Genomic DNA, 144179 nt, shown 5'->3' on the forward strand with positions numbered 1-144179 from the left:
CCAAGACTCGGATCACTCAGTGGCAGCGTACGCGTCCATGGCGAGTTTCCAATCCTTCGTCACGACCTCTCCTTCGGGCATCCGAGTCGCCGATGAGTCCCTTCGTGGTCGCCAATTTGTGGTATTGGGTTTCGTCAGGTCTACATACTCTGCAAAAAACTCTTGAACACCATAGAATAGAAGTTGGCACGGAAACAGGAAATGCAAAAGACAAGTTTATTAGGACCCCATAGGGTGGTGGTACATTCCTACAGCACCCTTCGGTAATGCAAGAAGTATCACACCGAACATCGGTGCGCGACCTCTTTTATACAAGTTTAACAGTAATAAAAAGGTAGGCGGTATACTTTTGCACAGTTTAGGTACATATAAGGGCATTTTTGGAACACAGCCAACATGTGGGAGGAGTTTAGTACCACTGGTCAGTTTTGGAGAACATTCCTAAGAGGTGACCGCATGCGTGAGCTTGACCAGTGCTAAAAATAGCCTGTTGCTGGGCAAAATAAATGGTCATTGGTACAGAGGAAGGACAAAAGGTCATGCTGACCACGAGGCCGCATGTTCATACAAAATGGAAGCCAGGAAATACAAAATGGCCCCCGCACGTTTGGTCAAGTTAACAATGAAAGTTCGTGTAGCTGAGCTAAATGCTAATTCAGTTGCTGCCAAATTACGACATTACCATCTGTTGCATGGTGTACCCCAGATTTGTGCCTGTAGAAGTCTGGGCTGTTTACCCCTGATAACCAGCAGTAAAGTGCTGATGCACCCACTTTTTGTAACATGTTTGGATTGGCATACTCCTAAATGGTATATTTAACTTGCCTTTAAATCCCTAGTCTACGGTACAGAATGTACATAGGGCCTGGAATTTAAATGCTACTAGTAGACTACAGCACTGAGTGTGCCATAGACTATAGTAGCAGTGCAAACAAGGGCCTATCATTGTTGCCTCGCTGTAGTAGTGTGAAAACTGTGATTCGATCTGTCAAAATAAACCAGTTTAACAGGTAAAAACATCCCTTTAAAATATTAATAAGTCACCCCTACGTAGGCCTTGTAGCCCAAAAGACTGGGTGCATGGTATTTAAAAGTATGATATGTATAAAATTAACGTTAATATGTCCTTAAAGTGACTAGCACTAAGAAACAATTTTCACTGTGCCAGCCCTAGCTGTCCTATGTAGAAAACAAGAGTACAGATTACATTACAAATACTTTGTCTTGGGGAATGGGGCCAGGTAGAAAATAATGAAAGAACAATTTTTAATGGTATTAAAAATTTAATTCAATGGTGAAGTCAGATTTTTCATAAATATTACGGAAACATACGTTTTACAAAGTATTCTTTTCCCTGCCTGAAATTCCTAGAGGCTAATTTGCTTTGCATCTTTAACCAGCAATTAGCCTTGAGTAAGTGTGAGATGCCTCCCAGGAGAATGGCCTGAGTTGAATGGGCTTTGACCTCAACCATATATGCAGGGTGGGGGCGGTGTGCCACCTTTTTGACACTTTAATGTTAAATCCGGCATGACAGGTGTACTGGGTTCTTATGTAACACTTGAATGGGAAGAGAACAGGATGCCAGGACTATTCTTGTGTCTCCACTATTTGGTTGCCGACGAACCCTGCTTTTTTCCTACCTCTGGTTTACATATAACCTTTGGGGGTCACTTGATAGGGGAAAGAACAGGATGTCAAGACAATTCTTGTGGATCCACTGTCTTTTTGCCGAATGAACCTGTTTATGTTCTGCCAGACATTTATCTTTGTGTTTCAGTGGCTGCGCCAAACTGGATTTTAGTATTAGGTATGGGAGGACACTAGGATTACCACAGTACAGTCCACACACACTACCCCAGCCCTTATAACACAAGTTTATTATGCCTGAAGACTTTTGCCATCTTGAAAATGGCCAAAATGGGTAAGATTGGCCTTGGGAACTTTTACCCTATTGGTTAGTGCGGCTAGTGCCAGGCCGAACAATTCCTGGTTTTGCGAAAGATCAGAAGACGCCTGGGCCTGCTGGCTATGACCTTAGAGGAACCCTGAAGGACTGGATCTACTTCCTCTTGTACCCAGGACAAAGAATGTGACTTCAAGGTTTATAAGGCTGACCTCCTTTTCATGCTACAGGGATTCAACAAGCTATGAGAGTCCTTATCCTGTAAGTACCCAACAGACCAGTGGCAACCTAAAGTGGACTGGACCTTGCTGTTGGCCTCTGGCTGAGGCCTTGTGAGTCTCTAAGTGCTTCCACTGAGCTTTAGAAATGTAGTCCTGTGGTGGATTGTGACTTAAAGGACTAAGTAAGTACGTAACCTTTGACCAGCTCGAGTCTGGTAGGTGTATCTGACCCACGCGCCATCGCGGTCAGCCTCAAAGCTGCTCCTAGGTTCCAGTCTGCTGCTGCAATCATTCATTATCATTGGTGCTTTGTCCTTTATGGAGCTATTTCTACTTAAAATGTTATTAATTCTTATCTACAGTTCCCCTAGTTGGATTTTTAATCATTTTGGCATAATTTTGTTAATAAATGTTACTGTATTTTTTAAATTCAGTTTGGAGTTTTAAGGTTTTGCATTTTGACTTTGTCAGTGTTTTAGTACTGCATAAATACTTTACACATTGTTCTAACTTAAGCCTGTCTGCTCTGTACCAGAGCGACCAGCGGGTTCAGCTAATGTTAAGTTTGCTACTTTGTGGGTTCACCCTGATATGGGTTGTGTTTATTCCTTGTGGTGGGTAGTCACCCAACCAAAATAATAATCCAATTTCTTAATAGATGACAACCTAGGTGACATCAGCATATGACATGCTGCAGAAACCAAACGATCTAATCAGGACTGCCAAGGTGGCTATGTAACCATTAAACAATGTTGGACAGAGTTCTGATTGCTGAGGGACACTATAAGGGAAGCTGAAATTCTCCAATTGAAAGGGATATAAGACAAAGTTGGATCTTTCCAATAAAAAAAGATTTAATCCAGCCCAGAACAAGGTCAGAAGCTCCATTATTCATTAACCATGTGATGAATACTGGGTGTGAGACCATGTCAAATTTTGTACATAGGTCCAGAAGCACAAAGGCGGGTGGTCCGCCCTGGTCCAAGATGATTCTAAGATGCTCAACTACAGCACGGGGCACAGTCTCAGTACTGTGGAAAGATTGGAACCCGGACTGGGTCTCATTTAAAAGCTGGTCATTTTCCAGCTATCATGTCAGCTGAAAGTTTACATAGGTCTCAATGAACATGATATGGAAAAGCAGTAGTGTAATGGGTCTCAAATTTGAAAGAATAGTCATATCCATGAAAGATTCACAAATCCGGCCTTGGCTTTGGGTGAACTATAAATCAGCACCCCTGTGATTGTGACTAACCTTAAGCAAAAACGCTAAGCATTCGATATTCAGAGTGTGAGGGAGAGGTATCAGAGTGCAAATTAGAACCCTCTTCTAAGTAATATCGACCTCCACTACATTTAATAGTGTGATCTAATAGAGACTTCCAGCAGCAGATTTCACACCTTAAAATTATCCCCAGGTGTCAGACTGGATCCAGAAAGGTTTCGAGCAGTACCCCTGGGCATCGGTAGGTGGCATTGTTCAGACCTGCGTGCCATCATTGGTGTCCGTTCTGAAAATGACGTGCCCAGTACCTATGTAGCCTCCACCTTAGCATGTCGACATCAGTTCTTTCCTTTCTGCGCCAGGTAGCACAGATACTGTCTGAACTACCCCTTAATAACTTTTTGACTGGCTTTTTGCAACTTTCTGTCTAACCTTTTTGAGATCACTCCTGGTTTTTAGGTATGCCATCTAAGAAACCAGCTGGTTTCAAACCATGTGAGGTCTGTCACAGTCATATGTCGGTGAAAGACACCCACTTGGTGTGTTTGGAGCAGGACCATGACTTCCAGGCCTGCGAGGACTGCCGCACATGCACTCCAAGGCAGTGAGGGACCCCTCCCTCAAGCTTCTTGCCACCTGACGTCGGTTGACTCTGCAACGATTGAGGTCTCAGGACCATTCATGGAACCTGTCCTGATTCTCGTAGTCATTCTCAAAATTGTCAGGTGAGTCCCATAAACAGAAGAAGCCCAAAAAATTGATGAGATCGTTGACTTCTGCCAAGACTCTGGAGTGTCAGCACTCCAGGCCCGGCGAGTCGGTGGAACCTGAACCGGGATCAACTTCCGTCATTTTCTCTGATTAAGAGCGACCTCCAGCCAGCTGAAAGAGTTTTATGAGGCCATTCACCTCATATTTGGGCGAGGCAGCCCCACTGGGTGCCTTTGGGCCCCATGGGCACAGGAGGGGCCCCTACTGAATCCACGCTGGCGGGCAGTAATGTAACAAAACATGAGGGGGCCCCCTGCAAGTTATGTGAAGGGACCCCCTCCGGACTCCTTCGGGAGCTCTCCAGCCATGGTACATTGGGGTTATCTACCCGCAGACATGATCTTTAGTGATGGTACTGGCTGGTGGTAGCCAAATGGTGAGCTTGTTCACCCCTGAACAGAGACCTCCCGGTTCCACTTCAGCGACTTGTGCGGACCACCTGGTAGGTTGCTTGGGGGTGGCAATTGGAATCCCCACTTTTTTGTCCACTCCATCCCTCCTGCTCCAGCGGTGCAACAGAGTCTGCCGCAGACGAAGGCCTGAGCTTGTTGCTGTGCCCTATTCTGGCAATAACCCTGTTCTCTATCTGTTGGGTGGCCAGTGGACTTCATCTTTATACCCTATTCCTTCTGTGCTTGGCCCCCCCTCCTGCCTGTTTGGGTCACCACTCCAAGCATCCTATCTTCATGCTCCCAACCTAGCATAGAGTGATCACTAGCCATGGGCAGACCCCACTCCACTACCAGGGTCCCACCTCCGCTCTCGACAGCAGGTCCACCGCCTATGCTCCGTGATACCCTTCAGTCTGGAGATGCTCCTTCACTCTCCACCTCCGACAAACTAGACAGGGTACTGGTGGCAATTGAGCATGCATGAGTTTCAATGGAGGCCAGATGTGGCTCTTTAACTGCAGAACTTGGCTTTCTGTGAGACAATCACCGAAAAGTCGCAGAAGGTGAGAAAGCCCTTGCTACTTTACAACCCCTTACAGTGAGTCACCGGACTGCAATCCAGGACCTACAAGACCGTGTCCATTACCTTGAGGACAGAGCATACCACCTGGAAGGGCACTCCAGAAGGAGCAGTATTTGCATTCTGGGGCTCCCTGAGAAAATTGAGGGATCGGACCTACTGACCTACCTAGAAAACTGGTTTAAGACTTTTGCACCTGCACCCAAACTCTCCCACTTATATTCACTGGAAGGTGCCCATTGATGCCAGCGCAACATTTTCCCTCAAGTTCTCCAATGCTGGTGAACGTTTTGCACTTCAGAGACCATGACACAATCCTCCTTGCAGCCAGGTGGATGAGCCACTTCACTTGAAAGACAAAATCATAATGCTATTTCTTGATTATACCCCGGCTGTCCAATGTCAGTGCTCCACTGTCTTGAAAGTTAAGAACATACTCAGCCAATTAGACGTGCAATATTCATAACTGTTCCCAGCCCGGCTAAAAATAATGTTGGATGGCACTGCCACATTTTCCACAGACCTGAAAGATGCCTGGGACTGGGCGACTCACCTTCATGGCGTGATACCGCAACCACAAAATAAACCTGTGCCGGCGAGTCCGGAGATGGGGGAAGCCTTGAACAAGGGCCACCCCCAGTCGCCATCGGCCTCCTCACCCAACCTGGAACAAATTATTACTGACCGTACACAAGCCCTCCAGGCGTTGGCTAACCTGGGTACCATGACGGCTGTCACTGATGATGAGCGAGGCCTGTATATCTTGTCTTCAGATGAAGCCACCATACAATCGGTGGACTCCCTGAGAGACTCAAAATAGCTATGACCCAACACAAAGCCCCCCCCTTTGCATTGCTGCACTGGTGATGTAACATAGTACGTATGCGGCCATGTGGCACACAATTTCCTCTGCACCATGTGCTTAATCAATCAGTGATCTTATAAAACGTAACTACTCATCCGTGAGGGTCTCAAGGCGCTGAGTGGGGGGAGGGTGTGGGTGGGTCTGCACTTCAGTTGAAGAGCCAGGTCTTGATGTTCCTTGATTGCGGCAGTGATGTCGATTGCATGAGGTGCAGAGGCAGGAAGTTCCAGGTCTTCACAGGAATGTAGGAGAAGGATCTTCCTCCAACCGTGGTCTTGCAGTTCATTGGGATGGTGGTCAGGGCCAGTTGGGTGGAGCGGAGATGTCTGGCGGGAGTGTAGAAGGAGAGGCAGTAGTTGAGGTATGCAGGTCTGGCTTTGTGGAGGGCTTTGTAGGCTTGTGCGAAGCTTGAATGTGATTATTTTGTAGACAGCCAGTGAAGGTCTCTCAGTTGGCCGGTGATGTGGTTGCAGTGTGGTTTGTTAAGGATGAGTCTGCTTAGGCATTCTGGATGGTATGCAGTTTTTAGAGGAGTTTCTAGGTGGTGCTGGTGTAGAGTTTGTTGACGTAGTTGAGTCTGCTGCTGACAAGTGCATGGGTGAACGTTTTCCTAGAGTCGGTGGGGATCCACTTGAAGATCTTATGAAGCAGGCAGAGTGTGTGGAAGCAGAAGGATAAAACAGTGTTGATTTGGTGGTTCATTGAGAGCAAGGAGTCCAAGATGATGCTGAGGTTTTCTGCGTAGTCCGTGGACGTGAGGGGATTCCGAGCGCTGAAGGCCACCAAGAGTCATCACAGGTGGAGGGGAGGAGCCTAAGATGAGCACTTCAGTATTGTCTGAGTTAAGCTTGAGGCAGCTGTCTTTCATCCAGGCAGCGACTTCCTTCAACCCATTGTGAAAGTTGCTCTTGGCAGTTGTGGGTTTGTCTGTGAAGGAGAGAATCAGCTGGGTGTCTTTAGCATAAGATATGATGTTTAGTCTGTGGTGTCTGGCGATGGCTGCAAGTGGGGCCATGTAGATGTTGTAGAGGGTGGGGCTCAGGAAGGATACCTGAGGCACTTCCCAGCTGATCTATGTGGATTCTCAGTTGAACAGCGGTAGCCTGGCTCTCTGCGTTCGGCCCGTGAGGAAGGAGAGGATCCATTCTAGGGCTTTGTCGTGGATGCTGGCGTAGTGGAGTCTTGCGCATAGGGTCTGGTGGGAGACAGTGTTGAAGGCAACTGAGAGGTCCAGGAGGATGAGGGCAGCAGTCTCGCTTTGTTCAAGAAGGGTGCGGATGTCGTCTATAGCGGCGACGAAAGCATTCTCGTGCTGTGATTACTTCTGAAGCCCTATTGGGAGAGGCCCAGAATGTTGTTCATCTCTCTGAACTTGGTGAGTTGGGCTTTGATGGCTTTCTCAATGACTTTGATTTGGAAGGGGAGAAGATGATGGGTCTGTAGTTCTTGAGGTCTGTCGGGATGGCCAAACGTTTCTTCAGCAGGGGGTTGATCTCTACGTGCTTCCAGTCTTCCAGGAAGGTTGTGGACTCGATGGAGTAGTTGATGGTGTGGCAGAGTTTGGGTGCGAAGGAGGTGCCGGCTCTGTTGAAAATGTGGTGAGGGCGGGGATCCGAGGGGGCTCCGGAGTGGATGATCTTCATGATCTTGAGGATGTCGTCAGAGGTGAGAGTAGTCCAGTTTGTGAAGGTCTAATGGGGGCTGAAGCCATTAGGTGCGGTGGTTGCGGGTGGAGTGGGTGAGTCTTGGGTTGCAAAGCTGTCATAAATCACCTTGATCGTGCAGTGGAAGAAGGTGGCAAGGTTGTCGCAGAGGTCTTGAGATGGGGTTGTCTTATGTCTCTGTGCTGGGTTTGGCGAATCCTTTGACCACAGTGAAGAGTTCTTTGCTGTTGTGTGTGTTGGCATTAATGTGTTCCTCGATTGCAGCTTTCTTTTTTGTTCTAATGTGACGGTGGTGTGTGGTGATGGTGGATTTGAAAGCCAAGTGGTCTGCCGTGATGTTGCTGCTCCTCCATCTTTTCTCGAGCTGTCTGCAGGTGCGCCTGGATTCTTGGAGGGCGGGGAGAACCAGCTGGTTTTCTTGGAGGGCTGATTGCCTGAGGGTTTCCTCAGGGGACCAGTGTGTTGGCGCAATCGGAGATCCAGCGGTGGAGGTTGTGTGCTGAGGTGTTGGTGCCATGGATGTTTGTGGTGGGGTCTTGCTGAGGGAGTGAACCTTTCTACCTTAGAACCCCTAGCACAGTTGCCCCAGATGTACAGGGATCACTGTAAGGGCATTTCACAGATGACATTACCCCTCCACGAGCCTAATGTTTTCGTGAATAGTATGGGCACTACAGCTACTCTATCCCCAAGTTAACAATGTTCCCTCAACGCATCTTCTCCTCCACATAATCCTCCTGTGGGCAGGCATACCCTGTACCGGTTACCGGGTAAGGCCCGGCGGATATGATATAGTGGCGTTTCCTCACAGAGAATCCCCCCACCTAACACCCACCATCTTTATATGTCATCATAAGCCCTTTGACAGATATACGCTTTCTTACACTAAACATTTGTAACATACACTCTTTCTAGAGGAGACGCGTGTTTCTGCTTAGGAGCTGGACTGCTTCCGCAAATGCTAGAGAGGTCACATCTGTGCTTACACTTATTCGGCATACACAGGGGCGCCCTTATATGGATCTGCCCATTTCAAGAACTGGGCTTGGCCATAGACAAATAGGGCCATTAGGTCCTCCTTAAAGGCCGTCTTGATGGCCAACCGTTACTCATAGGGAAACATATATGCTCCCAACACTGAGCAGGGACCCTTTTGGGACACACTGTCTGCAACACTTGCCTACAAAACTCACTTCCCATGGGTCTTGGGCAGTTGACTATAATTGTGCGCTAGGCCTCACTTTGGATAGATCACCCCCCGTTGCCTCGCAACCCCCCCACTGGCACAGACAGGCTCCTTACATGCCTGGACTCATCACTGGTCACTGCCGGACATCTGCCGCTCATGCCACCCTGGAACTCCACTATATTCCTTCCACTCCATACCCCATAACATCGCTTCCTCTGCTCTCCCCCCATTTTACCACTTGTTCAACACTCAGACTATCTGGGGCGAGTGGTCTCAGACCATGACACACATACAAGGTATAATTGCTGGACGCCCTCTCATCCCCCTATTCCCATTTGGCAGCTACCACAGGACTGTCTAGGAAACTCAGTCTTTCGAGCGGGGCGGAGGATGCCCAAATTCAGCACTACTTCTTTGAGAGCTGGCACACAGCCTCCACTAGGAAGTTTGATGCCTTCCAAGTAGTTACAAAAGGAGTCTGTATCCAGAAGATTGTAGGGGTCCGAACTTGGAGAAGAATATAGTACATGTTGAAAACAAACTTGCCTCCCTGAGCACAGAGTCAGACAGTAACCCAGCACTTATCCCACTGCTCCCAAAGGCTAAAACAAATTGTGCGAGCCTCCTAGAAGACCTACGGCAATAAGACTTTGCTGTTATGGGTCTCACTAAACGATGTAACTAAGTATCATTAGTTACACTAAACATCTGTTATTCAGCGTCAAGATGGCGCGGGTGAACGTGTACTTTACAAATACATGTTATGTGTTACATATAGTTGGTATGCAGCCTCTAATCAACCCCAAAAATAATAACATTTACCTTATCATATACATATATTTATTATATTATCAAAGTGAAAAATCAATAAACATATATTTAAAAATAGTATCTCTTCTCCATTATGATATAATTAGATTTACATCTTCACGTGCCTAATTTCACAAGACTCCCACTAATACAAAATATCTTCAATATAAATTAAGTATTGTTTGAATATAGACAGTTTTCAAATATGAGTGCATATTTAGTGATCAATATAATATGCATCAATCAATCAATCAATGCACTTGTAGAGCACGCTACTCACCCGTGAGGGTCTCAAAGCGCTGGGGGGGATTTAGGGGGGGGTGCTGCTACTGCTCGAAGAGCCAGGTCTTGAGTAACCTCCTGAAGGTTAGTAGGTCTTCGGTCTGCTGCAGGAGGATGGGGAGGGTGTTCCAGGATTTGGCGGCGAGGTAGGAGAAAGATCTGCCGCCGGTGGTTGCTCTTCGGATGCGGGGGACGGTTAGACAAAATTTCGAACGCCAAAAAGCTAATCAATTTCTGACCTCGAGTATTTCGGCTCAAGAAGCATTGTTGTCAACCGCACTATGTCTTAATCTGCCAACGGTTGTAGAAATAGGCCTCAAATTAAACCAGTTGAAATCAGAAATAAAAGCTAAATTTATTAAAAAAAACAGTACTAATCTTCACAAATACAAGATAGAACAATATGAGGGTGGGGATAAAATCGGGAAAATCCTGGCGTACAAAGCAGCAGAAGATAGAGCCAGTACCACAATTGCTAGCATTCGGGGTTCTGACAATTTACTACACGATCAACCTTATGACATACTAGAACAATTTGCAGAATTCTATAGGACCTTATATACTCCAGAATCCACCCCAAACGAAATAGCAATACAGAACTACTTAGATGCCGCTCATTCAGCTTTCAGCGAGGTGTGCTGCTCTGCTGTCTTCACGACGAAGGGAAAGTCCGCCCAACTTCAAACCCTGTTTGTCTGGCCGCCGCCTCCCCTCTACGAGGACTCGCTGGTGTGAGCGAGTCCTGCAATCGGCAGGACCATCCAAACGCTCCCAGCTAGAGTCCCCAGGGTAGAGGCTTGGCGCAAATACCATCTGTAAGCCGGGGGACTGCGAGGACCAGCATTCTCCACGCACCTTAGCTGGTTCCTCTTCCCCCGGCGGACACGCCCACCGCCTACCTGCTCTTAACCTTTCGCGACACCCGCTCCGCGGGTGCCGCTCATTCAGCTTTCAGCGAGGTGTGCTGCTCTGCTGTCTTCACGACGAAGGGAAAGTCCGCCCAACTTCAAACCCTGTTTGTCTGGCCGCCGCCTCCCCTCTACGAGGACTCGCTGGTGTGAGCGAGTCCTGCAATCGGCAGGACCATCCAAACGCTCCCAGCTAGAGTCCCCAGGGTAGAGGCTTGGCGTAAATACCATCTGTAAGCCGGGGGACTGCGAGGACCAGCATTTTCCACGCACCTTAGCTGGTTCCTCTTCCCCCGGCGGACACGCCCACCGCCTACAAGTATATAATTAATACCATTTTACCGCGACGCGGGACGCGCGCGGGGCGGAGCTCGGGGCGAAGACCGGGCAAAGAGCGGGCCGTTTGAGGCCGTTCGAGAACGTAAGAGACCGGTCCGGGCCCCTCCCCTAACTTTTACATTTACATTTATGCACCTCTATCACAGGAACCTACACAAGCTATTTCTTGGCATTTAACTATCCATCTAATAATATCAACTAAAGTCCTGGTACAGCCATATTAGTGAAAATGAACACGAGGGGAAGCAAACAAAAAAAACTGAAAAAGACAGGGATAGGAGAACAACTGTTGGGTCCAATGGATGACTTTATCACTAAAGCTAATACATTCATTGACCAAAGTATCAGCCTGATTGAGGGTAGAGTATTGTAGTGTATTAAAATGATGAATGGTCAGGTAGATTCTTGAAGCTCTTTATTTGAAGTAAGATGAACAGGATTATATCAGGAAAAACCCCACCAGGAACAGGATGTTCACTGCTCAGCCCTCTCTCATCAACTGTCATTCCACATTCACACCAGGCACTCTAACATTCTATTCACTCTGTCATCCAACACTCAACATTCCATACATTCATTACATACATACTGGCTGAGCAGCAAGCAAGGAGATAACATAAGGCACAACATATCCCCTTTTCTTCTACGGAAATAAACACAATAATATAATACATAGCAATACGAGAGGAAACAACAGATAGTACTAATAATACATATGTATATACAATTTAAGACCAGAATAAATTAGACTAAGCAAATATAGCTAAACACATCCCCTTCCTTTGGGAACATTAAAATTGTAAAATGCAATAGTACCAATGTATGTATAGAATAATTGTAAAGAAGGCACTGCTGAAGCTAAGTAATAGGATTACGTAGGGTAAAAACAGTAGGAAGGGCGTGCGCACACCCCACACTGAATAAGTATAGAGACCAGCTCTGAATAACCCTACGAAGAAAATAACCTCTAAACTTAAAGTATCAGCAAAATAAGAAGCATCAAACACGAAGCTAAAATTTGCAGCACTAAATTCGTAATATGTAAATAACAACAATCAATTAAATCATAAAAGCAATACAGACTAACTGCTGTATCAAGCATTGAAAGTAATACAGATTCATTCGAATTGCTGTACCAAGCATTGAAAGTAAAACCGGCTTGAAGCACTGTACAAAGCATATAACGAAACATAGGCATACCTGAATTGTTGTATGAAGTATAAACATATAACAGACTTATATGAATTAGTGTAAAAAGCATTGAAAGTAACACATATTCGAAATACTGTATGAAGCATAAAACGTAATACGGACTATTGGATTACTGAATTAGTATTGGAAGCAATACAGACTTATAAGAATAGCTGTAAAAATTCTTTGCATAAAATTTTGTAAAATAATAATGAATGCAGAACAGCAGACCTACTAGATGGTTGGAAGAATTATTTTAAACAAAGCACCAACGTAACTAGCAGTATAAATTATTTATACATAGCTTTATAAATTATTTAAACATCACTGCAACCCTATTAACAGAAAAGTAGCTTAAAAAGAATTGGTGTATGAATCATAAACATTGCAGTCTTAGTGATATAACTGTATCAGTTACTATAGTCTTACAGTGTTATGTAAATTGCTGACATATGTTGAAATACCTATAACATAACCTTTAAGTAGTAAGCAAATGAGCCCCGTGTATAAATTAGAGTTCTATGAAGCAACGACAAATAGAGTACCGATTTTTTCCAGCAGATGGTAGTAAGATGATGACTAAAGTAACTGAAAACTGCGCTGAGGCAAGGAACAGAACTTAGCTGGAAACAGAACTTAGCTGACTAGAAGGGCGCTCAAACTTCAAGACAATCTGCAGGTACTGGAGCTCGCAGCATTTCCCAAAACTCGAAAGGGTGAACATTAAATCCATGTATGCTCGCTCGCTGAGTGCGCACAGCCTTTACCACAAACTACGTGATGCGCAACAGAAAGGGAGCCTTCCGCCAAGTTAGCAAGCGTTGACAAGCGTTGCCATGGTAATAGCACTTCTCTCACTAAGTCCCAAATGTATCTGTTCTTCCTCATTTACCTCGCTCTGTCACAGCAAAGTATTAGTTGAACTGGGAAATTAAATACGGCGTCAGCGTTCGTTCTCTCCACTTGCCTCCCCCTGTGTCAGCAAAATTGTAATTGAAATGGGGTGTCAAACTTGACCTCGTGTGTGAAGACGAGTTGATATGCACAAGGAGAAAGGCGCTGTGACTTTTGAAATACCAGCGCGGGCAGAGTGTCAGAGGAATGCGCTCCGCAAGATGGATGGCGTAGCATTGTTTCCGGTTACCACGGGAACGAATATGCAGATGGCTGGGAAAGATCGTCATGACGTGACACGCACTCTTGCAAAGATTCTCAAACGTCATCATAAGCAGGATGGCTTCACCGTGGAAGGAGCTCTCCGTGTGAAAGGCAGTTGGCAGTTGGAATAACGTAAGATGCCACATTATTTGTTACTGAAATAAGTTCAGAATATCAGACTCTCACACGATAGGATTTTAAAGGAAATAACCCGTTTTCTAACAGAAACCACTCGGTTTTTTTTGTTTGTAGTAGTCTTTTAAATTTCTTGCTCTCAGACTTCCACACAACTGAATTTTAAATGAAAACCACTCGTTTTTTCCCTTCTTCTTGGTAGCAAGTAAGCGAGTGTCAGAGCAGTACTTGACATTTAATAGTCTTTTACTCGTTAGGCATTCTTCTTAACAGTACTTTTAATTTAAAGGTCAAACAATTCTCATTGGGTTTGTGACCTTGAGCTAGATCTGGCACTTGAGAGTTTAGGGCGACCGATTTCGGGGTCACTGGTGGGGTTTTGGAGTGCCAGGTAGCTTGGAGAAAATTTTAGTAATTTAAAAGTCCTTTACCTTAATTGAATTCTTCTCTTTAGGGTAGTATTGCTTGGAGGTACCTTGTAAATAGGATGTAGCACGCTGTGAGTTCTTCAATCGTCGCCAAAATGTAGTGTATTAAAATGATGAATGGTCAGGTAGATTCTTGAAGCTCTTTATTTGAAGTAAGATGAACAGGATTATATCAGGAAAAACCCCACCAGGAACAGGATGTTCACTGCTCAGCCCTCTCTCATCAACTGTCATTCCACATTCACACCAGGCACTCTAACATTCTATTCACTCTGTCATCCAACACTCAACATTCCATACATTCATTACATACATACTGGCTGAGCAGCAAGCAAGGAGATAACATAAGGCACAACAAGTATCAACTGAACTTGCGACTGCAAGGCGATCCTCATTGGGCCTACTAGCAATTGCAAGAACACCAGAAACACACTCTCCCCCAATTCAAACCATAGTGGCCAACAATAGGCTTAGCCTCCCAAATGTCGTAGACCTTTCAGCCTCAAAACTCTCTGTAACTTTCTCAGAAAGCGAGTTAGAGAAAACACCTGAAATATTCCCTGAGAATACCCCGGAAGAAGTAAGACAAGCAAGAGGGAGGAGGGAGGGAGCTGTAAAAAAAGGAAAGATACGGAAAAGGTAGATAACACTGCAAATAAGGACACGGACGATCAGACTGATTTGATTGACATTACAAATTCGGTAGGTCCATCTTACCAAATCCCTGATCCAGCCAATAACTGCGTAACGATCCACCAACCACCACAGAACATCATAGATACTATCACCCAAGAATCCCCCTCCTCTTTTATAATTGGTAAGGATAACGGAGCATCAAGGCTAATAAAGGAAATAGCTTCCCTGTTAGATTCCTACGTTCGCCCAATAGAAACAAGACTGCTTAACATCGAGTCGCAATTGACAAAACTCGCTGGCTGTTCTAATCCAAAAATCATACAGGGACTGCAAAAAGCGGGGATAAATAATTCGCTCACATTAGGCCCACAAAAGAAAGCTACAACTTTTGCCTGCTTGTCCCCTAAACAACAACTGACAGCAAAGGGTCCTATAATAGCAAAAGTTCCCACAGTACCGAAACCCTCTCCCAATGTTCTCACAATTCCCCCTCAGATTAATACGGCACCAAAAACACCGTCACCAAATACCCCATCTATAAAAACACCGGCCCCCAAATCTCCCGCTATCAAAAAAACAAATCCCCCAATAAACAAAGGAGTTATGAGAGGGACCATTGGTAGCAGGGCCCCCTTAAACCTGCCACCTGAGGCATGCCCATACGTGGTAGTGATGACAGGGGTACCTGAACTAACGGGGGAGGGGGCAGAACCAAACTGGTCATTAAAAAATAAGGTACAACATTGGTTGAACATAAATCGACCCACTCCGCCAACCTGGATAAGTAGGATAACATCAGTACGCAGGACCCCTTGGGTGGGATATAGGAAAAAAAGCATACAGGGAGATTGTATAGTGATCACCTTTGAGGACCCAAGCGTAGTAGAGCACATTTGCTCTTGGGAATACCACAATACAAGTGGTGGGATCGACACAAAAACCCTTTCCTTTTTCTACCCAAAAAGACATAATAACAACTACTCCCAAGAATTTGATAATATTTGGCGTAAAGCAGTCCCACAACCATGGGAACAAGACTTCGCTGGGTATAAAACATCTCAACGAGAGAGAGACCACGATAATTCTTGGTGGTCAGCGAATCAGAACTACCAACCCTATGAGGGTTCGTGGCAGACCGTGGGACCACAGAATAGAGGCAGAAACTGAGAACAGTGGGGTAGATCGCGTTACCAACCATACAGATCTATCTATAGAGAAACCCCACACTGGGAAAAGTGGCCGGGTATTCCCACCATGAATCGGTTCAGCAGCCTGGAAATGGTCGACTGACCACCAGCCGAACCCCCGAACTCCCCACAGGCTTCTCCTGCCCTAGCCCCAGATCCACCAAGGGGTGAGACGGCAGACCCATTAAAGAATACATTACGGATCCCCGTTATTTTCTGGAACATCGCAGGCCTTCGACCGAAAATAGAGGATGGTTCTGCTGCCCACTTTTTGGAGGAAGGTAAAATTATGTGCCTACAGGAAACATGGGCCATGACGGCCCTACATCTTGTGGGTTATAAGACATACTTTTCCCCTGCTCTACCAAGTACTGCAGGCAGACCCAGAGGGGGTCTGGTAACTTATATAGCCAACACAATAACAGACCTAAAGGTACTAAAGGTAGAATCTTTCCCAAATTTCCAACTGTTCTCACTCATGATAGGGAAAAAACATACCATTATCCTAATAAATCTGTATAATAATTTAGAGGATGACCATTTACTTAACATTCTCTCCTCAATCCATGAAAAACCTGCCCACCAGAGACAACTACATGAAAAAAGGGCAATTTTCATATATTATGGGGAGGGGATTTTAATTTACACCCCTGCCCTTTATCAGGTAATCAGATCTGTGGAATGGTGGACGAACACGAGAATCCTCTCGCACATTTCCTCCATTCACGGACGAGGCTAGCTCTGAACAACCTACTCTCAGATCTGGAATTATCAATAATAAACCCAATACAACTAACAAAGAATCTACTAGAACCAACCTACCGGGGGAGGGGGCATGAGACTACAGTTGACTATATAGTCTTGACAGAAGGCCTGAAACATCGAAGTAGGGACTTTAAAATTATGGAAAACATCCTAAGTGATCACTCTGCTCTCAGGCTGAATCTACAGCTGAACCACCCAGAATCTCACCTGACAGAAATAGCAAACACTCTCTCTCAAAATAGGCTTGAATTGGGCAAAAGAAACGGATACACCATAAAATGGGAAAAGGCGGACCCCAACAAGCTGACTAGCACACTAATAAAGATTGCTTACAACAACATAATGACATGCTTAGATCCATTATCAGATGATAATCTAATTTTGAAAAATTTTAAGCTAATACTAGATCAAATAAAAACACTGTTGACCAGAACCCCTAAACAAAACAGCTGTACTACTACGGGTTGGTTCAACCATGAATGCACTAAGGCACTAACCAACTTAAGACAGGCGCTTGGTAAAGCAAGCAGAGATCAGCTAGAGATACAACATCTCAGGCGAGAGTATAATAAGGCCAGAAAGACAAGGAAAAAGGAGCTGAAACTGACTCTATGGGATAATTTGCATAAAAGCACACTCATGAAAGACAGTCAGTCCTTTTGGCGATTAGTGAAGTCTCCCCTCCTATCGGATTCCACTCCCCAGATCGACGTTGCTATCGACGAGGTAACCTGGGTAAACCACTTTTCAAACATTTTCGAACTAACACCCTTAACAGGAGAACTCCAACACAGTGTCCCTCCGGTAGTATACCCAATAGCGATAGCTTTCGAGCTACAAGATCTCGAAATGGCACTCCAGTTGAGTAAGAGCGGCAAGGCACCTGGCCCCGACGGGGTCCCAGTAGACCTATTTAAACATCTTCCTGATCTCTGGGCCCCCATACTCACCCGAGTTTGCACCGCAGCGGCGAAAATGGGTTTGTTGGAGTCATGGTCAAGCTCCATCATGGTTCCCATCTTTAAAAAAGGGGATCGCCAAGAACCGAAATGTTATCGCCCTATTTCGCTGCTAGACTCTCTGGGCAAGGTAGTTGGCAGAGTAGTACTAGAAAAATTACAGCAATGGGCAAAAGATAAAAACATCCTTTCGGATCTACAATTCGGATTTAGGGAAGGATTCGGAACTGTGGAACAGGCCCTTAACCTAAGCATGATAGTTTCTAAATACATCCACGCAAAGCCAGGGACAATGTACATGGTATACGTGGACTTGTCCTCCGCGTTTGATTGCGTGTCTCATGCGAAGCTTTGGACCCTGCTTGGAAAAATAGGGGTGGACCTGCCCCTTCTGGATTTTCTAAGGGAGCTATATGGTGAAGCTTCTGCAAGAGTACGTTACGGAATAAAAGGAGAGCTGACTGCATCATTCAGAGTAGAGCGAGGAGTAAGACAGGGATGCGTCTTAGCCCCTTTCCTCTTCTCCCTGTATACCAACGGATTGGAGGAGACGATGTTGAGGGGGGGGCAGGACCTACCCAGAGTGAAACATCGCCTGATCCCCGCACTGCTTTACGCGGACGATGCAGTTATTCTAGCACGTACCCCTATCGAGCTCCAGAAATCTCTATCCAAGTACGCCGATTTCATGGGCGCTCTGGACCTACATATAAATGTAAAAAAAACATTTGTTATGGTAGCTGGCGGACAACGAAAACCCACAAAGTCTATTTATTTAAAAGACCAAAAAGTTGAAAGGACCTCACAGTATCCATACTTGGGCATCATGATAGATGAAAGTCTAAACTGGAAGGCTGCTATCGAAGCCAGGAGACATCAGTTCAAAAGAGCAATTGTAGCTCTGATGAATTTTTCACAAAGACTCGGAAAGCGACCACCGGTCGAATTGTTAAAGATCTATGCTGCAAAATGCCAAGCCATTGCCCTCTATGGGGCAGGGATTTGGGGACACACACCCATTGGTTCACTGCAAATAGAAGAAAATACTTTTATGAGATTCCTCTTATCTACACCAAAAGGCACTTCCATCTGTGCTTCCCATATGGAACTGGGAATCCCATATATAGAAGACCTGATAAAGATCCAGCCATTGCTACTTTGGAGACGAATCTGGTTGTCGGACAATAACCTGTTGACTAAAAACATCTTACAGGACTCCATGGCACTGGACGGCGTACATAAAATAGCATGGCTTACCTATATCAGACATTTTTTTTCCGATCTGGGCTTACAAAAGTACTATTCCACTCCAGAAAAATTAACTGAAATATCTAAGAAAGATCTGAAACTAATAGCGTTGAGCCATTTAGAGTCCCTGAGGCTGACTCTGCTATCGACCAAAAAATCTGCGATCCTTGCAAATACGATACAGCATAATCCGAAAATCCAGCTCTATTTGACATTAGAATTTACAACATATGAAAAAATGCTCCTGACAAGGTTCAGACTGAATCTTTTTCACAGACTAGTGGCTTTTCCAGAAAAGAACACTTGGGACTCAAACGTGGTCCTCTGCCCATGTGACGATAGGTCTCACCAGTCATGTATCCATACAATTTTGTTTTGCACATTTTTCCATACCCATAGAAAAATCTGGCTATTTCCTTTATTAAAGGGCTGGGGTTACAAACAATGCCGCCCAGCCATGCTAGCACTTCAGATGTTGGACTCGGAACGTACCTGCTATCATGTACTTAACTTCCTAAAGTGCATTATGAGACATAGGGACAATCTGTAAAAGATAAAAGAAAATTACATGAGATCTATTATTTTATATCTCGTTTAAGAATCATACAGGACTCCGGTCATATTATTGTTTTAAAGTATTAACTTGTTTTTCCTTTTTATACAAATGTATATTGTGATTACTTTTATGGTTTTCCATTGGCAAAAAACCGAATAAAGAAATATATATATACTTAGATGAGCTTCCTATAGTTTCACTTAGCCAATCAGAATCAGATCTTATGTCGGAAAACATCACTGGACAAGAACTACGTCAAGCTATTACCTCTCTACCCTCTGAAAAGGCTTCAGGAGAAGACACGATCCCGCTAGAGATTTATAAAATCTGTCTAGAGGAACTTGCACCTCTGTTATTACAGGTAATGCAATCAATTGGGGAAACCAGTAAGGCACCCAAATCATGGAATAGAGCCAAAATAATATTTTTTCTCAAAAAAGGCAAACCAAAACAGGAAAGAGGGTCATATAGACACATTTCTTTGATCAATACAGACGCAAAAATTTTTGCAAAAATTTTAGCTTCCAGATTAGAGCCTCTTATGCCTAAAATGGTTAACCCCCAACAACACGGGTTTGTTACTGGGCGGGATACTACCATACACGTCAACATGGCTATTACAGCATTCGATGTGGCGGAGACTGAGTCCACCCCACTTGGTATGATATTACTGGATGCTGAGAAGGCTTTTGACCGGGTGGGGTGGGACTACTTATGGCACGTTATGACCGAAATGGGGTTTAACGGATATTTTCTAAAGTGGATAAAAGCGCTATATGACAATCCCTCTGCATGCATTAGTTATGGGGGTTTGATCTCTACAGATTTTTTGATACTGCGGGGCACTCACCAAGGCTGTCCCCTATCACCGTTATTATTTGCCCTATCACTTGAACCATTTTTACATTCCCTTCAAACACAACCCAAAATTATACCGTTTAAATCTAATGAACAGGTGCTAAAAATAACAGCATATGCTGACGACATTGCTGTATATTCTTCTGACATTATACAGACTCTAGAAGGAATTAATATAGAGGCCCTCAAATTAGGCAAAGTATCCGGGTACAAATTAAATACAAATAAGACACAAATCATAGCTAATTACTCACCAACAACAGAAGTCCCTGAGATATGTAAGACCGCTACTTATTTAGGCGTTAAAATTACATCGAAAATACGAGAAATAAACAATCTCAACTACAACGATCTAATTAAATCCACTATTGTCACATTAAAAAAATGGCACAGATTACCTCTGAACTTAATTGGCAGAATCAATCTCATTAAAATGAAGATACTCCCTAAATTTTTATATTTATTTCGCTCCATCCCATTTGCTCTAAATAATTCTTTTTTCAAACAGCTTGACGGGATTTTTAGTAGTTTCATATGGGGATACAAAAAAGCCAGAAGATCGTTGAAGTTCCTCAAAAACAACACAGATAAAGGCGGTTTAAATTTTCCAGACTTAAAACTATATTTTTGGTCGTCGTTTATTAGGCGCTTTCGATCCTTACTATGCAAGGAAAACACTTTTTTTTTCATGTATTTATGTTAAAATCTGAATCTAATATGTTTTTACAGCGAGTTAACGACCCTAATTATTTTAAAAGAGTTAAATTCAAGACCGCCAAAGATATTATCAGGATATGGAATAACATCTTGGCTTATTGTAAAACGTCTTTTTACCACCCGAAATTAAAACTCTGGGACAATCCTGGCCTCCCGAGAATATTTAACGATGGAACGACCCATAGATGGTCAACCCTTGGTATTAATACTCTGGGGGACCTATACGGGGCACAAGGGTTTTTAGATTTTCATACCCTACAAATTCTCTACAATTTGACGGAAAATATGAGGTTTAAATATATACAAGTACATGATTTCCTAATTAGAAAGAAACAGTTATTTAATATCTTAGATTCTGATATTTGGAACTGTTTATACTCTACCAAAAATAAATCAGTGATAAGCGAGGCATACAAACATCTTTGTGCTGTTAAAATCGATGACTGTCTACAACTAGCTCAAAAATGGAGCAGTAATACTGGTTTAAATATAACGTCTAAGCAAATCAGATGCTCTTTAGCTAACATAAATAATGCTGTACGCTCATCTAGCTTGAGGTTACAACAGTTCCGCACAGTTTGTATGTTATATTACACACCGGAAAAGATTTCAAAGTGGTCCCCTAACAACACTCAAGGAGATCGCACTAAATGTCCCACGTGCCTTGCCTACGCAGCAGATCTAGAACATATGCTGTTTTCTTGTCCAATGTTAAAGGACTTTTGGGGGGAACTAACTAAAATCTTAAAAATCAAAAAGATATTTCTGCCCACGCTTACTTCACCAACTGTATTACTCGATTTATATCCTACTATTCTATCTCAACCCGCTCTGATAACAATCCTTATGTCCTGTGCCAAACTCACACTGGCTAGAGCCTGGATCTGTCCCAAGCCTCCTAATATCTGGGAATGGTGGTCATTAGTCAATGAAATTCGCTATATGGAATTTGGGTTAGCCAATCTTAGAGGAACTCGCTCACGAAAAAAATTTGAAAAGATATGGGGCGATTTCATCGATGGTCCCGGGTTTGCTTAAATGTTTAAAATGTTTAAATGTCTGTATCATAGATGTACCGATTCTTTTTTTTTTTCTCTCTTTTTTTTTTTAAATGTGTTCCAAATGGAAAACTGAAATCAGTTTTTGTGAAGATAGTGCTATTGATACTTTGTCTTTCATTTTATGGATTTTTGTTATGTCTCTCTCATTAGCTTGCAAATAAAAAAGATTTTAAAAAAAAAGACAGTTTTCAAATATGAGTGCATAATTAGTGATCAATATAATATGCATCAATCAATCAATCAATGCACTTGTAGAGCACGCTACTCACCCGTGAGGGTCTCAAGGCGCTGGGGGGGATTTAGGGGGAGTGCTGCTACTGCTCGAAGAGCCAGGTCTTGAGTAACCTCCTGAAGGTTAGTAGGTCTTCGGTCTGCTGCAGGAGGATGGGGAGGGTGTTCCAGGATTTGGCGACGAGGTAGGAGAAAGATCTGCCGCCGGTGGTTGCTCTTCGGATGCGGGGGGCGGTCGCCAGGGCGCAGTCAGTGGAGCATAGCTGGCAGTTTGGGGTGTGGAAGGTGAGTTGTCTGTTGCAGTATGCTGGTCCGGTGTCGTGGAGTGCCTTGTGGGCGTGGGTAAGGAGCTTGAAGGTGATCCTCTTGTTGATGGAGAGCCAGTGCAGGTCTCTTAGGTGGGGTGTGATGTGGCTGTGGCGAGGGATGTCGAGGATCAGGCGTGCCGAGGTGTTCTGTATGCATTGCAGTCGTTTCAGCCGTTTGGCAGGGGCTCCTGCGTAGAGGGCGTTCCGTAGTCCAGCCTGCTGCTGACGAGGGCCTGGGTGACAGTTTTTCTTGTGTCGGTGGGGATCCACCTGTAGATCTTTCGGAACATGCGGAGGGTGTTGAAACAGGAGGACGAGATGATGTTGACTTGCTTGGTCATGGGGAGTGTTAAGTCGAGGATGAATCCCAGGTTGCGTGCGTGGTCGGTGGGTGTCGGTGCGGTTCGCAGGGCAGGCGGCCACCAGGAGTCGTCCCAGGCTGAGGGAGTGGAGCCGAGGATGAGGACCTCTGGTTTGTTTGAGTTCAGCTTCAGACGGCTGTTCTTCATCCATTTGGCGACGGCTTTCATTCCTTCGTGGAGGTTGGTTTTGGCGGTGAGGGGGTCCTTGGTGAGGGAGTGGATCAGCTGTGTCGTCGGCGTAGGAGATGATGTTGAGGTCGTGTAGTCTGGCGATGTGGGCAAGCGGGGCCATGTAGATGTTGGACAGTGTCGGGCTGAGGAATGATCCTTGGGGTACGCCGCAGATGATCTTGGAGGCTTCGGATCAGAAGGGGGGGGGCAGACGCTCTGTGTTCTGCCGGAGAGGAAGGAGGTGGTCCAGTCCAGTGCTTTGCCTCTGATTCCTGCGTCGTGGAGGTGAGTGCGTAGGGTGCGATGGCAGACAGTGTCGAAGGTGGCCGACAGGTCCAGAAGGATGAGGGCCGTGGTCTCGCCATTGTCCAGCAGTGCTCTGATGTCATCAGTGGCGGCGATGAGGACCGTTTCGGTGCTGTAGTTGCTGCGGAATCCAGACTGGGACGGGTCCAGGGTATTGTTCTCCTCGAGGTAGCGGGTCAGCTGTTTGTTGACATTTTTTTCAATGACCTTCGCCAGGAACGGTAGCAGTTAGATGGGCTGGAAGTTCTTGAGGTCTCTCGGGTCTGCCTTGGGTTTCTTGAATAAAGCGCTGATCTCAGCGTGCTTCCAGCTCTCCGGGAAGGTCACGGTCTCGAAGGAGATGTTAATGGCCTTGCGGAGATGGGGTGCGATGGTGGCGCTGGCCTTGTTGAAGATGTGGTGGGGGCATGGGTCTGACGGGGAGCCAGAGTGGATGGTGCTCACCATTGTGATGGTGTCGTCGTCGTTGATGTTAGTCCAGGCAAGCAGGGGGTCGCTGTGGGTGGTGGCCTTTGGGTCTGAGGTGTCGTTGGGTGCCGTGGTGGTCTGGTTGTTTAAGCTGTCATGGATATCTGCAATCTTGTGGTGGAAGAAGGAGGCAAGGGAGTTGCACAGGTCTTGCGATGGTGGGATGTCATTGGTGTTGGAGCTGGGGTTGGAGAGTTCCTTCACAATGTTCAAGAGCTCTTTGCTGTTGTGTGCGTTGTTGTCTAGGCGGTCCTTAAAGGAGGTCTTTTTGGCAGATCTGATGAGGTGATGGTGATGGCGCATGGAGTTCTTGTGGGCTGTTTGGTTCTCCGGTGTCTGTTCGTGGCGCCATTTCCTCTCCAGTTTTCGGCAGTTTTGTTTGGAGGTCTAGAGGTCCGTCTGGCATTCTTGTTGGTGCGTCTGTTGGAGGGATTCTTGATCGGGACGGGGGTGTTGGTGCAGTCGTTGATCCAGCGTCTGAGGTTGTTGGTGGCGGCGTCGGGGTTCTGGTGAGGGCGGTGTTTAGCTGGTCTTCCGTATTTTTGCTCCAGCTGTGGTGGGGGATCTGTTGGGTGTGGTGGTGCGTCGTGGGTCTCTGGAATGTAAAGTGGATGCAGCGATGATCGGTCCAGTGGAGTTCGGTGGTGTACCTAAAGGAGACGTGGGAGCTTGCGGAGAAGATGGGATCAAGCGTATGGCCGGCGATGTGGGTGGGCGTTGTCATGAGCTGTCTGAGTCCGAGGTTGTCGATCAGGGTGGTGGAGTTGGTGTCGTTGTTGTTCTCGAGGTGAAAGTTCAGGTCTCCGAGGAGGATGTAGTCTGTGGAGGCGAGGATGTGTGTGATGATGAAGTCGGCAATGGGGTCGCTCCACTGTGGACGGGGTCCGGGAGGTCTGTAGATCAGAGTTACTCTGAGAGAGGAGTTGGGATCGGTGTAGATTTGAAAGTGCAGGTGTTCGGCGTTGCTGAGGGTGTCGTTGGAGTTGGTCGAGACTTTGAGGGTGGACTTGTGGATGATGGCGATCCCTCTCCTACTCCATTGGTGCGGTCTCTGCGGGTGATCTTGTAGCCGTCCGGGATGGCTATGGCGATGTCGGGTGCCCAGGAGTCGTTCATCCAGGTCTCAGTCAGGAAGGCGACGTCTCGGGAGGATGTGTCGAGCAGGTCCCAGAGTTTGACGGCGTGTTTGCGTGCAGAGCGGGTGTTCAGGATTATGCATCTGAGGTGGTTGCGACCTGTCTTGTGGGGTGGAATGGCGGGTTGGATGCTGGTGAAGCTGCAGTTCCGGCAGGTGAAGGGTCCATGGGTGCGCTTCGGGTCAGCCAGGGAGCAGGTGTGAGTTTGTCTGGCGTTGAGTGCGTGAAGGGTGCTGGCATTGTAGTGGAAACGGGCGTCGTGGCGTTCGCGGGGACCAGGGGTTCTGGTGCTGGCATGGATGGGCGCGGACGGGCGCAGACGGGCTTGGCTTAGGCACGACTTTGGCGCGCCAGCGGCGCCGCCGCGATATAAGGAGAGGTGGGAGGGAGGAGCAGCTGGGAGGCAGGAACAGGGCGGCGAATGGGTGAGCAGGGGGTGTGGCCACATGGACGCAGCGGCGGGAAGACGTGCGAGGAACGGCGGAGGGAACAGAAGGAAAAGTGGGGCACAGACTATTTCAGGAGAGAAAAACAGGAAATTAAGGCAAAAAACAAAAACAAGCAGTCAAAATAAACCAACCAGATACAAGGGAGCAAACCTAGGCCACGAACTCGCATCAGAGGCAGCAGCAGCGAGCTGAGTCACGTGCACAACAGGTGCTGCTGTTGAGGCGTGGGGAGCGTACTGCCTGGGAGTAGGGTCACGGGTCGCTCCTTTCACCGTGCAGCCGCCATAAAAATAAGGTGAGGTGGGAGTGAGGAGCAGCTGGGAGGCGGGAGCAGGGCGGCGAATGGGTGTACAGGGGGGCGGGGCCACTGGGACGCAGCGGCGGGAAAACGGGCAAGGAGAGGCAGAGGGAACAGAAGGAAAAGTGGGGCAAAGACAATTACAGGAGAGGAAAACAGGAAATTAAGGCAAAAAACAAAGACAAACAGTCAAAATAAACCAAGCAGATACAAGGGTGCAAACCTAGGCCTTGAACTCACGTCAAAGGTAGTAGCAGCTAGCTGAGTCACGGGCACAATAGGTGGTGCTGTTGCGGCGTGGGAAGCAGCCTGTCTGGGAGCAGGGTCAAGGGACGGATGGTATAAACAGTGTTCCTTCTAAATGTCCATGCTGTGTTTCAGTGGCTGCAAATTATACTTCCACCTTCTTCGTGATTTACTAACCATTCATACTAAGTCCCATGAACAATGCTGATTAAAACTTTCCGCAGTGGAGTCGATTCTTTCAAATATTCCCCAAAAAGCGCAAAAAAATGTAATCATAAGCTGTCAGTAAAAACTCACAATGTTTGTTCTCACACAGCTCACTAAAGCTTACTCTAAATTTAATTTGTTAATAACGAGGATATATTCCTAATTTTGCTACATATAACGAAAGCTTACATCATAATCCCTACATTGAAGTTGCCACATTTACAGCCTTCCTGCATTGTATGCTTCATATTTTCATATTATAGGAAAAATGTAATTCATCCCTCTATATGGGTGGGTCATCATGAAGTTTTCTTGAAGCTCCCATGGAGTTTTATGATGTAGCTTCCCATTGCCTTTTTTTCGATATACCAACCCCTGTATTATTACCCATTAAGGGCATATGTACCTTCACACGTTACTGCATACGCATTCCTAAATGGATTGCCTGTGTTAAGTGGACCTTAGCTTCCATGTGTGCCACACATGTGCTTAGTATTTAGACTCACAGGGATGTGAGACTCATTTCCTCTTCAATACAACTTGCCTTATAATAGACCTCCTTCACACTTTATTTTGAAATCCTCATGATTACTAAACGTACAACTTTCTTTGAAATAGGGACCTACTTCTACTCTTAAATGTTCATTACTCAGACATACTGGAGTATACATTTACCTCACTAACTCTTTATGAAGCAAATATAGTCCCACCTGCTTTCTTGGAGACCTAAGGGTTCTCATTCTCTTTCTATGTGAAAAATGTGACATCCACATTCATATTTGCATATCTTTATGGGGTCTTCTCACACTTCCATGGACAGGTTATTCTTTAAGGAGACTGTAATGAGAGTCCCACATTTATCTGTTCTGTGTTCTCTGGACAATCTTTTTTGTTCCTCACTTACTTTTCCATGTTCCGTTATGAATAATGACATACAGTTATGGAATCTGGTCTTGCTTTCACCCACTATTTATTTGTAAAGAGCTCAAGCCATGCTTTAGAGATCCAACATTATCTATTTGCAGATCCTGATCAATTTTCTCTTCTTTTTCACTTGCTTTCTTAGCGGTCCATTATCTACCAACCTCTCCAATTTACACAATATATTCGAGAAATCAACTGAAAGAGTGTATCACCTATCACAAGCTTCTAAATGCTCCCTTCAATGTGTTCACCTGGACCACTACTGTCAAAACAAGACTACCAGAGTAACCAGCTCCTACACTTCAATTCCTTTCATACACGTTTCACAGATTCACACAATAGGGACCTATTGAATGTTGATAACATTTCCTCCTCACTTCAACTATTCTCTTTTATTGTGGATTTATAAGTTAAAAAACTTTTGTTCGGACACTGTAGCTCAAATGATCTTCAATAAAATACTCTTTAGAATATTACCGTCTTTCACCTTTCTTTTTTATTTTTTAAAATCTATTTTTATTTATGTTACACAGTCAAACAGCTATATTGTAAGTTTCAAGTGAACATTGATAATTTCAGCTCCGGGTATACTACACATCTACGTAGGATAAACAACAGCAAATCCACATATTCATTCCATTACATTGTCAGCGATAAGTACAATAAGTGTGGTCTGTGGGCTTGATGTATCATGTAAATCCGGCCCAACAATATGTTAACTTGCGATCAGTGGTAGTCGCCATTTTTAGGGTTATCCCCACATGCTGTTAGCCAAGCATTAGTTCCAGGTCTATGTTTCAGCTTTGGGAGGCGTAAAGTAAGGAACGGGGCAAAGTATAAAGAAACCCAGGTAAACCTGAACTTAACCAATGTGGCCCGCCCCATAGCATGATAAATGCAAGTGCTGTTTACAATTCCAAATCCACTGGCATCAATTACTGTACCTCTGGTGAGAGGTGCACACCCCGCCCTGAGTCCAGTGATATGCTCCCAGCTGTGGCAAAAAATTAGTGTGTCTCTTCCAACCTCTGTTCTGTGGTGCCTGTGGGATCTGGTGAATCTGTGACTGTTTGATGATCATTCTGTAGATCATGTAGAATGGCATCCTAGTTGGCTGCTATGGGGGTTTTGCGAAGACCTACCATGTCTTCTTTGTGCATGCAACACTCTCAGCCCTGGGCCAGACCAGCAGAGAGGGCATCCAGGCTAGCACGTGTGGGGATTCAGGGGATTTCCATCTTTTAGTAATCAATCGTTTGACCATCAGCACACCCAAGTTGAAGAAGCGGGAGGTGACCTGCTGCCGCTTATGCCTGTGAAAGAGGTGTAGCATGCATATCTCCCACACAGGAAGCACAGGGCGTCCCATACAGCTGTAACAGACCGCCAGTATGCAATAAGAAGTGAACATGACCATAACATGTGTAGATGATCTGCTTCCGCTAGGCTAAATTGCAGGTAGTTAGCGTCCATGCGGTCAAAATACTTATTCATTTTAGCTGGAATGAGATATGCTCTCTGTATGATATAATATTGTATTAGGTGGAAGCGCACATTCCTGGGGACATGAATATGGCCTTTCAGTATTGTTATCTTTTCCTTATCTGTGCTGGGGTGATGTAGGTCTGTTTCCCAACGCTACCTCATGTGTGATAACCATTCTGCGGTGTGATGCCGGAGTGAGGCAGCAAACCATTTGGAAAGATGCCTACCCCGTCCCATGACATGCAAAATTATACGGTCAAATGGGTTTGATGTTCGTGCATCATGTCACCCCATTTATTACCCAGAGCTGCAAGGAGTGAATAGTGTAGTATGAATTGGCCTGGGGTAACCCATTCTCCTCGACCAGTGTATCATATGGTATGGCACAAGTCACCTAATGTACGGATCCCTGCTCGCTGCCATAGGGGTAGTTCTAGTGACCCCTTGTTCTCTGGGTGTGCCTAGTATAGGCAATGCCGGCACATATGGTATCGTCGTCCGTGTTGTGTATAAACACCTGCAGTGAGATGTGACCTTGAGCAGCAGAGGCTCTGGAGGTATCTGTTATAATGTACTTATTACCTTTTTCATGTCTCCCCTCTTTGGTTCTCTCTCTGCCTGCTCAGCCTGCTATGATGTCATGTGGAATGTTAAGGTGGCTTTGTATGTGGCAAGATCAGTTGGTGAGATGGGCTGAGCAGAGTGGACCTTGCTCCTGGTGGGGCTTTACAAGAGACTACCTGATTTACTAAGGATCTTCTTGTAACTGTATACCTGCTGACTTCTACCTGATTAAACCTATTTATACCACTTACAAGAGATGTCTACCCCATTACTTCGTTTTAACACTGGCGACGTTTGGAAAATAACCTACTTATGCTACCTTGGATGGATTTGACTTTTAAAACAGAAGTAAATCAAATAGTGTTTTTAAAGAAGCTCAGCAAGAATTGGGACTTAAAGATTTAAAGACTTAAAGTAAGTGAACATTTTCATATGGATTTCATGAAACTTGGCACCCTATTGCCCCACCAGTGACCCTGCCAACGGTCGCCCTTACTACATGGTGCCAGTTTCTATTAGTCCAGTTCTTATTGACCTGCCTACTACCTGGGAAATTGTCTCAGCTTATATCTGATTGAGCCTATTGGAATTCCAAATGAGCCCTTTTCGTTTATTGTAAAGGCTTGGCAACTGGGAACAATTTTCCCTTACTGAACTGAATTCTCCCCTCATCAACGTTTTGCTGCGCTGTTATTTCAAGTGTATAACATACAGCGCTGTGGATTATCACCTTGGATTTATTGGATTTATTCTCTTTGCACTTATTGCCTTAGGATTTTGAATTTCGAATTTACTTTTACATTTGGGAAGTTTCCTGTTTTCCCTTGGTTTCTTTCAGCGCTATTTTTCCTGTTTATTCTGCCCAAAAGCGATCTCCGTGTAACTTGTTTGTCTTCAAGTTTAAACCGTCTTACCTGCCATCCTCCGCGCTCCGGCCACTGCCTCGAGAGTTCCCTCGTTCTCTCTGTTCGGCCATCATCGACGCTGGAGTGTTGCTAGCATTCGCGACTGCGCGTCGCCCCTAGGCAGAGCTCCGTCACCGAATTCTCTGATCCCGGCTTGCATTGCGCACTGTCCAAACGCGCGTAACGTCACCGCGCATACGTGACGTGCCGCCATCTTTAATGACTTGCTGCTTAGGCTGTAGTTACCTAGCAACTAAGTAAAGGAAAATTTATGCGCTTTCACTAACGATCGACTCCTTTACCTCCCTGCCTCTTTCAGCACTACCACCTTCAATCTTCCAGCGACGTTTGACTTTATTTACCTTCGGATGTTTACTCTAGCCAACATCTTATTTACCTGAAAGCTAAATTTATTATAGGTAGCAAACCTGGTTTTACATACGCTGATCTGAAGTTACATGCACTAAAGAGGATTTCATGGTGATTCTACGCTCAACCATGAAGGGAACTCACGTATTGATGGTGCTGTTTGTGGCGCAATTATCTACTTACCTGCTGCATTTGGATTTTGGATGAATGAATATTAAATTAGACTTCCATGGATTTGGCTTCCTGTTTTGCTGACTGGACTTTCGGGTGAGGCATCGCTCACTTTAGACAACGGTGACCACGTTTTTTGTTTTAGTTTGTTTTGTTAATAATACCTTGTTTTATAATTGCATATTCACAACTTTCTATTGGGGACATGTTACTGTCATTGATATGTATATGACATTTAAGTGTGTATTGTCTGAATAATATTGTTTTTCAGAAGACGTCGCGAATCTTCCTGTATTAACAATATTCTTTACTTGAAACAGCTCCCCGGAGTTTGAGACACTTTTATCATTGCTGGTCATTTATATTTTTGTCTCTTGCTCTCTAGGGTGGTGTTGATGAGTATGAGTGTTTTTTCCTTGACTTTGTGTGGTGTGTCCCTCTTTACGGTTGTGTGTAAGTGTTTAGTGATTAGTGGTTTTCCTGGGTTTTGTCGTGGGTCTTGTTGATCCATGTTTTGTTTTCCATTAAGTGCGGTTGTTCCCTTAGTTCTGTATTCTGGAGTGTCTTGTCTGCACGTTGTGCTTGGTTTTTTCTGAATTTTTAAGTTTTGGTCAATTTCGTTCAGGATTTTTGAATTAAGAATTACCTTTAGTTTTTCGGGTGTGTGACGTGGGTTAAAGCTTGCCCACAGTTGTACGAGAGTGTCTTAGGTTTTGAGTTACCCTTGGTTTTTGATTAGCGTGTACATGCTGTGTGTGTGTTTTCTTCACACATGGGTTAAGGATTACCCTAAGTTTTTGGTTTTTCTGGTTGTGCTATTTGGCTACACAGTCTGTGTGTGACGGGTACACACTTATTACCTTCATTTTGGGATTTTGTGCAGTTAAAGGATTGTATTCCCTGTTTTGCCCCAGTTTATCCGGATTTAGTATTGTGCTGGTTTTGTTTTATCGCAGTTTTTGTGAATGGCACATTAAGTTTTGGGCATAGTTTTGGAATTATTGGTTTTTAGAATGATTTATCTTACTTTGTTTTTCGTTTGTTTTTGATCATTTTCAGGGAGAAGGAGGTATTGTATTGTGTTAATACTGTGTCTTCTTCTTTCTATTGGGAATGCGTTTTCCATCAGGGCATTTCTTTTTGTACTAATGATCACAATCCATGGGGAGAGTTAGAATTGTTGCATTAGATAATGCATTTCTCTTCTTCTCCTTTTGGTTTTTATGAGATAATTCTCTCTTCTTCCACTTGTTGCGTTTATTAATGCATTCTCTTATTCTCCCTTTCTTTAGGATGGATAGGAGATATTTTGGTTCTATGTTTTAATACATTCTCTGTTTCTTCTTCCTTTGTTTGTTCAGTTATTAAGGAGGGGGATGTGTTATAATGTACTTATTACCTTTTTCATGTCTCCCCTCTTTGGTTCTCTCTCTGCCTGCTCAGCCTGCTATGATGTCATGTGGAATGTTAAGGTGGCTTTGTATGTGGCAAGATCAGTTGGTGAGATGGGCTGAGCAGAGTGGACCTTGCTCCTGGTGGGGCTTTACAAGAGACTACCTGATTTACTAAGGATCTTCTTGTAACTGTATACCTGCTGACTTCTACCTGATTAAACCTATTTATACCACTTACAAGAGATGTCTACCCCATTACTTCGTTTTAACAGTATCCCCCCTGGAACAGGGGTGAAACAGCAAAAGTAGTGAAGAAAGTGTCCAAGGCGGTGAGTTGCAGCTGTGTCTGCCAATTGAAGGCCCGCCATACATCTGTCTACCCACTTCCGTCTTTATCTCTCCATAATCAGTTTATTCTTGTACCATTATTTCCAAGATAATAATAACGAACAGGCAACTAATAAATCGCGCTGCTCTCACTTCTCTGTTGCCTCATGTCCAGAATGTTCATCTTCTTGAATTGAAGCCATACTTGATGGGACACTGTCTGAACACCCTCAAGAGGCCTTTGATTGTTAATTAAGAATTTATTTTTCTTTACAGTTGTACGTCAGGTCATTTCACATCCCAAACTTTCCAGGATTCTTAAAATTAAAAGGAAAACTATTTAATAGTCAAAACGTTTTCTTCTTTATTGTCCAATAAAGCAAGAGTTACCCACTATACTCTCATTCAAACCCACCTAGTTGCTCTGAAATTTGGACATGAAAAATTGTTCCCTTAATTTTCGTTTTCAGTTCAAGTCCCTACAATTATGATTAGATTCTATCTTCTACAGAATAAACCAGTGCAGATCCTTTTCTGAATGGCTTGATGTTACATAATGCCCTGTTAGTGGGGCGCTTTCTTTTTCAGTTCAAATGATGTTCATTTAACCAAATATGCATCTCCCACAAGAGAACATAAAAAGATATATCACATGGTCATTTTGTCAATCCAATGTCTAGGAGCAGGTTCAACAAAATCAAATACCACGTTTCCTCCACCTTTATTCACCGACTTTATCACCACTGTTCTATCCTAATTGAGGTTCATAAGGCAAAGCCTATTGGTTTCAGACAAATTACTCTGATTTAGGGACTATTTTAAATAACGTATCCAGCCCATGTTCTCTTTTCTTTTTTCTAAAAACTGCAACTTCACTGCCTACTTCTGCGGCAGATGGGATGAAGATAAATTAAAGTGTAACACCTAAACTATTGTCAGTTAGTCTGTTAATTCTCCTATCAAAATATTTGTTTAAGTCTGGTTTTACAGAAAAAATGGTCTATGGCCCTACTCAATATCAAACCTAGTAACGTTGGATGCAGGTACAAAATGTAAACTTTTTCTAAAACCTCCAACTATGTGTAAGATTTTCAGAAGAAAGGTTGCCTACAGCTTTCATCTGTGAACCTACTGAAGCCAATACATTGAGTATTTTCCTTGTTTTTTTAATTAACCACATTTTATTTATTTTATCATAGAAATAAACAGGACCATACACAGCAATCACATCCAGGTCTTGTATATGACAATGGTTCATGTACATCTGTGATGCACTATTCAATATAACCCATAGAAGTCCCACCATTTACCCTAGATTCATTCGTGTTTACACAGGCAGCCCCTCGCCTTGTGAATAGGCTCATCCATTTTGGCACGCCAATCCATCCTCCTGAGCCAGACTGTCATAGTCATCGGAGATGCCACTGAGCCCCACAGTCTGGCAATGTCCATCTTGTGTTGAGACTGATGTCGGGGAGACGTCTCTCCCCTCACATTGAGCATGCGGCAATCCTGCACCAGGTTCAAAAGTTGCTAGGCTCCTGAGATTGATCTCTGCCTTGTATGACTCACTGAATAACTTAATCTAACCTAAGCAAATACTGTTGCTTCTTTTCCTGGAGGTTCTCCTTCTACTGGATTAACTCATATTATCAATATATCAACCAATACAATAGGAGGTGAAATTAATTTTAAACTCCTTGATTAAATAGGACTTAAATTATCACAGGAAATACTAAAAGAACGGAGATCACCTTCCACCCGATGTGTGAGGCCATGGAGCAGGGGTAACGAGGACTCCTAAACCCCTCTCACCAACCGAAGAGATAGTGACCAAATGTGTTATGAGAAAATGATTTAAAGAATTTAGAAAGGACTTTGAATGAAGACTGAGTTGAAGTGTGATTTCAAGGTGAAAAGCAGAGTTGTCTCAGAACTTGAGAAGAGGGTTCATGTAATCGAGGAAATGCTGGGTGAAAGTTTGACTGACCGCGAGCAGCTCAAGGTATGCATAATGTTGCTAGAAGCGCATAAGGGTTTCCTCTGATGCAAGTAGGAAGACCTGGAAAAAAGTTCCTGGAGGAATTGTCAGACAACTGGAGGTGTGATGAAGAGGAGCTATTTGCACCATTTCTAGGAGACACTTGAGGTTGAGTGAAATAAGCTGAGGGGCCCTAATTGCTGGAAGATTTGTCTGGAACCTGACCCAGACATGTAATAATGGGTCAATAAAGTCTGGAAGGGGGATCATTTTTTGGTGGAATGGGAGACTCGAGGACCATGGAGAGTGGCATAGGTAGGGTGGGGCGTTACGTTTGGGTGGGTTGTCCGAATTTACGCAGTAATAACGTCAGTCTCAACCCTTTTATATTGTCTTTCCTTCTAAAAACCGCAGTAACATTTATTAATACATAAAACTAGAGCATTCTCTTGGGAGTTGTAGATATATATGTTTGGCTATTTTAGGCTACTATAAAGACATTCCAACCACTTGGTAAGCATGTCGTCACCTTGATACATTTTAATCGTAAATTGTATTTATATAGCTCTTACTACCCCTGATGAGGCATTGATGTGCTTTAAATTGAGTGGCACGCAACTACGGAAACCAAGGTTAGAGGTAAATGGGGTTAGTAAAGGAGAGATGTGAGTTGGTATTGGGAGTGCTGAATGTGGGCACCTGTTAGCACAATGAGCGGGTAGATAGAAAGAAGTTTGGAAAGCATCTATGGGTGTCCATTGTGATCTGAAAAGTTTGGCATGAGTCAGAGTGGAGAAAAGAGTTATGTGGAAGTTTTTTTTTACATATCTATATTTATCTCACCAACCGAAGAGATAGTGACCAAATGTGTTATGAGAAAATGATTTAAAGAATTTAGAAAGGACTTTGAATGAAGACTGAGTTGAAGTGTGATTTCAAGGTGAAAAGCAGAGTTGTCTCAGACCTTGAGAAGAGAGTTCATGTAATCGAGGAAATGCTGGGTGAAAGTTTGACTGACCGCGAGCAGCTCAAGGTATGCACAATGTTGCTAGAAGCGCATAAGGGTTTCCTCTGATGCAAGTAGGAAAACCTGGAAAAAAGTTCCTGGAGGAATTGTCAGACAACTGGAGGTGTGATGAAGAGGAGCTATTTGCACCATTTCTAGGAGACGCTTGAGGTTGAGTGAAATAAGCTGAGGGGCCCTAATTGCTGGAAGATATGCTCTGGAACCTGACCCAGAAATGTAATAATGGGTCAATGAAGTCTGGAAGGGGGATCATTTTTTGGTGGAATGGGAGACTCGAGGACCATGGAGAGTGGCATAGGTAGGGTGGGGCGTTACGTTTGGGTGGGTTGTCCGAATTTACGTAGTAATAACGTCAGTCTCAACCCTTCTATATCGTCTTTCCTTCTAAAACCGCAGTAACATTTATTAATACATAAAACTAGAGCATTCTCTTGGGAGTTGTAGATATATATGTTTGGCTATTTGGGCTACTATAAAGACATTCCAACCACTTGGTAAGCATGTCGTCACCTTGATACATTTTAATCGTAAATTGTATTTATATAGCACTTACTACCCCTGATGAGGCATTGATGTGCTTTAAATTGAGTGTCACGCAACTACGGAAACCAGGGTTAGAGGTAAATGGGGTTAGTAAAGGAGAGATGTGAGTTGGTATTGGGAGTGCTGAATGTGGGCACCTGTTAGCACAATGAGCAGGTAGATAGAAAGAAGTTTGGAAAGCATGTATGGGTGTCCATTGTGATCTGAAAAGTTTGGCATGAGTCAGAGTGGAGAAAAGAGTTATGTGGAAGTTTTTTTTACATATCTATATTTATGTATTTATATAGACATATATATATATATATAACTTTCCACATTTGTCCAAAGACGAGGCTCACTCACATCAGATACAATAACTGTGCAATCCACCAGAGTCTGCGCATCACTTCAGTTTTCATTCTTTTGCCCAACGCGTTTCAAATACTTCAATCCTCGTTTACGGGCTGACGATAAATGAACAAAAAGGTCAATCTTAGGGACTCTCTTTAAATAACCAAAGAATTTCACTATTAAGCTCAAGTGAGCACATGATCGTTTATATTGCAGCATGGGATAAGTAGTCCATCACCAATTCATAATATATCGTCATTATTTACAGTCATTATTTTTCTCCATATCAACCCTGATAAGTTGTGAAGGTACACAGAATACCTGGTGTATTAAATCCGCAATCTGATGTCCTGCCGGGCTCCGTATTCAAAGGGCCCCAGGTCCGCCATTACAGTCCCGGCGGTGGTGCGCCTCCATGGCTGGACTGCCGTGATTATATAACTTTCCACATTTGTGCAAAGACGAGGCTCACTCACATCAGATACAATAACTGTGCAATCCACCAGAGTCTGCGCATCACTTCAGTTTTTATTCTTTTGCCCAACGCGTTTCAAATACTCCAATCCTTGTTCACGGGCTGACGATAAATGAAAAAAAAGGTCAATCTTAGGGAGTCTCTTTAAATAACCAAAGAATTTCACTATTAGGCTCAAGTGAGCACATGATCGTTTATATTGCAGCATGGGATAAGTAGTCCATCACCAATTCATAATGTATCGTCATTATTTACAGTCATTATTTTTCTCCATATCAACCCTGATAAGTTGTGAAGGTACACAGAATACCTGGTGTATTAAATCCGCAATCTGATGTCCTGCCGGGCTCCGTATTCAAAGGGCCCCAGGTCCGCCATTACAGTCCCGGCGGAGGTGCGCCTCCACGGCTGGACTGCCGTGATTATATAACTTTCCACATTTGTCCAAAGACGAGGCTCACTCACATCAGATACAATAACTGTGCAATCCACCAGAGTCTGCGCATCACTTCAGTTTTTATTCTTTTGCCCAACGCGTTTCAAATACTCCAATCCTTGTTCACGGGCTGACGATAAATGAACAAAAAGGTCAATCTTAGGGACTCTCTTTAAATAACCTAAGAATTTCACTATTAAGCTCAAGTGAGCACATGATCGTTTATATTGCAGCATGGGATAAGTAGTCCATCACCAATTCATAATGTATCGTCATTATTTACAGTCATTATTTTTCTCCATATCAACCATGATAAGTTGTGAAGGTACACAGAATACCTGGTGTATTAAATCCGCAATCTGATGTCCTGCCGGGCTCCGTATTCAAAGGGACCCAGGTCCGCCATTACAGTCCCGGCAGAGGTGCGCCTCCACGGCTGGACTGCCGTGATTATATAACTTTCCACATTTGTCCAAAGACGAGGCTCACTCACATCAGATACAATAACTGTGCAATCCACCAGAGTCTGCGCATGACTTCAGTTTTTATTCTTTTGTCCAACGCGTTTCAAATACTCCAATCCTTGTTCACGGGCTGACGATAAATGAACAAAAAGGTCAATCTTAGGGACTCGCTTTAAATAACCAAAGAATTTCACTATTAAGCTCAAGTGAGCACATGATCGTTTATATTGCAGCATGGGATAAGTAGTCCATCACCAATTCATAATGTATCGTCATTATTTACAGTCATTATTTTTCTCCATATCAACCCTGATAAGTTGTGAAGGTACACAGAATACCTGGTTTATTAAATTCGCAATCTGATGTATATCCATATATCCATTATATATAGTACATCTCTATACAAAGCATATATATAGATAGAAAGATAGATAGATAGTTTCCCAGTTTATTGATAGTTTGAAATAAAAATGGCATCATTACTACACAAGACAATCACTATTAAAAAGAAATTGTAAACAATGAGGCGAAAGTATATCAGGTTGGTGCAGACATAAAGCAAAACCAAAGGCAATTTTCAACTATCCGTCTATCATCCCCTTTGGTTTTCCCTTAGTGCAGACATAAAAACGGTAGTAAATGCTCAATTTAAACACGCATATACAGAAATGTATCTAATATTCATTAAATCAGATACCCTATAAAACTTAACCTGGCAATGTGTCTCTTTAGCTAGACTAAGGGATCGGCACAGAGGCATTATCCTCTTACTTCTGGCTTTAGCATATGGGGGACAGAAGAACAATGAATGTTTATCTGTTTCCATGACAGTTTTGCAATCGAAACACTAGCACGACCCCTGCTTTATATCCCCCAGGAGGTGGTGAAAGCTGCTACTAGAAGTGCCCCGTACCTGAACTGTAAAAACAATGTTTGTGCATGTGCCGTGCGTATACAATCTAAACACTCCTCGGCCTTACTTGTGGAGTTATGGAGTGAGAAATCTCTCGTTAATTAACCTGCCTGTGTTATTTCGATGTTTCCTGCAAGTGGCAGTTTTCCATAAACCAGTATTTTCACTATTTGTACATCTCCTGAGCAGATAGGCAGGGTTCTTTCCAGAATTGTTCAAAGCCCAGGTCGGTCCATGCCTTTTTCTAAATTGGCACAGTTCACCAGTGCTCCAAATGCATATCCAATATAGAAAACTGCTTAGTGCAGCCAACACGGCTATTTCGTGGATCGATCGATCTATCTATCTATCTATCTATCTATCTATCTATCTATCTATCTATCTATCTATCTATCTATCTATCTATCTATCTATCTATCTACACTTCCCTTCCCTTCGCACTCTGGCTTCGGTTTTCAAGTTTTTTGATATTTTATTTTCACATGTTTCAAGTACTCCTGGGATAACCAAACCAACGCGTTTCCGTCTCCACTGAGAGCTTGCTCACGGTAACGCCCCATTAAAAGTCACGTTTTAAGCTTTTTGGATGAATTACATCATTTCCTGTATCTAAATTATAGGGCATTATGGGATTTGGAGTCCAATATCGCAAAACACTAAAACTCAAAAAATAAAAGGGATTAAAATTAACAAATGAATGAAAATTTAATAATAAAACTAAAACAAACCACACCCTCAACTCTAAAAAGATTTTTAGTGTTAGTAAGTACAGATTAAATCTCTGTTAAATTTGATCCATATTCCATTTTTGTCTTCGGTACTTCGTAGTATCTAATTGTAAGATCTTCCAGTTTCTTTTTAAGATGTCCTTTATTTGTTTTGATTCTTTAGGAAAAGTCGTAATAAATCTTATGGGTTCTGATTTTGTTGTCTCCCCTTCGTTTGTCGATTTTATTTGCAACAGGTCCTTTCTATTTGCTTGGTTTGTCTTTGCCCAGCCTTTTCTGATATGTGTTTTGGATATCCTCTTTTTTCAAATCTTTTTGCTGTTAGGTACACTATGTTTTAGCCACTATGTATTTTCTGAGCAGATCGCGGGTCGCAGAAGAGGGAAGGGGAAACTACGTACAAACTTAAACAGACAAGAAGAGGAAGTAGGGGCTACCAGTGTCGAAAAAATAGGAACAATCACGCGGAGCATGTGGATGAAAGAAACCTTTTAGATAATACACGAGAACTGACAATTGTAAATCTATCTAGCCCACAAATCACGGACTCGGAAACCTCTCTATTAAAACCAGGCCTCAATTTCTGCCCAAGTAAACATATGGACATGGCACAAACCCGAACAGATCTGTATAGCTATATAAGGAAAATGAAACAAGACACATCCATGGACATCAATCTATCCTACTGGTGATAGCCAGTAGATAGTTATATTTAGGACTAAAGTTTCCATAGGAAAAGTGTTTTTTGTTTTGCCAATAACATTGGCGCTGCTTGACAAATCTTCACAAATTTTTCCCAAAACTTCCCATTTTTGGTTCAGCTTCTGTGTTGAAAGTTTCGGGGTGATTTGTCAAGCGGGAGGCAAGTAAAAGGGGGGTCCCAAAATGCGTTTTCCTAATGTTATGTCTATGGGGATTTTTCATTTTTTTAACACGACTACAGCCGAACCGCTGAACGGAATTACACCAAATTTGGCAGACAGGTAGATGTTGGTTCAAAAAGCGTGCTTTTTGTGATTTGGTGTAAATCCGTTCAGTAGTTTCAGAGCTATTTAGGTTTAAAAAATATAGATATCTGGGAGCTCAAAATCCAAATGAAATCCTGTGATATTTGATTGGCAGCCAACACTTCAACCAGGAAGTATTGGCAGCCATCTTGGGACCAATATACATGATAGCACCTTATTAAAATGCATTGTAGTGAATGACAGGCTTTGAGGGTCACAAAACGGAGAACGTATAAAGGATGATAACAGATTTTAGTTACAATATAAATCATTTGTTGATGGTACCATACTGATTTTAGGAATCATGGTGTATTCTAAGGTGATTCTATCCCGTGGAAAAGCCTTCTGCTGTGATTTCAAGAATCATGTTTTTGAGAAAACTGTTTCCTCATGATTTTCCCATAGAGGTTATGGAAGGTGCTCCAAAAGCTGAAATGAGAGCATAGTTTCTATAAATTCACACTATCTTTCTCAGCCATATGAAAATGAAGTCCGACAGTTGATTCCCCTGTGTTCTACTGCAGCCTCCCAGAGTGTTCTAAAGAACAACTAGAGCACTAACGGTGTTACTCATGACAAAAGTATGGCATACCTGAAGCCATGTAATTGAATCAAACTGGTAAAATGTAAAACATTTAATTTAGAAATGTAGAAATTATGGGGTTTCAGTTTGCCATAGAAATTATAGTTAGTGCTGTAGAAAGAAAAATTAGGACACATTTTAAGTGAGCTCTCAAATATCTTCCACTTCTATTTCATTAAAACATTCTATCATGCAGACTAAAATATGCAGACTGAAACATGCACTTTCAACACATGCAGACTGAAACATGCACTTTCAACACTAGCAGCAGACTGCCAGTTAACTCCCTAGTGAGCATCAGTTTTACTACTGTGTTCTAGTGAGCAACTAGAGTGCTAACATTCTAAATTTATGCCAGAGGTGTGGCACATATGAACGCCATTGAATCAAAGTAGAAAACTGAAAGCATTATCTACTAAGGATACTACAGTAAATGATTAAATTAGGGTGCTTAATACCAAATAAGTCTCCCAAGATAGCCAGCGGAGACAAAAGAGCACAAATATAGCACAAATATCACCCAAAATGTAGCCCAAGTGTAGCCCAATGACAGAAGTGTGCACAACACCTAAATATTTTGTTTTTTTGCAATTCTATATAGCACAGACTTGACCCAAAGGTATGAGAGCTTTTCCTGAGCATCATTTACATTACACCAGGACACATTCATTTTGGTTTTAAGCATTGGGGAGATTAAGTGATTTGCCCAGAATCACACGATGTCGAGTTGGCGCCCCAAACTCAAACCTGGTTCCTCAGTTGGAAAGTTTGCAGCTCTGACTGTAACACAGCATCGTCTCCCTTAAGTGTAACATATAATCAAGTGACCAACTGGATGATAAAAAAAATATCACAATAGTAAATTATTTAAAAGTACTTTGATGCTGTTTGAGAACTCATAAAATATGTCCTCATTTTAGTTGTTTAGAGCACTAACCATAATTTCCAGGGGAATAAGAACCTCTCATGGAGGAGGGTGCAGAGGCAACAAGTCGACCACGCTGTGCAGGCGGGTTGGACAGTGGCAGCACAACGGACCATGGAGGGCAGGGAAAAGGGGGCAGGAGCAACAAACCAACCATACAGGAGAGGCAAGAGAGACTGTGGCAGTATTAAAGACCATTCAGGGCAGACGGAAGATGCAGTGGCAGTACAACCATACATGCACACAGACCCAATTCAGGCAGGAGACTCCCAATGTTTTTAAGCCCAAAAGGCCTTTATTTGTTTTGTCTCCTACCTAAAATCTCCTCTTTTTCAGTGTAAGTCAATGAGGAAAATCAATTCCCCAGTTTATTTTTCAAAAGCTCCCTCTTACCAAGATAAAAATGTTGGCAAGTTTGGTACATTCGATCACGGAGGGCAGGAGGAATGGGGTAGGGACACGGACTAGGATAAGAGCGATCAGGAGGGAGATGGGCAGGGGCACCAAGCTGAACTTACAGGGCAGGCGTCAGGGTTACAGCAGCACAATGCATTGCACGGCAAGCAGGACAGCAGTGCAGCAAACGGACCATGTAAATCAATAGCGAGGGAATAGGACCATTCACATGTACAACAGAGAGCAGAGGGGAAAGAGGCAAGGGCAGCAAGCTGACCATAGCAGATAGACAGGAGGGACAGTTGCAGCATAACGAACTACGAAGGGCAGGAGGGAGGGGGCAGGGGAACAACAGTGGACCAAACAAGGCAGGAGGGAGGGGATAGGGGTCTGCACATGGAAAACGGGGGGCAGGAGCATAAAGGTGACCATGGAGGGCAGGTGGGATGGGCACTGGAAGCACAACACATCATTGAGGGCAACAGTGAGACTATAATGGCATACACAGACACAATGGAGGGAAGGTGGGAGTGGGTCAGGGGCAGCAAGCTGAGCACGCATGTGGATGGGGCTGTGGCAGCACAGAAGACCATGCATGGCAAGCGGAAGAGTTAGTGGCAGCTCAACAGCCATGGTGGGCAAAAAGGAGAGGGTAGGGGCATGCACAAAAGACCATGGAGGACAGAAGTTAGTGATAGGGGCTGGAGGTGTCAGGGACAGGCAGCTGGCATCGGACCATGCTATGCAGGTGGGAGGGGCAGTGGTAGATCAACAGAGCACCCAGAGTAGATAGGAGGGTGACAGGTCCATGGAATATGGTAAGCAGAAAGGAGGGAGCAGGGGCATGCACACAGATATCAGAGGGCAGGAGGAAGGAGAGCAGGGACAACAGGCTAACCACAGATGCTAAGCAGGAGAACAATGATGCTGCATTGAATTGGGGAACGGGCAGGAGGAGTGGGCAGGGACATCGAGCTAAATCGAAGGCAGTGGCTGTACATTGGACCATGCAGGGCAGGAGGGAGGGGCTGGTGCATTGCCTCAAACAACAGAGAGTAGGGAGGAGGTGGCTGGGGTGGCAAGCTAACTGTTTAGGGCAGACAGAAAGGTCAGTAGCAGAACAACGGCTACACATGGCTGTTCTGAGGGAGCAGGGTCATGGACATGGACAATGGATGGCAAGGAGCTGGGGAGCCCGGGCAGCAAGCTTGCTGGGCGCAGATCAGTGCCAGGCCAGGCCCTGCGTTCAACCCCACCCTCACTGTGCATTGGCATCTTACTTCACGTAAAAAAACTTAGGAATCCACTGGAAAAACTAAAGTTTACAGCGACGTTATAGTTCGGAAATAGAATAAAACATCCTTAGCAATTCACTGACAAAACCAAAGGTTACAGGGACATTATAGTTAGGCTCAGATGTCAAAAAACAGTGACATTCAGCAGTTCTAGTAAGCTGAACTAACTATAACTCACGCCCCCGCAATGCACTGCTTATGACCTCACATATTACATCGCTCATTTTTTGTTTGATCTGTTTATTGTCATTTTAACAGCAATACATAATAGTACAGTAATCTCCTCCAGGTGTCCTTGAAGAATGACCCGTCCTATCTCAGCTTTCGAATTAATCTTAAAACTTGTCTCTTTTAGTAGCAAATGGTTCTTGACTGCTACTTTTCTAGCAATTTGTGTGCTAGGCGCCGGGAAACCCTTTTTGGGTAGCTGCACGCGTTACAAAAGTAATGTAATAATAATAATAATAATAATTTATACAGGGCATCTTTACACAAGGTTAGCAGGAAGACACATTATATCAACTGACTTCATTCAGTGATCTTATAAATCTACATATACTTATAGAGTCCACAGTATTTTCTATACTTCCCACGATGTTTTCAGGTACCTTGACAAATTCCCACATGATATTAAAAGATCAGTGCATATACTAAATTAACAAACCAAACATCAACAGGCAAACAATAGAGCTCAAGACACCCCCTCTGACAGAAATTGTGCATACTGGCTTAAGGTTTGGGTCGTGCACTGCCTCGCCTTAAATTCTCACTTCTTGGGAATGTTTCCGTGCTCCTGGGTATCACTCCCCGCCTGGAGTGTAAACGAATTACTGGTAGGTAGCAGTGCTATGTTTCATAGGACTGTCCCCAAGGCACTGGAGTATTGCTGGAAAAATCCAGCTGTTAGTATTAAAAATAAATCTTTGCTCCAATTTTCTGTTGTAAATGTTCATTTATTTGTGTTCGGGCTTCTATTGAAACATGTGTTAACTTTACACAACGTTCATTTGTTTTATCCGACAATCTTAATTTTGACCAATGCATTTCGGCGATAAATTCCGCCTTCATCAGGGTATGGTTCTGTAAACGTTAAACAATAATACCAATCAATACATAGCTCTCTCTCACATTATCATATTGTTTAATATTCGACTTTAAGCGCTCCCACTACGTATGTCCTCTCATTACGGGCTTCCTACTTAGTCCCACTGTATACTAAAACATGTTACACCCTGTCCGTTATCAAGTTGTAAATCTGCTTTCATGTTAGGATGTTACCTCTGTGGTTGTTCCTCTTGTTCATTTAAACCAGGTTCCTGTCTCCGGAATGGCGCGTGCAATTACCCCCTAGTGTTCTGTGAATCTAAACTTCACTACGGGCCTTCCTACTGCTTTGAACTAATTTTACTCGTCTTACTGCTCATTTGGTGTCAAACATTGCATAAGTTCCCCTTGTCTCCCTCGCGCTGTAACTACCTTACGTTAATCGGCTCCCGCTTGTCTGCTTACCGTTCGTTCAGGCTCGAACGCATGTGCCGATTTCTCTCGTGTTTCTCCCTTGCTCTTCACTGCGCTGCTACTTCCTGGTTTGTACGTTACGTGCTAATGCGCGCATGCGCGTTGTTGCTCCCTGTCTACTCGCATCTATTTTTTAAAATAATGACAACGTAGGTGTAACTTTACTCAAAACCTCTCTAGTGTGCTAAACCTGGCTTCCAATGAAAGTGTGTGGAAATTTTAAATATGCCCTGGCCATCCCAGCTACCATGTAAAGCACTAATTGTTGGCCGTTTTCTTATATGAATAATCTGGTGATTCTAGTTAATGTATAATGTTACTTATCATAAATAGCACTGAAATTCAACCCTATTGTTTAGTCCATTAGGTTTTAAACTGTTCACATGAAAAATCAAATGGTTTTCTCGTTTGAGTAAGTTGCTTTTCTTCTCTTGACCTTCCTTTTTGGTGACTTCTTCCAAAACACATGCCCTTAATTGGCTGATGTGATGTTTTTGTTCCTGGAAGTGTACTGCCACTGCTGACTTCAGTGCTTTAGTGTGGATGTTGCTTTTATGTTCATTTAATCATGTCTTCAGCTTTCTCTCCGTGTGGCCCACATATACAAAGCCACAGGGGCATTTCAACAGGTAAATGATGTTTGTCGTGTTGCATGTGGCGTTGACCCTTATGTGTATCGTATGACCTTTCATAGGATGTGCAACTGTGTTGCCTCTCATAATGTTGTGGCAATTACTGCAGTTCGAGCACGGCGTGGTGCCCCGAAATCTGCTTCTTGGCATATATTTTCTGGGTATTTTTAAAAGTTCTCCTAAGTTCTTCGCTCTTGTATAAGCAAATAGAGGTTCATTTGCAAATATCCCTTTAAAGTCAGGCTCCATCTTTAGTATTTGCCAATGTCTCTTCACTATAGATTTATACCTGCAGCTCATGTTGGAGTATTTGCTAACGCATGTAATGCGTTGTTCTTTTGTGCGTGTTCTGGTGGTCAATAGTTCCCCTCTGGTTTTAGAATTGGTTCTTTGTCGTGCTTGTTGTATGATAGTTTCTGGATATCCTGTTTCTAAGAATCTTTTAGCCATTATGGTCATTTGTTCTTCTTGTTGAGATGGCTCCGAGACTACTCTTTTCACCCTGAGAAATTGGGAATAAGGTAGGTGTCTCTTCAGTGCTGGTGGGTGAAAACTTTCATATTTGAGGAGGTTGTTTCTGTCCGTAGCCTTTTGATAGAGGTTTGTGGAAATTTTCCCTCCTAAGTTTGTGATCTCTACATCCAAAAATTGTATCCGTTGATTGTTAATCTGACAAGTGAATCTTATCCTGTCATCTCTTGTGTCCAGAACTTCTATTTGATTACTTAATGTTTGTTCACTTCCTTTCCAGACCACAAATATGTCGTCAATGAATCGCACATACATGCTTGTGTGTGCTTTCCAGATGTGGTTTTCATGAATGTGTTCCTCTTCAAACTGAGTCATGTACAGATTGGCATACGCCGGTGTGGCGCAATTTCCCATTGAAGTTCCACTTCTCTGAATAAACCATTTCTCATCATAAGTAAAATAACTGTGCATCAGGGTGAACTCCATGAGTTCCATAAGAAATATTTGTAAATCTTGTGGATAGTCACTTGATAACAACGCCTTCTCTACTACCTGCAGCCCTTGCCTGTGTGGTATTGAAGTATATAGGGCTTTTACATCTATTGTGGCCATTGTAATTTGTTCGGTGCTCTCCAATGCTTGTAGTTTATTCAGGAAATCTGTAGTGTCCTTTATGTATGATTTTGTTTTCTGCACTAATGGTTGTAAGTACTTGTCCAGGAACTTCCCTATTGGTTCGTGTAGGCTCTTAACCGATGAAACTATGGGACGACATGGTGGTCTCTCGTTGTTCTTATGTACCTTAGGTACCATGTATCATGTGGGACTCGTGGGGTTGTTTTGAGTAAGATACCTTTTTGTTCTTTCGTTGATGATTCCTTTTTCATGTGCTTGATGTAGGATGGTTTGTAAAGTTTTCCTTATTTCCTCCGTTGGATTGAAATCGATTTCCATATATGTGTTTTCATCGCCCAGATGTTCCAAAACTGCTTCTTGGTAATATGTTTTGTTGAGCATCACCAGTGCTCCCCCTTTGTCCGCCTTTTGGAAGACGAAGTTCTCATTGTTTGCTATTGATTTGAGCATTCCAAATTCTTTGTTAGTCATATTAACTGACTTACTTTTCTTCCTCATGTTTAACCGGCCAATGTCTTTTTTACAGAGCTGTTCGAATAGGTCTATGGTTTTATGGCTTATTAGTGGGAGCGCTTAAAGTCGAATATTAAACAATATGATAATGTGAGAGAGAGCTATGTATTGATTGGTATTATTGTTTAACGTTTACAGAACCGTACCCTGATGAAGGCGGAATTTATCGCCGAAATGCATTGGTCAAAATGAAGATTGTCGGATAAAACAAATGAACGTTGTGTAAAGTTAACACATGTTTCAATAGAAGCCCGAACAGAAATAAATGAACATTTACAACAGAAAATTGGAGCAAAGATTTATTTTTAATACTAACAGCTGGATTTTTCCAGCAATACTCCAGTGGCTTGGGGACAGTCCTCTGAAACATAGCACTGCTACCTACCGGAAATTGTGCATAGCCACAATGTCATGTATCTAATACTCTCCAAGGAAAACAGTATCCCATGCATGTGCTGCCACTTAAATCATGATTCAGAAAAGGGGGTGGTGATGAACAGAGTGCCTGAATTAAGCAGACCACTCTTACCCAGTCCAAAGATCAGGGCTTGATCCATCACCGTTTTTTAGCTCACTGCACCATCCCAGCTCAGAACTTGGCTATATGCAAATTAGTCTGTTCCTGTCCCAGTGCATGATGGGAACAGGGCAAACCAAACTACCAAGCCAATTCTTGTACTGGGAAGGAAACAAGCTTCCGGGGACCGGTTTCTGCCATTTCAGGCGTCGTCGGCCCGGCTTGCTTGAATCCTGATGGTGCAATGAGCAAGGGACTCACATCTGAGTATACCCTTCCACGCTTATGGTGGACAAAATGATTCAGAAAAGGGGGTGGTGATGAACAGAGTGCCTGAATTAAGCAGACCACTCTTACCCAGTCCAAAGATCAGGGCTTGATCCATCACCGTTTTTTAGCTCACTGCACCATACCAGCTCAGAACTTGGCTATATGCAAATTAGTCTGTTCCTGTCCCAGTGCATGATGGGAACAGGGCAAACCAAACTACCAAGCCAATTCTTGTACTGGGAAGGAAACAAGCTTCCGGGGACCGGTTTCTGCCATTTCAGGCGTCGTCGGCCCGGCTTGCTTGAATCCTGATGGTGCAATGAGCAAGGGACTCACATCTGAGTATACCCTTCCACGCTTATGGTGGACAAAATGATTCAGAAAAGGGGGTGGTGATGAACAGAGTGCCTGAATTAAGCAGACCACTCTTACCCAGTCCAAAGATCAGGGCTTGATCCATCACCGTTTTTTAGCTCACTGCACCATCCCAGCTCAGAACTTGGCTATATGCAAATTAGTCTGTTCCTGTCCCAGTGCATGATGGGAACAGGGCAAACCAAACTACCAAGCCAATTCTTGTACTGCGAAGGAAACAAGCTTCCGGGGACCGGTTTCTGCCATTTCAGGCGTCGTCGGCCCGGCTTGCTTGAATCCTGATGGTGCAATGAGCAAGGGACTCACATCTGAGTATACCCTTCCACGCTTATGGTGGACAAAATGATTCAGAAAAGGGGGTGGTGATGAACAGAGTGCCTGAATTAAGCAGACCACTCTTACCCAGTCCAAAGATCAGGGCTTGATCCATCACCGTTTTTTAGCTCACTGCACCATCCCAGCTCAGAACTTGGCTATATGCAAATTAGTCTGTTCCTGTCCCAGTGCATGATGGGAACAGGGCAAACCAAACTACCAAGCCAATTCTTGTACTGGGAAGGAAACAAGCTTCCGGGGACTGGTTTCTGCCATTTCAGGCGTCGTCGGCCCGGCTTGCTTGAATCCTGATGGTGCAATGAGCAAGGGACTCACATCTGAGTATACCCTTCCACGCTTATGGTGGACAAAATGATTCAGAAAAGGGGGTGGTGATGAACAGAGTGCCTGAATTAAGCAGACCACTCTTACCCAGTCCAAAGATCAGGGCTTGATCCATCACCGTTTTTTAGCTCACTGCACCATACCAGCTCAGAACTTGGCTATATGCAAATTAGTCTGTTCCTGTCCCAGTGCATGATGGGAACAGGGCAAACCAAACTACCAAGCCAATTCTTGTACTGGGAAGGAAACAAGCTTCCGGGGACCGGTTTCTGCCATTTCAGGCGTCGTCGGCCCGGCTTGCTTGAATCCTGATGGTGCAATGAGCAAGGGACTCACATCTGAGTATACCCTTCCACGCTTATGGTGGACAAAATGATTCAGAAAAGGGGGTGGTGATGAACAGAGTGCCTGAATTAAGCAGACCACTCTTACCCAGTCCAAAGATCAGGGCTTGATCCATCACCGTTTTTTAGCTCACTGCACCATCCCAGCTCAGAACTTGGCTATATGCAAATTAGTCTGTTCCTGTCCCAGTGCATGATGGGAACAGGGCAAACCAAACTACCAAGCCAATTCTTGTACTGCGAAGGAAACAAGCTTCCGGGGACCGGTTTCTGCCATTTCAGGCGTCGTCGGCCCGGCTTGCTTGAATCCTGATGGTGCAATGAGCAAGGGACTCACATCTGAGTATACCCTTCCACGCTTATGGTGGACAAAATGATTCAGAAAAGGGGGTGGTGATGAACAGAGTGCCTGAATTAAGCAGACCACTCTTACCCAGTCCAAAGATCAGGGCTTGATCCATCACCGTTTTTTAGCTCACTGCACCATCCCAGCTCAGAACTTGGCTATATGCAAATTAGTCTGTTCCTGTCCCAGTGCATGATGGGAACAGGGCAAACCAAACTACCAAGCCAATTCTTGTACTGGGAAGGAAACAAGCTTCCGGGGACCGGTTTCTGCCATTTCAGGCGTCGTCGGCCCGGCTTGCTTGAATCCTGATGGTGCAATGAGCAAGGGACTCACATCTGAGTATACCCTTCCACGCTTATGGTGGACAAAATGAATCATGGCATTCCTCCCAACGCATATACAGTTAATTCCCATCCCCTAACTTAACTGATTTTGGATTCTATTTGTTGTGAGTTTTGTATTTCTGATTCAGATTGTAGATTTATTTGAAGTGTTACAAGAATTGCGTTTCAATTATCCAAGAGTGGAAACTTACGTAGCCGCAGCGTGTCCTCTCTTCTGAGGGATACGCCGTCAGCCGTCACCCAATTTAGGACAGAGCGGGACCAGACCAGTAACACCGGAGGTTCCTCGGACTTCCAATTACGTTATAAGCCTTTTAGCCACTGCAAGGCCCAAATCTAGGAATCAACTTGTAGCTCTGTGCGCTTTATCTCTAGGGAATAACCTCAGTATGCATGATTCCCAAGTATTTGGGAGTTGTCTACCTGTACACTCAGATAGGTGTAATATAACCTTTTCCAATACTGTTGAAGTATGTGGCATGTCTATAACATGTGAACAATGTCTGTGTCTAAATGGATGCAACGAGGACAATATGAGTCGTTTCGGTGAAAATATCTATTGATTTTCTCTGGGGTAAAGTACACGCAGTGCACTATGTAAAATTGTATTAAATTAAACTTAGCATTGCGTGCAACATGTGTAGGGCTTGCTAGTATCCTGCTTCATTCTGTATCTGTCCATGAGTGACCTAGATCAGATTCCCGTTTTGTGCGCAAAACGCGGTCAGATCCACCGCCGTGTGGAGACGAAGGACGTCTGCAAACCAGCGAATGAGGTGGCTACCATTTCCCATATCATGAATATATTGAAGACCTATGTTAGTTTGTAATTTGTGCGCAATATCCCCCCATTTGTTTTGTAATTAACTAATCCAAGAGGTATGTAAAAGAAAATGACCCGGAGGCATTTCAAATTCTCACACCAATCATTGAATGGTACGAGCACTCCGTTTGAGTACAGGTCTCCGAGTGTACGGATACCCGCATTGTGCCAATCCACCACGTCAACAGGGGCGGTGGATCTGAGCCCTCTGCGTGTCCCAAGCAAAGGAATTGCTGGGCATATGATTTCACATGTCTGGCGACGAACAGTGCTCTGCTGAAACACCTATAAGCCACTTGTAGCAATAGGGGGTGTAATTTACTTATCCCCTTACAGGGGTGGAAAATAGTAAGGATAGCATAGCTCATGACATGGTCAGTGACATCACTGATGACATCTCAAATTACATCTCTGATTATATCACTGATGACATCATCCACAATATCACCAACGCATCAACACAGCCATACACAAACCCATTCACAGACCCATACCAGTACTTACACACCCACTAACTGAATTATAGATCTATACACAAATCCACTCACTCACCCATATAGCCAATCACACACCCACTGACACACTGATACAGCCATTCACATATAGCAGTCAGTCATCCATAGAGCTACTCACACACCTACTCACTCACCCAGACAGTCAATCACACAGCCACTTACATATACAGTTACACACACACCCACTTACTTACTCGTACATATACTAACACTTGCTCATTCACCTATACAGTCACTGACACAAGCACACACTCACCCATACAGCCACTCTCATGTTCACTCACTCATCCATACAGTCACTCATATACCCCATCACTCACCCATACTGCCTTTCACATACCCAGTTACTCACCCATAAACCACTTACATATCCACTCACTCACTGACACAGCCATACACAGACACACACACTCACCTGTACATCCCCTCACACACAGACACTCACTAACCCATACAGCCTCTGACTCACCCACTCACTCATCCATACAGGAAGTCACACACCCCTCTCACTTGCCCACACAGCCACTCATACAGGTGCTCACACAACCAATCAATCACCCATACAGCTACTCACGTACCCACCCATACAGCCACTTAGACACCAACTGACAGACTGATACAAACATTCACAAAATCAGTATTTACCCATACATTTTATGAGACACCTAAACACTCACTTATACAGTCAGTCATGCACTTACTGAATCATCCATACTGGCACTCATACACCCACTGATTCACTAATACACCTTGGTATATATATTCAAGACTCATAATTTTAAAAACACTCGCAGTCACTGGATGATGTAATCAGTGATTTAAGTTGAGATATCATCAGTAATGTCACTGACCACGTCATGAGTGATGTAATATGTGTGGTCTTAAGCAGTGCATTGCGGGGGCATGAGTTATGGTTAGCTCAGCTAACTATAACTGTTGAATTTCACTGGTTTTGTGTGAGTGAAATCTGAGCCTAACTATAATGTCCCTGTAACCGTTGTTTTTTTTCAGTGAATTTCTAAGGTTTTTTAAATTCTGTTTCCGAACTATAACGTCCCTGAAAATATATATATATAAGCTCCCGCCGCCAAACAAATATTGCAAAGGACGCTTGGATTTGCTGGGAATGTGTCGGTAAGTGTGGGGCTGGTGGGCGTGAACCGGAGGGAGCGCGCAACTGTGCCCAGGCATGAACCGGCACTAAACTGGCTCTTGAATCCAAGCGCAGGAAACACTGCGATTTTCGGCAGGGGTACCGCGCTGCCGACTGAAGGATAAACGCGGCAGGGTAGTCTTTCCGTGTTCTGCTAAACGCACACAACAATGAGCAACTATGAGCAAGGCTAAACAGACAGCGGCCACAACTGGGGAAACAACTCCCAGGAACCGACAAGCATGGAGGGCAGGTGAAGCCAGATCCCTATTTTGTGAGACAGAGGATACAGTGGAAGTCAGAAATGGAGCAGGGCCGACAGCAACACCAGCTGACAGAAGCCTGAAACAAATGCTTTTTGCATATGAAAAACTACTGAAAAAGGTAATTAACCGATGGTGGGAAGTCACATCCCTGGACAATTATATTGAAGTATGCAGAGTCCCAAGAGGACTACGAATCCTGATAACTCCTACTTACCAGAATCCCCACCCTAAGCTCCTAGAGGATTGGTCTGGCTTAATGGCAGGAACATGCAAAAACATGCTGGGTCTTCTATCTAAGTATGCGGCCATGGAATTGGAACAAACAATTAAAGACATTGAAAAACTGAAAGAAGAACTGGATAAACATGACGCCAAAGATGAAATCAAGAAAGCACTCGAAAACATGTAAACCAGACTTGACAAACATGAAGATGAAATAAAGCAGAAGAAGAAGCGTAAGTTTTTGCGCGACAAACAGGATTATGCCAGCGGAAGAATCCTGACTTTTGGGAAGAAATACGATGGCGCAATCAAACAGTTCAAGCAGTTGAGAGCAGCCAGGCAGCATCAGGACACGGCAACATCTGTGTCTGGATCAGAGAATTACTCAGATATGGAGGATCAAACGGACCACATGGGTAGAGACACTCCCATATTCAAACCCCTGGAGGAGTATTGTTTTTTACAGACAAGTATGACTCTACGAGCGAGACCCCCAGAAGCGGTACGCGGAAGGGGAAGGGGAAGAGGCGCAAGCACAAGAGGAAAGCAACAAGGAGGGGTGGAAGAAAACACAAAAGAAACAATGTCACATGGGAGAACAACACGACAGTCTAAGCAGCGAACTTGACAGTACTGATTGAACCTATCTACCCATGAATTGACTTTGGCTGAGAGATCGGTCTGACCTTTTGCCCCATGGCCAATTTCGACTACAGCTGGACTAGAATTGATGTTTACCTTTTTGTTCGCAAATTGAAACTTATGAAAATGTTTATGTTGAAAAAGAAGCGTGCCATAGACCACAGGGCAGGAGAAGATGGTTGGAGTACACAGGCGTCCAAAATGCTCTCAATACAGGATGTGGAAAGCATGGCGTGTGCTATGGAGCAGTGTGGTGAACAAATTGAAGGGTTGAATGATTGCGAGATGCTTGAGCAAATGGGACTCACACTGGGTGGTATTGATTCCACCAATTTTAGACCTAAGTCTACCTTCAACCCCATCACACCGCATGATAACCTTGACACCTTCCATGATATTGTAGTCAGGGATCTGCTACATATCTGGGAGAATAGCAAAAACAGACACGCACACAATTTGACATTAGATCAGAGGACAGCTCTGGGTACACTTAATGCAGATCCTGGGTTTGTAATTAAACCCTCGGACAAAGGGGGCAATGTGGTCCTTTGGGACATCAACTTGTACAGGCAGGAAGCAAACAAACAATTGGCACTTTCAGGTAACTACAGGAAGTCCAATAGAGAGGAGTACATCTCCACCACCAACCTCTACTATGAGAAACTGCAGCACTGGAAGAATAAGGGTCTGCTGGTAGAAGCGGAATATAGGTTTCTACATATCAAACATCCAGTCACTCCATGCTTTTATATGTTTCCCAAAGTGCACAAGGACGATAAGAACCCCCCAGGAAGGCCTATTGTGTCTGCAAATGGCAGTTTGCTTGAAAACACCTCTATTTTTCTTGACACCTTCCTTTTTCCCTATGTTTTGAACCTTCCCTCTTACTGTAGGGATAGCACAGATGTTATAAATAAAATCGAGGGAATCAAATGGCAAGACAACTATTGGTTAGTTACCATTGATGTAGTTTCCCTCTACACATGCATCAGACACTCAGATGGGATCAATGCATGTAAACATTTTTTGAGGGATAGGTCCATCTTTCTTTACAAGCAGACAAACATGTTACTTGAAATGTTGGAATATTTTCTATCGAACAACTACTTTCTTTTTGGAGACTGGTGGTTCAAACAGGAGTTCGGGACAGCGATGGGAAGTTGCTTTGCGCCAAGTTATGCATGCATGATGATGGGATGGTGGGAGGAGCAAGTGGTTTGGACCGATGCTAATGAACACCTAACACGTCACATTGTCTTCTATACCCAATACATAGACGACATCTTTATGATCTGGGGGGATCGAAGACTGATCTAGCCAGGCTCCTCAAGTCACTAGACAACAATGATGTCTACTTAAGATTTACCAGCAAACAGGATCAGGGTATGATGGACTTTCTAGATGTATGTGTCAGGATTGAGAATGGGATAATGAATACCAGCCTGCATAGAAAACCCACCGTGGGAAATAGCGTCTTACACGCTAAGAGCCACCATCCTACTAGCCTCAAATGGAGTATTCCGTTTGGGGAGATCTTAAGAGCAAAGCGCAATTGCAATTCCCAGTCAGCCTTTGAAAAAGAACAAGACTCCATGATGAAAAGATTTAGAGCAAGGGGCTATCCGGAACAGGTACTAGTAGCTGCGAAGGAGAAAGCGGCAGCTAGAGATAGAGAAGCACTCCTGATAAAAAAAACAGTGAAGGGGCGGATAGTGGTGGCAATAGCGTCAGGAGGGTCACTACATTTAGTGTGGAGGCAGGTACCCTATGTGAAACTCTGAAACGACACTGGCACATTGTGAGAAATGACCCTGTTATAGGAAGCACTGTTAGCGCACAGCCTAAGATCACATACAGGAAAGCTCGCTCTCTTAAAGACATGCTTGTTAGAAGTTACTTGGGGGCTCCCAAAAAAACAGACCTGGATACAAAAACAAAAATGTTTTTTCAAGTGTGTTAAATGTAAGGCCTGCGGGACCAGTAAGAATGTAAAATCATATCCACTACCCACAGGAAGAGCAGAGTCCATAAGGAAATTTATGAATTGCAATACTGATTACTGTGTGTACGTGATTGTGTGCCCATGTGCTAAGTTCTATGTAGGCAGCACGATTTTTCCTATCAAGAAGCGCATCCTTGAACACATGAGGGCATTTAAGAATGTGGATATGAACTACTCAACTGCGCGACATTGGCTACGTTATCATAACAAAGATGTTAATTGTTTCTCATTTTTTGGCATTGACAGAGTTCCAGCAAGCCCCAGAGGGGGTGACAGAGTAGAACAACTAAGAATCCTGAAGTCACAGTATATCGTCCACCTAGAATTCAAGAGCCCCTTTGGTTTGAATGAAGATGAGGAGTTGCACGTCCACATCGGATGAGTACTCAATTCACATTTTCGCTCCGTCCCCGTCTTTTACCTATGACTTTTGCAGTTGTGATCACTGATTTCTCTGTATGAGCTGCAAACATAGGTGAGGGATCTCTACCCAGATGTGACAGCCACGACATTGAAAATTTCACATGTAAGCATAGTGTACATAATTACAGGATCCCCTGGGATATGGTAGCAGTCTTACTTACTTCCTAAATCCACTTGGATGAGACATCGGTGTTATAACAAGCCCGTAGCCAGCTACTAATAACTGCGGGATTCTATATCCTTAGCTCGCCTATGTTGTTTTTTGTTTTTGATTTATATTTTTCTCACACCACACAACCACCCACCACTGTTTTTATAGGGAGGCATTTTTACCTCACCATTCTTAGTTTTGTAAATATTCTGATTAGGAGTCACTCATGAGAAATCTCAACACTGCACATGTGAGGTGTTCCCATGTCACTAGGTACATAATGATTTTTGGATTAGAATGTTAACAAGGACCTCTGATGAACTCATGAAACTGCATTGACCCCATGGTCTGGTCAATTCTTAATAATATTTTTTTGAACTATTTAATCTCATCTATTACTTAGACTCATGTTGAGATGTTGTTTTGCCAAAGGCCACTCGGCCACGTTTGAAACTTTGAAACCCTGAAACTCTGCAATAGGCCACTTGGCCAGAGACTGTTTCATTTCATTTTGTTTTGTTTTGTTTCAAAAGCGTTTAATTACACTTGAAATGCTTTTCATTTATTATTTTCCTGAAAAACCAAAAATATATTTTTTAGACATATATATTTTTAAAGGCATCAATCTATGTAATTTATGCTTTTTTGAATTCTGTAATTATGCTATCTTCATGGTAATACAAGCAAAACTAACATGAATCCTGTAAACATACAAAAAGCTGGGGTAAAACGGTAGTCTTTTCTCCAGCTTCATCAATGATTTCCCAAAATGTGGTCCATTGTTTGTTTCTACTACCATGCCCGATATAATGGTGGATTTGTTTATGTGTAAAATGGCTAGTGAAGAAGACCGCGTGGTCGAAACGCGTCGCCAATAATACACACTCTGAAAACACGGACCCTGGTGTGCGAGTCTTTATTGTCCATGGTGGATGTACCGGGAGAATCTTCGAAGATATATATATATATATATATATATATGTATATATATATATCACGCTCAAAAGCTCCTCCGCATCGGGAAAAGAAAGAACAGCACTCCGGTGGCTACAGATACAGCGAGTTAATTTATTGAGCAAACAAACGTTTCGGCAGAAGCCTTCGTCAGTGTTACAACCATTACACGTAATTCTCATTTAAATAAGGTCATGTGTGCAAGCATGAACATCAACAAGGGACCAGCCCTTCCAACGCCACAATAAGCGCCATCTTGGAATAGGTTCCTAACATCGGAACTAATGCATAATAATACCATGAATTGGTAAACATACATTAAAAATGGGCAAAAGAAACAATCAAATGTAATTATGAAGATGATAAAGCCGTGGATCGGCAAAGGTCCCTAGTAAAAGGATGCACATCAAGCAACAATTAAATGTTACTATACAAAAAGCTATATACATGAGTTTGGCATATTTAATATAACGACAGTTCATTGTTGTCATAATGACATTACTCTAACCAATCGATTGATCGAAAAATAGAAAAAGATAACCATCACAACACTAAAGGCAGCCAGACGTCCGTCCGGCAGGAAACGAAAGTGGTGCTATATACAACAACCTACTCAATAAAGAATTTTTTTTCAGTTGATTCATGATAATTCATAACACAATATTAAGTGCAATTGATCCAGAAAGCCAAAATATACCAATTTGTTATAAGGACACAGAAGGTGAGGCGTGCAAAAATGCAAGACATGATCAGCAATAAATCCAGTAATTTGTATAGATGAATGCTGAGCCGACTATTGGCTCGTTAGCAGAAACATGTTGACCTTTTTCTTCTTTATTACTTTCCACTAACTTGAAGGACTTGATGGTTCAAACTAACATAACCATTTATATGTCCGCTATTTTTCACTGTTTTTAATGGAGTTCGAACTACCCTCTTATTAAAAGAGAGTTTCAGTTTGGGGAGTAGTCCACACTCCTTTTAATTCACGTTTTCACCACATCCTTTTTCGTTATCTCTTTTCTACAAGGACCCAATGAAGATAACTGGCTACCGACCTTGAGTTGGTGCTTGAGGGTTCTTTTCTTGACACTAAGTATGCTTACCTTATCTCTCTACGGGTTTCCAACCTACTTCTGGTGGTAGAAACTATACTACTACTTAACTTTTTCTTCCACTTTAGTTACGTTGTCACTCTTCTGTTGATTAAAACTTATTACCAAGGGGTATAAGAGTGGTTTGTTGACCCTTTCTCTCTTGTTGATTGCGTTATAGTAGAATGATGTCATAAGAAAAGAATACAATGCAACTATTCAAAAATGCAGAGCAGTAGGTAGACATAGACAATACCTTACTTCTAGTTTCTTACAAAATGGGCAGCAGTAATCATAGTAGGACATATAACAGAGGTTGAAAATGTTATAAGATGACATAAACATTACTCTCAGACGTTTCAGATGTAGTTATATCATTTTCCTAGATGGACTACCATGTCCTCCCCACTATTCATGCCTTTGGGGTACTTAGTGGACAGGTCAATGATATACCTTGATTCGAGGCGTCTAAGCCTTCTCAGTCTATCCCCGCCCCGTAGGTTGTATGGGACATGATCTAACCCAAAGAAGCGTAGTTTGTTCCTGTCCTTATTATGGTGTTCGGCAAAATGCTGTGCTACTGGGTAAGCGGGGTCTACTTTATCGATAGCCCTGAGATGTTCCAGCACTCTCAATTTGAGTTGGTTGATGGTACTCCCAATGTATCTAAGGCCGCATGGGCATATCAGACAATACACTGCATAAGTAGTGCTACAGGTAATAAATTTTTGTATCTTTTTAGTCCTACCTGCATCAGGGATATCCTATTGTAAAACCCTACGGCTATTGCTGCACGCCTTACATTTCCCACATGGGAAGAACCCACTCATGTTTTTTAGGGTGTTAGACTGAGTTGGTAAAGGTTCCAGATGACTGTGTACCAGCATATCGCCCAAGGACCTAGCCTTACTAAAGGTCACTAATGGGTGGTGTGGTGGTAGATCCTCTTTTAACACATCATCTGTGAGCAGAATGTGCCAGTTCTTACGCATCATTGCTCTGAGTCTCTCCGCACCCATAGAATATGGAGTAATCATCCTAAAGACATTCTTGATGTTGGTATCTATTCCACCCGGTTTCTTTTTGAGTAGATCCTTTCTCAGAATCTTTTTCACTTTCTTCAAAGTACTCGATAGAAGTGGTTCATCATAGCCTCTGAGTCTGAAGCGGGATAAGCATTCCGAGGCAGCCGCCTCGAAATCTTTATCTTGGGTACTATTCCTCTTTATTCTTAAGAGTTCCCCATAGGGGATACTCTTAATGAGTTTTGGTGGATGGGCACTCTTAGCAAAAAGAATAGATTTCCCGCTGTCTCCTTGCGGTACAGCGCGGTATGGACATGGCCATCCTTTATATACACCCGTAGGTCCAAATAGTTGGCTGCCACCCCGCTAATGGTCCCAGACAGGTGTACATTGTAGATGTTATTATTGAGGGAGTGGATATATTTCTCTGCCGTGTCCTTAGTCCACTGCCACACGATGAACAAGTCATCAATGTAGCGGTACCAATGTACCACTTTCCTGCTCTCCATACCCTCTTGGTAGCTTCTGGGCACCCGCTCCTCCCACCAGCCAACGAACAAGTTTGTATAGCTGGGAGCGAAGCAGGTGCCCATCGCTGTACCAGAGGTCTGCCTGTAGAGCCTATCCTCAAACAGAAATATGTTGTGAGTTAAGCAAAATTGCACAAATTCCATTAGCATGCTGTTATGTTGTGCAAAGCGGATTGAACGTTTGCTTAAATAGTGTTCAACGGCAGCCAGTCCATGGGCATGATCAATGATGGTATATAGGCTGGTAATATCCATCACTAAGAATAGATAGTCCGATTGCCAGTCCATATCAACCACCTTATTTAAAAAGTCTTTGGTGTCTTGAACATAAGATTCCAAATTTAAAACAAGGGGGGAGATGTAATTGTCCACAAATTTTGACATGTTCTCTGTTAACCCACCAATAGATGCCACAATTGGTCGGCCAGGAGGGGAAATATTGTTCTTATGTAATTTGGGCAAGTGGTAAAACGTTGGTGTCATCGAGTTGCTGCTGCGTAGGAAAATGTGTTCATCTTTTCCTAGCATAGAAAGGTTATACCATTTCAAAATCAAATTGTCATATTCTCTGATACTCGTTTCATACAGTTCTTTGGTGGTAATTGTATAATACTTCGTGTCAGAGAGTTGCCTCATCGCTTCTTGGTGGTAATATTCTCTTGTCATTAAAACGACATTCCCCCCCCTTGTCCGAGGGTTTTATGATAATTTTCTTGTCGTTTAATAGTTCTTGTAAGGCTTTCTTTTGAGATTGAGTGATGTTACTCATATTCATATGGGAAACCTTTCTTTGTTTTACCAGTTCCATCATCATGGCGTCTGAGAAGGCATCAATAGATCCCAAGGTGATTGGGAATGAACGTTGAGAGGGGTTTAAAATGACTGCCATCTCTTTCCTGTTCAATCCCCTGGGAAGCTGCCCTCTCTACCATGTCCATGCCCGAAATATCTGTATCCTCAGTTTCAGTTCTCAAGGCTTCCATAGCTTCAATACAGGGCATGTCTTTCCCAATCAGAGTATCAGTGGCCGTTAACCTGATCCCAGGTTTAGGTGGTCCCTTGATGTGTGGTCTTATTTTGAAATGCTTATGTAATTTTAGTTTTCTGGTAAACTTGAAAAGGTCGATTTTGGTTTGTGTGAATTCGAGGTCTGCATTAGGACAAAAGGTGAGTCCCAGGCTGAGGAGTTCATGTTGTTCTTCAGTCAGAGATTTGTTCGTGAGATTGACTACAGTTAGATTATTCTCCTTTATCTGATCTGAGTTTCTTACTTCTTCGTTTTGCGACTGGGCCGAGTTTATATATATATATATATTTATATATATATATATCAATCCAAGGCTGGCTCAAGTTAGGACCTCCAAGCGCTCTCAGGCGGTGCGTGATGAGTGCAACAGAGATTATTCTCCTTTATCTGATCTGAGTTTCTTACTTCTTCGTTTTGCGACTGGGCCGAGTTTATATATATATATATATTTATATATATATATATCAATCCAAGGCTGGCTCAAGTTAGGACCTCCAAGCGCTCTCAGGCGGTGCGTGATGAGTGCAACAGAGCCCTGCTGCCTGTTTGTGCATTCGGTTTTGCCCAGACAAGTTTCTCGCGCACTCCCAGCAATATAATAAACGACCAATTCTCTCAGTAAGTTTCTGTTATTTTATTCATAACAGCTCCATCCAGCATAACTGCTCTACGCATTTCGGTCTCGCAGAGACCTTGATCACGAGACTTCTGATAACATTACATTGTCAACAATGTATTTAAATAAACAAGTGAAGTAAAAAAAAACGGAAGTGACCTATTACATACAATGGCATCATTTCCTGACCGCTAGGCATTCTGGTATATGTATGCTACCATGGGATTTTCATTTGTCATTACATTTCTGACACTTTTATCCTGTATGTTAATATCCAGACTCAGCCTATATTACCCTCCAGTGGGTTATTTTGCTTACTTTCATTACTTTGCTTGAGAAACGCCGTAAAAAAATAAATAATAAAACAAAGCGTAGGCTTAGTAATTAGCCCCCGGGGGGGGGCAAATCCTGGGGAATTTTTTTTTACATTTATGGGGGCCCAGAAGGGGCCCCGGGAACCGCAACCCCCCGGGGCTACAAAATAAATGGTAAGGGGGCACAAAGGCCCCCCCAGCAAAATACATGGGTGGGGGGATCTCAATGGCCCCCCTAGCCCCAGGGACCGCTACCCCCGGGCTTTCTAAAAAGTGGTTGGGGGGCTTAAAGGCCCCCCAAGCCCAGGGACCACCACCACCAACGGGGCTTTGTGTATTGTGGGAGCCGTTGTGGGCCATGGGGTCCGCCACCCCCCAGGGTCAGCTCCTGCAGTGTCTCAGGGTGCCCACCCCAGGATACTGCTGTTTGCTATGAGAGGGCGGGAGTCTCGTGGCTCCCGCCCTCACATAGCAAACTTGGTTTGGATTTTGAAAGAGAGAGCAGGGAAACCTGCTCTCTATATCAAAATCCAAACCATATTGCTTTTCCACACGGGGAGCTGCATGTTAGCAGCTCTCCGTGTGGAAAAGGACGCGGGGAGCCGGCTGGGACCATTGGGGCATTGGGGCTCCATCAACGGTCCCCAATGTTCCATATAGGCCCCGGTGGATGGGGTCGCCGGGGATCATAGAAATTAGTGGTAGGTGCTATTTTTTTTTACGGTAAAATTAGGAGTCGCGCACCCAGTGCGGCCCCCTGGTGTGCACGCGTTGGATGCACGACTCCGAACATGTAGGGGGTGCGACTCCAACGCGTTGGGTGCACGACTCCAACGCGTTGGGTGCACGACTCCAACGCGTTGGGTGCGCGACTCCAAGCAAAAAAAAAGTAATCAAGCTTATGTGTTTAGATATTGGGTGGCTCTAAAAGAGCCGTTGTGTTTATTGAGATTTTGGTACCTATAAGTAAGTACCTATGCAGAGTCTAAAGTTGATGAGGAAGACTCTGTTACCCGTGGTAATTGGACCCCATCCTATAAGAGGTCGCAGTTCCCCCGCTAATCCCTGGTACAGCGACGCTCTTAGATCCATGCGGAAAGACTGCAAAAGGGCTGAGCGTGCTTGGAGGAGGGAGTACCGTTCTGAAGTTAAAGCTCTATATTTGACTAAACTTAAAGCTTACCATAAATCCATCGGTCGTGCGCGGGCCAAGTTCTACTCTGCTGAAATTCACTCCAGTGCTAATCCCACCAAATCCATTTTTAGCCTAGTGCAAGAACTTCAGAACAATAGAAGCTCTGCATCTAACGTTACCTCTGCACAACAGGCTGAGGAGCTTGCCACGTTTTTTGTGGAAAAAGTGGACAAGATTTACAGGTCATTTCCGCAACACTCTGTGGCACCTTATCTCCCTGAGAACACCGATACTGGTAAGGCTGCCCTCTCGCTCATACCTGAGATCACCCATGAGGACCTGGCCATCCTTTGTATGAAGGTCAAATCCGGCTCTCCGGCCGATCCTTTGCGACCAGTCCAATTTTTAGAGTCTTTGGAACTTTTTCAACAACCTCTTATCTCCATTCTGAATCTTTCCTTTTCCTCGGCCAGTGTCCCCTTAACTTGGAAGCAAGCTTAGGTCGCTCCCATCATTAAGAAGCCTACTCTTTTTTTTTTTTTTTTACTTTTTATTGTTGCATCAGAAGGATCATATACATAAATGAGGTCACACGGCAGAGCGTCAACATTCCACTCCCGCCGCCTATCACGCAACTTTTCTGTTATTATAAAATAGTGTACCCTCATATTGAACTTCATGACTCTTGCACCAGCAACAGCAGTAAAACATGTAAACCGAAAAACCAAAGGAACCCCCCCTAAGCAGCAGTTTACCACCTCGAGCGTTCCCTCCTCCCTCACTCCCGTCCCCCCCTTTCATCAGTTGTAGGTACATCCGGATACTCCAGAGTCGTAGGCAGAACATCTACGGTATATATACATTGTTCAGACAGTTCCATCTTATAGGGGATCTCAGCCAGGGACCCATTGACCTTAGACATTCTGGACGTAGTGACTCATTCCAGACCATGGTAGTGTCTCCATTTAGTCCATATTTTCCGGAATTTTTTGGGGCAACCTCTGGCTTTATAAGTCACTCTCTCTGCCGCCATGTACAAATCTAGCCCTTTCCTCCATTCCTCTAGGTCTGGCTTTCCGGGTGCCCCCCAGAGTCGTGCTATGTCTCTCTTCGCTACCACCAGAGCCAGCAACAAAAAGATAAGCAGAGGGCGTGTGAGATCAACTTCTGTGGTCACGCCCAGGAGCGCCAGTCTAGGGTCCCGCTGGATGTCTACCTCCAGCACCTCACCCAGTTCCATGAACACAGTTTCCCAGTATTCTTGAATGACTGCACATCCCCAAATTGTGTGAAAGAAATCGCCTGTGTGTTGGTGGCATCTAAGGCATGTTGTGTCTGCAATCCTACCGAGTTTAAAGAGCCGCACCCTGTCAAAATATACTCGGTGTAGCACCTTAAATTGTATGAGACGGAGTCTCGATTTTATCGCCACCTCACGAGGATGCATGAGCGCAAGCTCCCATTCCAGATCCTCCATGGCGCCCACGTCGGTCTCCCATTTCTCCCTCAGGGCCCGTAGGTCGCCTAGCATATTATTCGTCAGGGTCTTATACGTCAGTGATACCGCCCCTCCCTGTATCTGTTCCTGTAGCAATCTGCCCTCCAGCGGTGCATACTCCGGAATGTCAGTGAGTGTAATGTGTTGTGCCCTCCATGCATGTTGCAGTTGAACGTATTTGTAGTACTGGGTGTTGTAAAGGCCAAATTCGTCTTTGAGCGCCTGGAAAGTTTTCAAGTCCCCCCGTGCTATCACGTCTCCCACAGTGGAGATGCCGATGTCATCCCATCTGCCGAAGCCCTTCAGCTTGCTGAGCTCTCCCAGCCATTGACAGCACCAGAGTGGCGTCTGGCGGGTGGTCCTCTTGTCCCATCCCATTCGTGATGTCGCTCTACGCCATGCCGACAACGTAATTCTGGTGGCAGGGAGGAGCTGTTGACTCCCCTTCCCTCCATAGAGGAAGTGTAGGATAGTCGTGTTCGACCACTTAGACCTCTCCAGTGAATATGTAGGGTGGTCGGCTGCTGCATGCAGCCACTCATTAATGGGGGCGAGGTGGTCTGCCCAATAGTAGGCCTCCATGTTAGGAAGCGAGATCCCCCCACTATAGTGATGTCGTTGCAACGTGGCGAGGGCCACTCTTGGCTGTTTCCCCAGCCACAGGAAGGTGCGGAGATCCGCATGTATCTTGGTTAAGGTCATATTTGGTAGGGGATAGTACTCATTTTGGAGCGCATAGAGATACTTGGGCAAGAGGACCATTTTATATAGGGCGGCACGACCCAATATAGTGAGCGGGAGTTGTCTCCATCTGTCCATCTCCGCCTTTGCACCCATCATTATTCGGTGTATATTGGCAGCAAAGGAGCGATCCCTATCTAAGGTTATAAAAACCCCTAAGTATTGAAAGCCCTCCTTAGTATGTATAAGTAGCTCCGGTAGACACTCCCATCTCTCCCTACCTTGTGGATCATAAAGGACTGATTTGTGCCAATTAATTGCGTGACCTGCCCTCGCCCCGAAGTTGCTCAGCTCTTCGAACAGCGCCGGGATTGTCCTATTTGGGTCAGTCACGTATAGTAATACGTCATCCGCATACAGGGATATCTTTTCCTGTGTCGCGTCTGACCCTCCCCAAGTAAAGCCTTTAATGCCTTGATTATGTCGGATTCGTAATGCTAGAATTTCAATTGTAAGTGTAAATAGAAGGGGGGACAATGGGCATCCCTGACGGGTCCCCCTCTCAATCGGAAACTCGTGGGACAGCCGCCCATTGATCCGTACTCGAGCCCTCGGGTCTGTATATAGGAGTCGAACCCAGTGCAGGTATTTGGGTCCAAATCCGAACCGTCGGAGCGACTCCATCAGGAAAGGCCAGTGGACTGCGTCGAACGCTTTCTCCGCATCCAGCGAGAGGAACCAGTGAGGTTCACTCCTATCACGGACCTCTTGCAACCAATTATGGGTGCGGCGAGGATTAAGTTTGGTTGCCCTGTCGGGCAGAAAGCCGGATTGGTCCATATGTACCAGGTCTGTGATGACCTGCCTCAATCGTCTCGCTAGGATGGTGGCCAAAATTTTCGTTTCTATGTTCAGGAGAGAGATCGGGCGATAGGAGGAGCATTGATCCCTTGGTTTGCCCTCTTTGTATATCGGGACAATAGTGGCTAAAGCCAGGTCTGGGGGGAGGTTCCCAGCCTGGTACGAGTCCGTGAAGAGGGCCATCAAATGCCGTTGCAGCAGATCCGTTGTCCGTTTGAAAAACTCCGCCGGGAAACCGTTGGGTCCCGGGGTTTTCCCCGGTTGCAGTGCTGCCACGGCTTCCGTTATTTCATCCAGCGTCAAGTCCGCCTCAAGGTCAGCATTAGCCTCCTCGGACAAGGTAGGCATCACCATATCACAGAGGTAGCGCTGTGCGTCCTCACAGTCTCCTAAATCCCTGACCCTATAAAAGTCTTCGTAGTAGGTCGCGAAAGCCTCCGTTATGGCCACATCTGAGGATACCCGTCTGGTTCCAGGCAACTGGATTTGGTCCACCCACCGGGCCTCTCTCTCCCTCCTGCCCAACCAGGCTAAAAGTTTCCCGGATTTGTCGCCTACATCATATAGTCGGTGGAGAGTCGCCAGTGCCTGAGTGCGCGCCTTGTCCGTGGCTAGCTCCCTGTAGTGCCTTTGAGTGTCTAGTAGCTTCCTGAGGCATGTCTCACCCTTCTGTTGTAGGTATTCTGCTTCTAGATCCAGAATGTTCGCCTCCTCGTTCGCTATTGCCTCGTGGCGTTTCCGTCTGGCCTCCCTCAATCTGCTCTGAATGCGATCCCTTAACACTGGTTTCATAGCTTCCCACAGGGTCGCCCCCGATTGAACCGATCCCTCATTTTCTGCTATGTAGACCCGTATGTCCGCTCGTAGGCCCCCTAGAATTTCCGGCGTTTGAATGTCCCATGGTGCTAGTCGCCAGTGTGCCTGCCTTCCCCCTCTCTCGCGCCCTAGGTGAACAAATAGCGGTGAGTGGTCGGAAATCCCTCTTGCCTTATATTCCGCTAGATCCCCCTCCGAGATCTCCTGCCTAGATGTAAAGATATAATCTAATCTAGAGAAGACTTTGTGTGCCCCAGAGTAGAATGAATATGTTTCTTGTGTGAGGTGTAGCCATCGCCATACATCAGTGAGGCCGATAGTGGTCATTTGGCGCGCTAAGGCTGTCGTGGTTGCTATATTGTGGGTCGACCCCGATCTATCTTGGGATGGGCACATTACATCGTTAAAGTCTCCCCCCACAATTTGTGTCGTGTCAGCTGTGTCCAAGAGGATATTCAAGATCGCCTTCAGGGTGCGTGGCTGGAGCTTGGGTGGGGCATATACAGAGAGTATCGTGTATTTACGTCTCCGCCACAGCCCCTGAACCCCCGCGTATGTCCCCTGCGAGTCTAACCAGGTACGTGTAATCTTGAATGGTGCTGTTTTCTTAATGAAGACTGCGGTTCCTCTGGAGCCCATCGTGTAGCCTGCGTGTGCTAAGACCTCATAACGCCCACGTGCTATGAACGTGCAGTGGTTGCCCCTAAGGTGTGTCTCTTGGAGGAGAATTATGTCGGGCGCCAAGCGTTTTAGATACGCATTGACCAAGCTTCTTTTTATTTTGGATCCCAGGCCGTTGACGTTCCATGTTAACACGGTGACCCCCAAGCCACCCATGTGTGGATTACCTAGTGTATCTGCCATTGTATGACCCAGTGTCCACCATGTGTGGGATCCCGGTGATGGGATGGATCCAAGTGTGGGATGTCATTTCTCTGCTGTTTCTCTACTAACTCCCCCCTCCCCCCCTATACCCCCAGAACCCCAACATGTGGTAATTCCCGTGCCAAACTCCCCTCCCACCCCCCTCCCCACCTCCCTCCCCTTCCAGCTGTGTCCCAACTGGGGACCAGACTATCCATGGGAGCAGGTCAGTCGCCCTCCCACACATCCTCCCCGCACTAAACAATAACTATTTCAAGAAATTCAAGAAAAAAGAAACAGTAGGGGGTGTGCCAACTTGCTTGCTCCGTTATGCCGAGCTGCTATCATCTCCGAGCTTCGTGCACCCATCATCACGAATGTGAGTCCTGTGTGTCCATGGTCGGGCCCTGGCCCGAGGAGTCCTGTTCCAACTGTTGTATTTCTTTGACCAGCGGGTGTAGGGAGTCGCCCAAGGATTCGTCCTCCTCCCCTCCGGATGTGGGGCCCTCCGACTCCTCCACGTCATCTCCCTCAGAACGGATTCCCTTCCTCAGGCAGCTGAACCTTGAGCCCGCAGCGGAGACATTGCCTGGGGACTCAGATCTGCCTTCTCTCTTTTCCGCCATGCCTCGGGTTCTGTAGGGTGTTGCCGTTGACTTCTGTTGCGTCCTCCGTGGTCTCCGCCGCTGCGGTTTTGGCAGCTCCCATCTCGACCTTTCCCTTACCGACCTGTCCAGTGCCTCTCGGCCAGCCATTTCCCTGCTATTCAGGATGGGTCGTTCCTCGAGCCACTGCCACGCGTCGTCCGGGTGTGCGAAAAAGGTAGATGTATCCTTGTATATCACCTTGAGTTTGGCGGGGAAGAGGAGCATATATTTGATGTTTAGCGACCTCAACTTCGCCTTCACCGAGTCAAACGAGCGGCGTTGTTTTGCGACCTCCTGGCTGTAATCAGGAAAGATCATTATAATATTGTTCTCTGAGCGGATCTCTCCCAGGGCTCTGGCTTCCCGTAGGATCATGTCTCTGTCCGCAAAGTTCAGGAAGCGTGCTATAACTGGTCGTGGTCTCGCACCCTCCGGTGGCTTGGCTAGTAGCGCCCTATGGGCCCTCTCAATTATGAAGCACGGGGAGAACTGCGCAGTCGGGAAAGTAGTTTTCAGCCAGGTTAGTAGGAAGGCGGACATGTCCTTGCCCTCAATCCCTTCTCTAAATCCTACAAAACGGAGGTTGTTGCGCCTTGACCTGTTCTCCGCATCATCCACTTTCCATTGCAGTTGGCGGTGGGAAGCCTGTAGTTCCGCCATGTCTTTCTTGAGCGTAGTGATCGACTCCTCGTCTTCCTTCAGTTGTGCTTCCGTCGCCGTCACCCTGTCAGCCAGGTTTCGAAAATCCTGTCGTAGTAGGGTTACCTCAGACCCCACCTCCCCGATCTTAGTCTGCAGGGCCGAACGCGACGCCTGAATGTCTGTCCTGGACGCCTGGATGGCCTCCATGAGCATGGCCGTGTCGTTGCGTGCGCCTGGATGTATGGGCTGGTGATCCGCCATCGGCCGTGGTGCTGCGAAGTTATCCATGGGGCCCTGCCGCGTGACCTTGGGCGTCCGTTCTGTCTTCCCCATTGTCTTGCCGCCTGCAGACTCGGGAGTAGGCGCGGAGAGCCTTGCCTGTGCAGACGTATGGGGCCACTTCGGATTGTATAGATATATATATCGGCCTCTGGTGGTACAGTCTTACTGGCCTCCCCCGCGGTCGCTCAGTGGCCTCCTCCGCTTCAGCTGTTGTCCCCTCTAGATTTACCGGTCCTCCGCTGGGGGCTCCGCTCCGCCACGTAGCAGCACACACTCCGTGTGGCAGGTCTAGCAGGAGGACTTACCCCCTAAGTTCAGCCCTCGCGGGCCACAGGACACCTCACCCAGCACTGTGTCCCGGTGTCTAGCTCTCAGGGCCCTCGGACCTTCCCGCCGCCATATTGGTGGAGGCTGGTGCCGCAAGAAGGGGGTTTGTCGCAGCTCCGCAGGTGCTGTGTGGCCGGCCCCTCGCTCCACTGCCCTGCAGCCTCTATGTAGTGTCACGGCGGGGTCCGGGTGGGGCCGCCGTGTGATCTCGTCGGTGTCAGCCGTTGCAGTCTCTGCCGGCCGCCATCTTGGTAAAGGCGGCCGGCCGTTCGCGGTCACTTCAAGCCGCCGTTGTCCACCCGCCGCCCGCGTCTAATTTCACCTGGGAGCAGGGCAGGTCCAGCAACCTCCGACAGGAGTGCTTCCAGTCGTCTGATCCTCGGGAAGGGCTCTAGGGTGGCCGGAATCCTCAGCGCCTCGCGGCCTCCATCATGGCCGCCGGGTACCCGCCTCGGTCAGCTTCATGGACGGTTTCCCCGTGTAGTTAGGCGAGCGCCGGTCGAGCGGCGCTACATCCAGGTGCCACAGTGTGTAGTCGCCCTTCCGGTGCCTCGTACAGCTCATGCAGGATGGTATATGTCGGATTTTCTGGGCAGCTCGGCCGGAGCTCCGGCAGAGCACGTCTAGTCAGCCATGCTGCTGGCCACGCCCCCCCTAAGAAGCCTACTCTTGACCCTTCCAAACTAGAGAACTTCAGGCCAATTTCCTTGCTGCCATGGGTCTCTAAGCTTGCGGAGGCCCACGTAAATAACACCCTGTCACACTTTATGCACCAGAACAACATCCTGGACCCTTCACAGAATGGATTTAGGCCTGGCCACAGCACCGAATCCGCTCTTCTGGCTACAACTGAACTCCTCCGGACGATCCTCGATGCCGGTCAAAGTGCTGCGCTGATTTTGCTTGATCTCAGCGCGGCCTTTGATACGGTGTCACACGACATCTTAATAAATCGTTTGGAGAGGGCCGGTGTTACTGGACCGGCCTTGCTGTGGTTCTGCTCCTTCCTTAAGGACAGATCTTTTCGGGTCTCGGCTCCTCCGTTTCTTTCCCAAGCCCATCACATCGGCCAGGGCGTCCCGCAGGGCTCTGCGCTCAGTCCGTCTCTCTTTAACCTTTATGTTCAGCCTCTGGCTGACGTGGCAGAGGAGTGGGGCCTTAGGCTGGTATCTTACGCGGACGATACCAAGCTGGTCATCACCCTCGCTGAAGGCCCGTCTGCATCGGCCTCGAGATTTAAGGACGGTATGGACGCGGTTGCGTGCTGGATGACCGATAACTGCTTGCAGCTAAACGCCGGCAAAACGGAGGTGCTGCTGGTTGGTAGGAACACTGCCCTCTGGAATGAGCATTGGTGGCCCTCCTCACTGGGTACCATGCCAGCATCCAAATCGCTTGTGAAAAACCTGGGAGTCTGGATGGACTCCTCCTTGAGTTTTCAGACCCACACCAAAGGAGTGGCAGCAACATGTGTGGGTCTGTTGAGGAGCCTCTGTCCGATACTCAAGTTCTTCGACTCCAAAGCTCGACAGCTTATCATCCAAGCCACAATTCTGTCACGTTTAGACTATGCTAGCGTCTTACTCTTAGGCGCTAACAAGGCTGAGATAGCGCGCCTTCAGAAAGTTCAGAACTCTGCTGCAAGGACTCTGGTCGGCCTTACTCGCAGGTGCCCGACCAGGGCTATCATCAGAAAGCTTCACTGGCTCCCTATGGAATCCCGAATTAAGTTTAAAACTTTGTGTATGGCGTACACAATTTTAAAGCTTGGATGCCCAGATCTTCTACGGCCGCTTCTGATGCCTTATGTGCCCCAGCGTAACCTTTGTTCGCTGGGACAATCCCTTGTGACGGTACCTCGGACTAAACTCTGACGAAGTGGTGGCCGTTCCTTTTGGGTTCTAGGAGCCAAACTCTGGAACTCTCTTCCTGTGCACATCCGTAGTCTAGACACCTTGTACGCCTTTCGGAAGGCTGTCAAGACCTTTTTGTTTCCTCCCCTGTAATGCTCCCCCTTCAGTTCTTCTTTCATCCTTCCGTTCTAGCACCTTCTGATCACCAGCGCCGGGACGCCCCTTTGCCGGGGCAGCTGTTGCGCTTTAACAAATTAATAACATAACATAATCTCAGAGAAAAGCAGAAGCAGATTTATTGACATGTTTCCTAGCTTCCTCAATCTGTGGACAAAATTGATTGGACCAGTCCCATTTCTGCCATTGGCATATTTTAGAAAAGACAAAGGCAGTTTGGGGGAAAGTGACATCAATTCTCTAAAGGTGTCCTGTTTGACAACATTCTAGTCTGAAAAGTAGACTGCATGTTTCTGTTTTTTAAAAGCATGTTTCTTATTGGTTAAGAAAAACAGTTTGAAAGGAACATTACATAGGTTGAGGTGATATTTTGAAAAGTCAAGCACACTTGCTATTTGGATTAGCAACATTGTGTGCTGAACTTGTGACCTGTGTGCTCAGTTGAGTGTTCCATGAACTGTTACCATGGTAACAGGCAGTAAGCACATTGGGGGTAGGGTTCAAATTTATGTCAATTGGAAAGGGTTAAAATGTGTAACCAATAGAAATGTGTGTTCGCTTTTGAATTAATGTGGGAAGCAATGTGATTTGATATTTACATGAATATGTGTGCAGAATGAGAGGGAAAGTTTGCAATTTTTTTGGTTTTCCAAAGATCAGTACAGCACAGAGATTCTGTATAAGAAAATCTGGTGTGTGACTGACATACTTCTTAATCTACAAATCAATTTGGAAGGTGAGTTATTAATTTGTGAGGCGTTGTATGTGGTGTGTTTGTTTTTAATAAGATTAATGTGTTTTTCCTGGTAAAGTCCAGGGAGTAGTCTTGCTTGTCTAGAATCACATTGTGAGACTGTGTCCATTTGGGAACCATTGTGAGAAAAGCATTTGGTAACTTCATATGTTTGTTGACAGCTAACTGCTTTAAAACTTGTAATGATGTAAAGTTTTAGTAGCATTAGAAGCAAGTAATTGTTTATGTATTTGTAAAATGGGTAAGGTTTCCACAGTACAGTTGCAGTTCTAAAATATGTGGAATGTAAGCAGTCATCTCACCTGTTCCAGACTAGTAAATGTTTTTTGGTAAAGTGCAAGGGATACTGTTATATGTCTAGAATCACTCTGTGAGTCAGTGTGCGTTTGGGAAAATTGTGAGAGAAGCATTTGGGTGCTTCATGTGTTTGCAGACATATAAGTGCTTAAAAACCTTTCTTGTTGTCAAGTTTTTGTAGAATTAGAAAATAGTCATTGCTTATGTATTTGCAAAATGAGTTAGGCTTTAACACTAAAATGCAGTACTGAAATATGTGGAATGTGTGCATCACCTTCATTTTTGTAGATCAGTAAATGTGTTTTGATAAAGTCCAAGGGATAGTCTTGCTTGTCTAGAATCACACTGTGAGTATGTGTACATTTGGGAACCGTTGTGAGAGAAGCATTTTGTAACTTCACGTGTTTGTTGATATCTAACTGCTTTAAAACTTGTAATGATGTAACATTTTAGTAGCATTAGAAGCCAGTCATTCTTTATGTATTTGTAAAATGAGTAAGGCTTCCACAGTACAGTTCTAAAATATGTGGAATGTGTGCAGTCATCTCACCTGTTCCAGACTAGTAACTGTTTTTTGGTAAAGTGCAAGGGATACTGTTATTTGTCTAGAATCACACTGTGAGTCAGTGTGCATTTGGGGAAATTGTGAGAGAAGCATTTGGGTGCTTCATGTGTTTGCAGACACATAAGTGCTTAAAATTTTTGTTGTCAGCTTTTAGTAGAATGAGAAAATAGTCATTGCTCATGTATTTGCAAAATGAGTTAGGCTTTAACACTAAAATGCAGTACTGAAATTTGTGGAATGTGTGCAGTCACCTTAGTTTTTCTAGATCAGTAAATGTGTTTTGATGAAGTCCAAGGGATAGTCTTGCTTGTCTAGAATCACACTGTGAGTCTGTGTACATTTGTACTGTTGTGAGAGAAGCCTGTGGGTACTTCATGTGTTTGCAGATATATAACTGGTTAAAAACCTATCCTGTTGCCAAGTTTTGGTAGAATTTGAAAGCAGTCATTGCTTATGTATTTGCAAAATGAGTGAGGCTTCCACAGTACAGTGCAGTTCTAAAATATGTGGAATGTGTGCAGTCATCTCACCTGTTCCAGACTAGTAAATGTTTTTTGGTAAAGTGAAAGGGATACTGTTATTTGTCTAGAATCACACTGTGAGTCAGTGTGCATTTGGGAAAATTGTGAGAGAAGCATTTGGGTGCTTCATGTGTTTGCAGACACATAAGTGCTTAAGAACCTTTTTTGTTGTCAAGTTTTGGTAGAACTAGAAATTATTAATTGCTTATGTATTTGCAAAATGAGTTAGGCTTTAACACTAAAATGCAGTACTGAAATATGTGGAATGTGTGCAGTCAACTTAACTCTTGTAGACTAGTGAATAGCGTTGCTTGTCTAGAATCACACTGTGAGTGTGTGCATTTGTAAAGCATTGTGAGAGAAGTATTTGGTAACTTCATGTGTGCTTGTACTGCTGTAATCATTCAGTCATTATCCAAGTACTCATGGACCACCTTCACACTTGTGTTTCAGGCGTACATTTCCCCAGTCAGTATACATACAGTGCAGCAAACACCATGTTATTCCCTTTGTACTCCTCTACTGACCCTTTCAGCACAATGTATTAATCCATTCACCAAAGGAAGACTTAAGCAATTATAAATTCACTGAGTGTCTCTTCTTATGCTACTCTAATCATTCAGTCAGTATCCATGTACTCATGCAGTGAGTCAGGCTTTAGGACATGGACTGCTTCAAACTCCTATGCACTATGCCTGTAGTACTCTAACCAAGTACAAAATTGTGTTTCAGGTCTAGAATTTCAAAGTCAGTATCCATACACTTCAGCAAACACCCTGTCACTGCTCTTGCAATCCTATAGAGACTCTTTTAGTACCATGTATTAATCCATTCATTAAAGGAAAACTTAACCAATTATAAATTCACTCAGTGTCTCTTCTTATACTACTGTAATCATTTAATCAGTATCCATGTAATCATGCAATGAGCTAGGGCTTAGGACATGGACTGTTTTAAACTCCGATGCACTATGCATGTAATGGCCTTACCACCTTCACCCCTGTGTATCATGCCTGCAATTCCCCAGTCAGTATGTATACACTCCAGCAAACACCCTGTCACTGCTCATGCAATCCCACAGTGATACTATCAGCTACATATACTAATCCATTTACTGAAGAAAAACTCAAACAATTATAAGTTCACCCAGTGTCTCTCCTTGTAGTACTCTAATCATTCAGTCAGTATCCATTTACTCATGCAGCGAGCCAGGCCTTAGGACATGGACTGTTTTAAACTCCTATGCACTATGCATGTAGTGGTCCAACCACCTTTTCACTTGTGTTTCAGGCCTACAATTCCCCAGTCAGTATCCATACACTCCAGCAAACACCCTGTCACTGCTCTTGCAAATCCATTGTGACTCTTTCAGTATCATGTGCTAATTCATTCACTAAAGTAAAACTCAACCAATTATAAGTTCACCCAGTGTCTCTCCTTGTAGTACTCTAATCATTCAGTCAGTATCCATGTACTCATGCAGCGAGCCAGGCCTTAGGACATGGACTGTTTTAAACTCCTATGCACTATGCATATAGTGGTCTAACCACCTTTTCACTTGTGTTTCAGGCCTACAATTCCCCACTCAGTATCCATACACACCAGCAAACACCCTGCCCCTGCTCTTGCAATCCCATAGTGACCCTTTCAGCTACCTGTACTAATCCATTCACTGAAGAACAACTCAATCATATATAAGTTCACCCAGTGTATCTCCTAGTAGTACTCTAATCATTCAGTCAGTATCCATGTACTCATGCAGCCTGCCAGGCCTTTTGTGCATGGACTGTTTTAAACTCCTATGCACTATGCATGTAGTGGTCTAACCACCTTTACATTTGTGTTTTCAGCCTACAAGTCAGTATCCATACACTCCAGCAAACACCCTGTCACTGCTCTTGCAATCCCATAGTGATCCTTTCAGCAGCATGCACTAATCCATTCACTGAAGAAAAACACAACCACTTATAAATTCACCCTGTGTCTCTCCTTGTACTACTCTAATCATCAGTCAGTATCCATGCAACAAACTAGGGCTTAGGACATGGATTGTTTTAAACTCTTATGCACTATGCATATAGTGGTCTAACCACCTTTTTACCTGCGTTTCAGGCCTACAATTCCCCAGTCAGTATCCATACACTTCAGCAAACAACCTGTCACTACTGTTGTAATCCCATAGTGACTCTTTTAACACCTTGTACTAATCCGATCACTGAAGAAAAACTCAACCAATTATAACTTCTCTCAGTGTCTCTCCTTGCACTACTCCGATCATTCAGTCAGTATCCATGTACTCATGCAGTGTGCCAGGCCTTAGGACATGGGCTGTTTTAAACTCCTATGCACTATGCATATAGTGCACTAACCACCTTCACACTTGTGTTTCAGGCCTGCAATGCCCCAGTCACTATCCATACAGTCCAGCAAACACCCTGTCACTACTCTTGCAGTTATATAGTGACCCTTTCAGCTCCATGTACTAATCCATTCACTGAAGTAAAACTTAACCAATTATGAATTCACCCAGTGTCTCTCCTTATAGTACTGTAATTATTCAGTTAGTATGCATGTACTCATGCAGTGAGCCAGGCTTTAGGGCATGGACTGCTTCAAACTCCTATGCACTATGCATGTAGTGCTCTAACTAAGTACACAATTGTGTTTCAGGCCTATAATTTCCCAGTCGGTATCCATACACTGCAGCAAACACCCTGTTAATCTCCTTGCATTCCTATACAGTTATGTATACACCTTGAATTACAATTTCAATTAGTGATGAGAAAAGAAAGTGGTTAAATGATTTTAATATAGAATGTGTGTGTATAGTAATAGAAACATATAATTTATAAAGTTATTAATATACATTTATTTATGTTTATTTTTTACAGATATTGTTTATCTTCATTCAAATAAAGTTATCATGCCTGAAAATCAAGAAAGAGAAAAATAGAGCTCAAGGACAGTTACTTGAAGAAAACTCAACAACAAGTATTGGATAACCAACATCATGTGGGTACAAAGAAAACAACTTCTGGTAAGACAACTAAGGAATTTATTAAAAATCTTTCTAGGCCCAAAGAGAATGTTCAGAATGTTGAAACTACTGACAATGATTCAACCAGAAAAAATAATCAAAATAACAGGAAAGTAAAAAAAGTAAATTTGCAATCAAAAGATACAACGTACGGTAAAAGAAGACAAATCAGTATAAAGAAATACGCAATTTTTTTTTATAATAGAGTAGTACACAATTTGATCAAAGATATGAAGAAATATAGAAAAAGAGCACTATTTTATAAAAAGAAGAAGCATATTGAATCCATTGTTGAAAAGGCTTTTGAAGTAAAAAGGAAACTATTTATTTTAGTTTTAAACAGAATTCGATCACTAGATAAACCAATCCATTTAATGAAGGCCAAAAGTAGCAGGAAAAGTGTAATTAACAGAACTCATTTTTGTGATTTTTTGGGGGGGAATGGAAACACAGTTCAAGTTCAGAGCCTTTCTTTAATGAAGAGAGTTATTTTCAGACCAATGATTTGTTGCATGCAGTTGACACCAGTGGTCGAGCTTAGAGGTTAGAAATGGTTGTCCAATTGACAAAGAAAAAATGGTTCCCAGAAATGCAGAAGAAGTGATAGCTGATGAAGTTCTAGGCAGACGTCCTAAAGCCCCAGTGTACACTTGGGATTGCAGTAGTATTTGTAGTGTACGACAAGAATCTATTGATATTTTATGCAATTTCTTACGAGAAAACAGTAAAAAAAAGTGTTAAACAAAAGATTAAAATATTGCCAGGATTAGACCCTTGGAGAGTGAGAAAAATACTGGTTTGCAAGGTCGTTCTCTGGCTTGTCTTTCTAGAAAAGTATGTCAAAGTGTTTTTCACCATTTCAGGATGTTAGCAGTACATCATACTCAAATGCGGAAATTAGAAGATTGTATTATGCAAAAAGTCCAGCACTAATGTTAAATGAGTTGAACATTGCTCTTTTGCGTGGATCAGTATTAGATGTGAAGATGGTTTGTGATAAAATTGAGTTTTGTTACTTTGGTCCTGAACAAGAGAGTGCAGAAATTGATACATTAATAGAAGAAAATATTGAAGAGAATGTTGAACATAGTAGTAAAAAATATTTTGAAGGTGAAATTACAAAGTTTAAGGTGATTTTAGGTGAAAGGCCAAATTATTCTTGTATTTGTTGCCGGCGAACTCACTATAAAAATCAGACTAGGAATGTTGATCTGTATTTAAAAAGTGAAAGAGCAAATAATGATATGTGGGAGGAATTTGCAACTTATTTGTTGGTAGGGAATTGTTTTGATTTGGGTTCTGATCAGCGTATTTGTAAATATTGTTACAATAAATTAGATGAGAATAAAATGCCTGCTCTAGCTGTCCATAATAATCTAGAGTTGGTAACTATTCCTCCAAAATGTATAGATTTAAATACCTATGAGTCTATTCTCATTCAATGTGTACACCCATTTCAGGCTATTGTTCGTATGGAGCCTAAAACAGGTAAATGGCCTCCTTCAGATTTACTGAGAAGATTAAAAGGAAGAGTTGTATATTTACCTCTAGATTTAAAGAAAAATATTGAAACTATTGGTGTAGAGTGTGTAGAAAATGAACCATTAGTCATTCTAGGTAATGGTGTGCCTATTAAGAGTAAGAAAATCTGGAAGGAGTTAGTGGATGTTAGGAAAGTGCAAAAGGCGACTTTGTATTTGATAAGAAAACAATGAGCACTATAAAAATGTGTATATGGGAGAAGAAGAAATACTTTTAGCAGAAGATACTGAAACGTTAAGTGGACAAATTGAAAAAGTGGACATGTCCAGAAGTGAAGAAATCTATGAACATTACAGTGTACATCCACTTCATTCAAAAGAAGTGATGGGGAATACTATTGAGTTATTCCAAATGAAAAAAGCGAAGGGAAGTCCCATGATTGTATGGAAAGAAAGCTTAGAAGCTCGTTGTTTTCCGCAGTTGTTCCCAACAGGAAAAGGAGGACGATATAATGAACGACCTGTGCAGATTCCTGCATCTGAATATTGGACCACAAGATTGTATGCAGAAAGATCCAAGATTTCGACAATGTATCCCATATATATTTCATCTTCTGTTTGAAAGTGACTTGTCAGGACTTTCATATGCAGTCAATCACATATTGAAAACAGGAGTACATCTGCAAAATGTTTCTGCAGAGGATTTTATGGATAAAGTGCACCAGAGAGAAGACGATTTAGAATCTCAGCTGATTAAACTGATGGCATGTCAGCGTGGGACTAATGAATATTGGTACCGTCGTCATGGAGAATTTAAATGTATGCTATGGAACTTAGCAACTCCTACATGGTTCCTTACCCTAAGCTGTGCTGAGTACCCTTGGGATGATTAACTTGAATTTCTTCGAGAGGCAAATTCCCAAGATAAAAAATATTAAATACAAGACACCAGGAGAATAGTGCTCTTTGGATCCTGTTAATGTATGCAGATATTTCAATCATAGATTTGAAGCTATGATGTCTTTTATCTGCAATAATAAAATCCTCCTCTTTGAGAAGTTGTGGATTTCTTTTGGAGAAAGGAGTATCAAGCAAGAGGTGCTCCTCATATACATATGCTGATATGGATCAAGGATGCCCCTAAATTCGGAACAGATTCGGATGATACTGTTTTGTCTTTTATTGAAGAATATGCCACATGTGCTATACCCAAAAGCACAGAAGAAAACAACTTAAGACAATAAGTCTTACGATTCCCAAGCCATTGTTGTAGAAAATACTGTTGACGAAAGTACAAGTCTAAGGAAATGTTTTATTCCAAATGTCGTTTTGGTTTTCCACGTCCTGTAATAACTAAAGGAAACAGTTATATGTCTGCTATGCGACATACCATCACAAGAAAGTCTCCAAAGAATACCTACAATTTAAGAAGAAGCGAAGAGCCAAAATACATAAATGATTACAATCTGGTTATTCTGTCCATGTGGAATGCTAACATGGATATCCAGTACGTTGCGGACAATTCCATTGCTGTTGCTCGATATGTAATGTCCTACATTACAAAATCAGAAAAGACGGAATTGAAAGAAATGTGGGAAGAGATTTCTCACGAGGAGAGTCTAAGTAAGAAATTATACAGTTTAAGTTTGAAGATGTTATCCCACCGAGAAATCGGAGCATATGAATGCTCAGATCGGTTATCATCTGCAAGTCTATACTCCAAATCTAGAAGAATCATTTGGGTGAGTCTAAGTCTTGCTGCAATGCTAAATCGAGTACTTAAATCTGTACAAGAAATTGAATATTTAGCAGAAAAAGATCCAGAAAGTACAGATATTTTGAAAACGAATATGGTGGACACATATTATCCAAACAGAAGTCATCATCTTGAGAACATGTGTCTCTATGAAGTGCTGCAAAACTACACTTTTAAACGGATACTACAGAGAACATCAATGATGGAAAATATGGAGTTATTGGTTCTGAAGGATGTTTGGTGAAACAAACAAAAAGAAATTTGATTAATCACAGGAAACTGAGTTGTGACACTCATGATAAAAGGGAATTTTACTATATAGCCCTTTTGCAACTGTTCAAACCGAGGCGTTCAGAATTGGAATTACTTGGAGATTTTCAGAGCTATGAAGATTCCTTCAATGCTTGTAAAGATACCATGGAATGCACTGTTTTTCCAAATTATGTGAAAATGTTGAATGATGAAATTGATCAAGAAGCTACTATTGCAGCTGAGATTGCTAGAGACAGTTCTCAACACAGTCAAGGTTCTACTCCAGTGAGTCAAGATCCACTAGGACAACCAATTGTTGAAAATGAAGCAGCAGTCACCATGAATGAGGTGGAAACAGCAATGCATCAAGCTCAAGAAGATATAATGAACTTAGAAAACTTGGAATAACAACTAAATGTTGAACAGAAAGAAATATATCAGCAAGTGAGACAATAGATTGACCATGGATTTCTTCATGAAAAGAAAGAATGCACATGCACATCATTTCAACCTATCCGAATGTATGTGAGTGGAGAAGCTGGAACAGGAAAAAGTTTCTTAATTAAAGTAATCACCAGTTATCTACAGAAAACAACTGAGTCACATTTGTCTTGTGTTGTAACTGCTCCAACTGGGTTAGCAGCACACAACATTAAAGGAATTACATTACATCGTTTACTTATGCTACCTGTGGAACATGAAAACAAATTGGAATATCACAAGCTATCTGGAGAAGCTTGTTGTGAAGTTTCAAGAGTGCTAAAGAAAATGAAACTTCTGATTATTTATGAGGTAAGCATGGTCTCAAACTCAATGCTTGCTTTTGTGCATTTAAGAATACAGCAAATTCTTAAAACAGAGTACGACGTGTTATTTGGAGGATGGCATGTCATAGTTTTTGGAGATCTACTGCAACTTACTCCCGTAAATGGACAACCAGTATATATATATTTTTTAAACTTTATTTTTTCAGCAAGATGAACAACATAATCCCCCCCAAAATTGGCATCGGTAGAAAGAAAATACAGGTGTACACATTTCATAGCCCCAGTATAGCTCCTGCAGGTGCAGATAGAACAGTAGATACAAGAGTCAAATCCTTGGGAAGCAAAGCAATCATACAAAACTGACATTAAGGAACCTTGTGCGTAGTCATCAGGGCATTACCCCAACACCAACTCCCCCTCCCCACCACCCGCCTCCCCGTCCTTAGGTCCCGATTCCGCAGAGGAGAACAATTCAGCACTAGTTGCATCGGAATCGCTGCCAACTGACCCCACAGCGCACATCATTCTCCATGCGAGCAAGTCCTCTTGCAGCCGCTCATCCTTACGCGTATGTTGCATGTGTGTCTCCTCAGCCAATGTCCATTCCCCAACATCTCGGAGCCACAATGACATGTCTGGTGCCCTCTGTCCCATCCATGTAATAGCCACCCGTCTCCTAGCCAGCACCAAAGGACAACCAGTATTTAAAATACTTGCGCATGAAGACACTAGAAAGTCTTTGGGTAGCGTTGGAAACGTTAACATTTGGTCATATTTTGAATACAAGGAACTCATTACAAATATGCGACAGGCAAATGATGTTGATTATGGAACTATTCTTCAAGATATAAGAATTGGAGTAATGACAGAACATGGCAAAGAAGCTTTACAGAGTCGATTACTTTCCAATTTGTTTCCAAATGAAAATATAGTTCCAGAACAAATATATATGAAAATTGCAGAAAACAAATCTATCATCTGCTTAATGCCAACACTGCGTGAGTGTTCTATATTCAATGAACAACTTTTGAAGCTAGAACATGAAGAACTAATAAAAATGGAAGCCCTTGATAAAAATCCAGCATGAAGGAATCACTATTATTTTGACAGAAAAACGGAAAACAAAATTGGATTCTCTGGAAAAATCGATATCTAAAACTGCTGCTTTAGAAAATCTATATGCATGTATAAACTGTTGGGTAAGTTTAAGGCGAATTTTGGATGTAGAAAAAAGTTTAGTTAATGGAGCAATGGGTAAAGTTGTGGATTTTGTTAATTATCAGAATAAAGATGGAATTGAATTTTTAAAAATTAAATTTGATCAGATTGAAGAAGTAAAACAAATTGGTCGTTGTTCAGTTCATTTTTTGCTTAATAAAGATTTATATGTCTGTAGAAAACAGTTTCCAGTTTCTCTGGCATATGCAGTGACTATTCATAAATCTCAAGGTTTAAGTGAAGACTGTGCTTTGGTGAACATTGGAAGTACCGTGTTTAAAGAGGGTATGGCATATGTTGCTTTGTCCCGAGTCAGGACTTTATCTGGTTTGTTTTTTGTTGATTTTGATGACACAAAGGTTACTGCAGATACAAACTATGTAAATAGGTTAAGAAGAGCGTATGCCCCCAATGTAGGTCAATATCTGAATTTGAAAAGCGTGTGGTAGGTAGAAAAAGAAGGTATGAGAATATCTGAAATGAAGGTATGGAGAAGGAAAAAAAACAAGGTAATGTTGTGATTGCAAGCAAAAAGAAAAAGGATACTCTTGAAGAGATTGTTGGTTATCAGTTTGAAAATAGTTCAGGTGTCAACTGCTATGCTAATGTAGTGGTCAATGTTGTTTTTTTCTTGAAAGTTTGCAACAGCAAATTATGGAGAATCGGGAAAAAAGATTTTGTTCCTTGTTGCATTGTATTTATGAAAAATTGAGAACTGATAAAACTAAAATACAAAGCGTTCGTAATATTCATAATCTTTTGGCTGTATGTTCTGGTTCGACACAATTTACGCAGAATATCCAACAAGATGCTCAAGAATTTCTAATGTATATGCTTACCGTATTGGAAAATGAAGGAATAGAAATTGAAAATCTTTTTGGCCTTTGTTATAAATGGGAACATTATTGTGAAAATTGTATGTATACATGTAGCACTAATATAGACACTGAAAGATTTATATATTTGACATTACCAGACTGTAAATCAGTATCTTTCAATAAACTAGTTAAAGCAGTAAATCAAAACATGGAGTGTAGCCAATGCAAATCAGAAATGTTATCAACATTATTTATACAAAGATATGGACAATATATAATTTTAATGATGCATCGTTGTACAGCTGATGGAAGAAAATTGGACACTTTAATAAAACATTTTGTAGCAAGTCAACTATCAATATCAGGTAGGACTTTTGTAGCAGTAGCAATAATTTTCCATGATGGTCCTTCCACAACATCTGGACATTACACTGCCTATCTAAAATGTGATAAAGACTGGACATATTGTAATGATGCTCAGTTGGTTTTTAAATAACGTTTTCCAAGTGAATTACCAAATTCTTACCTAATATTTTTAAAGCCAAAGTTTTAGGAACATAATTCGGCCTCTGAGGAATTTATTAATATGTATTAATTCAATTACTATTGGACAATTTCAATATAAAGGATTTCAAGAATACCATTTGGCCAAGAGGAAAGGTGTATGTTAGAATTACGGACTTTTTTCTTGCACATTCTCTCAGCGTATATTTTTAAACAACAACATTTACAGTGTATATAAATTTACGTTAGAAACTTTTGTTAGGAGTAAGCATTTTATATATGTGTGATTTGCATTATATGGTATGTTATTGAGGATGTAGTCTTGTTTTATTTATTTATTTATTTTTTTGAAAAACTTTTATTGAGCAACAAAACATGTGTACAGAGATGGGCCCACAACCGCACGGGCCGGCCGCTAGGATCGGAGCATAATATGAGATAAAACAATGGTCGCCACTCCGGCGGTCAGGCACAAACTGAACACAAAATGTCGCCCACATTATGGAACAGGATAAGACAATTTTCTTGTTTTAAAGCACACCAAAACGACAAACATAAACACCAAGGCGGAGGAGTAATACACAGAGAGTTAGCCCTGGAGGGGTGGGAAACCCACTAATCAGGAACATGAAGGCACAGTCAGTAGGTCAGGTTAAGGCGGGGGGACAGCGGGGAGGTCAATCAAGCCAAAGAACAGTACGTGAAATTTCAGGAACATCGGCCTAGGGTGATAAGAGAACATCAGGGGCCTCCACCAGGGGAGGAGCACAAATGTCTCTGCGATAGGCGTTCCACTGACACCAGATCTTCGTCCATGCCCTAGGTCTGCCCCTAGCTGTGTAGACGGTTTTTTCGCGGAACATAGACCAGTCCATGTTTTCCTCCCACACAGAGACAGTGGGGGGCCTGTGGGAGCCCCAAAGTTGCGCTATGTCTCGCTTCGCGACCATATACCCCAGGGTCGCCCATCTGGTTTGGGCCACCGAACAGTCGGTAGGTTCCCACACATTCAACAAGCATCTCCGGGCCTCCGGCACCAGTGCAATTCCAGTCACATCAGCCATCACCGCAAGCACCGCAGTCCAATAGGCAGCCACCCTCGGACACTCCCAGATAATGTGAAGAAACGTAGCACTCATCCCACACCCACGCTTGCATAGGCCATCCGGGGAAAAACCCATCGCAACCAAACGAGGACCAGTAACATACACCCGGTGGAGGATCTTGAGCTGAACCAGATGGAGACGGGCAGGAATGGCAACCTCTTTCGGAGAAGATAACGCCGATTGCCAATCCTCATCATCTAATTCCAGCCCGTCGCCGACCCACGCCTCTCTAAGTCGAACGAGCAAGTCAGCGCGATTGTGAATCAGCTTCTTATAAATCAAGGAGATGGTGCTATCAGGGAGATAGCCGTCTAGGATACGATCCTCGAGGGGGGAGGACTCAGGGACGGCGACACCGGAGGCCAGAACCGAAGTGAGGGCATGACGGACCTGTAAATATCTAAAAAATTCCCTATCACTCAGGTCATACTCATTTCGAAGGGCATCGAAGGTCTTCACCGCCCCATTCGCACACACGTCACCCACTCTACAGATTCCAATCATGTCCCAACGGTCAAACCCTTTCGTAGTCCAAAGACATCCCAGACGCTCAGATGCAAAAAGCGGAGTAGCCAGCGTCACTCGGTCATCCCACCCCAAACTCACATTCGCAGCGCGCCACACACTAACAGCCATCCTAGTTGGTCCCGTAAGGCGGAGCCCAGCCGACCTAGCGTAAAGCGCTCTATTAAAGTCACCACCCGGCAGTTGGAGTTTGTCCATCGCAAAGGCCGGAACCGGACCCGGGGAGTACATCGAGTGGTTAATGGCAGACAGCGGCGTAGCCCAATAATATCTCCTGATATCAGGAAGTGCTATGCCCCCGTCATACCAAGGGATGGTGAGCTTCGCAAGTGCGATACGTGGGCGCCCGTCCCAAATCAATTGCCGTTGCAGACTCTCGACCTCACGGAAATAAGTAGCGGGGATATCATCATAGGAATTCTGGAGTGCGTAAAGGAATCGCGGTAAGGACATCATCTTGAAAAGGGCAGCCCTGCCCAGCGGCGACAAGGGTAATTTACGCCAGCGAGCCACGTCCAGCCGCAATCTGTGAAGCGGGGGAAGGAGATTACGTTCAAACCGGAGCGACGAATCCAATGTAATAAAAACCCCCAAATATTTGAAACCGGACTGAACAACCTGGATGGGAAATCTATTCGGCAATGAGGGCAAGTCACCCGAAATAACATAGACACAGGATTTAGCCCAGTTTATAGTCAAACCAGAATTCTTACCAAACGAGGCGAGAACGTCAAATAAGACATTCAAAGATTTACGCGGGGAAGTAAGATAAAGAAGGATGTCGTCCGCGTAAAGCGAAACACGGTCCTCAAAATCTGGGGACCAACGTATACCCTTGAGGGAAGGCTCCCAGCGAAGCCACGCAGCTAGCGGCTCTAATGCGAGAGCAAAAAGTAGTGGAGACAAGGGGCATCCCTGTCTGGTCCCCCTACCAAGGGGAAAGGGAGCCGACACTCGACCATTAACCACGACCTGTGCAAGGGGGTCGGTATACAGTAGTTTCACCCATCCGATGAACCCCGGGCCAAAACCAAACTTCTCAAGAGCCGCCCAAAGGTAGGGCCACTCTACCGTGTCGAAGGCCATCGAGGCGTCCAAAGAGGCCAAAATGGCCGGCTCCGTCAGAAGCCCCGCCCTCGCGATGGCTCCATGAAGGCGACGTAGATTAAGGGCTGTGTTACGGTGCGGGATAAATCTGGATTGGTCCGGATGAATCAGGTCACTAACAACCGTGAGGAGGCGAGTAGCCAAAAGTTTGGCGAGAACCTTAGGCTCGACATTTAACAGGGAGATGGGTCTATAAGACGAACAAAGATCCCGGGGCTTACCATCTTTAGGAATTACCACAATCGTAGCCAGGCGCTGGTCATAAGGGAGAACACCCCACTCCCGGGACTCTGAAAACATTGACCGCAGATAGGGCGCAATCTTATCAGGACGCAGTTTGTATAACTCGATTGGCAAACCGTTCGGGCCCAAAGCCTTGCCCGAACGGAGAGAGCGAATTGCAGTCGCGATTTCGTCCGCAGAGAACGGGGCATCCATAAAGGACCGCTCCAAATCGGAGAGGCAGGGCAAAGCAATGTCGCGCAGCAAGAGGCGAGAGTCGTCTTCATCCCTTTCCGACACTGGGGAGTAAACCGCACGGAAATACTCCGCAAAACATTCCACTATTTCAACCGGGTCAGTCACACTCACACCATTCAAAGTCTGAATCACAGGCACCACTCGATTCGCCCTCTCCTTTTTGTCCAACCAGGCAAGCAATTTCCCCGCTTTGTCTCCAACATCATACAGACGACCCTGTTGTTCTCTAAACATCATTTTGGCCGCATCTGTGACCAGAGACTTATAGGCCAATTGCTTCAGACCCAGGGCATGGAGTTTGTCACGAGTGACACTCGATTCCAGGTCAGCCTCCATCTCAAGTATTTCCCTCTCAAGCTCCACCACCTCCCGATTCCTTGCTTTTTTGGTTTCAGCAATGAGAGACAGGGCCTGCCCACGAATCACAGTCTTAAAAGCCTCCCATAGGGACACCGCAGAAGAGACAGACCCCTTGTTCTCCAGAAAGTAGTTGTCCAAGGACGCAATCAATTGACCACGGGTCTCAGGGGAGGTCAGGTACCAAGGGTTGATAGGAGCCACCCGGCCCGCCGCCTCCACCCCCACATCAAACCAGAGCCAGAGCGGAGAATGGTCCGAGATGCCCCGGGGGAGGTGCCTAATCTCGCGGACAGCCGAAGACTGTTCAGCTGGCATGAGGAAGTAATCTAGTCTAGACAAGCTCCCATGGGCCCCGGAGTGGAAAGTATATTGAAGTTGAGTGGGGTGCACAAGTCTCCAGCAGTCAACCAAACCAAAAGTATCCAAAAAGCCACCCAGCCATAATTGGGTCGAAGGAGTATCCCTAGGGGGGTAACGATCACTGAGACCAGAGAGAACAGAATTAAAGTCACCAGCCATGAAGAGAGCACCATCAGGGAGGCCCAACAGAACTCGACCCAAATCAAAGAAGGTAGAGGTCTGCAAGCCGGGGGGCACATAGACGGTAAACAGGGAAAGGGGTTTACCCTCATATCGACCCACGAGGACGGTATAGCGTCCCCGATCATCAAGGATCACATCATCTATCGCAAGGGGAAGGGAAGCCCGGACTAGGATGCCCACCCCCCTGGAGCCCGTTGTAAACCCTGAGTGCGCAACAAGACGATAGCCCCACCTATTCATCGCGCGACAAGTATTGCCCACTAGGTGCGTCTCCTGCAGAAAGACAATATCGGGAGACAAACGTCGCAGGCATCGCAACACCACCCCCGCTTTATACGATCCCCTAGACCGTTGACATTCCATGAAATAAACCTCAACCCGCTACCCCCATCCCACGAAGTAATGCAGGAACCCTCCCCCAATGAGCATGACACTGAAAATACAATCATCAAAATAGAATCGCCTTGAAAAAACAGAACACAAAATACAAACCCCCACACAACCCACCCCCCAACACCCAAGGAAACACCCCCCACCCTGCACCCCTGCAGTAGACAAAGAAGCCACCCCAACATGCAGTGTGCCTGTCGCCCAAAAAACCCCATTCTACAAAAAGACCCCGGAGGAGGAAAAGGCTCTGTCCCACCCGCCACCCCGACAGAAAGAAGGGGAGAGGAGAACACATAGCAAAAGATGCGCTCAAGTACAGAACCCAGGAAGAGATAACATAATACGGAATCAGGGGCCCAGATTTCAAGTTCAGCTCTCCACGCCACCCTCGGCACCACCCGGGTGCTCGGTGGGATCAGTCAAAGTAGGCCGGTCCGGCAGAGAGTCCAGCCAGTCATTTACCGAATCAGGTCGGTCAAAGAAAAGGGTCCGTTCATTGTACTCCACTCGTAGCCTGGTAGGAAAAAGCATGGCGTATTTCAGACCCAGGTCCCGAAGACGCTTCTTAACTCCACGGAAACCCATTCGCTGTCTCTGCACAAGCTGTGAGAAGTCCGGGTAAAAGTTCACCGTGGCATTTTCGAAGGCCACCGGGCCCTTAACTCTCGAGGCCTGCAGGATAGCGTCTCGGTCCCTATAATGAAAAAGTTTAGCGACAATGGGCCTCGGCGGGGCGCACGGCTTACCCTGGCCACCCGGAACACGATGGGCACGTTCCACCGCAAAGAATTTGCTCAATCCGGATGGAGAAAGGTGGTTTTGTATCAAGTCCTCAACCAGGAGATCAACAGAATGCGGATCAGGATTTTCCGGAACACCGATCACACGCACGTTACAACGCCGTGCCCTGTTTTCAAAATCCTCCAGGCGCTGAGTCATGAAATCGTTTACCCTTCTGAGGTTGCCGATTTCCGTCTGCATCTCCGAAACGTCGGCCGTGAGGCTAGATGACTTGAGGTCCAATGACTTCACCTTCTCATTGGTTTTTGATAAGTCGGCCCGAATAAGGTTCACATCGATAGCCACAGTATCGATTTTGTGGGCCAGAGCTTCATACTGTTGGCCAATGGTTTCTCTCATGCCAGAAATGGCGCCCATGATGTCTTGCAGGGACGGCTCCGCCGAAACCTCCAAAGGGGGCCCCACTACACTCGGGCCAGAAAAGGAGGCACTGGGGGACACCTTCGATTGCGTGTACCGGTCCATGCTGTTCGACTGGACCGGGCCTCCGCGAAGGGGCGTCTTGGTCTTTCGCCTCTCCTGGTCCCCTCTGCCCGTCATAGTGGAGACCGCGTCCCCAAGGGACCCACACGACCTGGTGAAAATGGCCGCAGGGAGACAGGGCGCCGGAGCCAAAAAAGTCAGCAGCTAGGGCAAGTCGAGATGTGAACCGTCCCAGAAGGATACGGAGCAGGCAAAAGGTGCCACTGTAGCCTCACGCCGCCGTACTCAGCACCGGCCAGCCACCTCCGCTGGAAGACGTAGTCTGAGTCAAAATCGAAACCGAAAGTTAAGAGGGGGGCCCATGGGTCGAGTCCCCCTGCCGCTGTTGTTCAACTCAGACACGGCAACAGAGCCTCACCAAGACCCAGGCGCGCCACCCAGGTGGGCCCCGAAAGTTTGAGTCGACGTAGCTGCTGTGCCCCTGGTCCAATTCGAAATCCAAAAACAATATTAGGATCAGCCCAGGTTCCTCTTCATTAACCCTTGTAAGAAATCAGGATATGTTCAGGATATCATGTCGGGAGTGGCGGGGGTCTGGAGAGCGCTGTGCTCACGCGGCCATCTCGGATGCCCGCCAAGCTCCTCTCCGTCTTGTTTTTTTTTAAACAGTCTTATTGATTGTTTTTTTTGTCCACTGTTATGTGATGAGTACGATTGAAATCACTGTTTCAAGTGAAATTCAAAGAAAATAATTTGTAAAATGTTAAAATTATGCTGTATTGTAAAAAATATAATATTATATATTATAACTGTATTTTTCTTCTGTTTCACAGATCCTAATTCTAAAATTTGCAATTTTCAGCAATTTAGATCATAAAAAACAGCTGAAAATTTTTTTTCGCGTTTTTTATTTCTATTACTGTGAAGGTAAGTTTAACTAAGTATTAAAATGCACAATGGCTTGTGTTTGCACACTGGTGAAGAAAGGGGAGATGGACGGAGTAGATATGTGTGGAAAGATGCTCTGTGGCATTTTGAGTTACAGGATAAACTTAACATAAATACTGAGTGTCACTAGGGGCCAACTAACCCACCAGATATGTGCAGAAAGTGCCAGAGAGTTGCATTGCCGAGAGGTATAAAATAGGACATGCCTTCAGAGCACCTCTCTGCAACGCAAATGTATGGTATTTAATAGAGAGACATGGTGGGCTAGTAGGACCCAAGGACTTTCAGGATTAAAAGAGACATAATTCCTTAACTTAAAACACGTCACAGAGTGTGTTTGCACATGTCACACCAGGCCCCATCCCTTCCCTTCATTAATCTATAAATGTGTCCTATCAGTTTGCCAAAATGTAAGTACTTATAAATGTATCTTGTTCTCTGTTTGCAGTACTGAAATTACTCTACTTATTACTCATATACTTAATGATTGGCCTAGCCATTAACCCTAGTACAAATTAATTTCTTTATATACTATGGATGCAGATCTGCAAGAAGCTAAAAAGTATTAACACAGTCTTGAAAACACAGAGTTTATACCTATGAAGTTTTGGAATCTCACTGTTATAGGATATCATGTGACCTAAAAAAAAAGATTTGATTGGTTCATAATATTTCCCATTGTACCTACTGAAGAACCGCAATCAGTTCAATCATTCTTCTTTGAGCATCTTTGGAGACATAAGTCTGTGCTTACCTCCTATCACTCTCATGAAAATTTTCAAACAATGAACTAGCAATATGTTCTTATTGTAACAGTCTGCCAATACCTAAGCACTTATGGGACAAATTTAGAAGCATCCTCTACCAACAATATGTCAGTTTTTGTAACATAGTTATAGCGCAAGATACTCTTTCATATTTACAAAGAGAGGAAAAGGCAGTCTGTGTACCTTTTCTTCTCCATGTAAATACGACCTCATCATACATACCACTTGGCGTTGAAAGGGCGTTCTATAGGTGTTGCTGTGCGTGTTTGTACAAACACTCATAGAACAAGACACATCTCCAGATTTATTAGAAATTATAAATCTGAACATGTGTGTGAATGCTGCAGCATCCTCCAATTGGTGTAGCAAGGCACAACAAGGAGATTTTCATTTCTCCTCATTTTTTCTCTTTGAATATATGCTATAAAATGCACAGCATACATTGAAGGAGAAAAATGCCTTCACTGATTGTTTTTGTGCAGGAAGGTGTGTCTTTTTGCATAAAAACAAACTCTGCACGACACAGATATCCTTGCACCATGGTGCAAGGGTGCTTGTGTCACCACATGGCTGCAGTTTAAGCAGCAGTCCAGAGGGAAGCATAGACTTGCAACATATTTATGGACATATGTTGCATCCCTGTGCTTCGGAAGTTCCACAGCACGCTGTAACTAAAGAGCTTACAGTGTCATGCTGCAGCACTTCCTTATAGTTCTGCACTTATACATTCACCATACTCCACAAATGCATTATTTCAGTCAATTATGCACTACACATACATTCATCTAAACTTTCATACACTAGCATGCAAATTTAGCTCTTTTTTTAACCAGAGTAGTTAGTTCTGAAAGTTTGAATTTTTTTTTTATTTTTTTGTTTTTTTCTAAAAGGAACAAAAAGTCAACTGGACGAACAAAACCATGAACTTTGGGTGAAAAAAATAAATAAATCTCTAGCATCGATGGTTATCGAGTGCCCTGCAAACTAAATGAACAGACTGCTCACCGTAGCATAGCAATCTGTTGCATTTCAAGCAGTGAATTTTTGCGATAGCCAGTTGGAGACGTATGTCCAAATTGGAGCTTGAAGTGGACCCCCCAGAAGTGCTTGGAACTTGCGGTGGTGGTGGTAGACTCTCCTACAGTCTTCTGCATTCCTCTTTGGCTAGGTTTACTGGATGCAAACATTGCAAGTGTTTCAGCATGCTTGTTGTGCCACAAGAATATTTTTTGTTGGGGTCTCCACGAGATAAAACTGCTTTGTAAATTTTGCAAGTTACTTTTGTGGCATTTACTTTTTTAAATCTCTCCGGATAGGTGAAACATTTCCAGACAATAGAGACATATTTTTGGGGACGTGGTGGTTCTAGAACAAATCCCTCTTCATTCAAGTGTTCAGATTCTGAAGATTGTTGTTGTTGTTGTGAAGCCATTTTTTTATGTTCGAGCAAAACCAGGACTGCAATCCCAAAAAAATAAGGTTCTTCTTAGCACAGGTCTTCTCCCAAGGAAGGTCTAAGAAGAGTGATTGAAATGGGTGGGGTCCTTCAATACTTAGAATAGGAAGTGCTATGAACCAATCAAATCTGTTTTTTTCTGTTCACATGGGACCCGTGTAGGGTGTGCACACGCAACACGCACCGGACGCGGCTTCGCGAAATTGTATTTAAAAGTAATATAGGTTTATTAAAAGTAAAAGTATATAATTTTTATGATCACATCAGATAATGTCTTGCCCTAATATTTATATTAAATATATATATATATATATATATGTTTTAGACATTAAAAAATGTCGCAGGAGTTGCACACCCACCGCGTCCAACACGTATATGACATCACGCGGAACCGCACGAACGTCGCGTAACGTAATACGTATACGTCGCTTATGCGCCAGAAATGGCGTACCAGTTGCATAGCGATCGCGTGGGAAAATGCGTACCCGTCGCACACCCTACGTGGATCCTACACAACTATCCTAAAATGGTGGCTAGGTTCCGCGCAGTGATCGAGAAAGGTACGCTTTGGGTGCGCGACTTCAAGAAAAAGTGAAAAAAAAAAAGAAAGAAAATAATATAAATATATTTTAAAAAATATTAAAAATAAATAAATCAATATTTTGAAATAAAAAATTATGTTCAAAATGTGTAATGTAATTTAAAAAATAAGATATCTAAAAATAAATAGATAAAAAAATGTAGTAAAACGATATGAAAAAAATAAATATAACAATTAATACATTTAAAAATTATCATTGAAAAAACCTTTGAAATTCACTGAAAAAACCATAGGTTTCAGGCCCGTTATAGTTAGGAATTAGCATTTAAAAAACCTTTGAAATTCTCCGAAATAACCATAGGTTTCTGACATGTTATAGTTAGGAATTAGCATTTAAAAAAACATAGAAATTCACTGAAAAAACCATAGGTTTTAGGGGTGTTATAGTTAGCTGGACATTTCACTCGTACAAAACCATTGAAATTCCTCCGTTATAGTGAGTTGTACTAACTATAACTCGCACGCCCGCAATCCACTGGTGATGATGTCACATATTACATCATTCATGACTTGGTCAGTGACATCACTGATGACATCACTGATGACATCTCAAATGACATCACAATGACATCACTGATGACATCATCCACATGACAATCTGTTACACCTTATCATACACTAGTATATCCTTTCATCACTCACTATAAAATATAGAGTACCATCTTTAAAAGAATGACACAACAAAACAACTTCCTAAAAACCCACTCAATGATTTGTAGATCTACACACACACACACACACACACATCTAAACACTTACCTACTTACGATAGCAACCTCCTGAGGCGGAAGCCGGGAGTATTGATAGCTCGTAATTTTTTATAAAATCGTGTAGAAATGTGTGTGTTTTAAACCTTGCGATCTCCTCCCTGGGCACTTATCATTTTCTTATTATTCACCTGGCATTCCCCGCACAGTGGATTTATCGTTGCCGCGGGCTAGACACCACGTCTTGCCGCCATTTCCTGGAACTCCCCAGGACACGCTCACTTTCGCTGGCCACGCCCCCTTAACTACGCTATTTAAACGCGCGCTGACTACAAGCGCCCGATAACGATAGCAACATCCTGAGGCGGAAGCCGGGAGTATTGATAGCTCGTAATTTTTTATAAAATCGTGTAGAAATTTGTGTGTTTTAAACCTTGCGATCTCCTCCCTGGGCACTTATCATTTTCTTATTATTCACCTGGCATTCCCCGCACAGCGGATTTATCGCTGCTGCGGGCTACAAACCACGTCTTGCCGCCATTTCCTGGAACTCCCCAGGACACGCCCACTTTGGCTGGCCACGCCCCCTTCACTACGCTATTTAAACGCGCGCTGACTACAAGCGCCGGATAACGATAGCAACCTCCTGAGGCGGAAGCCGGGAGTATTGATAGCTCGTAATTTTTTATAAAATCGTGTAGAAATTTGTCTGTTTTAAACCTTGTGAACTCCTCCCTGGGCACTTATCATTTTCTTATTATTCACCTGGCATTCCCCGCACAGCGGATTTATCGCTGCCGCGGGCTAGAAACCACGTCTTGCCGCCATTTCCTGGAACTCCCCAGGACACGCCCACTTTGCTGGCCACGCCCCCTCCCAACACCCCCACTCGTCTATAAAACATGTGCTACCACAGGACGCGCAGCGGGCGCTCCGTTTGCGCGCCGAAGGCGCACCTAAGGCAAGCCCGTCTGCGCCCGTCAGCGACCGACCGGGGCACGGGGCACATCACTCTGCCCGCATTACCCAATACTCCTCTGCTGACCTACTCGACCTGCATGCCCCCTGGCCTCTAGCCCCAACTACATGCTCGCAGCTTAACCATCTGGGCCTGGGTCATACCCGAAACATCTTTTCCTGAGGTTGACGCCTGCATAGACTCTACCCCTCCTCCACTCTTCCCCCACCCCCCTCCCCGGACCTCACCCCCCAGCCTCGACCTTAAAGTGTGCTACCTTAACACTCGCTCACTCGCAAAACACCAGACGGAAATCTTTCACCTCCTAGACACCGACAACCTCAATATACTGTTTCTAACGGAAACCTGGTTGCACGACGGATCTTCCCCCGACATTTTGGCTGCCATCCCACCTGGCTACTACCTCCTTCAAGCCAATAGGACTCCTGGCAAACCCGGAGGGGGTGTGGCAGCCATCATCAAGCTTTCTATCAGATTTTCCACCCTCACTGTACCGTGTATCCCTCAGGTCGACTGTCACTTAGATTGGAGTCACCAACATCACCCCTCATCTGTGTCTTAGTCTACCGCCCCCCTCAGTCCATGCCTGACTTTCCGTCCATGTTCGGTGATCTTTTATCTCAGATAGTCATCAACAACTCTAAAATCCTAGTCCTCGGAGACTTTAATTACTGGCCCCAGGACGAGAAGGAAAGCGCCAGTTCTGCGGCCTTCTCTGACCTGCTGTGCAGCTTGAACTGCTGTCAACATATTAACATTGCCACGCACACCAAAGGCCACACACTCGATCAGGTCTGGACCTCCAATTTAGTGATCTCGACCCCCCTCATACTGCCATGTGCATGGTCCGACCATTTCCTTATTTCCTGCTCCCTCAAAACTCCTACCTATCCCAGCAGGCCCCTCGAAACTAACTTTTCCGCCCGTAACTGGAACAAAGCTGACATCAACCAATTCATCGACCTACTTAGTACCTCCCTCCCCCTGGAATCTGACTCATTAGATACACATGCCTCAAACTTAAGCCACTGGCTGGAGTCCGCCAGTGACGCGGTCGCCTCCCTCAAACGGATTAAAATCAGACGCCCTCACGACGCTCAGAAATGGTTTTCTGAGGACCTTAAAGTCGTAAAACTTGGTCTCAGACAAGCCGAGCGCCGGAGGCGCAAAAACTACGCCCCCGAAGCTAGGGTAGAGTTTCTATCCCTACTCAAAGGGTACAAATCCTCCATTGCGCTTGCCAAAACCACTTACTTCTCGAATAAAATTGTGGAGTCAGCCAATAAAGCTAAAAGTATCTTCTCGATTGTGGAGGAGTTATCCCACCCCGACAGGGTCTCTATCAAACCCCTCCCTTCCCAGAAGCTTTGCGACTCTCTCAACCACTTCTTCGTTGAGAAGATCACAAATATCAAAAACAGTATCTCGGTACCGCCCCTATCGGACTCCTCTGTGCCCCTAGCCAACCCCCATGCTGACCCTTTTAATCCCCAGTCCCTCACTCAGATTCCCCTCATTACGGAGGCGGACTTCCCCGTCCTCCTCAGCAAAGTCACCTCAGGATCTCCCACTGACTGCTGCCCTTCCAAGATCTTATGCAAGGCCTTTACGGCCTGCCCCGCTCCTCCCTTGGCGCTACTGAACAACTCCCTTACCTCCGGCCTTGTCCCTAGTATTTTTAAGACAGCCGAGGTAGTACCCATCCTAAAAAAAATGACAGCTGATCCCACGATCATGAGCAATTTGCGCCCCATCTCCCTCCTCCCTTACCTCGGTAAGGTGCTCGAGACCCATGTTACTAACATCCTGAGCTCGTTTGTTGAGAAGTCCCATTTTCTTGACTCCCAACAGGCCGGCTTTAGACCCGCCCACTCTACAGAGATGGTCATACTCTCTGTCATGGAAGAACTACGCAGGGGAGCTGATTTCAACACCAGCCAGGTCCTGGTACTTCTGGATCTGTCGGCCGCCTTTGACACGGTCGACCACGTCATCTTGGTCGACCGTGTCAGGCAGGCTGGGAGAGGGGGTACTGCCCTCGACTGGGTTCTCTCGTTCCTCACCAGCCGTCAACAAGCGGTCCGGCTATCTCAGTTCTCCGCGGACAGGGTTGGGCTGACCTGCGGCGTGCCTCAGGGATCCTCCCTGTCCCCACTTCTCTTCAACCTATACCTCACCCCTCTGATCAGTTCTCTCCGAGACAAAAATGTCTCCGCATTTAATTACGCGGATGACATTCAGTTGGTCTTTAACATCAACTCCTCGGACCAGTCAGTCTCCAACTTGCAAGCTACCCTCTGTCATATCAGCAACTGGATGAGGGCAAACCACTTGAAACTCAACCCCGACAAGACCGAATTGGTTCTTGTCGGAGGCCTTTCCAATCCCTGGAACTCCAACTTCTGGCCCTCTAGCCTGGGCCTTCCTCCCCGCCCTTCTGATTCGGCAAAAAGTCTGGGGGTTATCATCAGTAAAGATCTTTAGATGAAACCCCAGATAAATGCCACTGTTTCTTCGTGCTTCTTCCAACTCCGCAAAATTCGGAAAATCGCGCGTTTCCTCACCACCAAAGCCCTCACCCTGGCCCTTCTGGCGTTAGTCATCTCCAGAATTGACTACGCCAACTCCTTGTACGTAGGCATCCCTGACTACCAGCTTAGACGTTTGCAGCTTGTTCAGAACCAGGCGGTTCGCCTCATCTTCCATCAACCGAGGCACCACCACACCCGCCCGTTGCTAAAATCCCTGCACTGGCTCCCTGTTTCTGAACGCTGCAAATTCAAGTTAGGCTGCCTCGTCTTTAAATCACTCGCCGGCCTAGGCCCCACGTTTATCTCCTCTCTTATCCATCCGTATGTCCCTTCCCGCAATCTGCGCTCGGCTCACTTGGCTCTTCTCAAAGTCCCCATAATCAAGCGCAAGAAATGGGGCGGTCTAAGATTCTCGTTCCTAGCTCCATCTCTCTGGAACGCCCTCCCCCTGGACATCAGATCGGCCTCACCTTACGCATACTTCAGATCCCTCCTCAAGACTCACTTATTCCGCTCGGCGTACAATTAGATCAAATTTCCTTCTTCTCCTAGTTTCCCCCTTTTCATCTTCATCCTCACGCTTGCCCCTACCCTTTTCTCTTCTCTTCTCACCCCCCAGGCAGTTGCTTTCTGTCCCCCTCTTCAGCGCCAAGAAACTGTATAGTGTACGCTGCGCTTTACAAATGCCTTTCACATCACATCACATCGCATCACACCTATAGAGTCACTCATACATGCTGAAAAACATCGATACAACACTATTAAACACACTTATACACCTATATTAACATTACACAGCAGCACACATCCAAACAGTTATGCAGCCATCCTTCTCACTTATGCAAACAATTTATCATACTTACATTTACTCACCTACACACTTATACAACACTACTTTATTTATTCATATACATAGAAAGTAATACTTAGTGTGTTATAAAATAAATATTACAAGTATACAGTTTTCCATACAGTCACGTATACAATCACTGAGTCTTATATATACTTATTTAAGAACTGTCACATACACTGACTTTTATATTTCTATTTTGTTGGACATGTATCATTGAGAAATATATTTACTCATTATCTCACCCATAAAGATATTCACTCACTCAAAAAACTATTTCCACATGCAGTCATAATCTTATATACCTACTAAATAAACTATTTACAAATCTTTGGACAATCACATACCTTCCACCCAAACACACATACATTCACTTTCCCATACAAATACTCACTTAACTAATTAAAAACTAAAACAGAGTTTCACATAGGTAGTAACCAACTTATGCAGTAGTTTACACAACAAGACACAGATTGATACACATATTCACACACTTTAATCACTATCCCATATATTTAGTGAGATACTTTAAATTAGTCATTTAGACAGTCGTTCACACTACTAGTAAATTCTTCATACAGACACTAATACTTCCACTCATTCTTCAATGCGGATTCCTATATATATAATACTTATTTAAATATCAAACCGAACCACATTTACTGGATGATGTCATCAGTGATGTCATTTGAGATGTCATCAGTGATGTCACTGACCATGTCATGAATGATGTAATATGTGACATCATCAGCAGTGGATTGCGGGCGCGCAAGGTATAGTTAGTACAACTAACTATAACGGAGGAATTTGAATGGTTTTGTACGAGTGAAATGTCCAGCTAACTAGAACACCCCTAAAACCTGTTTTTTTCAGTGAATTTCTATGTTTTTTTAAATGCCAATTCCTAACTATAACATGTCTGAAACCTATGTTTTTTTTCAGTGAAAATATATAGTTATATATATATAATGTTATATATATATATATATATATATATATATATATATATATATTTCAATTCAATCAATTCAAACTTTATTCAGGATGTTTAAAACAACCATAAAAGTATACATGAATAAAAATCTATATGTAGAGGGAGGAGCCAAGACGGCGGCCGCATAGACGCCCGGCTCCGCCGCTCGCCCTCGCCTTCCGCCCCATCCTGGCACCGATCCTGCATCCCGATTGCGGCCGAATGCGGCTGAACATCTGTGGAGTGTGGCGATATCACTCCGGCACGAAACCTATTCCTGACGGCCGAGATCCATCGCCCCAAACTTTCCGGCCCTGGCAATGACTGGGCCGGGACCTTGCGTGACGCTGCAGCCGGTGCGCGGCTGAACAACATCGGCCCCGAGAGACCATCTTCGCCCGGTGAACCGGACCGGGACTTTCGATTGGAGCGGCCTGAGACGGCTGATCGGGGATTGGCGCTGGCACCCCAGAGCAGCCCAACAACGAATTGCACCGTCGCCTGCCATTAATCGCACACTCGGCTGCACCTACCGACATACGAACCGGCTTCGCCCCACCCCATGGACTGCCGGCGACCGATGGATCTCCCTACAGTGTTGCTCTGAGTGAACACTCGGTTATGCCCGGCGAGTGATTTGCAACGCGGTGGGTGTTTTCTGTTCCCGTGTGTGCCTGTAGAGATCTGCTAGTGCGTAGTGGACGGCGATTGATTTCCTGGCTGCCGGTGGGGCTTGCTTCTTTTCCTGCTCTGGGGTCCCTTGCATGAGCGGCGCACCACTCTGACCGGTGCGGGGGCGATGGAACCCACAACGCGAGATGTCCTACTGGCCCTCGCAGATTTGCACTCCGAATTGAGGAGTCGCTTGCTGCTCGGTGATGACTTACAGATGACTTACAGATGGCGGCGATGTGTCCAATGGCGGATGGCCAAACTGCTGATCCGGAGCCCGACATCTCCTGGTTTGCTGGCACAGAGGACCCCCTGAACTGGGTGCAGTCAGATTGTGGATTTGGTGGGTCCTGCAGCCGAGATTCTGTGTTTGCGGATGTTCTCACCCTCCAATCGGCTGTTATTGCTCCTGACCGTCATTACTTCGTTTTTGCGACGGCTAGTGTGTTATGGAGTTGCACAATCACATTGACTTTTTTCCGTCTCCTTGCTGCTACAGTGGCTCCAAAAGTGACTGTGGACTCATCGCACCTGCCTCCCTACAACGTGCGGCGCCTTACTACCTCGACCCGGACCGGACAAGGCTGAACCTGGACTTTTTACACACTTACTGGATGCCGGATTGTGACATAGCTTGTGGGTGCGACTTGTAGTGACCGGGATGATTCTACATTGTTGTTTGCCCTCCATTATGGTGGGCTCTTTGTTCGTCAGGATGGGTAGGTGGGGGCGTATCTGGGGCCGGAGCTAGGGCCCTCCTCCTGTTTTCCCTTTTTCGGGTTCTTTGGGGCGACAGGCATGCCTATGGGGGGGGGGCGTGGCCTTCCGCTGCATGCAGGGTAAGGGGTGGGGGTGGGGTGTGTTTTTTTGTTTCTCTTTGTCTCTATGGCCCGCTTCTTCTTTCTTCTTTCTTTCCTTCTTCTTTCTTGATAATTCTTCCCTCTATCTCTCTTATAGTTGGAGTCGGGGGTTTAGGTTCCTCGAGTGGATTATTATTTGTGTCCTTTTCTGTTGCAAGATCCTGTTTATATTGATCGCTTAGTGGGTGGGTTACTGTGCCTCGATGGACTGCTCTCGGACTTATATCCTCTTGTTGTGTTCCCCTTGATGCGCTTAATTGAAGGCTGTTGTCCTTACATGTGAATAGCATAGTGAATGATGTCGTAATGTTGCATTAGTCTGATCCTTCAACTTTATTTGAACTGGACTCCTCCCACATCCTGTAACACTGCTGACAATTCTGATCGTCTAACCTGATTTATTGATGCCGACATCGCTGGGGTTTACAGTGTCACTATCCTGTGTTGCACGATAATTTGGCCTCTGGATGTTATTACATGGCCTTCTGACCTCTATTTGATTTGCATGCGTTTTTATCCTGATAAGCGTATTTTTCAGCTGATCCTCCAATTGTGACTTTTGGCATTGTTGATAATCTGTTGGGTTCATTGCCCCCTCTTTGCTTGCTGCGGATTGCATGGTGACTGATCCTTTTCATTTATAACCTTTAAAATTAACCTGATTTCTCCTGTGCTCGACGGTCACCTTTTCATATGTGTCATTTTGACCATTGGCTGCTTTTTCTCTAGAGACTGCTGAGCCGTTCTATTGTTACATTTGTGCTACAAATTGATTTTGAGGCCGGCCAGGAAGGTTGTAGGCCCGTGTCTGTATGCTTTTGTTATTCAATAAAGGTTTTAAAAAAAAAAAAAAAAAAAAAAAATCTATATGTATTTGTATTACACATAAATAGCAACACAGTTTATAAAAGCAAGGCAATACTCAAGATATCAGGTATCAGAGCCTTTTACATAGCACCAGTTTCGTTACACAACGACACATTCATTTTTTTTATTTTTATATTTTTTTAGGAACTGGGTGATTAAGTGATTTTCCCAGAATCACAGGATGTTGAGCGTCATTGCCGGGGCTCGAACCCCGTTCCCCAGCTTCAACGTCGACCTCTCTAGCTGTAAGGCTACATCCTCTCCCCTTACAATATACAATATAAAAGAGTTGATCATACCTAAATGTACTTAAAAATTTTTTAAAAGGGGGTGCAATCTCCATTAAAACTGGGTAGAATTACAAGGCAACAATACTTTTGCATATAGTAATTGCATTAATGATGAAAAGTGCTACATTAAGACAAACCCTGGTTTCATTTAATTCAGACAGATATTTTAAGGCAGCCATATGCGATGCGATCCATTGCCCTACTCAAGCAAAAGTGGTTTTAAATAGTAACTTCTAAATCTCGTATAAAAAGCACAGAACAACATAAAGTGCACAGTGCTTTGTCTACTCTATCCTTCACAAGGGCAAGGTGTTGAATCCAAAGGACACATTTTCATAATACGGAAAGCAACAAGGTGATGGACGATTCCCAGCCAGAATCTAACCAATACAAAACGGTGCATAAGATTGGGTATAGTGTTCAGATAATCTTGGCAGCCCTCCATTACATTAAATGTTAGGTAAAACTTAACAGTTGATTTCCTTATCTCGCAATCCATCCAGGCTGCCCTCTTCTGATCCCTAAAAGTCTCGCTAATAGACGACTTACTAAATGATTTTACTATTAGGGGGTTAGTCCAGATTGACATCTTAAATAATTTACTGTACATAAAATCAATGTAGCATAACCATGGACTCACAGATAATTTATCCAGGGTAAGGCAATGTAATATGATATACTTTGTAAAACAGGTTTCCTCTTTGGACCATATAGAGCGCCAGAGCAGTAGGGGGTGGAGTGCAACTAACTCTGTAAGGTACTGTAGCCCAACTTCTCTGTAAATGATCTCAGAAGAAGCCGAGGCGGGTACAAAAAGGAGACGCTTGAGGAAACCGTTTTCCTCCGTCTGGAGTGCTCTGCTATTATAGTAGCCCCATACAGCGGTCCCATATGTATGTATATATATATATATATATATATATATATATATATATATATATATATCCACAATGACATTGGCTCCCCTTTTTCGCGTCTTGATCATATCATGTCTAAGTTGAAATATTAAACAAGTAAATAACCAGAGATGAACACAAATGACTGTGATACTTGCAAAAGAACCAGCCACTGGCAATCATTGAAGCCGTATTCCAGTCCATCATTTTTTTGTCCATTATGCCACTCTACGGTAGCGGTGTAGCCACTACCGTGAAAAGGGGCATTGGTCCACAACTGTTGAAAGAATTATAAAATACACCAGTATTCAGGGTTCATTGGGCCTCTCAGGCCTCTCTTCCCCAGTGCCATTGCGCCTGCTGCACCTATGGATGCTACTCCCCTGCTCTATAGGGGGATTAGCCATATGTAAATCATACTTAGACTTGCTCCGATAGCACAGCCTAAACTGCCTGACCAGGGCCCATCTAGATGGAAATATAGAAACTGCAGACCAGTTTCAACCCAGTTGGCCTCATCAGTGAAGTAAAATGTGTTTCTTGTTGACCATCTAGTAATTATTTAGATAATTATTAAAAGTCAGCGGAATGTGAAATTCTGTCTTTTTATGCTTGAATGTATGTTATTCGCATACATTTTTTATATTGTTTACCTAACCCTACATGTGTGAAATGTCTACATTTGGGTAAAGACGTAGGATTAGGAAATTCGTAATGTCCCAAATGGTAATTTTGCTTCATTCAAAACTTCTGTTTGTGTGATGTGTTTCCTTCCCTTGTGCTCCCTTTGATTTTATTACAAGACACAGAGGGTCGTATTATGCAGTCTTTTCTTGATTTATTTTTACATCAGTCAAGCAAAAACTGTGTTTCCCTTCAAATGAAAGAGAAAAAAACCCACAAAATGACATTACAATGGCAACACCAATCAGACGTCGAGTAGCCCGATAATAATGTTGACTGCGAATAACAAATCTTCTATTCTTGCTGCTTGCAGTCAAGATAAGTACTTATTTGCCTTCTCTATAATATTTTATGGTTGTATTCACAATTCTTTTATTGTTTCCCTTTGAAATACATTGATTTTTTCTCACTGCTTGCCTCACGTGCGGTCTTGCACTTGCTCGCTCGTTTTTCCGCTTCTCATAACGGTCTTTCTGTGCTGTTGCAGAAGTTCAACTGTCAGTTGCTCAGTGCCCTCAGCATTTTACCTCAGCGGTTGAAATGCCCATGCGGAAAGGTATACGTGGGCAAGACTGAAAGGAAAATAAAAACACGTATAACAGAACACAAATCAAACATCCGCACACGCAACATGAAGTCTTCTGTTGCGCATCATTTCTTCGAAGAACACCACAACATCTCACAATTGAAGTTCATTGTGTTGGAAAACATTGACAAAAAAGAGGGAAGGGACAACAATAAATACTTATTACAAAGAGAGAACTTTTGGATTCATAAACTCACATCTACTAAACCGCATGGTCTTAATGACCGTATCGAACTTGCCTGTTATTTATGAGCGTGAACGACAAAGATTATAAAACGAAGGCCCGTTGTGCCTATGTTTCTTGGACAATTGAGGTGTTTCACTGTGTGTTGTTTTAGAACATATCACTGTTAATGCTTATGTTTATGCTACATTTGTTTAGCAGATTTGTCATATCACACATTTCAACTACGTATTTCAACTCTTCATGACTCTGTCCTACTCCATTGGCTTCTCTTTCGTTTGATTTTTATTTCCATCATTATTATTATTATAATTTTATTAAATTTTTTCACCCAAATCGTCATGACTTTTTCTTATTATTGCACTCACTTTGTGTGCATTTTCTTATTAGCAACAACATACACCTTGCCCTAAGCATTTGCTCGATTACGGTTACTGCAGTTTTACTCTGCAGTCTTTTGTTCGTTTCTACTAGCACATCCGCATCACGTGACACGGAAGCGATTTTCACGGAAGCTATTTTCGACGCGAACAGCCTTTGTTTTTGTACTTCACGAAGACGCTTTTGCACGTCTCGGTAATAGCTGCTAATTCTGCATACTTACATGGTGAGTCACGAATCTCGGTGACTATTCCGGTCACATTATATATTTTATGCCGCATATGACTACAACTGTTTGTTCTTCATTCTTTTTGCATCCAGAAATTCGAGGCACCATTAACTTGAATAAACCGTGAGTCTTTCCGGCATTTTGCGATTTGAAGCCTCCCCTCCTTCTCTTTTTTCGAACGGTCTTTCACTCGCCGTATTCACGGGCACTGCTCTTTCACCTATCCCCCTCCACCTTTACCTTATGACACTCATTTATCTCATCATTCGGAGCACACGTGGTTAACAGGAATTGTATTACATGACATTATTGTTTGTGTTTGTGTTGAAGTTTATAATTCGCCCTTACATGACGTTGTTTAATCGTGTGCATAATCTACATTTACAGTGATGCTCCCTGAGATAGGGCTTATGAATGCCCGAAATGCATTGGAGCCAAAGAAAAAACTTATGATATTCCGAAAGATTGACTAATGAAAAAATAATGGAATGAATTATGAATTTCATTTAAGAATTACATGAACAATTGTGAAGAATACAAATAAAATGAGAAAATATCAAAACGTAATTTAACTTGTGGAGTCCTAATGTACAAGGGACCTAAGAGTGTGTGCCCACAGGGGATGCAACTAATGCTTCATTAGGCGCATGTTTTCTGACATATAGGACGTCCGAGACGGAGGATGTCACCCTTGGAGCACCTTGAAAGCTATTAAACTCATCAAACATCTAACAACTTTACAGCACTCCAAGTAGGCTGTGCATCTGTTTCCAAAATTCGCATCTGATTCTGTTATTGCAATGCTTCTTTGAGCAGGAGTAGTGGGAGCCTCCATGTAAGAAAATAGAAATTTTCCTAGCCTTTGGTGTCTGAAAGACTAGATTTTATTAAAGACACGGAGGCAAGTATTTTCCCACCACTGTATTTTAACCCTCCCTGCTGTTATTCTTTTGCTGTGCCAGCTCCTTCCACCTGCACTTCCTTCTAATTTGGAGGGGATGGTTTCAATCATACAGGATTCAAAACATCAGCATGGATTTCTATTCCCGTGTGATTTTCATTATGAAAATTTCTTCGCTGACTTTTTTAAGGATTTTTCATCTTATTTACCTTTTATTCAGTTCTTTTGTTTACCTATTTACCTGTTTAACTTCTCGCTTCAAGAAAAGAGGACTTGTTCGCAGTCAACATTATTATCGGGCAACTCAACATCTGATTGGCGTTGCCATTGTGATGTCATTTTGTAGTTTTTTTTCTCTTTCATTTGATGGGAAACAGTTCTCTCTTGGCGCTGTTGTAAAAATAAAGCAAGAAAAGACTGCATAATACTCACCTCCATGTCTTTAATAAAATCTAGCCTTTCAGATGGGGAACATCGTTTACGACTCGGTTTTTACCCCGCAGCTATTACGACGCAAGTCGTTACTACGACTTGCGCTGGATGGCGCTGTGGGATAAGGAATCTTGCAATTTTATATTCCAACACCTTCCCTACTGTTACGGGGACTGGTGTTGGAATATAAAATTATAAGATTCCTAAATCCACGCCCTCCAACGCAAGTCGTTGTAACGACTTGCGTTGTAAGACTTGCGTGGTAAAGGCATGCGTTGTTACAACATGCGTTGTAACAACGTACATCCCTTTCAGACACCAAGGCCAGGTAAATCTCAGTTTACATGCATGTTTCTAGATAACACACATTTAGAACGTGAATCGTTTAGATGCAGCTCAAGTACTCTGAAAAAGTGCAGAAAAGGCATTTCAGATTGTCGTTAGTACCCCCATATGTGTGATTCATTGGAATTCAGACCTATTTGAATGGACCACAACCATAACACTCCTCTAGTAACAAGCACTAAAAGTGACACTTGCAGAAAATCTGCATTCTTGGTTGAACCTCTTGACTCTTAAGTGAAATTGCTACGTGCAAAAAGACACTGACACTGACCTCGTGAATCAGGATGAAGTTTTATGGCGAGGCACGGAGGCTAACATTAAGCATCACTTCCTTTGTTGTCCACTCATAACAGCATTACATTAAATGAAGAACGTAGAACACCAAGATTGCTAAAAAACGTATAAAAACTAAGACCCTGCAGCCCTTTTCCTTTATGTATTGCTACTTACAAATAGATATGCACTCTTTTATGTCCTATTTGTTTTTCTCTGGTTACATATGTTGGGTATCTGTGTGGGTGTGAGAAGTAGTGCAGATTAATGAGCCTGCGGAAGCTTTTATGAATCAGTAAATTATGAGTTTCTTTGTGGGCTTAACTTCTGCTTGTCTGATTGAGGGCTACTGTTTTACATTCTACGATAATCATGTAGTTATATTTTATAGCCTGACCCGTGTAAAAAATTGTATCTGTTTAGTTCTTGTTCTTAGGTGTTATCAAGTCAGTGTCAGCTCCTGACAACAATGTCGATTCATGATACTCAAAGAATGGCCCAGGGCCGCATGAGGCCCTCCTGACCTTTTCATGCGGCCCCATGTAAAAATAAGATAGTCTGTTCAAGATTCGTGAAGTGGATTTCATTGACTGTAGAACAATTTCACCTTAGTACATCAAATCATAGTAGTACATTCAGAAGTAATATTTAAAAGTGATGTTTTTGAAACATTAATTTAGTAACGTTCATGTTCCCCTTCCCACCCTCATATGTGTTATCATGAAGAAAAAGGTGGGAATTGAAATTAAACAATTGCCCTGGGTCACACAATTTGGTCAAGTGGAGAATCTGGGATTCATCCCATGTTGTCTGGTTTCACATTGCCAGTTAAGTTCAGCCACTAGATATACATTTTTTTTTTTAAAACAGATTTTTATTGATTTTCGCTCAAACATCTTACAACCATGTATCAGACACAAAGCTTCAGCGCCATGGTTCTTACTAGTACAACCTCTACATTAACCCACATTATCTAAACCCCTACGATCCGTCCTCCACCCCCACCCCCCCTGTCAGTGTGCCCTCTACTGTCTCTCCTACAGTGCAGCATAAACCTTCATGCAATAGCGCTCAACACCTCCCGGAGCACTCCCAGTTGCAGCTCCCAACTGGCTGCGGACCCAGAAATTGCGCAGAATATAGCATGGTGCCTTGGTTGTCTTTCGTTCCCTCTCAGCATAAGCACTCAAATCCTCGCATGCAGCAGGTTGTGCGGGCCTAGCAGGCTACACCCCGGTGAGTGCCCCCACAGTCTCCGCTCTAGTTTCCTCTGTTTGGCTCTCCGGCGCATCCATCTCGTCTCCCCCACTAGCTTCCAATGGTGATTGAAGGTCCGCCACCAGCGCACCCCACGCCCTAGCCGCATCTAGCGCTTTATCATTAGCGGTGCGTCTGGCTAGCTGTAATCTAAGAGTCCCTTCACTAGTCGCCTATTGCTGGAAACATCCCGCCATCTCAGGAAGCTGGGGCCCCCCCTGGACTTCCAGTGCAGTGTGAGCTCTCTCTTGGCCAAGATCAACCCCAGGTCAAAGAATTTACTTGTAATTTTTGTGGCTGGGGTGTGTGGGAACCAGAGTAAGAGGCAAGCCCCCATGTTCGTGTCAACTTGACGTCCTGTAACCTCATTTAAGCAAGACATCAGTCCAGTATGTACCGAGCCCTGCGCTCGTCCAATACATATGACTAAAGTCAGCACCCTCTGCATTACATCGGGGACACACCGAATGTGCTCCTCCAAAGACCTGCTGGATTTTGACCGGCGTCAAATAAGCCCTGTGCAGGGTGAAGTATTGGACTAGCTGAAACCGAACATTACGCGTGCCCTTCCAGGCCCGTCGCACGAGCTGAGGCCAGGTCGTCTCCGGTATCTGCTGGCCGAGGTCTCCCTCCCAGCGTTCCCGCAACCTATCTAGAGGCGGCGGTCCATCCAATGCCAGTCTCCTGTACAAGCAGGTGATAGCCTTGAAGGTCCAATGCAAAGGTATAAACCCAGGCCAAAAATACAAAGGACAAACACTGGCTAGTCAAAGAAACAGATTATACACAAACTATAACACAAAAGACTATACTGATATAAAAATAGTTTTTAATTATATTGATAAAAGAGATTAAACACATAAATCACGTATACATGATGATTTGATACAATAAAAAGATTTTTGATAATGATAAAAATGAAACATTTGTTCTAATAATAAAAAAACTCGAGGGACAGTATTGTCGTCCTAGGTAGTATTAGCGTGGCTGTAGTCTGTCAACGCGTTTCGACACGTCGTAGTGTCTTCCTCAGGACAATATTTTTTGCAGCCAAATTTTCTAAAATGAACAAAACATTTTTAGCTTTTCAAGACATATAGTACATTGTGTTACAGTGATTGGGTGCACTCTTTTCTTATTTAATTGAGTTTCTTTTTTTTGGGTTTTCTTTAGCCAGGTATAGAGATCAGATCAATTATTTTTCCACTGAAGATAGCCAAAAACAGGTCTTGACCAAAGTCTAAGAACACATTTCCCATAGTGAATCTTGGCATCAGTCTAAGATTTTACATCATATAGAATTTTCAAATCCATTTGATAAATACAGATGATCGCATGTTTAATTAACAAATGTTCGGTAAATGCAGATAGTCACATCTTTGGACTTTACACCATACTCAAATAGAAAAAGGAGAAAAGAAAAGGGAGGAGGGTAAAGTGGTCAAGGGTGTGAAAAGATATTTTTGTTCTTGTAGCTGGTGTATCTCATAGGGATAGTTTGAACACACTATCCCTATGAGATACACCAGCTACAAGAACAAAAATATCTTTTCACACCCTTGACCACTTTACCCTCTTCCCTTTTCTTTTCTCCTTTTTCTATTTGGATGGATTTGAAAATTCTATATGATGTAAAATCTTAGACTGATGCCAAGATTCACTATGGGAAATGTGTTCTTAGACTTTGGTCAAGACCTGTTTTTGGCTATCTTCAGTGGAAAAATAATTGATCTAATCTCTATACCTGGCTAAAGAAAACCCCAAAAAAAGAAACTCAATTAAATAAGAAAAGAGTGCACCCAATCACTGTAACACAATGTACTATATGTCTTGAAAAGCTAAAAATGTTTTGTTCTTTTTAGAAAATTTGGTTGCAAAAAATATTGTCCTGAGGAAGACACTACGACGTGTCGAAACGCGTTGACAAACTACAGCCACGCTAATACTATCTAGGACGACAATACTGACCCTCGAGTTTTTTTATTATTAGAACAAATGTTTCATTTTTATCATTATCAAAAAATCTTTTTATTGTATCAAATCATCATGTATACGTGATTTATGTGTTTAATCTCTTTTATCAATATAATTAAAAAATATTTTTATATCAGTATAGTCTTTTGTGTTATAGTTTGTATATAATCTGTTTCTTTGACTAGCCAGTGTTTGTCCTTTGTATTTTTGGCCTGGGTTTATACCTTTGCATTGAATTATTTTCCCTGACCCAGGAACTTTATCCTAACCAGGGGGTCCTTGATACACTACAAAAGATAGCCTTGAAGGTGCCAGCGGCCATCCTGACGTATTGGCAGCCCAATGACGTGGGGGGTTCCGCCAGACCCAGCTTCCAGCGTTTCTGGATTCCGGACACCAGAGCCGCATGGAGTAAGAAGTCACCCCTCAGCAGATCGAAGGTGCCTCGTAGTTCGTGAAAAGGCAGCAAAGTACCGTCTCCATACAAGTCCCCTATCATGTGGACCTCGCGGTCCTCCCAGGTGGCCAGCGCTGACCAATCCCCACCATGTGGGAGGGCAGTACACATGCCCAGAGGGATCTCCGGGGCATACGGGGTAGGAAATCCCGCCCGTTTCTGGCTGCGTAGCCAGCACTGGCGAAGGGTACTCTCCTCGAGAGTGAGCTGGTCCACCCGGAGCCCCTGCTGGAGCACTATAAAGGACAGGACATGGCGCTGAATAACTCTGCCCTGTGGGCCGTCTGGGCCCCTAAACTCCCGCGCCACCGCCTGCGTGAGCCATTGTAGCTGTGCCGCCAGATAGTACCATTCAAAATCCGGCACCGCCAGGCCTCCTTCCTCCCGCGATCTGAGCAGGGTGTTCAAAGCTACACGTCTCCTGCCGGAGCCCCAGATGAACCCTATCACCATCGACCGCAGCATCCGGAAGAAGGAAAGCGGAATCCACACCGGCAGCGTGCGAAAAAAATAAAGCAGTGGCGGGAGGACCACCATCTTCAACAGCGCTATTCGTCCGGCCACTGACAATGGAAGGGTACGCCAAAACCCCATACTGCCCCTAATGCCCCTCAGCGCTCTGCCCACATTCCCCTCATACAGGAGCGAGTGGGTGTGGTAAATATAGACCCCGAGGTACGGTAAGCACTCCGATTCCCGGCGCAGCCCCTCTAGGTCCGCGGGCTGGGCGCAGCGAGGGGTCAAGGGGAATAAACAGGTCTTGGACCAGTTAACACGCAACCCTGACAATGCGCCAAACTCCCGAAGGAGGGCCCGCGCGCCTTGCACCGAAGCTTCCATGTCGGCCAAGTATAGCAAAAGGTTGTTGGCATACAGGGAAATATAGTGCGGTTCGCCACGCAGGAGCACCCCCTCATAATATCGTCCCTGCCGGGCTCGTGCTGCCAGAGGCTCAATCGCCAAAGCAAAGAGGAGCGGGGACAAGGAGCAACCCTGTCAGGTGCCTCTTTCCACTGAGCATGCCGCAGATATTGAGCGGCCCGTGCGAACCCTGGCAGTAGCGGAGTCATACAGCAGCTGCGTCCAGCGGACGAAACCATCCCCTAACCCGAACCGACAAAGCACGCAAAACAGATACGACCACTCCACGCTATCGAATGCCTTTTCGATAGCCACCGATAACACGGCCACGCCCGAGGGACCCTCACCCTCAACTTCCATGACCCGAATCAGTCGCCGTATGCATGTCGAGGTGTTCCGCGTGGGAATGAAGCCCGACTGGTCCGGGTGCACCAGAGTACACATATGCACAGACAGCCGCGTGGCCAAGATCCTACTCAGCACCTTATAGTCCACAGTGAGCATCGAGAGCGGACGATAAGCCGTCCCTGCGGTAGGTAGTCCACCTTTCTTCAGTAACGGCACTATGAGCGCCTCCCTGGCTGAGGGGGGTAACCTGCCCAGTTCCCACGCTTCTCCATACACCCGATGTAACTGAGGTGCTAGGAGGTCAATGTATGAGGCGTAGAACTCCACCGGCAGTCCATCACCCCCTGGCGTCTTCTTTCTGGCCATGTGCTTAACCGCCGCTCTAATCTCTCCCAAGGATATAGCAGCACTCAGCGCGTTCCCCTGTTCTGAGTCTAACTGCGGTAACTGTGCCTCATCCAAGAAGGCATCCAACCCAGCCGGGAGTACCGACAACCTGCTCCGGTAGAGCTCCGAGTAGTAAGCCAGAAACTGATCGTTAATCTCTTTTTGTGAGTGAACCAAGTCCCCAGCAGGTGTAGCCAGCGACAGTATCGGTGTACCCCTAGTGTGGGGGTTGGCCAGCCATGCTAACAACATGCCTACCTGGTCCCTCTCAGCATGCGCCCGGACCATGTACTCTCTATAATCAAGGCAGCGAAGCCTCTCAACTTGAGTGGCTACCCGCTCCTGAGCCGCTAGCACTTCCTCCCTACTGCCCCCATCCACATGACTATCCTTCTCCGCCTGCCGCAGCGAGGCCTCCTCCCGCTCTATATCATCGAGCAATGTCCTACGTACCCCTGCTGAGGACGAGAGGCACACACCTCGCACCATCACTTTAAAGGCGTCCCACTCAAGCGCCCTGGTGGTCGCGGACCCCGCGTTCTCCTGAAAGTAACGCTCTATGCCCTCCCGCACCTCCGCGTTGAACACCGGGTCTTCCAGCGCCAGCGGATTCAGTCGCCACGTGGGAACCGGCTGCCGCTGTCTGGACCAAAGGACCGTGAGCAAGCAAGGGTTGTGATCCGAGATAGTCCTCGCTAGGTATTCGCTGCTGCGCGTGAGTTCCTGGGCCTCAGGTGTACAAAAAACAGTGTCAAGGCGCACGTGGAGGTCATGGGGCGCAGAGTAAAACGAATAATCCCTGTCAGCGGGGTGATGTGTCCGCCAGGCATCTAAGAGGCCCCATTTTTCTTCCCAATTCTTCCGCGCCCCGGCCACCCTGCGCACCACTGATTGCGCCAGCGGGGGATGGGAACGATCCATCCCCACGTCTACCACCGAATTAAAGTCCCCCCCCATAAACACCTTGCCCACCAGCAGAGACGCCAGCCTCCTCGACAGCGCCGAGAAGAATGCGGCCTGGTCAAAGTTTGGGACATAGACACTGCAAAGCGTAACGTCCCGGCCATCCAGACGCCCCAGCACAGCCACAAACCTCCCATCCGAGTCCACCACCGTCGTCATGGGCTGAGCCACTAGATATACATGCTTCTCTTCCACTACATCCACTTTACACTCTCCCTCCCCCACTGGCATTAGTGCGGCCCTCTGTCACACCAAAGACCAAACTTTGCGGCCCCCGGGAAAATGTTTGTGAGTACCCATGATGTAGATAGACTGTTTTTAATTCATGTTTTATCTCATTTTAATTAATGTTTTTAGTTTTCCAACCGTTTTTTTCCCCTACCGCTCTTGCAGTCATGGATGTGCGCAATGTCATGGATGAGATTGCAGTGACTCCGCAAGAAAGGCACAGAGGGCTCGCTGTGAAGTTGGAGTCACGTGCAAAGGCAGGTGTGAGGAGTCTTTGTCTTGTGGAGTACAGCACGCTGCTATTTTAGAGTAACATGCCGGTACCTAAAGTTGCAGTCACTGACCACCTGAGCCAAGTAGTGTCCTGGTCAGTGTGGTGACCATTCTGGCAGGTTGGATTCTTTCAAATGCAAAAAAATGGTATTCCCGTCAACCATATTTTGGGCAAATAGCGGATGAGAGGTGCGTTTAGGTGATTGGATTGGGTGACATCTTTGTAGTGTAAAAGGCAATTTGATGATATTTGTTTGTCAAATCATGATGAAGTAACTCTGAAATGTAATCTTGGTCATTCTAAATTTTATTTATTTAAAGTGGGCATTTGTAGTTGAAGAATGGCATATCAGTTATGATTGGAGAAGGCTGTGATGCTGGACAATTTTTAGGGTAGGGCTACTGTCATTAATGTTATATCACTGAGGTAAAAGGGATTGGGTATAACCCAAGTGACATACAAACAAAAACTGTGTAAGGAGAGTGGTATGGGTGTGGTATGTAGCTGTTGGTGCATTTTGGAGCACTAATGTAGTAAAGGACAATCATTGACATTTTCCGTTGAAATGGCCAATACATTTGCATAGACACGTAGTTTTAACTGGCAAAACCGATAATGTGTGGAAATCGGGTTTCAGGGAATATTTATCATTTGGATATCACGAAGTAAAGTATCTTGTTTTGTGCTGATCTCAATAAAACCTTTGTTTCCATCATACTTCAAGAATACAAAAAGTGCTTCATATGTGTGCTTTCATAAGGGTTGATATAGGTATAAATTTGTGTATAGTTCATTTCCCAATTTTAAATGTTGTTGTGGGATGGAAAAAAATTAGACATACTACAGCCTTTCGTTTCCTCTACCCAAGTAGGACTGTCACCTAGACCACTTTCACAAAATACTCTCTGTGTTAAAGAAACAAAAAATACACTGCCGTTTCCGAATAAGCAGCAATTCATCAGAAGACATAGGATGATATTTGACATTTGTTTTTGAAGCACAGAAATTGTGACAAGATAAACACCAAATGTAAAGCGTCTTTACTGCCCATTCACCTTCGGAATTCTGCATGGTTATTTCTAGAGGTGCTGCGGCACCTCCAGCACCCCTACTTCCAGCGTCTATGGAAGAATGGTTCCATGGTGAGTAAAATAAACTAGTCGGTGAAGAGGGAAGTTGAGAAAAGGTTAATCAGTTATAGGATGACTTTGTTAGGTTGCTTTAATTGTTACAGACCCAGTATGTGTGCTATAGTGGCAGTTATGCAAATGAAATTGTATCAAGATAGGAAATATATTGTTCTGTTGGTGAGAGTGACGGTAGCTAAGGCATCACTGGCTATGAGGAGTGTGTTAAGTCTATCCATAAACAAAATCCTGGGAATTTGGAAATTAGGTTCAAAATGAGAAGGCCAGTGTGCCAAAGCTCTTGGATTTGCATTGAGGTGGCTATTGCAATTACTAAGGTCACAACCATAGAGTTCTAATTCAAAAGAAATGATTGTCAGCTATTGAAAAAAGGCAATTCCCTTTTTCATTTAACAGATCTCAGGAAGTGGAGTTAACTTGTTAGTCAGATTTTGGCTCATCAAAATAGGAGGCACATAGGAAAGATGCTTTGGTTGGCAGTGATGTTAAAAATGCATGTAAGGACCGGTGGCTGTATCACTAAGGGAGTATATTTTTCATCCATTATTAATTCAAAATACATTGTCACATGACTGATTTTTATCACGTGCAGGAGAATGTGTCGGGATTTGTACACTGTGGTGAAAATGGGCAAAGCTATGTGACCTGTAATAAATCTAAGAGAGTTGAATGACTGGGTAGTATAACACGCATTTTGAAAAGGAGGGGATTCAACTCCTCAGAGATTTGGTGAAGCCCCATCTGACCTGAAAAGAACTTATCTGACAATTACTGTTTGCTGGAGACTACCAGAATTATTTGCCGTTTTAATTTAAGAGAATGAATTGAAGATGCATTTGTCTTCTTTTTAGTTTGTTGGTGTGGTTTAGTGTGAAGAAGTGGGGTGTATTACATTTATTTATTTGATATTTATTTATTTGTGGAATTCTAGAAAGCACAAACATGACTCATCCTAATATCAGAGCGCTGTACAGTTCCTGTAGCAGTCTGGCCATACATACATAAAAGCCAAGCTTAGGGAGCAATGCAAACACAAAAACAGATACAGAAAACTACAGCGACTTGGTTATGACCATTATCCAAAAGGAGTCCACATGTAAATGATCCAGCACGATGATTAAGTATAGATAGTGTAGGAAGGAGTCCACTCAACAAAGCTTTTTTACTTCTTTTTTTGAAGAATTTAGGAGAGGGGTTTGTCCTGGTTTCTGAAGGAAGTGCATTCCATATTCTTGGAGTTGCAAGACAGGTATAAGTTGTAAGTTGTTTTTTGTTGAACTTCTGTGGCTTCAGCAGTAGGGAGCTAGAACCTCTTCAAGAGTGACTACTACCAGATAGTTCACGTTTTTATCCATGTAGACAGGTGTGTTGTAGTAAAGGGCATTATAAGTCATGGAAGCTACCCTCAGCTGGATTCTACCTTCAAATTGGAGCCCTTTTAAATGGTTGAGGTCCTGGTAATGTGTTTGAAACTCCTGGATCTAGTGATGAGCCTAGTAGCTGAGTTCAATGTGGCACTTAGGGTGGTGCCAGCCTCACTTTGGGTAGGCCTGCCAGTGTAACGCTTCCATAATCCAAACGGGAGATGACCAGGGATTGTGCTGCTAGCTGAAAGATCAACTGGGGACATGAACAGTTTAATTGGCATCAGTAGATTTAGTTGGTAGTTGGTTCCCTTGGTGGAGGAACTGATATGCTTCTGCATATTCAGGTATTTGTCCAGCATTATACCTAGAGATCTAGTGGAATCGATTACGTGTGGAATGCAGTTGAGAGCAGTGAGTTGTTTGAGCCATTCTTCTACGGGGGCAGACTGATTTTGACGGGCGATTAGGAGGAATTTGGTTTTGAGCATGTGAAGTCTGAGGTGATTGCGGGTCAGCCATTGTGTTTTCAGTAGGGTACAGTTGAGCAGTTTGATGTGGTCGGATGAGAACATTATAAAATACAGTTGTGTATCATCAGCGTGCATATGGTAGTGAACATTGGAGAGCTTGAGAAGTTCGGTAAGCAGTTCCATGAGCAGCTTGAATAGAGTGGGAGAGAATGTGGATCCTTGAGGGACACCATTCGTGGCTGGTTTGGTGTCAAATAGGTTTTGGTTTACTTAGATTCTCTGTGATCTATTGTGAAGGAATGAGGCAAACCAATTTAATACCAGACCAGATAGCCTCATCCTCTTCTCAAGAAGGCCGATCATATTATCATGTTTTACCATAGAAAAGCAAAGGAGAGATCAAAGGAGAGATCACGTAGTATAAGCAGGCAGGGTTTGTTCTGATCTAACATTCTCAAAGCGTCATCGACAATATGTGATAAAGCTGTGTCAGTACTATGGCCGGTTCTGAATCCAGATTGATGATGATCATGGAGTTGAAATTGCTCAATGTGGTTGCAGAGTTATAGGTGTACGTACTTCTCTAATAGCTTTGTTAGTGTCAAGATGTTGGTGATTCGGTGGTAATCGGAGAGGGCAGATAGGTCCGCATTCATTTTTTTGGGAATAGGGGTGACCTGTCCTATCTTTCAGCAGTCTGGAAACAAGCCATGAGATAGAGATGCATTCACAATCTTAGTCCAAAGAGGCAGTAAGGAAGGGCTAAGCTGTTAGCTATAGGGCATAGGATCAATGAAATTGTTAGAGGGTTTTATTGTAGTTAATATTTTGAGTAAAGCTGCTTCTTCTGGGAATTTGAAGGCACTCCATGAGGCATTGTTTATTAGTAGTGTTGCCACAGGGAGGTGAACTATCCTGCTGCTGAACAGGTATGAGCCTGAGTTAGTAGAAACTGTGAATCACAGTGGAGATCAGGTTCAATTGTTCTTACCTTTTCCATGAAATAGGTGGAGAAATCCTTCCCACTTTGTAAGTGTGGGAAAGTAGCATCTGCTTTCATGGTCACCCCACCTTTTGCTGGTGTCATTATGTTTTTCTGACTAGCCTGACTGGGATCCTGCTTATCAGGACCCCAGCCTCTGTGTTTGTTCTCTAACTTGGATATGGTGAAATACTTAGGTACACCCCAGATTGGCTACTGGTGCACCCTTGTAAAGTCCCTAGTATATGGTACTAAGGTACCCCCAGGGCCTAGGTACACCAGGGGTCCAACATGGGCTGAAGCATGTATTATGCCACCCATGGGAGACCACTCAAATTGTGATGACAGGCCTACCATTGCAGCGTGTGTAAGCTGGTGCTTGGACCACTTATGACAGATATAAAGGTCCTCATAACTGAGGTCACTGCACTGAAAACCTATAAGTCACCCCCAAAAGCAGGATTTTCAATCCTGAAAGCAGGGTGCTCGGTTATAAGTGTGAGGGTCCCCCTGCATGAGCAGGACGCCCCTACAATCCACGGAGTCCATTTTCCCGGGTTGTAAGTGCATCAGCCATTACGATACATAGAGTGGCCATGCAACGTTATGCGATGGATAACTCTATAGTGGCTGTAACAAACCCTGCTGTGTTTGGTATCAAACATGTTGGAATCATATCCCAATGCCATAAACGGTGTTGGAGATATGATTCCATGCACCGTAGGACCCTTTCGGGAAGCCCTCAGTGCTCCTGGTACCAGTCTTCCACACCGGGACTATGACTACTGCCAACCAGAGAAACAATTCTGCCCTCCTACTGCTGAGCCAAGCTCAAGCAGGGGAAGTCAGGACAATAGGTTTCCTGTCACAGGGAGGTATGACTACCTCACAGACAAGACTTAGTATTTGGGGACAGCATGGGGGCACTTGCCAGCACCACTAGACTGCTTTAAAAGGCACATTTGGTGCACTCTTTGCATACACCAGTTGGAAAAAGTTCAGGGAGCAGTTGGCTCCCACTCTGGCGCGAAACTGACCAAAGGACATGGGATTATCCTTCCCACTGTCCAGTCCTTCCCGTGTGAGGGACCTCTGAATCATTCTAACCTGTTCCTTAGGGTACTTAAGGGCTTACCTGTGGGTGGTTCCTTAGATTTGTCGTCGGACAAGATTCAGATCCAAAACCACTTCATCTTCAACAGTCTGGGCACTTTGGACTTCACTGGACTTAACTTAGGGAAGCAAGACCTCAACTGAGAAGACTCCTGCTGCTCCTGGTGTAGTCGTTCTGCCAGTCTTCTGCGTCATCTGTGCCTGTGCTCCATACAGGTTCTTCTGCAGGCCTGTGGACATCCAAGACACCCAAAGGAATCTCCCTTGAAGTGAAGAAGTCACTTCCCTGCATCTGCAGGTACCACAATGAAACTGACCGGTCTGCTGTTCCTGAGCTCCTACAGACTTTGAAAGGTTTAGCAATAAAGGTGGTGGTTCTGCATATCCCTTGAGGCCTGCACTGTCTTCACAGCAAGGTTGAAGCCAGTGTCCCGTGTCGAACCACTAGAACAGTACCCTAGTGCACCACGTCAACTTGCAGTTGCAAAGCTTGTTGACTCTCTTCACCAGAGAGCTTCAGGCTCCAAGCAGCTCCAGCTGCAGGCATCTCTTGCAACTAAGATCTTCATCCGTACCGCATCCTCTGCTCTGTGGGCCTTCATCATTTGGTGAGCTGCTCGAGGTCCTCTTGCGACTCTTGTGCCTTCGGCCCGTGGGTCCTCTTGAGGGTGTTCTTTGACTCCTGTGGGCTCCCCTGCTTGCTTGGGCCTGCTGTGACTTACCTGCTCGTGGTGAGTCACTTGGACCATGCTAGTCCCGACCCTGCACCCTTTTTGCATTCTACGTTTGTTTCCATTGCCAAGGCTTGCAGACATCGACACCCTGGCACTTGACATCTGACGTGGGACAGCTTCTAAATGGCTCCTGGTCTTCCACAGCATCACCTGGTCCGCACAACTGCAGCTCAAAGGTCACCGCCAACTCTCCCGCATCCCCGACATCGGTCGGTATTCGTCTCCTGTGCCTCCTGGTCACTCCTGAGTGGCATAGACTATGTCCCCTTTGCTTGCAGGTACCTCTTATCTTGAATCCACCTTTGAGTTCCTCCAGACTCTTTCACCTTTTCCACCAGCGGCATCTTCACTGAAGTCCTCCATTGTGGTCTATGAAGTTTCCAGCGACACTTCACACCTATGCACCCGGCTTCCCTGGTGTAGGTATCCTGGTTCCCGGGGTAGCCACAGGTGAGGTGACTCTCCAACCTTCCATCTTCCACTGGGTTTCTTCAGGGTCTTCAGGGAAGGGTCCTTCTTCCTAGAAACTGCCACAGCGACCTACCCATTGACTTGTATTGAGCAGATGGTTGTGTTCCCACTCTGCACACATCCTCCATGGGGGTCCTGGGTACTTACCTTGAGTGGTTCCTTGGGTCCCCGGCTCTCTACGTCTTCTGGGTCCAGTTTCAACTTAGGTCGTGGTTCGCATTCCACTTACTTAGTATATGGTTTGGTCTCCCCCTGGAGACCCCTGTGTATTTGTGCTACTTATGTGTTCTATTCCTAAAGTATTGTGTGTATTGTGATTATATGTCTGAGTATGAGATATTGCAATGTATTAGTGAGTGTTTATAATAAATACATATTTTTATAACTACACTGCGTGGTTCTTTTTCATTTAACCTACACTATGGGATTAGTACTGGTAAAACAAGCTGCTTTACACTCATTCTGGACTAAGCCTGAAGGCTGCTTCCACAGCTACCACTTAGAGAGATTTCTAAGGTTGTCAAAGACTAATAAAATCACAATAAGGGTTGTGTGGATTAGTGAAAGGTGCTATACTTACATAAGTAAGCCACCATATACTATACTAAGCCAGCCTCCTACAGTAAGGACCCATCGTCAGCTGAATGTAGGCTAGAGATGTATATCATTTATTGTTCGATGATTTAATAGTTTTTTCTGGATCTATTTTTGGCATTATCTAGTTGTGACCTAAAATATTCTGCTTTGGAACTTGAGATTTATTTATTGAAGGAGTGTCTTGTCGACCTCAGGTGCTTAAGGCGGGTGGTGGAAGGAGAACTTCTCCATGCTCTTTCAGCAAGCTTTAATTTGCGTCTTTCCTCATTGAGGCTGTGGTTGAAGCAGTGTTTAGAATGTTGGCGCAGTATTCTTTTTAGCTGCTTAGAAGCGATCATATCAAGGGTGTCCGTTATGGATTGTATATAGTGTTATAAGATTATTAACATTCTTCATGTTTGTGAGTGGCATCAGGAAGTTGTGACAAGTAGAGGTTAGATTGAATAGATTAACATTTCTCAAGTCCCTGGAGCATTGTCGGGGTTTAAGAGGTTGGTCAACACCTTCTCCAGGATTAGGAAGGAGATTAGGTAGTGGTGTGACCAATCACAGGGGGTTCTGGATTCAAGTTGGATGGTGTTGTCCTTAGATATGATTAGATCGAGGTTTGAGCCTCTAATGTGTTTTGGGCCATTATAAAACTGAGTAAGGTTGAGGTCGGTGAGGAAGGCCTTGAAGGTGATCAGTGTGCGGTTCCAGCGTATGTTGAAATCTACAAGGAAGATATGATTGGTGTGCTTATCAGAGTTAAAGGAGATGGTTTCCATTCATTGTTCAGTGAAAAGTAGGTTATTTCTCTACTTTATATGGTGTGGTTGTGCAACCTGACCATGTAATACACTTACCAACCCCTTTAAGACCCTTAGGTTTCATGTGTCAAATGTTCAGCTCAACCCTGGGTAGCTGTGGCTCTGACCTGCACGGCTTACATAAAGAAACAAGTGTAAAGCATTTAAACAGCACCTAAACAATTGAAGAAACCGACAATCCACCAAAGAAAACCAACACCGGTTTATAAAAAGATACTGTATTGTTATGCAATTTAGACACCACAACAAAAAAGATCCACTGGGTGGTTCCAGAGATATGGAATTTACAAGGTACGGTAAATCAAAGCATTCCACTCAACCGGGAACAGGCATTGGCAAATTTGACACTTAGAAATGTGTTCACTAAAAAGCTTGGGCTTGGACCCCTTCCCGGCATGTGGAGCTGCCTAGCCCAACCTAGAGATGTGGCTACCAAAGGGACTACACATACCTGTAAAACCGGATTGTCAACTGGTTTCCCCTCTCCTTTCTCTAGTGCCAGCCTGTCTGCCTAAAAAATGGAGAAGCCCCTTTCCTAAGTGTTACCTATTTGCTCTTCGAAGGCGGTTTCTCCTTTGAAGCTTGCCTTTTGGGCCAACACCTGTGTGGCATCCTGCAGGATGGAGGTGACACCTCCTTACTGAGCAGATCCCTATTGTATCCTTTCATGAGAGTTGTCAGCACATCTGTACAGAAGGGCAGAAAGCTGTCCGGGCGAAAGGACCCCGTGTGCAACTAGTATGTGCACAGGGGACCAAAGGCAACATGGTGGCAACTTTGCTACCATTTCACACTGCAACTTGTTCCATTAATCTTGACCTGAGACTCAAGTCTGGCTTAATGTATCAAGTTGTTTGATACCTTGGATGACCTACTTTGGTTGCATCGCTCCACAGTTAGCACAGCTAAGAGGTCAGTGTGTAACTCTATATTAGCCAATTGAGTGACCAAACTTTTCCACAGTAAAAACAATATCCTGTTTTTACCATCAGAACACGTACAATTACATGTTCTCCTCGAGGGACATGTTGCACCCTGTGTAGGACTTGAGAAGCCTGTCATTGGGGTGAATTACACATATGACGGGGCAAGTCTAGCTTTGTTCTTCCATCCTGCAAGTGGGGGGTAGGGAGTCTCGTTTTACTTATTTCACACCAAGGGTGGCACACCCAGTGCCGCAATCCCTGGGGTGACCCTCTAAGTTATATGTTCTGAGTACCCTGAGTACCATTTACTAGGAAATTACAGGTAGGGTTGCTTAACCAATTGGGTAAAAGCCAATTCGACATATCAGTTTAAAGGTAAGGGCACAGGCGCTGAGGTCTGGTTAGCAGGTCTCACTGCACTCTCAGAGTCAAAAAACCAGCAGCATCAGTCCACAAACTTGTAGATGACCATACAAAAAGATATATTTCCTTGCAGTTAGTTAGCCCCTTTGTACATCATAAAGGTTTAGCATTGTCTGGTATTGTGGTAATGAGCAATGGGTTTCAGATCAATTATTTATTTAGACAACATCCTAAGACAAAGATGACAAAAGTATTTTTAGAGAGCATGGAGTTTGTGGTAAACAAGGTAAAGTCCTATATTGTTTTATCCTAGGATTTAGATGTAACTTAAATAATGTGGAAAAGTGCAGTAAATGTATTACTAATATTTATACAAGGAAAATAGGCAATGTGTTTGCAGTAAGGTACGTGCAACAAGTTGGGTGGTCTCAGGTCAAAAAAACAATCTGAGTTGGCAAAAAGGTTTTGGTATTTTTGTCTGGTGACAACATTTCCCTTTAGGCTCACAACCTTCAAAGTCTTGGCTAAAGAATGGAACATTACCATCTATAGAACCTTCACAGTTCCATCAACTGGATGACAAACAGGTATTTATTGTGCACCCTACAAGGGCTATATGGTACATTCCAAGTGGATCTTTTAGTTAACCTACTTGGCTTTCACGTCAGCTTCCACGTTTTTTCAGTTTGCATCCAGATGTCAAGGCAATGAAGGTGGGTGCTTTTGATTACAGTTGGGTGAGAATGAATCCTTATACATACCCACGTAGATGATGTGTTGTATTACCCCGGTTTATGCAGATATTACAGTAAAATGCCATGCTGGCAAGTATCTTGAAATGGTTTTAGTTCATCTTCATTTGGTGACTGGGAAGATATCAGGAGAGTTTGATCGGTGCCAGGACTTTCTTCTGATATTTTGGATCTTATCAGGGACCCTGGGCTCCTATCAGGGACTCCGAGCTCCAGGACCTACAAAGCATTTGTATTGTTTAGACAAAAGTGGGTTTGTTATAGCATTCAATGGTGTGCTGATCCTGATCTGTAGACAACAGTGCTGAATTTCTTGGTGGAGTTTTTTATAGACAGTTGTTTTTAAATATGTTGATTGATTGAAAAAGCTTTATTCAATTTTAAGTACATAAAATCATAAAAGCAGCAGATACATTTCACAGCAACATGGTTTAAAAACATTCATATGTTAACAAATAGTTAAGCTTTTCCTTTTCTTTAAAATACTCTTTAAAAAACCTAGCATGACAGCCACACAGGTTGCATCATTTAGAGATAATAAAAACAGTAGGGCTGGGTGACATTGCCTCCAAGTACCAAACTTTTTTTAAAAGTGGTTTGATCCATCTAGACCTCTCCAACATATAAAATTTACAAAAACAGATAACATGCAGAGTAGATTGGGAAGACAAATTGTCACACGGGCATTTACAGAGATTTCTACCCCAATCATTTACTTTAGGGAATGAGGTTAGACGAAAAAAGACATCGAACCTGAAACGTGTTAAAAGATACCGGTCAAAGCCCTCCAGGCACCAAGTCAGATAAGGCTGGATAGTATAGGTAGCTAGGGTGAGTTGATGCTGAATGACAAGATTTTTGTTCATTTTCACACCTAGTCTCAGGGATTCAACATGGTACCAACACAACTGTTTCAGGTCTTTTCTAGTAATGTTGAACAGTGAGTCTGGCTGGTGGTAGTACTCCGGTTTTCCTAAATCCCTTGTAAATTTCAATGTATACATCAGCCATGGAATCTTACTGGCTTTGTCCAACCCCATACAATCCGCAATAATGTCTCTATTTAACAACAGATCAGGGGTAGTCCAGATTCGATGCCAAAGCAAAAGAGGTTGCATGCTAATTAAATCGCTCACATATCTTATGCCCAACTCTGCATGACAATTAAAAACAGGAGAACCTGCCGGGATAGCCAGGATAAATCTTAAGAAAGCTTTCTCTACCTTTTGCATAGTATTACAATTGCCAATTCCCCAGATACCCGCTCCATAAATTACTGTGCTAATGCATTTGGCGTTGTAAATTTTCAACAAAATTTCTGGGGGTCTTTTTCCCATCTTTCTGGAGAATGCCATAAGTGCAGCAGTGGCTCTTTTGAAAAACATCGTCCTATTTCTGATAGCTGGCCCCCAGGACCCGGTTTCTTCAAGTACTATGCCCAGGTAAGAGAAAGATTTAGTAGAAGCGATTTTTTCCTTCCCAGCAAATAATCGGCACTCTTTATTCCTGGGTCTTCCACACGTCATTACAAAAGTTTTGGATACATTAAGTTTGAGGCCCCTGCTATCCATAAACTTCAAGTATGCATTCAGGGCCGCTTGTAAGCCAATTTGAGTCCGTGACATAATGACGGCGTCGTCTGCGTACAGGAGGGAGACAATGGGTTGGTTCTTAACTTGCGGGGAGTCACATACTTCAGCCACTAGTTCCTTTTCTAAGTCGTTGGTATACAAGTTAAAAAGAAAAGGGGTGAGTACGCACCCTTGCCTCACACCCCGCATGACATGAAAGGGCTTGCTGCATTCGCCCTTAGTGCCAAACCTCACTTTGGCCCTAGCGCTAGCATATAATTGTCTTATGAAGGATATTAGTACTTCGTCCACCTTCATGTCTCTCAGAATCTGCCACAGATGATCATGAATGACACAGTCAAACGCAGCGCTTAAATCAACAAACACTGCGTAGAGTTTGCCATCCTTTACATGTGTGTATTTTCCCAGGAGTAATGTAAAATTTAACACTTGTTCTGTTGTGCCCCGTCCCTCTCTAAACCCATATTGCACAGGGGATAGGATATTAGACTCTTCCGCCCCTTGTAATTTTCATAAAAGAGTCTAGGAGGGATATGGGACGATAACAGGAGGGATTCTCCCTGTCCCCTTTCTTAAATATGGGGATGATTATTGATTCTGCCCAAGTATCAATAAAGCCCAGTTCACAGCTAGCATCAAGTACCCGCTTAAGAAGCGGAGACCATAGATCGATCTGATGTTTAAAAAGATCTATGGGGATGCCATCAGCGCCCGGGGCCTTATTTCCCTTACTCTGGTCAATGGCGTTTTGGATTTCGGTTAGTGTCACCTCTAGGGCAATTGGCAGAAAACCAGCCTCCCCAGGTCCCTTTATCTTACTCCCGCTGTCTACCAATTTATGGACACCACCCGGGTTGTAGTCTTCGGCAAAGAAATCTATCCATGCATCTTCTGCTATTGCCACTTCCAGACTGGCCTTATCTCCCAAATAAAAAAACGGGGCCTTAACAGCTGCCCAGAAAGCAGAACCATCCCTGCTTAAGGAGGCCTCGTAGAGGTTTGCCCAGGCTTCATTCTTTATATTTCGTTTACGTAATTTTCCTGCCAGATTATAACTACGCCTGCACTGAGTTATTTCCCCCTGATTTCTAGGCTTTTTACTCAACGCCCTCTTTAATTGAGTGTGGGTTTGGGTGCATGTCGAGTCAAACCACCCGTTACTAGGCGGTTTCCGTTCTCGAGTGGGACGGAAAAGAATCATTTTAATTATCCTAGTGATCTCTCGAAAAGAGTCCTTCACCTCCAGGTTTAAGGCCTCGTCCTGTAAGCATCTATTAATAGGTAATAATGCTAGCTTTATTATATTCCCATAGGTGATCTCAGGATTAGTCTGGGACCATCTAAGAGGGTACCCATTTTGTCTGCTTAAGGTACAATTACTAGTCCAGACCAGTCTTTCAAACAAATTGCAATCCTTATATACAGGGAACTGAATACCAAAGCCAAGTGGGAGATGGTCACTAACCCCAATTACATATGTTGAGAAATCTGTTATCCAACTTGAGTGGGAGTTAGAAATGGTGATAAAGTCTATCAGTGTATTATGACCTCTCCCAACATAAGTGGGACTAAACTCTACCGTGGGCCTACACAGAATATTAACAAAACCCATATCAAGTGAGGCCATCGTTGTGATGGTCGAAATGGGGTTGATTCTCTGATTTATATGCTTCCTGGTCACCACATCCACTCTGATAGTGCTTACAAAGGTGCTGATTAAAATCACCTCCCCATATCAAAACGGAATCCCTTGTTCTCTTATCCACCATCGCACTGATTTCCCTGTTTAGGGTATTTATCATATCAGTTACCATCCCCTTTTCCACATTATTATACATGTTGATAATAATTAACTCGACCTTGGGAGTTACCTGCATTGCAATGATTTGGTAATTACTGGACGAGGCCTCTACTCTCAGAGATAATACCTCCATCAAATTTGATACGTAGACAGTCAATCCGCCTTTGGGCCTCCCATATCTGGAAGAGCTTGCTGGTACATGAAATGTTTTGAACCCATTCATATGGATTGCCTCAAGAGACCATGTATCCTGTAGGCAAAGTATGTCTATTCCCTTGATAAAATCATGCCAAATTTGATTGTTCATCTTTGAACGAAGACCTGCTATATTCCAAAAGGTTACCCTCGTCCCTTTCCCTGGGACTACCGCTATAGGATTTTCTAAATCATTAACCAATGCGCAATCAACCTCACTATCTGCCATCGTCCCATTCCCTGGAAGTACCCCTATAGGATTTTCTAAATCATTAACCAATGTGCAATCAACCTCACTATCTGCCACTATGTGTTTAGTCTCATTCGTTAAAGATATTACTGCAGGTTCTAAAAAGGGTATATCCTCAAGGGGACCACACTCACTGGGCGTCCCCGTTCCTTCCGCCAGAACTTTCATACCCAGTCTAGATATACCCCTAGCATCCTGGGTTCGTCGTCAGTCGACAACCTCAAGTCCGCTCAAAACTGAGTAGCGATTGACTCCTTGGAGACTAGGTACTTGCCCACTGGGACCTCTTGATGGCAGAATTGGGAAGAATCTTGTCGGAAATTCCCAACCCTGCCTGATGGATCTAGTTACAGTTCTATAATAACCCTGATTACTTTTTCTGCCTGAGTTAGAGCAGTTTAGCTCCCTATAAAAAATAATCAAGAGGGAGAATCTCAATGCCCTTCTTTTGGGCCCTTACATTGAACATGGACTTGCTGATAATGCGTCGTACTGGATCGGGTCTATTAAAGTTCAGAACAATACAATCCCCTCCTTTGTTCTTTGTACTTCTCCCTATCCAAGACACTCTACGAGCCAAGAAGATATCATGCCAAATACTGTTGCCCTCTGAGGTATTTTTTGTGATCCAATGGACCGCCTTATTTTTTAATTGCCCAACATTTTCCCTTGTGCCCTTATTCAGAACAGTGACATTCACAAGGACTAGTACCAGGGGAGCTGAGTCTGGTGGCAGGTTGATCACTGGCAGGAATACCTGTTCTTCCTTTCTTATTTCTGCTGTTCCCCCCCTCCCCTTGTTCCTTTCTGTTTCAGAAGGCGATGGAATGACACATGGGAGTTTACTTGCTGATGATGTTAGTGGTATTGATGTTTGGGCACAATTTTTATTACAACTGATGCGGTCCTTGTTAATGGTGCTGACTGCGGGGGCTTTAGGAGCTGGATCTGCGCTAGGCTTTTTACTCCTAGCATTAGTGGTCTTTAGTGGTTCTAAAGTTTCAGGCCTGCGTGTATTGTCATTGGCTAGTTCGCTTAGGGCATCGAGCTTCCCGTCTATAATTTTCAGCCTTTCGATCAGGGGTAGAATAAAGGAGCGCAATAAATGCGTCATGTTAGGAAGAAATATCACTAATTCCACCTCTTTTTCCGGTGTGACAGCAGGAATTTTCTTCTGAGGGGTATGGGCATTAGAAGCTATCGGGGCTTTGCTAGATTTTTTAACTCTTTTATTTTTATCACCGGTCTTCCTAGGATACATTACCCCAGACAATCCCGAAATCCTGGAGACCTTAGGTTTTCTGCCCCCATGCCCCCCGTCCCTCTCTTCCTTTTACCATTTAAATTCTGGCAGGGGGATAGTTTGTCTTGGGTAGATTGAAAATCCATTGGCTGTATGCTTTTCCTGGGTTCTATAGGATAAAAACACTCTGAGGAAGCGCTACTACAAGAGGACACATTCAAGGTTGGGGCAGCATCTTCCCCTAAAAGATAGTCATATTGTAAATCAAGTTTTTCAAGGTCAATGGGGCTACAGGTAAGTAGAGTTTTAGGCTCTAGATTAGCCGGCGAAACAGCATTTAACAGGTCCCCCAAAGAGGAGCGTTTGGCGCTCAAAAGTTCCATCGACAGACGCTTTTCAGTCAAAACAATCTCCCTGTTCACTACTTCGGCAGCTCGAGTAAAAAAGTCATCAAGGGTCCCAGTAGTTCTTCCCCCTACAGGAGCAGGAGTTAGGCAGCGTTTCCCTTCCATACTATCAATGGCTTGAGAATATAACACAAATCAACAGATCCAAGGCATATAGTTCAAACGAATACGCTTACCCAGGAAAATGGTTTTTTTTAGAGGGCTGGCCCAGCCCAGCCTCGTCCAGCCCTGGACGGCCGTAGACGGCCCGCCCTTTGCCCGGGCTTCACCCGGCGTCCCGCTCGCGTCTCGCGAGGCGGGGATGTGGCTCTGTTTTAAGCGCCTTCTGGCGCTGTGCAGTGATGCGGGCGGCTCCGCCCGCCAGGAATACTGGGACTTGGAGTCCTCTGGTCCCGCTCAGCTCTCAGCGGCCGCCGGTTGATGTACAGAATGCGGCGGCAGGGAGCAGGCACCCAGAGGAACTCCGCAGGAATAAGCAGCAGCCCTCAGAACAGGCAGACAGGGCTTCTCACCCTCCCTCCAGGACTAGGACCTGGCTCTCGCTCCAAAACGGCGTATTTAAATATGTATAAATCAGTGGCCTCAGCAGGTCTTGCGTTAGTAGAATGGGTTCCAGTTGTCCAGGTTCTGTTGGTGAAGATACTGGTTGATAGTGTGAGGTTAGCTAAGCCACTGGGTGTGAATAAATAATTCATTTTAAGATGTTAGCAAGACTCTATGGGGCATATTTACAGGACTTAACACCACCAGAATGTCACTTTTAGTGGCGTTCTGGTGGCGCTAACTCCTTCGCCTTATTTACAAGGCGTCGTTAATCCACTTAACGTGGCTTAATGCCACCTTGTAAATAATGCCCCATACTCACGTAGCACTTACCGTGACAGGTGCTTGCAATGGGTGTTGCAGTGGGCGTTCCGCTGCAACACCCATTGCTTTTTGACCCTGCCCCATATTTACAAAGTATGGGGCAGCGCAAAAAAGAATATCAAGAAATACCTGGTCTTCAACAGGCGATACGAGGAGAAATGTTTTATTTCTCTTTGTAGCTTGCTCCTTTCATTTGTGCTGCATTTTGCAGCACTCATGGATAGAGCAAATCGCCTGTGAAGATTGTTTATGCGCAGGAAGGTGCCCCTAAACGCTCCTGCAGTGCAGCCATCCTAGCAAAATGGTGCTAGGGTGCCTGCGCTGGAGCTATGCAGCTTTTTCAGTGCCAGTGGAAATGCAGGGGTGCACTGTGTTTTTGTTTTGAAACTGACGGAGCACAGTGTTACCAATTTTGGAGTCACAACATGCTCTACCAGTTAATTGTAAATATGCCCCTACATGTTTTTTGAATGATAGAATATGAGTGAATAATTTAGTTAGAGCTTTGTCTCTGAACTTGACATAGTTGCTTTGTTTGGTGTCCTGTAAGAGCACCTGATGTGAGAGTACTGACTGTGATAATTGGGGTGTCTTTAAGAGAAAGTGTATGTTGCTGTCTGTCCATTAGTATTTTGGAAAAAAGGGGCCAGCAAGGGATTTCGTTTAAAATTCACAATATCAGCACAAAAAGACTCAGATTAGATAGAGTACCTCACTACCATCGGTTAGTAACTGAATGTAATTACTCTAATACAGATCAAAAATGTTACCACACTAACATAATGATATGAAGAAATGCAAAAACCAGGTAGTAGTTTCAAAAGATTATTATTTTCTTTGGAAAGAATACATTCAGTCAATAAAAACAGGGTACAGTAAAATGCATTTGAGATATAGAAGGAGTAACGTGTGTGCTCCAAACTAAAATCACAAAACAAGTCTAAACTGCTAGTAAATGATAATACAATGATTTCAAATCAATACAAGGAAATCAATGATGACTGGTAAGTAGTGAGCAGGATTAGACTTGGTAGTCGACGTTTCGGTCTTTTTGGAAAGTTGATTCATAAGACCATCATCAGGACAAGAACTTTGTGCATTTGTAGTTGATTACCCTGAGGAGAAATGGATTAGGATAACACAACATAGACCTCCACAGATGGTCAGTGATGCTTTGTGAAGTTAATCGAGGCAGCAAAGCAGCTTTGCCAATTTACAGGTCAAAGGTTAGAAACAACTGTATTGCTTGATTTTAGATATCTGTGACACAGCAAGGTCGAAGATATATGAAGGTTTGGCTTGATTGTCAGTTGGTCAAAGTGCACAACTTTTAGATGCAGAGCGAAACAACGGAATGACGTCCTCCGCGGAAACAGCACTTCAATTCGGAAACTGTCCATTAGAACAAATACTATGTCTTCATGTATTTTTCAGATATTTTCTTCCACAGCTTTATGTGGTGAGATTTGTGAAGGCATATGAGCAGAAAAAAGGTGATTCTCAGTTGCTAATTAATTTTAAGGAACCTTATTAGCAATACTCTGATACACCGGAAAATGATGAAGAAGGTTAGTTTTGACATTTCAAAAATATTGCACTCTGCTGGGGATGCAATGGCTTCAAAAGATTTTATTTGGGAAAATAGGATACAGATGTTCTTATGGTGGTCACTTTAGGTGACCACACGTCATACAATTAACTTACCCTAAACTGATCTTTCCTGTCTGGGTGCTCATTCATCAGTCCATTTTTTGTTATGGTTATGCCTGACGGAGGCTGATTTGTATTTAACCATATACTTTGTGAAGAATGCTGCTGCCTTTAGTGGTACATAGGTGTCTTGCATTGCATAGCTACATCTGCATTTATGGAAGTATTGTCAGATGAGTGATGTTTTGTTTAATGTATTTTGAGTTGCTATACTGTGAATTTAATTGTGCGTCTTTTTCTCACACATTCCGGGAGCTTCATCTGGGTTTAACGCCCAAACTGGGCCACATTACTTGGGCTTCCCTCTGTCTAAGCTAAATTCACCAGTTGTATGGCAGAGCGTTCTAGCAGGTAGTGTGCATTCAGAAGCAAGAAAAAAACTGTCACCAAACTAATCAGAAGGACCAGGAAAAGAAACAAAATTGTAATCCAAAGGTATAGCCATGGAGGAACAAAGTATGTTTTCTTCAGCCAAAGATAGAAAGCACACAGTCTCAGCTGGAAAGGTAGAGATGGAGGTGCATACGAATCCAAAGCAAAGTCATCAAAGTCATTGAAGTAGCCAGACGCAGTCCAATCCATTTTTGGCAGCTCTGTAAGTTGTGTAGACCTCGGAGGTGATTTGATCAGTGGAACATTGAAGTAAACAGCATTTGTGTCAAGAGTCCGAATTGAAATCTGTTTTTCTGTACAGGTCGATTGTATAGTAGTTGTAGTAACAGGTAGAAGGGATACTTTATTGTTGTTTACTGTCCCCAGCCGTGGAGTGGAAGCATCATTACTGAGTGCAGCTTCCATGGGGATTTCCTGTATGGCGGTGAGAGGAGGCAGGTAACTACCCAGGACTCCACGTGGCCTCCTACGAAGAATCGGCCACATAATGCGATTTGATTAAATCAATTGAAAAGAATCTCTTGTTCTTACAACCAGTGAGGGCCTGGAGAATTACAGTTCTGGTACCTTCAACAGCCAGAACAGGTACAGGCTCTGTAGGATGGCCTGAATTCTTTCTTGTCCACAGTTTTCTCCCTGACCAGATCCTAGATTCTTGGAATCCAACCAGGAGCAGCTTATGCCGCCTTCACTTCTCCAGTGGGAGTGTGTTTTACTTGGACGTTGCTTTGCTGTGTTGGTTAGTTCCTCTAAAACAGTCAAACGTTCATTTTTCTGCCGCTACTGTGCTGGGTCTGTGGAGGTCTGGAACCCACATCTTTACCCCAAACAGTATCTCATAGGGAGTCCAACCACCCAGGGATTTTCTAGATAGATTGTTCAACACCCTCTGGACCCCTTATATGTGACAGACCCAACTGCGACCTGAGCTTAGTACTCTTGAGGTTAAAGACAGATTTAGGTACTGTTTATTCCTCTCCACTACCTAATTTGTTTTGGGAAGGTACAGTAAAGAATACCGCAGGGTCACAACCAAACAACCCATGGCATGTTTGTAAGCCCTAGAGTCACACTCCGGACCTTGGTCAGAATGTAATGCACCAACTGCGTATGTCCCAATAAAGACTTGCAGATGCTTTATAACAGTTAGGGCATCAGCCGACTGCTGTGGCCAGACCCATAGGAACCAAGAGCATGAATCCACTGCCACCAAGATGTACTTGTAAGCCCCATCTGATGTTAAGGGGCTGCAGTGATCCAAATAAACACAGGTGAGAGGCTTGTTTGAAATGAGAAGAGGTGTCTCTTGTGGGTGTACTATGGTGGAACCCTTCATCTGCTGGCAGATGTTGCATTTAATGACAAAGTCCTTGGTGTATTTGTAGAGACCTGGCCACCAATAGCGTTGCTGCAATAGAGAAATTGTAGCCGCGACCCCTGTGTGTGCAAATGCAAAACCCTCATGTGCTGCCAGGATTATACCTATCCTGCATTGAGAATTTTGTATCACTCTATCCCCATTCCAGGCATATGAGCAAACAGTATGTTTTGCATGCTTAACTTGTAGGAGTACTTGAGTGGAAAGCCTAACTGCAGGTGGGTGTCATTGCACATGGCACTGACAGTCACCATGAAGTCTCTATCTATTCTCGTACATGAACAAGTTATTGCAGCAGCAGTTTGCACTGTTGCTTTTGTGGCTTCATCAGCCATGGAATTCCCTGCAACATGTATGCCTGCATGTTGGTGATTCAATGTATGTATTACATGAATCCGTGACAAGCACTCTTTCAGCTTTGCTACTTGTTCCCAAAGCATCTCGTGCTTAATTGTGCACCCTTTGGAGTCTCTGTATCCATTCTGGCTCCAGTAGTGCAAGTATTCATTATTAGACAGAACACAATAATACGAATCACACACAGTTAGTATGGGGAATCCAGGATCCATATTCTCAAGTGCCAGAATTAAAGCTCACAGTTCAGCCAACTGCACGGTGCAGTCACCAAGTGACTGCATGTAGTTTTTTTCAGGGTGGAATTCTCTATCCTGGATACAACCTTTTACAGAAGTGCATGCTGCAGAGCATTAGTGCTCTGTCCCAACGGCAGGCTGGACAGAACCATCAGTATGGATGATATAATTATATTGAGCTAGAGGCATGACTTAATTAGGTTGAGGATATTCATGTTTGCATTACAGAAAAGCCTGTGTTTGTAATGTAGATCAAATCTGTAGTCTACATCAGTTGCGGTAAGAGAGTTGTCGCATTGTTTCCATCATGGATCTAATGCTTTTGCATACAGAGTGCTGGCCTTTGTGACAGCCTATAAGGTCAGCACAAGGGTCACGACAAATATTTGTTTCCCCTGAGCCAATGCTCACTCTATCGCAGCAGTCTGTACCGCTATGAGTATTTATTCTGTCTGAGCAAAACGCATTTCTGCATTAGTATATAAATGCAATTTGTGTTCAGTCGGTACTGTGTCATCTTCATTGAATGTAATATATATACCCTGATGCCCCATAATTATACGGATCACCAGGTTCATTGTCGTTACACATGTGTAAGTGTTTTAAAGCTTGCATGTTTGCTTGTACTGAACGTACTATTTGTGTGTGTTCGGTGGTCCAGTGTGTGCGTAAAAAGTCTAAATGAATCAGTTTGTAGAATGGTTTAACCCTTTTTCCGTAATCTGGAATGCAAGTTCTGCCAAAATTTAGGAATCCCAAGATGGATTGTAATCTCTTCAGCATAGATGGCGGTTGTAGTAGTGCACACTTCTCTAAGAAGTGCATCACCAGGCTTTTGCCTTCACTTGACAGCTTGTATCGCAAAAATAGGACATTGAGATGGGCAATCTTTGATTTTTTTAAATAAAATTTGTAGTCCATGTTAGCAAATGCCACAACTATGCGATTTACTCTTTTCAAGTCTACTGAAAGGTCATCATCCGTCAAATATATGTCACCGACTTAGGACAATGACTGGTCGTTAACATTTTGTAGAAGTTCTTTTAAATCAGGCTGGAAAGAGCCCTGGACTATTCTTATTTCCTGGGGCAATCAACAGAACTGCAGTTAAGAACACACCATTGAAAATGCAGTAAAATACCTGCTTTTAGCTGCTATACTTTGGCAGAGGAATCCATTTGAGATACCTAGAGTAGTTTTGTATTTTTTACGCACTTTGTTGTTCATTAGTGTTGCACTATGGACATTTTGTACTGCAAATGTGCGAGTAGCTGTATTTAAATATCGGTAGTCTAATACTAGATAATATGCCTCATTTTTAATGGGGTATTGTCTTTGAGGTTGTGGGGTTTACTGCAACGGTATTTCATGATAAGGGGAACCGTAATCCCACCCCACAGGATTGCGATATAACGCAGGAGCTTGTGCTAAAGTCCACTTCTTGGCATATGAATGTTTTACGTGTTCCGGAATGAGGTCGGAGAAGGCAGGATAAATTACGTTTTCTCCATTTGGGCAGTCCATGATGAATTCTAGTGGCCAATCCTTTTTGGCCAAAAGAATGGCATAGCCGAAATACAGGTTCTCCCAAAAGAGAACTTTAATGGGTGGTTGTAGGTCTCCCGCCAACTTGGAGTTGCATTTCGTATAACCGATGAGGAACACTCACCCGCGTATCCAGTGTTTCCACCAGGATATAGTCACTCAGAGCTACTGCCACCAGATAATTCATCAGGTTATGGTGAACTATCGTGACCTCCGCCACTCTGTCTAGCATTATTAGAGCCAATTCTCCATTTAGAAGTAGTGTCCTCAATATCCGTGGCATGCTTGACTTTCAGTCCCGCTATCTTCTTTAGATGATTTGGGTTTTTCTTCCTGTTTAATTATGTAGTCAGGTGCCCGTTCTGAGTCCTTCAGTTTCACAAACTCCTCTGATCTCCACTCTGACCATTCACCTCTTTCTGAACATTTTTCGGATGACTCTTGAAAGGAACGAGAGGAACTTATATCAGTATCCTGATATTTGTCAAGTGGTCTACTAATATCATGGTTACGCAGGTTACCTCAGTGGCTTCCTGTTGAGGAGATACACCCCGCTATTTAGCCTTTTCTTTATTTTTCTTATTGTCCCACTTCTTCTTTGTAGAAGATCCGGGTGCTTGCTTTGAGTTCTCTTTTTCAGAATTACTCTTTGTTTGTGGTTTACCAGGTCTGGCTCCCAAATTATCTCTACCTAGCGTTGGATAGGTTTCTTCGACTATTTTAGGCAATTCGCACTCCTGTTGTCCTGGAGCCAAGTTTATGAGTTGCTGGCACATAGCCAACGTGGTTTCCCCTTTGATGTTACTTAACATAATGCCAGACACTGTGGCAAAATTGCCCACCAGCTTCATCCCTAAAATCCAAGGGAGAAGCTGCCCCCTGTCTGGATCTGTTTAAGCAGTCAAGTGGCACAGTCTTCCACAGGGTGTGCCATCCCCACTGGTAAGCATATTGTAAGAATTCAGTTTTTTTCCCTGGGTCCCATATGGGGAAATACTGCCTCAAGCTGACTTGTATTTTGTGAAATCCAGAACAGAATTTCCTCCTGTCTGATGGGAATTTTACCCATGACTGCATTGATTGTTGTGGGCTTATGCTCAGTGTAGCCAATTGTGGTTGTGCAGCTTGAGCAGCCCTCACTGCATTTAATGTTAAGGTTTGCATAACAAACTGTATCTGCGTACCTGTTGTGCTGTAATGTTTCCTATATTAGGATCTGGTGTGTAACCGTCTAAGACTGGCCATGTCATTGCTAAGGGGACCTAGTCTAATGTCATTTATTGTCTGTGGTAGGGCTCCTTTAAACCAATATCTATGTTTTTGGTATGTTATTGGAATTTTTATTTCTTCATAGGGTGTGTAGTTATTTGGAACTTCAGCTGAAGTGTAATTGTGAAACAGCCTACTTGTGTTGCCTGCTGCTGGGAATGTTACCCATGAATAGAATACCTCTGTCCTAAATGCTTTGTGAGCCTCAACCACAAAGGTAACATCCCCACCCGTAAGTGTGAGTCCATGTTGTAGCAGCCTCTGATTAAGCACATGTCTGCAGTTCTCAACTATGTTCAGTGCTGTGTCGTCAACCATAAGAATATGTGTAATTCAGAGAGGGTTTCACAATGGGATAATACTCAGCTGAGGAGAAAATTCCCTATTGCTGGGGACGTCTCCGGTTAAGAGATAAGTAGGGGTCTTTAGGTATACAAAAGAGAACTACTCAGGCAATCCATTAAATAAGAACCCAAACTACCAATGTTAGTGGAACCATGTCATACAGATTCTACCTCTCAGTGGGAACTGGACGTTTGTTGGACAACATAAACGTTGGGATGGTGCCAGACTGATCCTAGGCACACCCTCAGGACATGTTGGCCTATAGTTCTGCTAGTTCACAGTGCAACCATAAGTACCTCTAAACCTAAGAAGGTAACAAATGGATTGTGCTGTCTCAGAACATGACAACCCTGACCTTTCAAGGAATCAAGGTAACAGATTTAGGACCCTTTCACCTAGTCGCTCGTGCATACTCAAAGATATATCCAAGAAGTACACAACTAGACGTTTCAATATTTAATGAAGCATTGAGACAGAAACACATGAGAGTTATTAGCATCATGACAACAGTGAAATAGATAAACAATTTCACTATTGTGCTAAAGCAGTGTACAGAGGCATATAATTACTGTGTCTAGTGTACTCCTACCATGCGCTCCCTAACCTAGTTACCTAGGGTGAGTAATCTTCCAAAATCCACTACTGGATGATCTGACTCCCCATTACCCGAGGGTAAGTGTCTTCAGGTTCCTGTCTTGGTCAAAAGTTGCACATCCCTCCTTGTAGAAGGAAAAAGGAACGGCTGGGCTGGAATTCTGACACGCAGTGATCTCGCAGTGACAGAAGAGTGCTCCTCTGATTTGAACACGGACGTGTTCATGTCTATTTAATAAACAGATCCATGATGCTGTGCGGAGACCTCAGCCAGGCTGTCGTTATTAATCCTCTTATGATAGCTATGTTGCCTATTGGATGATCAACAAACAACATTTGTGCCATGAACTTTATACCTTTTACTAAATGTTCAAGGCATCAAGCTAATGGGCCAATGAAGTTGAAATGGAAGCAACTATGGTTTTTAAGAACCGTATCCTGCACAGTCATGCAAGCAAATGTGTGTCAAAAGTCAACATGTAGAAAAGAAGGCAACTTAAGAAACGTGCATTTTGAAATGGAGGTGTTTCTTCCCATGGCTAAACCGGCCATGTGACAGCGAGGTCAATTTAATGAATAGACATGCCCTGCTATGATGTAGATAAGTTGCTGTTATATCATATCTAATTAGCTAGAAAGAGCACAGCTACTGAAGGCCCAGTAAAACAACACCATTAAAACGATAAAAACGCCCCTCATGCGGCTTAACGGGGTTGACACAAGTGACATTTCAAGCCGCCAACCAAATTAATTTGCTGTAGCTCCCAAAACAAAAAGGAGAGAGGTTAGGACTAATGAACAGAAGTGTTTACACATCGTTTTGCATTTGAGCGGCAGAATCAATCAATCAATCAATCAATCAATCAATACATTTGTAGAGCGCGCTACTCCCCCGTGAGGGTCTCAAGGCGCTGAAGGGAGAGGGGGGGGTGTGCCGCTATTGCTCGAATAACCAGGTCTTGAGGTGTTTCCTAAAGGTGAGATGGTCTTGGGTCAGTCGTAGGTGTGCGGGGAAGGAGTTCCACGTTTTGGCTGCCAGGTATGTTATGTTATGTTATGTTATCAAGCTTTTGTATAGCGTGCAGCTACTCGAAAGGAGTGTCCCGACGCTTTCCACCATCAACTCATAATGAAATAACACAACACAGCTAAAAACAGACATCAGAACAAAACAAAAAAAACAATAAGCAGTTAAAACAGGCTAGGAGTTGAAAAGCCAGGTCTTCAGGCCCCTCCTAAACTGGAGCAGATTGGCAGTACTCCGGAGAGAAAGTGGAAGCAGATTCCAAAGCTGGGGGGCTCTGCAACTAAAAGACCGCCCTCCCGCACGGGCCTTCCTCACCCGTGGGACCACCGCTTTAAAGAGGGCTTCCGAGCGGAGGGAGCGAGCTGGACGATAAAAAGTCAATCTCCGCTGCAGATATCCCGCTCCTGATCCATGCAGAGCTTTATGCATCAGGGTCAGGGATTTAAACTGGATCCGCTTCCTAATGGGGAGCCAGTGAAGCGTCTGGAGCAGCCCGGAAGCTCGAGCTCGTCTCCCTAGGCCAAAGATCGCCCGGGCAGCAGAGTTCTGCACCACCTGAAGGCGCTGGACCAGATAATCGGGAAGGCCTAGAAAAAGAGCATTGGCATAATCTAGCCTCGAACCGACCAGAGCCTGCACAGTAATCCTCCTGTGCTCCTCAGATAATAGAGGCAAAAATTTGCGGAGCATTTTCAATATTCCGTAGCAGGTGCCGGCCAGGCCAAGGATGTGAATTCGGAGCGACAGCTGATTGTCTAGCTTGACGCCCAAATTTTTGGCCACCACGGAGGACTGTGCAGGAGGACTCATGTCGGACGGCCACCAATGCTGCCACTCCGGATCGGCAACGCAACCAAAAAATAAAATCTCGGACTTGCCCGAGTTGGCCCTCAGACTGTTCCGCTGGAACCAGTCGAAGACCAGCGCAAGGCAGTCCCGGATTCTCTCTCCAACAAACTCTTGATCTTTCCCGCATGTGAAGAGGAGTTGCGTGTCGGCGGCATAGGAGACGATCTGGGCCCCGTACGCCTCCACCAAGGCCGCCAGAGGGGACATAAAGATGTTAAATAATGTGGGGCTCAACACAGAACCCTGTGGAACCCCAACTCCCAAAGGCGGCATCTCGGCGGAGCTCTGGGAAACCCAGACCGTCTGGCGGCGGCCTTCCAGGAAAGAAGTAAACCACCTGAGCACCGTCCCCCTAAGGCCGATGTCATAAAGCCTAGTTAAAAGCGCCTTATGGGGAACGGTGTCGAAAGCCGCCGAAAGATCTAACATGACCAGCATGGCCCTGCCGCCGGCATCCAGAGTCTCCCTGATGATCTCAGTCACCTCTATCAAAGCTGTTTCCGTACTAAAATTAGGACGGAAGCCCGATTGAGATGGATGGAGCAGATTATTAGCTTCCAAAAAACTAGACAGAACACCGTGGGCATGTTTTTCCGTTAACTTCGCTAATGCTGGTAAAAGCGAGATTGGCCTGTAGTTCGCCAAGGCTTCGGTGTCAAGGCCCGTTTTTTTTAGGAGGGGGATCACCATCGCTCTTTTCCAAGAACTGGGGACCCTTCCCTCCCTCAGGGAGGCATTGAGGATGGAGTTGACCAAAGGGTTCACCACTGCCGCCATCCCGGCCAAAAATTTGGCAGGGCAGGGGTCAAGTGGCGAGCCAGATTTAAGGTTGGCCAGCAGCGTCTGCGAGGCCTCGCTGGAAACCATAGGGAAATCGGACAGCACTGCCGCAGAAATCTGCGGCAGTCTGCAGTCCACCCTCACACCGCTGCTTCCATCCGGTTCCTCCACGAAGGTGGCCTGAATGGCCTTGATCTTATTTGTGAAGAAACCAGCGAGATCGCATGCCCAAACATCCGCCGAAGCTGGTAGGGGCGGATGGGAGCTGGGGATCGTAAACTCCTTCACAATATTAAAGATCTCCTTGCAGGAGTTCTCAGATGCCTCTATCCTCCTAGCCAGATAGTCCCTCTTAGCACCGAGAATGTCCCGATGGTAAGCCTTCAACACTGCCTTGTAGGCAAGTTTAGCCTCCCCATTGTACAAGAGGCGCCAAGCCCTCTCGGCCACCTTGCACTGACTACGAGCCACACGGAGCGCCTCCGTAAACCACGGGGCAGATTGCCGAACCACCGTGGACCGGGGGGCAACCTTGGGGGCAAGATCATCCAGCCTATCGGTGAGCCAACGCTGCAGAGTCTCCGTGTCGCTGTCCAGGTCACCCGAAAGAAGACAAGGGTGCTCCAGCAGCGCCTGCTCGAGCAAGTCGGGTGTTACTCTATGAAGCGCTCTCGAGGCCGGTCTGAGCAAGGTAGGTGCTCTGTAATCCGGACGCGCACATTCCAGCACCAAAAAACTGATCAGCCAGTGGTCGGTCCAAAGCATCTGCAGGGTTTCAACCTCCATAAGTGGGACAGATGAAAACACCTGATCCAGGGTGTGCCCCTTCTCATGTGTTGGCCCTGACACGCATGGAATGAGACCGAGCGGAGATGTAACATCCAGCAATTTGGCCGCATCAGGGTCATCCGCCACATCCAAGTGGAAATTGAAATCACCGGCCACAATGCAGTGCTGGGTGGTCAGCGCCAACTCAGAGACGACTGTCTGTAGATCCTCCAAAAAGGAACCCACCGGACCTGGTGGTCTGTAGACCAGCAACCCCTTCAGGGCCTGACCCGGGGACAATCTGATCGTAAAGGCAAGCGACTCGGCATTCCCAATAGGGTTCAAGGGAAGCACTGAGCAGGAAACGCTCTTTTTCACCACAACCGCTACTCCCCCTCCCCTGCCCTTCGCTCTGTCCTGACGGAAGATGTTATACGCCGGCGGGATGGCAGAGAAGACGTCCGGGTTGGAAGCCTCTCCCAGCCAAGTTTCCGTCAGTAGCAGGTAGGAGAATGATCTCCCTCCGGTGGTGGTTCTGCGAATCCGTGGGACGGTGGCGAGGGCGAGGCTGGTGGAGCGGAACTAGCGGGTGGGGGTGTCGAACGAGAGGCGGTTGTTGAGGTATTCGGGGCCCATGTTGTGGAGCGCTTTGTGTGCGTGGGTGAGCAGCCTGAACGTGATCCTCTTGCTGACGGGGAGCCAGTGCAGGTTTCTCAGGTGGGCGGATATGTGGCTGTGGCGGGGGATGTCGAGGATGAGTCGTGCGGAGGCGTTCTGTATGCGTTTAAGGCATTTCTGAAGTTTGGCTGTGGTTCCTACGTACAGGGTGTTCCCGTAGTCCAGTCGGCTGGTGACGAGGGCCTGGGTGACCTTCTTTCTGGTTTTGGTGGGGATCCACCGGAAGATCTTTCGGAGCATGCGCAGGGTGTTGAAACATGAGGACGAGACTGCGTTGACTTGCTTGGTCATCGTGAGGGAGGAGCCCAGGATGAATCTCAGGTTGCGTGCATGGTCCGTGGGTGTCGGTGCGGTGCCCAGTGTCGTGGGCCACCAGGATTGGTTCCAGGCGGATGTGCATTGTCTGAGGATGAAGACCTCCGTCTTGTCCGAGTTGAGCTTCAGACGGCTGTGCTTCATCCATTCTGCGACCTCTTTCATTCCGTCCTGGAAGTTGGCTTTGGCGGTGAGAGGGTCTTTCGTGAGGTAGAGTATCCGTTGGGTGTTGTCGGAGTAGGAGATGATGTTGATGTTGTGTTTGCGTGCGATGGCGGCGAGGGGGCTCATGTAGATATTGAAGAGGGTTGGCCTGAGTGAGGAGCCCTGGGGTTCGCCGCAGATGATTTTGGTGGCCTCTGAGCGGAAGGGAGGGAGGCTGACTCTCTGGGTTCTGTCAGAGAGGAACGATGTGATCCAGTCCAGGGCCTTTCCTTCGATCCCAGTGTTGTAGAGGCGGGTTATTAGGGTGCGGTGGCAGACGGTGTCAAAGGCTGCCGAGAGGGAAGGACACTGCAGGGGTCCAGCACTTACCTGAGCTGCAATATGCTATCCAGCGTATTCCTCTTGTCTACAACTCACTGTAAAATCAAACAACGTGCAAGCCAAGCGTCCCAAATAAAGGACCTTTGTAGCTGTTCTAATCACCATAGACATAGAAAAATCACTTGCTATGTAAGCAGACAATGCGGGTGCCCAGTGGCCCAAATTAGGTGCTTTTAAAAAGACTCTAGCCACCATAAACATAGAGGCAGTCCTGCCGAAATGAACTCTGAAACAATTCATGCTGACATATTGAAGCCTTTCTTATTGCAGTGGTATTATCTTGCATGGCAAAAGTGCATCCACTATATCAAGTGGAGCCTGCTTGAAATAACAAAGTTACGTTAGTCACCATGCACGTAGAAGCAGTTTGGCCAAATGTAACAAGCATTGGTAATGCATCGGTTTCGTCTATGTAATGAATAAAAAGCTCTTTTCAGCAATCATCGTCTGGGAGAAGGAAACAGCCCACTGACAGATAATATGGGAGTGGAGAGTATGTGGCGCAGCGAGCAGAGCTGCTGACTCAAGAGCTGGGGATCCCTGTTCGAGTCCTGGCGGCGTCGTGCAACATCCTTTGATTCTATGCAAATCACTTACCTCTCCGGGTGCTAAATTGTTATATAAATATGTTGCAAGAGTAAAAGGGAAAACTTTATGAAAATATAGTTTCACCAAAGCAGATGTTAACAGTATTTTGGCAGCAGAAACTGATAAGTGAAACAGACGAGGAGCAAGCTTTGGTAAATGCAGGAAAATATGCTGCAGCCAATAGAACTGGAGGAAAGGTAAGTGTCACGCAGAGGAGAGCCAGGAAAAGAGGGATGTAAGTCCCTTTTAAGTTTATATTAAAAACAAATGATTTCTCAAGCACAGCAGGCAAAACCTAAACATGGAAATAATTCTTGCCAAAATATGGAAACCGTTCTTATTGCAACAAAATGAACTCACATGGCTCAAGTTGCAGCCGCTTCAATAAAGTGGAGGCTGCTGACAAAACAAAAATGTGACCAAAGATATTTAATATTTATAGACAGTCAATGTCAAAGGTGTATAAAAACCATCTTAGAAATAACGGTACTAACAAGACACAGCAATGTAATATTCCCGCTTATCAAAAGAAGGATACCAGTCCAAATAACTATTATGCTGGAGGCTGATAGTAAGACAAAAATGCACTAGTCATCATAAACATAAAGGAAGTACAGCCAAATATATACATCAAAATATTTCCTGTCAAAATATGGAAATTTTTCTTTTAGCAGCGATATTGCCTCACCTGGCAAAAGATGCACCACCTTTAATAAAATGGGGACTGCTGGAAAAACAAAAATGTGACAATAGATTTTAAAGATTTTAAAAGGACATCCATGTCACAAGTATGTGAAAAACATCTCTTTCATAGCCGTACTGACAAGACACAGCAGCAAAATCTGCCCGTTTGTAAAAAAAAAAGGAAACCAATCCACCTATATGTTAGCCCACATCTGGGGGTAGAGGAGGCGCCCATATCCAAACTAGGCCCCGCCTATCAAGGCAATAAATCAACCAAAAGGTATTGAGTTCATAACACTTCCCATCATGAAAGAGAAAAGGAAAAGAAAACAAGAAACTGCAAGTAGAATCCCTTAAAATTACATGATGTTGGTATCGTTACAATTTATAAAACATTGTAGGACAAGTGTTCTTAAATTAGATATAACAGTGTTGGAAATAATAAAATACGGCAATATAAATATGCAAGAATCAAAATATCCAGTAAGAACTATAAATTGAAATTACAGTATGGCCTAGT

This window comes from Lissotriton helveticus, chromosome 6 (genome assembly GCF_964261635.1).
Source record: "Lissotriton helveticus chromosome 6, aLisHel1.1, whole genome shotgun sequence".
NCBI lineage: Eukaryota > Metazoa > Chordata > Amphibia > Caudata > Salamandridae > Lissotriton > Lissotriton helveticus.